This window comes from Saccoglossus kowalevskii, chromosome 1, assembly GCF_978046115.1.
Source record: "Saccoglossus kowalevskii chromosome 1, keSacKowa6.1, whole genome shotgun sequence".
NCBI classification, from domain to species: Eukaryota; Metazoa; Hemichordata; class Enteropneusta; family Harrimaniidae; genus Saccoglossus; species Saccoglossus kowalevskii.
The window spans coordinates 9,135,148-9,240,666 of NC_140641.1; the positions used below are offsets into that span (position 1 = coordinate 9,135,148).

At 36.8% G+C, this 105,519-nt stretch overlaps 4 protein-coding genes across 5 annotated transcripts; 2 read left to right on the top strand and 2 right to left on the bottom strand.

The window, feature by feature from the left end:
- Positions 1-3,149: 3,149 nt before the first annotated feature.
- On the top strand, positions 3,150-7,591 carry LOC100376632 (nuclear nucleic acid-binding protein C1D-like). The gene is made up of 6 exons (XM_002737187.4): positions 3,150-3,316; positions 3,796-3,865; positions 4,436-4,491; positions 4,928-4,982; positions 7,136-7,219; positions 7,426-7,591. Exons 1-6 carry the CDS (start codon positions 3,185-3,187, stop codon positions 7,500-7,502), a joined length of 474 nt encoding a protein of 157 aa, XP_002737233.1. The 5' UTR covers positions 3,150-3,184; the 3' UTR covers positions 7,503-7,591.
- Positions 6,405-43,373, bottom strand: LOC100376479 (protein O-mannosyl-transferase TMTC4-like). Of its 2 annotated transcripts, none has more exons than XM_085498666.1 (15): positions 42,365-43,373; positions 38,569-38,785; positions 25,948-26,035; positions 24,259-24,362; positions 23,633-23,887; positions 22,778-22,980; positions 21,443-21,620; positions 20,857-20,985; positions 20,663-20,742; positions 19,583-19,690; positions 18,993-19,134; positions 13,509-13,623; positions 11,175-11,287; positions 10,021-10,218; positions 6,405-8,817 (listed from the first exon to the last, which is right to left on the bottom strand). In XM_085498666.1, the coding sequence occupies exons 1-15, from the start codon at positions 42,712-42,714 to the stop codon at positions 8,767-8,769; spliced, it is 2,331 nt and encodes a 776-aa protein (XP_085354792.1). In that variant the 5' UTR covers positions 42,715-43,373; the 3' UTR covers positions 6,405-8,766. The 2 variants fall into 2 exon arrangements, with proteins under 2 accessions (XP_085354792.1, XP_085354793.1); XM_085498667.1 differs by lacking the exon at positions 13,509-13,623 and adding an exon at positions 13,889-14,003.
- A 2,241-nt stretch (positions 43,374-45,614) lies between these two features.
- LOC102805390 (sodium/hydrogen exchanger 1-like) lies at positions 45,615-68,825 on the top strand. Its single transcript, XM_085505578.1, has 19 exons — positions 45,615-45,801; positions 47,792-47,879; positions 47,968-48,033; positions 48,469-48,550; positions 50,596-50,623; positions 51,160-51,348; positions 51,676-51,746; positions 52,176-52,287; positions 53,637-53,718; positions 59,200-59,295; positions 59,597-59,718; positions 60,666-60,742; positions 61,313-61,441; positions 61,927-62,016; positions 62,206-62,271; positions 65,183-65,289; positions 65,923-66,047; positions 67,587-67,666; positions 67,767-68,825. The coding sequence occupies exons 1-19, from the start codon at positions 45,615-45,617 to the stop codon at positions 68,028-68,030; spliced, it is 2,061 nt and encodes a 686-aa protein (XP_085361704.1). The 3' UTR covers positions 68,031-68,825.
- Positions 68,826-73,835: 5,010 nt separating this feature from the next.
- LOC100376327 (2-acylglycerol O-acyltransferase 1-like) lies at positions 73,836-96,155 on the bottom strand. Its single transcript, XM_085498668.1, has 5 exons — positions 96,017-96,155; positions 91,787-92,303; positions 91,139-91,313; positions 83,809-84,008; positions 73,836-74,242 (listed from the first exon to the last, which is right to left on the bottom strand). The coding sequence occupies exons 2-5, from the start codon at positions 92,277-92,279 to the stop codon at positions 74,088-74,090; spliced, it is 1,023 nt and encodes a 340-aa protein (XP_085354794.1). The 5' UTR covers positions 92,280-92,303; positions 96,017-96,155; the 3' UTR covers positions 73,836-74,087.
- Between the last annotated feature and the right edge of the window lie 9,364 nt (positions 96,156-105,519).

Here is a 105,519-nt window from a genome sequence, read left to right on the forward strand (position 1 = left end):
TTGAGGAGGGGCAAGGGGGAGTAGCTGGTACAGGTTACAGAAAATAAAAACAGCATGTTATGTTTTTACAGGAAATAAAATGAAAGTTTCATTTAGAGTAAAAATTAGTTTTTTACACTTTACAGATAAAGCAAATTCCTAATTACATTTTACATTTTTATAATATTTTTGATAATTTGTATTTAAGAATCAAAATTGGAAATTGTGGTCGAATTACAACATTTAATTTGGAAAATGCTTTATACGCTTACAAAAAATAATATATTTATACAAATTACAGACAAATAAAATAGCTGATTACATTTTACACCTTGCCCATGGTTACGAATTACGTTTTTTTTATTTATTTAAATTACATTGTTACAAAAATAAAAACAATTGATTACAGCTTACGAAAATACCCCTTGCCAACCCTCTATATTGTAATATGCTGGTTTAATACTTTTGTTCAAAGTAAATCACAGTCCTGAAGATTATATATGATTGGATTTCCCACCCATTGTAATCTATACTGTACGAATTATTCCAGTGGTTGTTGTCACTTGATATATTTAATTCCACTGGAACAGTATTTAGGTCACAAACTCTGCATCTGTGTGAACTTGTAGTTTAAATAAAAAAGCACAACGTTAGTTGTCAGAGTCGGACTGGTTGAGGAAGAGGGCGTTAACTAGATTGAAAATGTGATCGTCCTCAGAAAGGAAAACAAAATCTCCGAGTAGCAGTATTATAACAAATGAGTGTGCAATATACAACAGATATCCATCTTATGGAAAAATGTACACTCTAATGGTTACACAAGAAAATCATCCAAAGGTTTATTCATTCGTTTTTAATAATTAAGCCATTGTCGAGTGTACTGTTGATATCAAAACATAGTTTAACTACATGGTCATCTTATGTCCCGACTGTACCAGGTTCACAAATGGATAAAAAAGAAACTAGTGCGTTGTGGATTGAAATACCAGGGAAAGTGTAAACACTTGAAGGGATAAAAGTAACTTCTCGGTAATTGGCTAATACACTATATCAATATTTATCTACAGTATAAAGCCAGTAAATACTAATTTAAAGTATTCGATGTCAGCGAACCAAATGCCATTTGTTATGTGTATCACCCGAGATTAAAAAGTCCCTCATATTATGCTTACATGTAGACTGGCAAAGTCGGGACTTCTTGAGGGCGATGCTTGAGGGCGCAATACTCTTTCTCGAACTGACCACTTCCTGTATTACGATTTGTTTGATCTTGACGTAAATATTCAGTATTAAGGTAAAATTGTTATTTGCGTTGTGGTGGTACGCACATACAAGTAAAACGTAAAAGGTGTCGCAGATAATTAATAATAGTCTTCAATAAAAAACAGGCGAAAACTAATGCGCGCGCGGATGTCATCCATAAAATTAAGTCGGTGTGTCCTAAGGTCGAAAAAAAATTAAAATTACGCAAATTGTAAATTAAAAGTTAAATGATTAAAAGCAATTACAGAATAATACTATATCAGCCTGAGAAGAAAAAAATCACTTGTGAATTGGTGGCACTGTAGCTATTCTGTATAAATTTGGCTACTGGAATAGCTAAACAGTTTGTGCTCATCAAAATTGTCACGATAGTTTTATTATCAAGCATACTGGCAACATTCATAATATTTCGGGTTGTTTCTCCAAACAGAAGACATTGTCACAGACACGTGTCGTCCAGTCTATAGTTTTAGACAGTGTTTACTTAACCGAGATTTGAATAGTTGTTTACATTGCATCGATCCCGGTATCTATCACGAGCCCCCAATATCACCGACGTTCTTTTCACAGCATATTGTGGAAACCCAAATTACATCGATGACATCCGGAACAGAGACGAAACCGCGTATTTACAGATTTACCCAAATAACACCGATGACACGACGTTGACAAGATGGAGACTCCGAAAAATAAGGATGAATATCGAATAGGACCGTACAACATCAAAAACGCTTGGCACAAAAGTAGATCCACGGGAAGCACAAAACAAACACTTTCATGTGAATTGACGCAATGGTAAAGACCAAACTAACGCCGCAAGAAGCCACGATACACAGAAACCATGAGAAGAACAATAATTTATTTGTATATTATGCCAAAAAAAAAAAAAAAAGAGGAAAAACAGTATAACGAAAACTCTCGATATAGCCATGCCGGAGTCAATGACGATGAACTTTTTCAAAAGTTTGGAACAAATGGTTGGTTTGTGTGCATGCTCCATATTGGAGAATTTATGAACGTTTTTTATGATGTTGAATTATGTTTTGTGTGAACGCTTGTGTTCTACCTTTTAAACTGACATTTAATAACTTTTTGAAGTGCTTTATATCGGTAAATGTAAACAAATGAATAAATAATCTTCCAATTTAAGTGTTTCTATCATTAAATGTTCTGTGGGAATTTGTTTATTGTGGGCATTTATTTGTCCACCATTTTTGTTTTCTTTATACATTTCAGGATCCCTGTTTATTTTATAAATGATTTTCAATGATTTCATTTAATATTTTTAATTGCGTATTTGAGATTTTGTATTGGTGTAATGAATTAATTTGCGTTACTTCTGATTGTACAACTTTATACCATTTACGCTTCGTGTTTATTTTAGCTGCTTTTAATTTGAGTAAATAATTTACACTATTATTTGAGTGTAAATGCAACGGTATATAATTTACCGGTAAACATATGTTGTCAATGGGCTGTCAATGTATCAGAAAGAGTTGGTGCAGTATGATACTTGGATGTAACATGATTTCGATAACTCGTTGTAGCTCTGTGTAATAGATTTTTGTTATAATACGTAAGGTTGAAAGTATTGCCAGAAAACGGCGCTTGGACAAAACATATTTTGGGAAGAAACGACAGTGAATCGATTTATCTATTCTGGGATCTGACCGTATGAACCGTTTTTTATTATATTCGAGGATACTTTTTTCAATATCATGTTATTTGCTTCACCGGCATTTTGAATAATTTGCTACATATATCCCAATTAAATCTTTATTTGTCAAGCTATTCTACCATACACCACCCCAGGCGCTGGAGGAACATTACAATCATACACACGTTTCTGGTGACTGTTACAGACTATTGTGCTTGCGAACACGGGAGTAAGTCGAGTCTACATAAGAGCGCCATCACTGGCGAGTTATCCCGGAAAATACAAATGGCTGCCATGGCTGATGATGTTCCGTCCGAAATGAGAACCGTTTTAGCTGACTATGATGAAGCTTTTAACAACGCAGACAAAGCTTTAAAGCCATTGTTGGAAACACCACACAGTGAAATCCAAGAAGTCGTAAGTCCATAAACAAAGCCGACAGGCGATGTCGAGTACTGTAGGACGTTTACTTGCATGTTGTTGATATGTTTTATGACCACATGTTCCATATATCAAATGACGCCAAGGAATAAGTCCTTCCAAGTGTTATATATCACTACTATCACAATTATATGTTTTTATTACGTCATAGTTTCACATTATCACACCATAATGTAGACCTCTGTTCGCAAGTAAATTTATTTCAACTAAACTTATTTAAATTCTTGATATTCTTGAAGACGAAAACCATGACTGTTATTGGCCATTGGGAATCGTGACGTAGACCGGTCTTTAATAATGGTGGTGACTTAAAACATTCTATCTTGTCATATACCATTCTCGTCCAGTATGACGCTGTTGAGAGATTCATTAATAATCCCATAACAAATACTCTTGATGATGATATTTGCTGGTAATGCATAAATTAAGTTGTTTATTAATTATTGTTGACGCAGGTGTGTGATCCGTTAGACAAAGCCAAGATTGATCTTGTAGCTGCCTATGCAATGAACGCTATGTTTTGGAGTAAGTCTATACAATACTGTGCATGTGTTTGTTGTAGATTATTATCAGTCAGGAATGGCATAAATATATCCCTGATTTAAAATTTTGAGCAGCATTGTAATATACATTTTAGTGATGGTATAAAAAAAATGGGTGGTCTGAAACTGTCTATCATACGCAGTTGCATTTGTACTTAGAAAAAAAGGCAAAATATTTTTAGACATCTGACATCGTAAACAATATAATTTATCTGTTTGTAAATATCACATTTAAATGCTTTCTTTGTTTACTTCAGTCCAGATGCGTTAGCTCATACATGTACCTGTAACTTAATGCAAATGTTCGCACGGTGTGAAAAGTTCTTTGTTGCCATTTTTGCACACATTAAGTCCTCAGATGCCATGCAAAATTCCAGTTTTAGTGCTAACCACATACACAGTGTTGTGACTATGCACAGAATGGAGAATGTATGTTATTTGGTGATTATCAGTTTCATAACATCTACGCAAACTAAAGGCTAAGTGGCAAATGCATAAATCTGATTGGTTGAAAGTACCGTGAGATGTAATATGTGAATACTGTTCATTGCAGTCTATTTAACAATGCAGGGAGTGAATCCAAGAGAACATCCAATAAAGCAAGAATTAGTAAGTGTTATTGACTGATGCAGATATTCAGTAAATTGACTGAAACCATTTATTTCTCAAGTTATTAAGATTTTTTTCCAGTGATCTCACTTTTATTGAGTTTAGTTTGCAATGACTTGTTAAATTAATTGTGGTGAATGTGGCATTGTGGTAAAAGTTCATTAATTTTCAACTCCATTGTATAAACGACAGTCAACACATCAATGCCTACTGTAAGCCCCCATAGATAGTCATTATGAATAATATATAATGATGTCAGCAAGTGATAAGAGCAACTATATACCACAGTCCTTATAATTAAGAAAAAAAAATGAAAGTTTAAATATAATTGAGAAAAAAATATTGAAAAATAAAAGCTGTTCTATTATCGTAAAGTTTGTTATAGAAACCACATGCATGTTATAAAAGATGCATTCACAAACTGCTTTGTTTGTAGGACAGAATTCGTAATTATATGAACAGAATCAAAGATATTACTGACAAGAAAAAAGGTAAGTTTGTGACGGAACACTAACCAATTGCAGTCAAACCTTTGTTAGTGATCACCTTTGAGCAATCCTAATGCAATTTACACATAAAGTTACCTGTATATAAAGAATACATACCTATTCTAGGCCATGAAATAATATTTACCGGTATGTATCAATTGTCATATAAAGACAAGTGCTGAATACGTTGGGTAGTCACTGTACACTGTTTCAATTTAAAATATAATTTTACAATTTTAAAAAAGAAGTGAGCAGTATCAAAAGGAGGTGCAGATTTTTACTAAGTATTGATTGAACAAATAGAATATAAAATCTGTTTTGAATTCCAAAGATGAAAGAACAATATAAAATTATGGGCACATGCACCATACATTTTGCATAATGTTATGGAGTATGACATAAAACTTGGCACCTGCTTTTTAGTCCAAAAACGGGGACTTAAAATTTGGTCTCCATCCGTCTGGAGTCATATATTCAGAATCCGTCAGACTGATTCCGTTCATTCTTTGCATGTACCTAGTACTTTATGTGGGACATATGCAGTCGTTTGGTGATTCGACTGGCAGCCAGCTTGTATTTTCTAAATTTCGTATATTCAAACATTCAAACTTGGTACAATTTCTTTCGCAATTGGATTAAAGATGGCTGACTGGTAGGCAACGTGTTTGTTTTTTTAAATGTGGTATCTTGGACAGGCTTTGTCAGTTTCCATTCAAATTTGGCACACATTTTATGTAAGGATACATGTCCATGACAATTTGTTTCAAAATCGGATCAAGGATGGCCGATTGACAGCTATCTGACTTTTTGGCCTTACTATATTTCCAAGATTTATATACCATTTTCATTCATATTTGGCACATACATGTCAGTGTGTTTCATAATCAGATCAAAGATGGCCGAATAACGGCTGTTTTTATTTTTGACCATATTATTATATCTCTGTCACCCATGTATCATTTTCATTTATATTTAGCATGTCATAAATGGATACATGTACATGGCAATATTTGATCATTGCAAATTGACAACTGACGGCCATCTTGTTTGTTTAAAGTGTGATAACTTGGATTAGGCCTAGCTTACTCTTAATGTTGGCGTCTTTTTTGACATGCCAGTTATTCTGACCTACGCTTTAACTCTGCTTGCCATTCACATTGATGCTACTGTTTGATTCGCCAATTACATGTCTCATTGCATTTTGTCACAGTGAGTAAGCGCCTTTCGCATATCTGAGACATGGGGATATGGACGTTTTACACTAATAAACTGATGAACTACCCCTCCCCCCCTGCGAGGGGAGTTCTTTTAATTTTATGATGTACATGTACATTGTAGATTGGCAAGTGTAATTCACAGATAGATCATCATTGTTTGACAACCCCTGCAATGTGAATTTAAATAAGAGGCATGACAAACATTAAATTTTATTCAACACATTATTTTGAACTGAAGTTTATTAAAACTGCAAATTTGAGGACACTGCCTACATTATATTATTCAACACAAGAGGGCGCTTGACTTGTACAAAGGATCTACTGTAAAAGGGTTAATTATTCACTGGGTTTTAATTTAGTTTATTTCGCTGAGTTAATAATGCGCTCAATTAAAACCCAGTGAATATGTAAAATTTAGCATAGAACACATTATCTAAATGATAAAACCGTGAATTTAAAACCCTCTGAATATGCCTGAAATGGAAAAATCAGCGAAACTTAAACCCAGTGAAAATTAGTCTTTTTACAGTATTAGCCACTTTAGTCCAGAACTAACAATACATTTACAAAGATTTGCAATTGCTGTAATCCCTATCTATCCCAGAATCTCAAATTCGGTTATTACACCATAGACCTTAGAAAGGTCTGATTACACAAATGTTAACATTGTAATCCCCATGTAAAGATTTATTTTAGGGCACCATGGTAATGTAATTTTCAGTGCCTCATTCCGATCCTCAGACTTGTTTTTTTTCAAACATACTTTAAAAAATTTTAGCAAGTGCAACAACATAGACATGCATCTATGCCTTAAACCGGAGCGGTAGTCACGCAACACATGTTCGAATTTGATGTAAATGAACAAGTAAATGCTTGTAGAGCAGTTTGACTATTATAACCTGCATACAATTCCTGATACTGATGTACTTTTATCTTTAGCTGCAAGACTTGATAAAGGAGCGGCTGCCAGATTCATTAAACATTCATTAGCAGCTCCAGATAAAGACCAATCAAAGCCTAAAGGTAATCCACATTTGATATTTAAAGTTAGAGGATGTAGTAGAATCTTTAGTGATAATGGCACAGATTGAACCTAGTGTTTCCACAGTTCGGTTATCAATAATTCATATTACCATCTTTTTCTTGCTGGTGTGCACTAATCACTGATAATAAATATATGTGTATCATTAATATGCTTATTCTATGTCGAGGGACTTTTTTATTTGCAGAGGCAAAGCCATCAGGTGTTAACAAGAGAAAACATGAAGACAGGAGTAAAAGCAAGAAGAAAAAGAAGATACAATGAGAATGATGTTTTAGAGATCTAAACCAATTATTTTATTGTACTGAAAAATACTTTGAATAATTAAAGTCATATTTACAGAACAGACTAAACTGTGATATGTTATAATAGTAGCACTGCAACCAAGAACACATAATATAGTTTGTTTTTCCCTGGGCAGGCTACCTATTTGCTGTATACTGAATCATTAAAATATTTCTTATTTTAACCATAGAAACACCTTCGTAAGCATGTGCGCATGCTATTAATAGAGTACAAGGTTTCCCATCAGTGAGAACAGATACAAAATACTGTAAAGGGGGCAATTATTCATTGGGTTTTAATTTAGCTTATTTCGCTGACTGGAAAATGCGCTAAATTAAAACCCAGTGAATATGTAAAATTTAGCATCTAATGACGAAACCGTGAATTTAAAACCCACTGAATATGCCTGAAATGGTAAATCAGTGAAATTTAAACCCAGTGAAAATTAGTCATTTTACAGTATATCAGTTTGTTTTTTTCTTGGCAAAACCAAGTCTTAAGTAAAAGTGTTTAGTTCAAAAATATATACACTATGAATCTTTATCCGATATTTTCTTAACATACACTGACTGCATGTTAACACATTGAGCTATATGTGCTTACATAAATTGATTATTATTACAATGTACTATGAATTGCACCTTCCAACAAATGGAAGCAAACTAAATAATAAATGTAAATATAACATTTTATCTAATATACTGCTGTAGAGAGACTGCTTTACCAAAAGTTATTTTTTGACATACAACTAGACAAAGCAAGATTTCTTCAATATTAATATAACAAACGTGCATGACCTTGACCTTAAAAAATGTAGCATGGTTATGTGTGCTGATTTTGAAGATGCTGGCTACATTTCTTCCAAATAGTTGTACAACATCACACAAAAATACATACTGTGACCTTCACCATTGTTCTTGAAATGATGTCCTGTAGGTCACATGGAAAGCTTGTGTGCCAAGTTTGAAGTATAAAGCTATTTCCACCCTTGAGTTATATTACAAACATACATACATAGAGCATTGTATGCTCCAAGCTGGCACAGGTAATAAGGCACAATATTTCTATGCAACAATGTCCTTGACAACATACCCTACATTGTAGTTGATGTATTTACTATAAGCCACATCATCAAAATATTGCTTTAACTGTACTGCATATGTACATGTCTTAGTTAATGAACATTCTTATTGGCATGATGTCATTGTGTATTGGGCTGTTCATCTCATCATTCCCTACAAGGTTATTTTTTACTGTCATTGGAATTCTTGGGACTGGCAGCTTCTTGCTTGATCTGAGGAGCAAAGAAAAATTGGTATTTAAAAACTAGAATAGTGATTGGCAATGTTGTATAGATACCGTAGTAAATGTCCCTGGAATTCGATTCTATTCAATACAAATCACTGAAATGCTTCAACGAAATAAATCATATGCGGTTGATTATATTGTTATCATCTGCAAGTTCTATGGGTACTTTAGTTGGTTTTTTAGTATGCTATATGGAAAGCACTATAGCAACAGGGGTAAAATGTGCTTCAGACATTTTCTAAAAGTTTCAATATTCCTGTAAGATTGGGACATTTTTGTATAATTAAACAATCTTCCAAATAATAATGTACTTTATTTTGAGTACTAGCTCATCTAAACTTAACCAAAGTTACAGAAAAATAAGAATAAATTCCAAGAAAATGTACATAATAAATATGTTAAAAAACATGGCTCAGCCAAGTACTCAAAAGCATACTACATTTCATTACATCTGGGCTATAAATAGCTGTAATTATTGCATTCTTACTTTTTATAATTCTTAAAAAGAAATTCGCCATTTCTTTTCTACGAAGAGCTTCAAAAGTAGTGACACGATTATGTACAAGGGTTTGAGTCATACTAATATCCCTCTTGCCAAGCTTCAGTAAAATTCTAAATGCATTATTATATGCAACACGAACTCGATTAATCTGCCCTTTAATATGTATAGACCACAAATGGGAGCAGTACATAGTCATACAGTAACTCTGAAACAATTTAATTTTTATTTTTGAAGAGCAGTAAATAAGCCAGTTTGCTCTAGCGTAAACAATTTTCATTTGTCTATTAATATCATCACTATCATCTCCATGTTTATTAATGACCACAAATTGTCAACAAAATGCACTGCAACAACATTCAAAAATACGCATGGAATTTGTCTAATTCTACAACGAGGAGGTACCGGTACCATAGAAAAATAATACTGTTTGATACAGAATATATACAGCAAATAGCAACTAGTCTTTTAAGACCTTTCAGTGACGGACAAAGTAATAAAATGTCATCAACATAAAATAGGTGATTCATACACTGCCCACTTACAAAACACCCAATTTTCTCAGTCATTAGATCTTTACTCAGTTTATCCATATACACTGCAAAAAGACGAAGAGATAATATTCCCCCTTGTCTGTAACAGCTATTGTCGCTTTTATGTATTATAAGATTACAATTGGTGAAAACTCACTTTAGCCATTCTTCTCTGCAATTTATTGATATTTTCCTTGGTTGTCGACATATTGGGATCTAGTTCCAAAGACATCTTGTAGTATTTTTCAGCTTTTTCATATTTCTCCCATCTGTGATACAGAACTCCAAGGTTTCCAAGATAATTTGCTGAATCTGGTTTCAAGGATATTGCTTTGTGGAAATGCTTTTCTGCTTCCTGTTAGTCATAGATTTAGAATAGCACAGTCAGTGTTCATTGTGCATTAAAATTTGTGTAAGCAATGTTTATTCACATGCGCTCCATTTCAAACAGGGTGTGAAGTGACGACTGACATAACTATATATAGTAGTTAATGTACATTGTGCATATTTTAACCTAATAAATGAGGCAAACAATTTATCAATTTTTTTTTAAAAAACGTCACAATTATTACTGATTTTATATCCAGTAAAAACTATTTGTTTGGGGAAAAAAAAGGATGTAAAAATGAACAGTCTTGAATTAATTTTCATAGAAAGCAATGTTAAAGCATAAAAAAAAGAATAGTAATTATCAGAACGATCTGATATTTTTTTTTGACAACCATAAGTACACATTTTTTAACTTTTTTTTTCACTATATGTAACCGAAAAAAATTATTATATGCGAGAATTTTTTACCATAGGTACAAATGGTAAATGGTAAAAAAAATAGTGGTTTGGTGACCATATATTTTTATCTGGGCTATGTGAATAACAGCCTAAAATAAAACCATTGTGCAAATGTTAATAAAATCCGATCATTTGTTTTAATCATATAGCCAAGTATCTTATGGTGGCAGCAAAGCTCTCGGCAATAATTCTTCATTTCTTCGATGTACTTAAACAACTCAAGATGTGAAATGTACATCACATTGGTACTTACAATATAACCTAATGTAAAATACTTTATTTTAGCTGGAATTAATTTTCGCTGAAAAGACTTGCATGGGTATTTTGTATGCAATTTATTTTCACTGATTTTTGACAAGTTTAATGTAAAATATAGGAAAAAAATTATGTTCGCTGGATTTTATTTTCACTGAATCATTCCTTCAGTGAAAATAGCGAAAATTAATTCCAAGCGAAAATAAAGTATTCTGCAGTATTAGCTGAAATAACCTACTACTTATGTTATACTGTAACTGTATTTACCTCGTATTTGCCTGCTTTACCATATACATTAGCCATAGCAAAATATAGTCCATGTTCATTAGGTAGGTATTGTAAAGCTGTTCTGGCACTGTCCAATGCAGCATCATATTGCTCTAAAATAACACAAATTACAATGCTAACCAGACTGCAGTGGTTGAGGTTGTTAAATGCCAAGCTAAGCCATCATTAAAATCATCATATGCTATCCCAAGTTTGTGTGTGTGTGCTTTCAGCCAAAGAACCACTTTTCTTTGTTCTTTTATTTAGTACACATCACACCTAATATTGTATTCTAAAAGTTCAATGATAATTCTTATGAATAAATTTGTATGAATATTTCTTATGATTAAAAAACATTGGCATGGTCTTCAAACCAAGTTTGATTGAAATCAGCCTGTCATCTCTGATAAACACTATACAAATGTTTACCCCATTTGAATAGTGATTGTCAATGTTGTATAGGTAGTAAATGTCCCTTGGATTCGATTTAATACAAGTCACTGAAATGCTTCAATGAAATAATGCATATGATTCTATTGTTATCATCTGCAAGTTCTATGGGTACTTTAGTTGTTTTTTTAGTAAAACCATGCCCAATGCTATATGGAAAGCACTATAGCAACAGGGGTAAAATGTGTTAACAATTTATCTGTGATTCAGACATTCTCTAAAAGTTATGTCTAAAACAATATTCCTGTGAGATTGGAACATCTTTGTATAACTAAACAATCTTCCAAATAACAGCTATTGTCACTTTATTGTATTACAATAGGTGAAAACTCACTTTAGCCTGTCATCTCTGATAAACAGTGAACACTATACAAATGTTTACCCCATTAACAGAGGTGAAGGTCTATAACATTTGTATTATTATACTGAATAACTTTAAGCAATTTTCCAAGGCACCATCGTAGATGTGTATGCACACAAATATACAAGTTGAAATAGTGCAGTAGCAGTTCAGCCTTTTTTACCTTTTATAAACCTAATTTCAGCAGCTTCAGCCTGACAAAGAATTAATTTATATAAACACACCCTGAGCCACTCTATGTGCAGCTATATGCAACATGGCGTCCCAGTCATGCACAAAAACACTGAAACAAGCTGCACATGGAGCTGTGCACTGTTTAGGGGTATAGGCTCATGTCAACACCATAATGGTGCCATCCCATGGGAAAAGTCCATGACTTTCTGATTCTTAAGTGAGACGAAATGCACAACCACAGATCAAATGCAATTCATACACACCCTGGGAGACCTTCCAGGATGGCCTAACAGTGTGTAAAAAATCTGTGTCTTTTGGTCCAATCCACTGAGACCAATCTACCAGAATGGCCTACCATTCAGTCAGGGCCAAACAAGGGGACTTTGATGGTTTGGGTCGGAAGGCATTAATTCAACCTTGATTTTACGCAGGGTTACTGTATGCATAGAAGGGCTTCTAAACCATTTTGCATGTGCTAAGAAAGTGGAATCTTCCAAAAAACATAGCTAAACATATGAATACTGGATCTGCACACACAGTTCACAGACCAGACTCACATGGTTTATGGAGTAGACTCGCATGGTTTAAGGACTAAACTCACATTGTTCACAAACCAGGTTCACACGGTTCACAAACCAGATTCACATGATATACAGTGCAAATTCACAAAGCACACAGACCAGATTCACAAATCAGGTTCACACGGTTCACGGACCAGGTTCACACGGTTCACGGACCAGGTTCACAATTTTCACAAACCAGGTTCACAAGGTTCACAAACCAGATTCACACGGTTCAAAGACCAGATTCGCCTGGTTTACAGACCAGGTTCACACAGTTCACAGACCAGGTTCGCCTAGTTTACAGTCCAGGCTCACACAGTTCACAGACCAGGTTCGCCTAGTTTACAGTCCAGGCTCACACAGTTCACAGACCAGGTTTGCCTGGTTTACAGTCCAGGCTCACACAGTTCACAGACCAGGTTCGCCTAGTTTACAGTCCAGGCTCACACAGTTCACAGACCAGGTTCAGACCAGATTCACACGGTTCACAGACCAGGTTCACACGGTTCAAAGACCAGGTTCACACAGTTCACAGACCAGGTTCGCCTAGTTTACAGTCCAGGCTCACACAGTTCACAGACCAGGTTCGCCTGTACAGTCCAGGCTCACACAGTTCACAGTCCAGGCTCACACAGTTCACAGACCAGGTTCACATGGTACACAGTGCTGATTCACATGGTTCACAGAACGATCTAAATGATTCACAGACTGGAATCACGTGGTTTACAGACTGAAGAGATATTAAGAGAAATTAAGACATAGGTTATTAGTAGAAGTGTTTCTTACCAGTGTTATCAAGAAGTGCAATGATATTACTCCAAGATATTTTGTGATCTTTTTTAAGATGTGTGGCATTATACCATGCCTGTAAAGCAGCCTGGTGATAACCTCTTTCTAGATACTAAGAAGATATATACCAAGATAAAGTGAAGTGTTAGTAATCCCAAAACTAACAATTTGAACACTACTGTAAGTGTATATTTAACTGATGTGTCCTGGACTCAACCAATGGGTCAAATTACAGGCTGCTACATGTAAAGAGCTAGCAGCTTGAAAATATCTGTTTAATTGAGGACAGCAAAGTCTATGACGACATCAATGAAATAAACACCATATAGAAAAGATAGGGTAGGGTGCTGTAATTTGTCACATGAAATCACTCTCACCTGCATTGTCTAATGTCAAAATGATATTATTCCATGCTTGCAGATGATTATTTCTTAAACTGGTAGCATTTCTCCATGCAAACAGTGCTTCTGAGATTTGTTTCCACTCTAAGTACTATAAAACACACACAACACAAAGAGGCAACAGGGATGAAGCGTCATGCAATGGAAGCAGATAGGCAATGAGATGAGGTAGTGATGCAGCCACAATGCAATACAATGCTTGTCATGATCCTGTTAGCAAATCATTTCATTCTGATTCAAATAAATAAAACATTTACAATTTACATTCCAATAAGTTTTTAGTTCAAATAGCTCAATGAAATTCAATTGTGAATATAAATGTGATGATAATGAGGGTATTTCAAATGCTGCTAAACAATCTGCATGTATTTCACTCATAACTACGATCCAGATTTGTTATGCATGGAAGTAAGTGGACATATAAAACATTTAAGCCATGCTCAATTGAGAAAGTTTAAAACACAGAATAGTCAAAACCATAGACATCAGTGCGGTATACAAAAAATAATTTAAAACTTAAATTTAAAACATAGGAGCCCAAATTTTTAATTTGTATGAGATTAGAATTTGAATTGAACCCTCTGGCCTGATTGGTGTTGGATTGCCCATGATTGGTGTTGAATTGTCCCTGATTGGTATTGGATTGCCCCTGATTGAAGTTGGATTGTCCCTGATTGGTGTTGAATTGAACCTCCTGATTGGTGTTGAATTGAACCTCCTGATTGGTGTTGAATTGAACCTCCTGATTGGTGTTGAATTGAACCTCCTGATTGGTGTTGGATTGTCCCTGATTGGTTTGAATTGAACCTCCTGATTGGTGTTGGATTGCCCATGATTGGTGTTGAATTGAACCTCCTGATTGGTGTTAAATTGAACCTCCTGATTGGTGTTGAATTGAACCTCCTGATTGGTGTTGAATTGAACCTCCTGATTGGTGTTGAATTGAACCTCCTGATTGGTGTTGGATTGTCCCTGATTGGTGTTGAATTGAACCTCCTGATTGGTGTTGGATTGCCCATGATTGGTGTTGAATTGAACCTCCTGATTGGTGTTGGATTGCCCATGATTGGTGTTGGATTGAACCTCCTGATTGGTGTTGGATTGTCCCTGATTGGTGTTGAATTGAACCTCCTAATTGGTGTTAAATTGAACCTCCTGATTGGTGTTGAATTGAACCTCCTGATTGGTGTTGAATTGAACCTCCTGATTGGTGTTGAATTGAACCTCCTGATTGGTGTTGGATTGTCCCTGATTGGTGTTGAATTGAACCTCCTGATTGGTGTTGGATTGCCCATGATTGGTGTTGAATTGAACCTCCTGATTGGTGTTGGATTGCCCATGATTGGTGTTGGATTGAACCTCCTGATTGGTGTTGGATTGCCCATGATTGGTGTTGAATTGAACCTCCTGATTGGTGTTGAATTGAACCTCCTGATTGGTGTTGAATTGAACCTCCTGATTGGTGTTGAATTGCTCATGATTGGTGTTGAATTGTCCCTGATTGGTTTGAATTGAACCTCCTGATTGGTGTTGGATTGCCCATGATTGGTGTTGGATTGAACCTCCTGATTGGTGTTGGATTGCCCATGATTGGTGTTGAATTGAACCCCCTGATTGGTGTTGGATTGCCCATGATTGGTGTTGAATTGTCCCTGATTGGTTTGAATTGAACCTCCTGATTAGTGTTGGATTGCTCATGATTGGTGTTGAATTGTCCCTGATTGGTTTGAATTGAACCTCCTGATTGGTGTTGGATTGCCCCCGATTGGTGTTGGATTGCCCCCGATTGGTGTTGAATTGAACCTCCTGATTGGTGTTGGATTGCCCATGATTGGTGTTGAATTGAACCTCCTGATTGGTGTTGGATTGCCCATGATTGGTGTTGGATTGAACCTCCTGATTGGTGTTGGATTGCCCATGATTGGTGTTGAATTGAACCTCCTGATTGGTGTTGGATTGCCCATGATTGGTGTTGAATTGAACCCCCTGATTGGTGTTGGATTGCCCATGATTGGTGTTGAATTGTCCCTGATTGGTTTGAATTGAACCTCCTGATTAGTGTTGGATTGCTCATGATTGGTGTTGAATTGTCCCTGATTGGTTTGAATTGAACCTCCTGATTGGTGTTGGATTGCCCCCGATTGGTGTTGGATTGCCCATGATTGGTGTTGAATTGAACCTCCTGATTGGTGTTGGATTGCCCATGATTGGTGTTGAATTGAACCTCCTGATTGGTGTTGGATTGCCCATGATTGGTGTTGAATTGAACTCCCTGATTGGTGTTGGATTGCCCATGATTGGTGTTGGATTGCCCATGATTGGTGTTGGATTGCCCATGATTGGTGTTGGATTGCCCATGATTGGTGTTGAATTGAACCCCCTGATTGGTGTTGAATTGAACCAGAGGCTAATCCATTGCCTATCAGGGGCCTATCAGGGGCCCAACTACTTAAATCAGGGGCCAATTCAATACCAATCCAATGGGACCAATGCAGACCAGGGGCCTATCAAGGGCCAATCCAATGCAGACCAGAAACCAATTTAATGCCTATCAGGGGCCGATCTACTTAAATCAGGGGCCAATTCAATACCAATCCAATGGGACCAATGCAGACCAGGGGCCAATCCATTGCCTATCAGGGGCCAAACTACTCAAATCAGGGGCCAATCCAATGCCTGTCAGGGGCCAATCCAATGCCTGTCAGGGGCCAATCCAATGCTTGTAAGGAGCCAATCCAATGCCTATCAGGGGCCAAACTACTCAAATCAGGGGCCAATCCGATGCCTGTCAGGGGCCAAACTACTCAAATCAGGGGCCAATCCAATGCCTGTCAGGGGCCATTCCATTGCCTATCAAGGGCCAATCCAATGCCTATCAGAGGCCAATCCAATGCCTATCAAGGGCCAATTCAATGCCTGTCAAGGGACAATCCATTGCCTATCAAGGGCCAATCCAATGCAGACCAGGGGCCAATCCAATGCAGACCAGGGGCCAATCCATTGCCTATCAAGGGCCAATCCAATGCAGACCAGGGGCCAATCCATTGCCTATCAAGGGCCAATCCATTGCCTATCAAGGGCCAATCCATTGCATATCAAGGGCCAATCCAATGCATATCAGGGGCCAATCCATTGCCTATCAGGGGCCAATCCATTGCCTATCAAGGGCCAATCCAATGCAGACCAGGGGCCAATCCATTGCCTATCAAGGGCCAATCCAATGCCTGTCAGGGGCCAATCCATTGCCTATCAAGGGCCAATCCAATGCATATCAGGGGCCAATCCAATGCAGACCAGGGGCCAATCCATTGCCTATCAAGGGCCAATCCATTGCCTATCAAGGGCCAATCCATTGCCTATCAAGGGCCAATCCATTGCCTATCAAGGGCCAATCCAATGCATATCAAGGGCCAATCCATTGCCTATCAGGGGCCAATCCATTGCCTATCAAGGGCCAATCCAATGCAGACCAGGGGCCAATCCATTGCCTATCAAGGGCCAATCCATTGCCTATCAAGGGCCAATCCATTGCCTATCAAGGGCCAATCCATTGCCTATCAAGGGCCAATCCATTGCCTATCAGGGGCCAATCCATTGCCTATCAGGGGCCAATCCATTGCCTATCAAGGGCCAATCCAATGCAGACCAGGGGCCAATCCGATGCCTGTCAGGGGCCAATCCGATGCCTGTCAGGGGCCAATTCATTGCCTATCAAGGGCCAATCCAATGCCTGTCAGGGGCCAATCCATTGCCTATCAAGGGCCAATCCATTGCCTGTCAGGGGCCAATCCATTGCCTGTCAGGGGCCAATCCAATGCTTGTCAGGGGCCAATCCATTGCCTATCAAGGGCCAATCCATTGCCTATCAAGGGCCAATCCATTGCCTATCAAGGGCCAATCCATTGCCTGTCAGGGGCCAATCCAATGCTTGTCAGGGGCCAATCCAATGCTTGTCAGGGGCCAATCCAATGCCTGTCAGGGGCCAATCCATTGCCAATCAAGGGCCAATCCATTGCCTGTCAGGGGCCAATCCGATGCCTGTCAGGGGCCAATCCAATGCTTGTCAGGGGCCAATCCAATGCCTATCAAGGGACAATCCAATGCCTGTCAGGGGCCAATCCGATTCCTGCCAGGGGCCAATCCGATGCCTGTCAGGGGCCAATCCGATGCCTGTCAGGGGCCAATTCAATGCCTGTCAGGGGCCAATCCATTGCCTATCAAGGGCCAATCCAATGCCTGTCAGGGGCCAATCCAATGCCTGTCAGGGGCCAATCCATTGCCTATCAAGGGCCAATCCAATGCCTATCAGGGGCCAATCCAATGCCTATCAAGGGCCAATCCAATGCCTGTCAGGGGCCAATCCAATGCCTATCAAGGGCCAATCCAATGCCTATCAAGGGCCAATTCAATGCCTGTCAGGGGCCAATCCAATGCCTATCAAGGGCCAATCCAATGCCTATCAGGGGCCAATCCATTGCCTATCAAGGGCCAATTCAATGCCTATCAGGGGCCAAACTACTCAAATCAGGGGCCAATTCAATGCCAATCAGGGGCCAAACTACTCAAATCAGGGGCCAATTAAATGCCAATCAGGGGCTAATCCAATGCAGACCAGGGGCCAATCCATTGCCTATCAAGGGCCAATCCAATGCCTATCAGGGGCCAATCTAATGCAGATCTGGGGCCAATCCAGTGCCAATCAGGAGCCAATCTATTCAAATCAGAGATCAATTTAATGCCAATCACGGGCCAATCTACTCAAATCACAGGCCAATGCAATGGTCATCAGAAGCCAATCTACTCAAATCAGAGTCCAATCCAATACTGATCAGGGAATCTTTTCTGTGAAAAGCTATCATGCTTCACGAATAATTTGTTATCCAGCTTTGGTTGCAAGTAATATTTTATCAATACAGTAAGAGTGACTACATGGTTATTAATGCACCAGATTAGTCAAGTTGACATCTTCATTGCTAAGTGTGTTATGAAAAGCATGAACTATGATGAGATGGCCATGCATCAACTCTAAACTAGAATAAAAGTTAAAGATAAGACATAAATGCAAGAAAATAAAAATTACCAAATTTCCAAGATTAAAGTAGCAATCAGGATATTTTCTTCTGTGTTTTAAGGCATTATAATAACTTTTCTCAGATAATTCATATTTCTTGAGAGTAGCTTGTACAATCCCTAAATTCATCCAAGCTGCAGCAAATTCAGCTCTGTAACAGAATATAATCATCATCAATTCCTGATTCTCCAATTAATGACGATGTAATTCTGTTTGCGCATACCTAACCTCCCTAGCAACGGGTGAGGGTATGACAGAAATATAAAAAAAACAGACATGCAACCCCGGAAGTATTGGTACGTACAAGATGGGCAGCTAGAAGGACTATGTAATACAGCTGAGAAACCATTGAAAATGATTTTTCACTGAGTAAATAGGACAAAAATCTGCAAAAAATATGAAAATGTTAAATGTCATGTTCGTTATTTTGCTTAGGCAGAATAGTGTGCACATTTTTAGAGGCTGGTGCGAGTTAGTTGACAGATGATGGCAGTTTTATACTTATATTTGCGAATATCCCTTTTTTTTATGAACTACCTAATATCATAATATATGCATACTTTTGTGTAATAATTGATGGGTTGAGTTCTCATCCTTACCTGATTTCAACTGCTTTATTAAGGAGGATTTCAGCTTCCAGTAATTCACCATGGTCTTTTAAAATATTGGCAAGATTATTCATTGCTTGATCATACTCGGGATATAACCTGACAATCAAATATATAATACATTGCAGAGTATCATATTCTGTAAATCATAACGGAAATTATGGATGCCATTTATGGTTCACCTGATGTATTCCTATCAATGTCATGCTTGAGTTGTGCAGTCTCTGTGAATGGTCAAGCCCATTTATAGGATAGCATGAGTTGGTAATATACATCTTCAATCTGATAAACACTGGCTAAATAAACTAAGCCAGTAGTGATACATTATAATCTACTACCATAGCACTGCACTGCATGAACTCAGATTGGAAGTACTGCTAAATTATGCACAATTTATTTTCAAGACTAGGTTACCATAAGGTTTAAGTTACTGATCCCCACAAATATATCATTATAGACAGTAATTGGATTATACATTCAAGCTTAAGTTTTATAATGAACTTGTTCATTCTTAGTTGTTGACATCATTGTTGTCTTTAAAAGCTTCAAAAATGTGTAAAATATTAAAACTGCACTTTTCATATAAACTATGAAGCAGAACAAAATTGTTATTTTTTTTTATTTGTTGTTACTGGATCAACAGAGCCTACTAATTCAAATCTAGAATTCCTAGTTCTTTAAAAGGCTTCTGAGAAAATGAAGTCACTTATATGGTGGATATTCACTACTCATTGAGATGAAAATGTCTGCATTCAATAATATGCACTTAGCAATAGTACTGGGGACAGACGGTTGTTAAATCCCGATCTGATATACCATACCATTCTCCTAAAACATGGTCTGGAAATATATATATATACAGCTGAGTGAACAGTCACCTTTGGGAATCCAGCCCTTCCCTTTTGCAAGACAAAAATGCTAACCACTAACTACTGTTTTATCTTGTTATTCATATCGGTATGTACACTCCAAGACTCCAACTCAAGCATTTTGAATCACTATCATAACCATTTGTATTCATTCTCAAAAAAATACATATACTTGTACTGCATACTGAATAGAATGTCTTACTTTATAGCTGTCCTGTATTCCACTATGGCCTCATCCAACTCTCCACTGTCAGCAATATTCTTTGCTATGTTATAATGTACCTATAATATAGTTACATATCAGTATGGTATTGCTAGGTAGATTACAGCCCCAAAGTTATATCACTTTAGTAAAACGAGGTAAACCTAAATAGCATAGGCTTATATCAGTCTTACCTTAGCATTGAGGGGGCACACCTTAGCACCAGAACGGTAAAGTAATCGTTCATTTGTCCATTCATGACTTCTTTGTACACTTCTCCACATGTTAGCCAACATTAAAATGAACACGAATATCATAATTATCTGTAAGACATGAACATTTTCAAAATGTAATATTATTCCCTTTAGAATATGGCAATACAGGGCAAATTAAGGCACCATAACTAACATGTACTGCGATTGGGACAGTTTCCTAATTTACTAAATATGGTACTATAACAACCTATACATCATCTGAAAGCTTAGATATAGAAGAACAAGGTAAGCCATATGAAGCACCGATATTTGTCAGAAGTGGTTCAAATGGATTGAGGACATGAACCAATATGATCAAAAGTGGTTTAGAAGGATTAACCTGAAATCTCAGTAGGTTTGAATGTCAAGAAAACAGATATTATGATTAAAGTAGATTTAGTTCAGGAAAAAAAGCAACAAACATAAACCATCACAGAATAGTCATGGTAATACTGCTTGTAGAATAGAGTAGATAATGTAACATTTCTTTTTTGGTTAACAAGTTAATAAAGTTGTATGTGCTTACCTTTTTCATCTTAGTATGATATCTGCATAGTTTACACAAACCCAACACAGTCAGTATACAGTAACCTACACTAGGCAAATATAGCTGTCTTTCAGCTATAACAAAACCAACTTGAAAAAAAAGATTTGTAGCTGGCAGGAATGGGATGATTAATAAGGAGAGTCCCATAATAAGTATTCTGAAATTCAAAGAATAATAATTTGAGCTCACACACATACTGTGGAATACTTTATTTTCGCTGGAATTAATTTTCACTGAAAAGGCTTTTTGGGCGTTTTGCTTGGAATTTATTTTCACTGATTTTTGATGAGTTTAATGTAAAATATAGGAAAAAAAGTATATTTGCTGGATTTTATTTTCACGGAATCATGCCTTCAGCGAAAATAGCGAAAATAAATTCCAAGCGAAAATAAAGTATTCTACAGTAAATTTGTTTATATATTGAATTGTTCATCCAACATTTCCAGAAGTTGTGAAGTAATAGTAAAAGCATACAGACAAAATAAATAAAACATTTTACACACGAATTTTACATATAGATTTATGCATGTCTCACTGTACAGTGACAGGTGTATCACGTTCCAGGGCTACAGAATTATAGCTGATAAGCACCATTTGCATTAAGTTAGAGCGTGCCGTAATTTTGCGGTATTTCACAGGATATTTTCATCCTACCATATAGGGAAATGCAAATTCCAAATATGGAATGATTATGCACGTAACATGGCTGTCATCAGGGTTTGACTGGACTCCACATAAAGAAGTGCATATTTTCGTAATAACCTCATATTATGTTGTGTAAGTACCGTAGGTTCATTGTGTTTGAAAGAATAATGTTGACAGTGGAGTGCTGTATGCAACTGGTCTCATCATCTTTGCCAGCCAAGGTTCATTTGTTAGATCTCACCATCACTGATACCTTGGCAGAAATCCCACAATAAACTTGTATTCACTGTTGAAGAAATCAAACAACGACGCATCCTCTGGTGTGTTGTGTATGACATGGCTCCATGGGAAATCGAAAGCTATGATGTGATACAAACCGACACTATCTAGTGGTTCAAATTTGAAATTGATTTGAGTTGATTTTACAGGAGCGCTGATTGGTGATGCATCCAGCACATCTCTATGCCCAATCAAATCATTCAATTGAGGTTAATTACAGCATTTCTTAACACAATCACACACAGGTTCATAGAGACAGCTAATGATGTTAGCCTGTGCGAATTCTTCAATGTGGTCCAAGAGAAAAATCTGTTTCTCACCTAATACAATAGTTGTAATCCTGCTGGTGACAGAACAACTATGGCTTGACTATCATCAAATTAAACTCACCTTTTTTCATGGCATGGTTTTGTGATTAGTGCTAATGTCAGCAAACATCCTAATATCGTCCAAAATGCGAATACGGCTAATATCCTTAGATCAGTAATGCTTTCTATAAGTGGTATACATCCCATGGCCCAATCAAAACATAACCACCATGGATTGACTAATAACCAACAATTTAATGCGTAGATATAATTATAATTGATTATCTGCAAAATGAATAAGAATTTTAGAGTCACTTCATATCATGCTGTATGTATGTGTGATATGCCCACTATAGTACATGTATGTCCTGGGTATACGAGTCAATGCCAATACCTTAATGGCTGAGGGTATTTATGTTAAAAACTCAATTAATCAATTTGTAGTTATTCTGGTATCATACTTTGATGGTGATGAAACAAGTTATCTGCTTGTCTCTTGTCTTTAAATTGAAATGTCACATTTTTGACAGGTATGCAAAGTGTCTCTCGCTATAAGGTATAATACAAGTTGCTGTTTAATTATTAATTGGCGTAAGGTAATTTGGTAGAAGGAAAAACAAGTTTTATCATGCATTTTGTAAACAAAAATCTGTGAATTAAAAACAAAACAAAACACAATTCGCTCACCACCCCTCGACTTTCTCTCGACAAATCTGTGCAGTAGGTATTTTAGTTGTTAGTCTATCTAGGTCCTGAAATCACTGTTTCAAAAGACACATGTGATACAAAGGTGTCATTGCATACTATAAATTCCAGATATTTAAACTTGATTATTGATTTCAAAATAACAGCTACTCTTAAGTGAATAGAAAGGCTATTAAAGTATGAGAAATGATGAAGAACAGACGTAGGTTGTCTATGGAGAAGTCAAACTTACCCTTGTAACCACACTGTCAGCAAATGAAGCTGGATTGTCTACAGGTTGAAATGATGGAGCACCAGATCCCATTATATACCACCGATATGCCAACATGATGATAGCAGAGATGCACAATATAAACTGTCTCTTTAGTAAAACACTTAACCATGGTGTTTTACTTTCACTGGTCTCTTTATGTTTTAATAAGGTTCTGATCAATGACATGGGATCCACTTTGTTTATAACAATGATGTCATATGCACTGCAAATACCCTGAAATATGATCAATGGATTAATTTGACTGTTGGAGGAAAGGTTAGTACATGTATGCATAGTCAAATGTTATTATAAGCCACATTTGTTATCACATAAAACAAGGTATTTTTTATGGTTATCCTTCCTACAATGTTCTTGTCATATCACAACCATGGTAGTGGATATGGTTATTACCATGGTAATTACAATTGTTATCAACTGGTTACAAATCTTGCAGAGTTCCAAGTATTAAAGAAATTAAGCTGGTTGTTATCAAGAAGGAGTCAAAAATAGAATTATTTATGGACACTGAAAAGACAGCCGGACGGTGCAAAATTAACAATATGAACAGTTCCACTAAAAAGGGGAAGCTAAAATTGGATACTAACAATTGCTGTTATTCCAAGCTCTTTAAATAACATGGCAGTTGCACAACACACGACACTTGATAAAACCAATACCACAGAAGAATATGACTTATTCTTAGCTGCATCTAGAATAAAAATACAGTGTTATAGTACTGTTACAGCACAACACTTTATCATCATTACTGATTACATCACACTTCATAAACAGTATTGATTACATCACAATACTTTATCATCATTACTGATTACATCACACTTCATAAACATTATTGATTACATCACAATACTTATCATCATTACTGATTACATCACACTTCATAAACAGTATTAATTACATCACAATACTTATCATCATTACCGATTACATCACACTTCATAAACAGTATTGATTACATCACAATACTTATCAACATTACCGATTACATCACACTTCATAAACATTATTGATTACATCACAATACTTTATCAACATTATTGATTACATCACACTTCATAAACAGTATTGATTACATCACAATACTTATCATTACTAATTACATCACACTTCATAAACAGTATTGATTAGATCACAATACTTATCAACATTACTGATTACATCACACTTCATAAACAGTATTGATTAGATCATAATACTTATCAATATTACTGATTACATCACACTTCATAAACAGTATTGATTGCATCACAATACTTTATCAACATTATTGATTACAACACAATACTTTATCAACATTATTTATTACATCACAATACTTTATCAACATTGACTATAACAATACTTTATCAACATTGATTACATCACAATACTTTATCAACATTGACTATAACACAATACTTTATCAACATTGATTACATCAAAATACTTTATCAACATTGACTATAACAATACTTTATCAACATTGATTACATCACAATACTTTATCAACATTGACTATAACACAATACTTTATCAACATTGATTACATCAAAATACTTTATCAACATTGATTACATCACAATACTTTATCAACATTGATTACATCACAATACTTTATCAACATTGACTATAACAATACTTTATCAACATTGATTACATCACAATACTTTATCAACATTGACTATAACAATACTTTATCAACATTGATTACATCATAATACTTTATCAACATTGACTATAACACAATACTTTATCAACATTGATTACATCAAAATACTTTATCAACATTGATTACATCACAATACTTTATCAACATTGACTATAACAATACTTTATCAACATTGATTACATCACAATACTTTATCAACATTGACTATAACACAATACTTTATCAACATTGATTACATCACAATACTTTATCAACATTGACTATAACACAATACTTTATCAACATTGATTACATCATAATACTTTATCAACATTGACTATAACACAATACTTTATCAACATTGATTACATCACAATACTTTATCAACATTGATTACATTACAACACTTCATAAACATTATTTATTACATCACAATACTTTATCAACATTGACTATAACACAATACTTTATCAACATTGATTACATCACAATACTTTATCAACATTGATTACATTACAACACTTCATCAACATTATTCACTACATCATAACACTTCATCAACATTATTCACCACATCATAACACTTCATCCACAATATTGATTGATTGATATACATTTCATACAATTCTTATGTGATTTACTATACCTGCATAACAAGCTCTGATATATAACATGAAAGAGAAGAAGAAAAACAAGGCACATAATAAATCAGCACGTCCAACAACCCCAGCTACCTATATAAAAAAGACACAAAATACAGTCAGTCACAAACAATCAACCTTTAATGTTTTTATAATTTCCATCCGTACTGATGAAGACCTCATTTTTGTAATTTATGTAGTCACAGCATGTTCACCCCTTATTTCTAGCTGACCAGCTTACAGGAGTGGCCACAGCATGACCACCCCTGATTTCTAGCTGACCAGCTTATAGGAGTGGTCACAGCATGGCTACCTCTGATTTCTAGCTGACTAGCTTATAGGAGTGGCAACAGGATGCCTATCACTGATTTCTAGCTGACCTGCTTATAGGAGTGGTCACAACATGGCTGTCACCGATTTCTAGCTGACCAGCTTATGGGAGTGCTCAGAGCATGGCCACCACTGATTTCTAGATGACCAGCTTATAAGAGTGGTCATAGCATGCCTATCACTGAGTTCTAGCTGACCAGCTTATAGGAGTGGTCACAACATGGCTGTCACTGATTACTAGCTGACCAACTCATAGAACTGGTCACAGCATGTCTATCACTGATTTCTAGCTTAGCAGCTTATAGGAGTGGTCACAACATGGCTGTCACTGATTTCTAGCTGACCAACTTATAGAACTGGTCACAGCATGCCAATCACTGATTTCTAGCTGACCAGCTTATAGGAGTGCTCATAGCATGGGCCTCTACTGATTCCTAGCTGACCAGCTTATAGGAGTGGTCAAAGCATGGCCTCTACTGATTTCTAGCTGACCAGCTTATAGGAGTGGTCATAGCATGGCTACCACTGATTTCTAGCTGACCAGCTTATATGAGTGCTCATAGCATGGCCACTACTGATTTCTAGCTGACCAGCTTATAGGAGTGGTCAAAGCATGGCTACCACTGATTTCTAGCTGACCAGCTTATAGGAGTGGTCATAGCATGGCCACTACTGATTTCTAGCTGACCAGCTTATAGGAGTGCTCATAGCATGGCCTCTACTGATTTCTAGCTGGCCAGCTTATAGGAGTGGTCAAAGCATGGCTACCACTGATTTCTAGCTGACCAGCTTATAGGAGTGGTCATAGCATGGCCACTACTGATTTCTAGCTGACCAGCTTATAGGAGTGCTCATAGCATGGCCTCTACTGATTTCTAGCTGGCCAGCTTATAGGAGTGGTCATAACATGGCCTCTACTGATTTTTAGCTGACCAGCTTATAGGAGTGGTCATAGCATGGCTACCACTGATTTCTAGCTGACCAGCTTATATAAGTGGTCATAGCATGGCCACTACTGATTTCTAGCTGACCAGCTTATAGGAGTGGTCAAAGCATGGCCTCTACTGATTTCTATCTGACCAGCTTATAGGAGTGGTCATAGCATGGCTACCACTGATTTCTAGCTGAGCAGCTTATAGAAGTGGTTATAGCATGGCCACTACTGATTTCTAGCTGACCAGCTTATAGGAGTGGTCACAGCATGTCTATCACTGATTTCTAGCTGACCAGCTTATAGGAGTGGTCACAACATGGCTGTCACTGATTTCTAGCTGACCAACTTACAGAACTGGTCACAGCATGCCAATCACTGATTTCTAGCTGACCAGCTTATAGGAGTGCTCATAGCATGGGCCTCTACTGATTCCTAGCTGACCAGCTTATAGGAGTGGTCAAAGCATGGCCTCTACTGATTTCTAGCTGACCAGCTTATAGGAGTGGTCACAGCATGGCTACCTCTGATTTCTAGCTGACTAGCTTATAGGAGTGGCAACAGGATGCCTATCACTGATTTCTAGCTGACCTGCTTATAGGAGTGGTCACAACATGGCTGTCACCGATTTCTAGCTGACCAGCTTATGGGAGTGCTCAGAGCATGGCCACCACTGATTTCTAGATGACCAGCTTATAAGAGTGGTCATAGCATGCCTATCACTGAGTTCTAGCTGACCAGCTTATAGGAGTGGTCACAACATGGCTGTCACTGATTACTAGCTGACCAACTCATAGAACTGGTCACAGCATGTCTATCACTGATTTCTAGCTTAGCAGCTTATAGGAGTGGTCACAACATGGCTGTCACTGATTTCTAGCTGACCAACTTATAGAACTGGTCACAGCATGCCAATCACTGATTTCTAGCTGACCAGCTTATAGGAGTGCTCATAGCATGGGCCTCTACTGATTCCTAGCTGACCAGCTTATAGGAGTGGTCAAAGCATGGCCTCTACTGATTTCTAGCTGACCAGCTTATAGGAGTGGTCATAGCATGGCTACCACTGATTTCTAGCTGACCAGCTTATATGAGTGCTCATAGCATGGCCACTACTGATTTCTAGCTGACCAGCTTATAGGAGTGGTCAAAGCATGGCTACCACTGATTTCTAGCTGACCAGCTTATAGGAGTGGTCATAGCATGGCCACTACTGATTTCTAGCTGACCAGCTTATAGGAGTGCTCATAGCATGGCCTCTACTGATTTCTAGCTGGCCAGCTTATAGGAGTGGTCAAAGCATGGCTACCACTGATTTCTAGCTGACCAGCTTATAGGAGTGGTCATAGCATGGCCACTACTGATTTCTAGCTGACCAGCTTATAGGAGTGCTCATAGCATGGCCTCTACTGATTTCTAGCTGGCCAGCTTATAGGAGTGGTCATAACATGGCCTCTACTGATTTTTAGCTGACCAGCTTATAGGAGTGGTCATAGCATGGCTACCACTGATTTCTAGCTGACCAGCTTATATAAGTGGTCATAGCATGGCCACTACTGATTTCTAGCTGACCAGCTTATAGGAGTGGTCAAAGCATGGCCTCTACTGATTTCTATCTGACCAGCTTATAGGAGTGGTCATAGCATGGCTACCACTGATTTCTAGCTGAGCAGCTTATAGAAGTGGTTATAGCATGGCCACTACTGATTTCTAGCTGACCAGATTATAGGAGTGGTCACAGCATGTCTATCACTGATTTCTAGCTGACCAGCTTATAGGAGTGGTCACAACATGGCTGTCACTGATTTCTAGCTGACCAACTTACAGAACTGGTCACAGCATGCCAATCACTGATTTCTAGCTGACCAGCTTATAGGAGTGCTCATAGCATGGGCCTCTACTGATTCCTAGCTGACCAGCTTATAGGAGTGGTCAAAGCATGGCCTCTACTGATTTCTAGCTGACCAGCTTATAGGAGTGGTCACAGCATGGCTACCTCTGATTTCTAGCTGACTAGCTTATAGGAGTGGCAACAGGATGCCTATCACTGATTTCTAGCTGACCTGCTTATAGGAGTGGTCACAACATGGCTGTCACCGATTTCTAGCTGACCAGCTTATGGGAGTGCTCAGAGCATGGCCACCACTGATTTCTAGATGACCAGCTTATAAGAGTGGTCATAGCATGCCTATCACTGAGTTCTAGCTGACCAGCTTATAGGAGTGGTCACAACATGGCTGTCACTGATTACTAGCTGACCAACTCATAGAACTGGTCACAGCATGTCTATCACTGATTTCTAGCTTAGCAGCTTATAGGAGTGGTCACAACATGGCTGTCACTGATTTCTAGCTGACCAACTTATAGAACTGGTCACAGCATGCCAATCACTGATTTCTAGCTGACCAGCTTATAGGAGTGCTCATAGCATGGGCCTCTACTGATTCCTAGCTGACCAGCTTATAGGAGTGGTCAAAGCATGGCCTCTACTGATTTCTAGCTGACCAGCTTATAGGAGTGGTCATAGCATGGCTACCACTGATTTCTAGCTGACCAGCTTATATGAGTGCTCATAGCATGGCCACTACTGATTTCTAGCTGACCAGCTTATAGGAGTGGTCAAAGCATGGCTACCACTGATTTCTAGCTGACCAGCTTATAGGAGTGGTCATAGCATGGCCACTACTGATTTCTAGCTGACCAGCTTATAGGAGTGCTCATAGCATGGCCTCTACTGATTTCTAGCTGGCCAGCTTATAGGAGTGGTCATAACATGGCCTCTACTGATTTTTAGCTGACCAGCTTATAGGAGTGGTCATAGCATGGCTACCACTGATTTCTAGCTGACCAGCTTATAGAAGTGGTCATAGCATGGCCACTACTGATTTCTAGCTGACCAGCTTATAGGAGTGGTCAAAGCATGGCCTCTACTGATTTCTATCTGACCAGCTTATAGGAGTGGTCATAGCATGGCTACCACTGATTTCTAGCTGAGCAGCTTATAGAAGTGGTTATAGCATGGCCACTACTGATTTCTAGCTGACCAGCTTATAGGAGTGGTCACAGCATGTCTATCACTGATTTCTAGCTGACCAGCTTATAGGAGTGGTCACAACATGGCTGTCACTGATTTCTAGCTGACCAACTTACAGAACTGGTCACAGCATGCCAATCACTGATTTCTAGCTGACCAGCTTATAGGAGTGCTCATAGCATGGGCCTCTACTGATTCCTAGCTGACCAGCTTATAGGAGTGGTCAAAGCATGGCCTCTACTGATTTCTAGCTGACCAGCTTATAGGAGTGGTCATAACATGGCTACCACTGATTTCTAGCTGACCAGCTTATAGGAGTGCTCATAGCATGGCCACTACTGATTTCTAGCTGACTAGCTTATAGGAGTGGTCAAAGCATGGCTACCACTGATTTCTAGCTGACCAACTTATAGAACTGGTCACAGCATGCCAATCACTGATTTCTAGCTGACCAGCTTATAGGAGTGCTCATAGCATGGGCCTCTACTGATTCCTAGCTGACCAGCTTATAGGAGTGGTCAAAGCATGGCCTCTACTGATTTCTAGCTGACCAGCTTATATGAGTGCTCATAGCATGGCCACTACTGATTTCTAGCTGACCAGCTTATAGGAGTGGTCAAAGCATGGCTACCACTGATTTCTAGCTGACCAGCTTATAGGAGTGGTCATAGCATGGCCACTACTGATTTCTAGCTGACCAGCTTATAGGAGTGCTCATAGCATGGCCTCTACTGATTTCTAGCTGGCCAGCTTATAGGAGTGGTCAAAGCATGGCTACCACTGATTTCTAGCTGACCAGCTTATAGGAGTGGTCATAGCATGGCCACTACTGATTTCTAGCTGACCAGCTTATAGGAGTGCTCATAGCATGGCCTCTACTGATTTCTAGCTGGCCAGCTTATAGGAGTGGTCATAACATGGCCTCTACTGATTTTTAGCTGACCAGCTTATAGGAGTGGTCATAGCATGGCTACCACTGATTTCTAGCTGACCAGCTTATAGAAGTGGTCATAGCATGGCCACTACTGATTTCTAGCTGACCAGCTTATAGGAGTGGTCAAAGCATGGCCTCTACTGATTTCTATCTGACCAGCTTATAGGAGTGGTCATAGCATGGCTACCACTGATTTCTAGCTGAGCAGCTTATAGAAGTGGTTATAGCATGGCCACTACTGATTTCTAGCTGACCAGCTTATAGGAGTGGTCACAGCATGTCTATCACTGATTTCTAGCTGACCAGCTTATAGGAGTGGTCACAACATGGCTGTCACTGATTTCTAGCTGACCAACTTACAGAACTGGTCACAGCATGCCAATCACTGATTTCTAGCTGACCAGCTTATAGGAGTGCTCATAGCATGGGCCTCTACTGATTCCTAGCTGACCAGCTTATAGGAGTGGTCAAAGCATGGCCTCTACTGATTTCTAGCTGACCAGCTTATAGGAGTGGTCATAGCATGGCTACCACTGATTTCTAGCTGACCAGCTTATAGGAGTGCTCATAGCATGGCCACTACTGATTTCTAGCTGACTAGCTTATAGGAGTGGTCAAAGCATGGCTACCACTGATTTCTAGCTGACCAGCTTATAGGAGTGGTCATAGCATGGCCACTACTGATTTCTAGCTGACCAGCTTATAGGAGTGCTCATAGCATGGCCTCTACTGATTTCTAGCTGGCCAGCTTATAGGAGTGGTCATAACATGGCCACTACTGATTTCTAGCTGACCAGCTTATAGGAGTGGTCAAAGCATGGCCTCTACTGATTTTTAGCTGACCAGCTTATAGGAGTGGTCATAGCATGGCTACCTCTGATTTCTAGCTGACCTGCTTATAGGAGTGGTCACAGCATGGCTACCACTGATTTCTAGCTGACCAGCTTATAGAAGTGGTCATAGCATGGCCACTACTGATTTCTAGCTGACCAGCTTATAGGAGTGGTCAAAGCATGGCCTCTACTGATTTCTATCTGACCAGCTTATAGGAGTGGTCATAGCATGGCTACCACTGATTTCTAGCTGAGCAGCTTATAGAAGTGGTTATAGCATGGCCACTACTGATTTCTAGCTGACCAGCTTATAGGAGTGGTCATAGCATGACCACTACTGATTTCTAGCTGACCAGCTTATAGGAGTAGTCAAAGCATGGCCACTACTGATTTCTAGCTGACCAGCTTATAGGAGTGGTCATAGCATGGCTACCTCTGATTTCTAGCTGACCAGCTTATAGGAGTGGTCATAGCATGGCCACTACTGATTTCTAGCTGACCTGCTTATAGGAGTGGTCATAGCATGGCCACTACTGATTTCTAGCTGACCTGCTTATAGGAGTGGTCATAGCATGGCCACTACTGATTTCTAGCTGACCAGCTTATAGGAGTGGTCATAGCATGGCTACCACTGATTTCTAGCTGACCAGCTTATAGGAGTGCTCATAGCATGGCCACTACTGATTTCTAGCTGACTAGCTTATAGGAGTGGTCAAAGCATGGCTACCACTGATTTCTAGCTGACCAACTTATAGAACTGGTCACAGCATGCCAATCACTGATTTCTAGCTGACCAGCTTATAGGAGTGCTCATAGCATGGGCCTCTACTGATTCCTAGCTGACCAGCTTATAGGAGTGGTCAAAGCATGGCCTCTACTGATTTCTAGCTGACCAGCTTATATGAGTGCTCATAGCATGGCCACTACTGATTTCTAGCTGACCAGCTTATAGGAGTGGTCAAAGCATGGCTACCACTGATTTCTAGCTGACCAGCTTATAGGAGTGGTCATAGCATGGCCACTACTGATTTCTAGCTGACCAGCTTATAGGAGTGCTCATAGCATGGCCTCTACTGATTTCTAGCTGGCCAGCTTATAGGAGTGGTCAAAGCATGGCTACCACTGATTTCTAGCTGACCAGCTTATAGGAGTGGTCATAGCATGGCCACTACTGATTTCTAGCTGACCAGCTTATAGGAGTGCTCATAGCATGGCCTCTACTGATTTCTAGCTGGCCAGCTTATAGGAGTGGTCATAACATGGCCTCTACTGATTTTTAGCTGACCAGCTTATAGGAGTGGTCATAGCATGGCTACCACTGATTTCTAGCTGACCAGCTTATAGAAGTGGTCATAGCATGGCCACTACTGATTTCTAGCTGACCAGCTTATAGGAGTGGTCAAAGCATGGCCTCTACTGATTTCTATCTGACCAGCTTATAGGAGTGGTCATAGCATGGCTACCACTGATTTCTAGCTGAGCAGCTTATAGAAGTGGTTATAGCATGGCCACTACTGATTTCTAGCTGACCAGCTTATAGGAGTGGTCACAGCATGTCTATCACTGATTTCTAGCTGACCAGCTTATAGGAGTGGTCACAACATGGCTGTCACTGATTTCTAGCTGACCAACTTACAGAACTGGTCACAGCATGCCAATCACTGATTTCTAGCTGACCAGCTTATAGGAGTGCTCATAGCATGGGCCTCTACTGATTCCTAGCTGACCAGCTTATAGGAGTGGTCAAAGCATGGCCTCTACTGATTTCTAGCTGACCAGCTTATAGGAGTGGTCATAGCATGGCTACCACTGATTTCTAGCTGACCAGCTTATAGGAGTGCTCATAGCATGGCCACTACTGATTTCTAGCTGACTAGCTTATAGGAGTGGTCAAAGCATGGCTACCACTGATTTCTAGCTGACCAACTTATAGAACTGGTCACAGCATGCCAATCACTGATTTCTAGCTGACCAGCTTATAGGAGTGCTCATAGCATGGGCCTCTACTGATTCCTAGCTGACCAGCTTATAGGAGTGGTCAAAGCATGGCCTCTACTGATTTCTAGCTGACCAGCTTATATGAGTGCTCATAGCATGGCCACTACTGATTTCTAGCTGACCAGCTTATAGGAGTGGTCAAAGCATGGCTACCACTGATTTCTAGCTGACCAGCTTATAGGAGTGGTCATAGCATGGCCACTACTGATTTCTAGCTGACCAGCTTATAGGAGTGCTCATAGCATGGCCTCTACTGATTTCTAGCTGGCCAGCTTATAGGAGTGGTCAAAGCATGGCTACCACTGATTTCTAGCTGACCAGCTTATAGGAGTGGTCATAGCATGGCCACTACTGATTTCTAGCTGACCAGCTTATAGGAGTGCTCATAGCATGGCCTCTACTGATTTCTAGCTGGCCAGCTTATAGGAGTGGTCATAACATGGCCTCTACTGATTTTTAGCTGACCAGCTTATAGGAGTGGTCATAGCATGGCTACCACTGATTTCTAGCTGACCAGCTTATAGAAGTGGTCATAGCATGGCCACTACTGATTTCTAGCTGACCAGCTTATAGGAGTGGTCAAAGCATGGCCTCTACTGATTTCTATCTGACCAGCTTATAGGAGTGGTCATAGCATGGCTACCACTGATTTCTAGCTGAGCAGCTTATAGAAGTGGTTATAGCATGGCCACTACTGATTTCTAGCTGACCAGCTTATAGGAGTGGTCACAGCATGTCTATCACTGATTTCTAGCTGACCAGCTTATAGGAGTGGTCACAACATGGCTGTCACTGATTTCTAGCTGACCAACTTACAGAACTGGTCACAGCATGCCAATCACTGATTTCTAGCTGACCAGCTTATAGGAGTGCTCATAGCATGGGCCTCTACTGATTCCTAGCTGACCAGCTTATAGGAGTGGTCAAAGCATGGCCTCTACTGATTTCTAGCTGACCAGCTTATAGGAGTGGTCATAGCATGGCTACCACTGATTTCTAGCTGACCAGCTTATAGGAGTGCTCATAGCATGGCCACTACTGATTTCTAGCTGACTAGCTTATAGGAGTGGTCAAAGCATGGCTACCACTGATTTCTAGCTGACCAGCTTATAGGAGTGGTCATAGCATGGCCACTACTGATTTCTAGCTGACCAGCTTATAGGAGTGGTCAAAGCATGGCCTCTACTGATTTTTAGCTGACCAGCTTATAGGAGTGGTCATAGCATGGCTACCTCTGATTTCTAGCTGACCTGCTTATAGGAGTGGTCACAGCATGGCTACCACTGATTTCTAGCTGACCAGCTTATAGAAGTGGTCATAGCATGGCCACTACTGATTTCTAGCTGACCAGCTTATAGGAGTGGTCAAAGCATGGCCTCTACTGATTTCTATCTGACCAGCTTATAGGAGTGGTCATAGCATGGCTACCACTGATTTCTAGCTGAGCAGCTTATAGAAGTGGTTATAGCATGGCCACTACTGATTTCTAGCTGACCAGCTTATAGGAGTGGTCATAGCATGACCACTACTGATTTCTAGCTGACCAGCTTATAGGAGTAGTCAAAGCATGGCCACTACTGATTTCTAGCTGACCAGCTTATAGGAGTGGTCATAGCATGGCTACCTCTGATTTCTAGCTGACCAGCTTATAGGAGTGGTCATAGCATGGCCACTACTGATTTCTAGCTGACCTGCTTATAGGAGTGGTCATAGCATGGCCACTACTGATTTCTAGCTGACCAGCTTATAGGAGTGGTCAAAGCATGGCCTCTACTGATTTCTATCTGACCAGCTTATAGGAGTGGTCATAGCATGGCTACCACTGATTTCTAGCTGAGCAGCTTATAGAAGTGGTTATAGCATGGCCACTACTGATTTCTAGCTGACCAGCTTATAGGAGTGGTCACAGCATGTCTATCACTGATTTCTAGCTGACCAGCTTATAGGAGTGGTCACAACATGGCTGTCACTGATTTCTAGCTGACCAACTTACAGAACTGGTCACAGCATGCCAATCACTGATTTCTAGCTGACCAGCTTATAGGAGTGCTCATAGCATGGGCCTCTACTGATTCCTAGCTGACCAGCTTATAGGAGTGGTCAAAGCATGGCCTCTACTGATTTCTAGCTGACCAGCTTATAGGAGTGGTCATAGCATGGCTACCACTGATTTCTAGCTGACCAGCTTATAGGAGTGCTCATAGCATGGCCACTACTGATTTCTAGCTGACTAGCTTATAGGAGTGGTCAAAGCATGGCTACCACTGATTTCTAGCTGACCAACTTATAGAACTGGTCACAGCATGCCAATCACTGATTTCTAGCTGACCAGCTTATAGGAGTGCTCATAGCATGGGCCTCTACTGATTCCTAGCTGACCAGCTTATAGGAGTGGTCAAAGCATGGCCTCTACTGATTTCTAGCTGACCAGCTTATATGAGTGCTCATAGCATGGCCACTACTGATTTCTAGCTGACCAGCTTATAGGAGTGGTCAAAGCATGGCTACCACTGATTTCTAGCTGACCAGCTTATAGGAGTGGTCATAGCATGGCCACTACTGATTTCTAGCTGACCAGCTTATAGGAGTGCTCATAGCATGGCCTCTACTGATTTCTAGCTGGCCAGCTTATAGGAGTGGTCAAAGCATGGCTACCACTGATTTCTAGCTGACCAGCTTATAGGAGTGGTCATAGCATGGCCACTACTGATTTCTAGCTGACCAGCTTATAGGAGTGCTCATAGCATGGCCTCTACTGATTTCTAGCTGGCCAGCTTATAGGAGTGGTCATAACATGGCCTCTACTGATTTTTAGCTGACCAGCTTATAGGAGTGGTCATAGCATGGCTACCACTGATTTCTAGCTGACCAGCTTATAGAAGTGGTCATAGCATGGCCACTACTGATTTCTAGCTGACCAGCTTATAGGAGTGGTCAAAGCATGGCCTCTACTGATTTCTATCTGACCAGCTTATAGGAGTGGTCATAGCATGGCTACCACTGATTTCTAGCTGAGCAGCTTATAGAAGTGGTTATAGCATGGCCACTACTGATTTCTAGCTGACCAGCTTATAGGAGTGGTCACAGCATGTCTATCACTGATTTCTAGCTGACCAGCTTATAGGAGTGGTCACAACATGGCTGTCACTGATTTCTAGCTGACCAACTTACAGAACTGGTCACAGCATGCCAATCACTGATTTCTAGCTGACCAGCTTATAGGAGTGCTCATAGCATGGGCCTCTACTGATTCCTAGCTGACCAGCTTATAGGAGTGGTCAAAGCATGGCCTCTACTGATTTCTAGCTGACCAGCTTATAGGAGTGGTCATAGCATGGCTACCACTGATTTCTAGCTGACCAGCTTATAGGAGTGCTCATAGCATGGCCACTACTGATTTCTAGCTGACTAGCTTATAGGAGTGGTCAAAGCATGGCTACCACTGATTTCTAGCTGACCAGCTTATAGGAGTGGTCATAGCATGGCCACTACTGATTTCTAGCTGACCAGCTTATAGGAGTGCTCATAGCATGGCCTCTACTGATTTCTAGCTGGCCAGCTTATAGGAGTGGTCATAACATGGCCTCTACTGATTTTTAGCTGACCAGCTTATAGGAGTGGTCATAGCATGGCTACCACTGATTTCTAGCTGACCAGCTTATAGAAGTGGTCATAGCATGGCCACTACTGATTTCTAGCTGACCAGCTTATAGGAGTGGTCAAAGCATGGCCTCTACTGATTTCTATCTGACCAGCTTATAGGAGTGGTCATAGCATGGCTACCACTGATTTCTAGCTGAGCAGCTTATAGAAGTGGTTATAGCATGGCCACTACTGATTTCTGGCTGACCAGCTTATAGGAGTGGTCATAGCATGACCACTACTGATTTCTAGCTGACCAGCTTATAGGAGTAGTCAAAGCATGGCCACTACTGATTTCTAGCTGACCAGCTTATAGGAGTGGTCATAGCATGGCTACCTCTGATTTCTAGCTGACCAGCTTATAGGAGTGGTCATAGCATGGCCACTACTGATTTCTAGCTGACCTGCTTATAGGAGTAGTCAAAGCATGGCTACCTCTGATTTTTAGCTGACCAGCTTATAGGAGTGGTCAAAGCATGGCTACCTTTGATTTCTAGCTGACCAGCTTATAGGAGTGGTCATAACATGGCCACTACTGATTTCTAGCTGACCAGCTGATAGGAGTAGTCATAGCATGGATTTCTGATTGTCTTCAACTATCTTTGAAATTTTGCCCAACTATGTTTGCTTATTTCATGTGTTTTTTTTTCGTTGGTGTTCAAGCAGCCTCTTGGCTGAGATAGCACCATCGTTATCAAAGCACATTTCAATTAGAGAATTGAAGTTATCATCACAAAATGAACAAATCTGAGAGAGGTCCATCTGAGGTAACTGTACATGTATGTATAATATCAAAGCTATTGGAATTGCAGTTTTCCACAAAAGTCGAAAATCACTCATATGATAAGCTTCGCTTATCAAAGTAAACATCAGAGCTAAAAAGAGGAGAAGAGAACTGAATTTTGATTATTTGAATACACTCACACTTTCAGTATGTATAGGATGTACGGCAAAAAAGATGGCAGCAAGCAGACTGGCTCTGGGGGCAGCAAATATTTTGCTTCCATTGTCATCAGTATGATATCCACCAAAAATAGCAGAAAATATATGCAGAAATAAAATACAGACCAAGGAATGTAAAACAACATTGGTAGCATGGAATATCATGGGTTCTAAGCCACCCATTAGCCAGTAGTTTAACCTGAGAAAAGAAACAGAGAAAGACATTTAACAAATTTACATTATTCAGTGTTCTGCCCAGAAAATATCAGATCAGTTACTTGTATGACAATACATGTTAATGCTCCTCGTAGTTCAGATTACCTGTGCATGTTGATGTATAAATATTTAAACATTTAGAAACTTAAAAAGGCTGTTTGACCAATCACAGCTGTAATTTTAGTTGTCATTGACCAATCAGCAATCAGCCATGTGTATAGAAGGCAGTACAAAAAGAGTACCCTACTTTGATTGAATAAATTGAAGAAGCCCTGATAATTATACTTGTCATATGGCAAGATGCTACCAAAATAGGGATACAAAAAAATAAAATAATCACTGTGTAATGTATGTTTAAGGGTTGACTTAGAATATATGACTGTTTGGTTGTTCATTGAATACTAGATTTTTATATTTAGCAATAATTTCATTTTGCAATAAATAACTATATTGTAAATTGATGAGTTCACCTTTTCTATATTATTCTTGCACAATTTAGTTTAGTTCCAAAGTTTTTAGTGACCTAGTGCTTTTAGTTCTTTACTTTCCCATTCTGACAAGGTTCAGCAATAATCTTGTTAATGACTATTACAGTATGTACAACTTGTTCATCTATAATTAGGCTTTGAGAACCAGATACACAGAAATCTTCAATCAAAAATTCCATGAAATAATAAAATGTACTATAATACCGGTGTAAATATATCTATATACATATAATATCTGTTTAATTCTTTTAAAAGATCCTTTTCATTAGTAAATCGCGCCCTCACTCAACAATAATTAGAATGAGTGGCTGGTCAAAAGTTTGATGAGTTGTGTGCATCTATTGGCTAAGCTTGTTGTACATACATTCAAATCAGTATAGGAACCATTAATGCTGTAGGGTGTATTGGGAGGGGTGAGGGATTTCATGTTTGCAATGACTGGTTGTAATGTGCTATGTCGTTGTTTTCAGGATGCATCCTGATATTTGTTGCTTTCTTGGTTGTTCAATTATGGCTAAAATTGTTGTGGTGGGTGGAAGATGTGTTGATTGGTTGTTGGGTCATTGTTTAGACACCCTGCAGCTTGAAATGATATAAATATATATTACTATACACTTTTGCTTTTCAAAATTGAAAATAAACAAATGAGCAAAAAATGCATTAAGATACACCATTTCAAAAGCACTTGCTATTAAATTAAAATGTCTGCCCAAACTAAGATTGTGAGTGTAAATAATACTTGACTGTTACCATATACCATATTAATTTGTTGGACGCTATTTCATCTTAATCATATTTTACAATCATCCTTATACTTAAATCCGTTTCAAAAAAGTTGGAGGGTGTCCCCCCCCCAAATCAAGGTGAAATTTGCCTCTCAAAATGCAGGAAATAGCGTTTCAGAGGGTCTAGAATTCAAAATTGAGCAGACCTCAGCTAAGCCAATCCCCAATGCAAAATGTTGTGCCGCCGCCTCTGCATAACAATATATCGACTAGAATCGAGTGTCAGTTTCAGCGTTCAACATATCATTTATTCCCCGATATGATATTCAATGGCTAGTTCTCAGGATCTACAACAGCAATAAATAAACAGAAATCATTTTGATGCCATGTTTTTAGAAGACACCACCATATCAAATTTTTATATGACAATGGCTCAAGTGACTGTCAAATATGCCATGTCCTCAGTCCCTCTCTTCTTTCTACCTCTTTCTTTACTATTGTTACTGGTCTACCCCTTACTTGATGCAACTATATACACATTGGCGAATATATGAATTAATTAAATCTCTAATTGAGTGTTTTACATTACTATGTAACACTTCTAGGAGTTTTAGTATGCATGTGCATAGTGAAAGTAAAAATCCAATGAAATCAAGCAAAATACTGTTCAAATTATATATACATGTAGCAAATTACTTTTAAAGAATTCAGTGACAATATTATAAAATAAAATAAATTAAATAGAAATAGTATGTGTATTTTTGAATGTGGAAGACTTGGCTAGCCTATTAAAAAATATAATGATGTGAGGTATGCAGGTTTTTTACTTTTTCATTTCTATTTGTGAAAAAAAATGATGTTTTTATGACTGCAAAGAATAAAACACTCAGAGTGCAAGACTAATTGACCAACATGTCTCAGATGTCCTATCTCCTGCTCGAGTGTGAAAGTACGAGTACATGGTTTATTGTCTAACACTAAGTTTTTCAAATATAAGATTTTCTTTTATTTGGGAAGGTTCTCCTATAAAAATAGAACAGATATATATATACACATTTGTAATATAGATAATGTAGACAGAGAAACAGACAATCAAATTGGCAGATCCAATCTTAATAAAATAATAATAAAAGGTGATGTTGATAGAGGTCTCAGTAACTTTCAATAATAACACACAACAGTTGATGTACAGCTATATGTGCCATACAATGACTGGAAGCTCTATCTACATCACATTGTAATCAGATTGTAGCAGATCATGACCTGCTGTGAATGTAACCACAAACCAACACGTGTCAAACCATTAATAAACTCACTTCAACAGTGGAATGTACATTTTTAATGTGAACAAATATCAATTATTTTTTTCTCAATGCAAAATAATTTTGAGCAACTAGGAAGATGAGTGTTCTCCCAAGGAAATTGCACAGTGTGCCTCTTAATAAGACTGATTTGGTAGGAATTTAAAATGGAAACCTGAAAATCAAGTAGAGTCAGCTTGGTGACTGATGGGGAGGCCTATGTGACTGTAGGGAGCTTCTTAAAGCACAAACTAAACTACCATGCACCTGATTTTTTTTGTTCATAAACTTGTGTTCAGAAAATAGAAATTTCATTTTACCACATTACAAACTCCACAACGAACATTTTACAAATATAAATGTTTATAAATCAAAATCGACATTTCAATTCTAGAATTGCCATTGTGACTTCTTCATTAGTTCTACTGTAATTAATATTTGTCAATTCAACATGACATCCAATGAGCAAACAATGCATTTTGAATAAGTGAGCAGTCAGAGTTGCATGTCATGTGAAGGCATGCATGCATGCATTATGGGTATAGATAATGTTGAGCTCTTAAGCCAATCACTATTAAATATTTGAATTTGAATGAAAGCTCTTGGTCAATATTTAAAATTTATAAATATGACCTAACTAGGAAATATGAACTAAGGTACGGTTTTTTACATTTCACTGTACTACTACAGTAAGATGTCTACTATATCAATGATCTAGCTGTAGTGGCATTGCAAAACATTGAACAAATAATTTGTTGGTTTACCTGTACATACCTCTATGTGGTTGTAATAGAACAAACAGTTATGGTACATGTAATTTGTGACTGTATAGTATACTGTAAAATAATTTATTTTCACTTGGAATTAATTTTTGTTATTTTCACTGAAGGAGTGATTCAGTGAAAATAAAATCCAGCAAATATACCCTTTTTCCTATATTTTACATTCAACTCACCAAAAATCAGTGAGAAAATATTCCATACAAAATAACCAAAATGTTTTTATTTCACAGTATGTTAAACCATGATCTAGGATTTGCATAACTTACCTAAAAGTTAGAACTGTCAGTGGTCTGTATGACTTGTGACTATCTTTTTTGGTTATCTTCTTTCCCCAGAAATCATTATGAAAAACATCCATCCATGGCGTTTCAGGTTTTAAGTCATCGTTCGTAAGAATTGCTTCAGTATCATCAAATACAAATTCCCCTGCAATACTGTTACAATAGCAGAGAAGAGCTAACAGACCAACAACAACTGCAGCCAAACGGAATGGTAAACGTGGAATTGGTAGAGCACTATCCCACTCTGGCAACGAAGGGGGCTTGTAGGGTAAGACAACATGTGATCCATTTTTTGCTGATTTAACCTTATGTTTAAGTGAACTGTGATTTTGCATTTTTCAAAATAATTACATATGGCGTAAATAAATGAAAAAAATAGAAAAAAAAAATATTTAGTCTGCAATTTCACATTGGAAAATGAATGGTTATCTGTGCATTAGGTCATTATGACACTCACTGCAAAACACTCCAAATATATATCAAAATGCCCCCACATACTAAAATCAATTAATTAGAGCTAATTAATTAAACTATTCAAGAAATCAATGAAAATAAATAAATTTGTTTTAAGTATGATGTAACAGGTTCCGTATTTTTTACCCAGCGTTTACCTAGTTTATGTTATCAAATATGTCTATTTTTAAACACGCTTGCAAATGTACTTTAAAATTACAATTTCAAAAGTGGGATTGAAATATAACATAACATATCAAAGATATACTGAATGCCGAGAAAGTTTGTGTATTGTATATCCATCGACTGAACAGGTCAGGCTCTTCGTCAACGCCAAACTTGGGAGCTGCTAGCCAATGTTGTTGTTGGTGCTTAGTCTGAAATTGGTGTGATGACAGCTGCTACGGCAAGCACACAGTCGTGTCCGAATATCGACGATTCTTGTACAATATTATTTTTATGACAGGTAGTAAACACAGACAAACTAATGTTTTCTGGAGAAATTCCATCAAAGCAACTTCGTTTACAAACTATCTCCCAGTTCAACTATTGACAGAGCATGCGCAAATGAAAGGTCTCGCGGGACATTATCTCGAATGACCTTTGAACTTGATAATTACACGAATTTTGAACGATGTGATTTGCATTACTTGGTAACAACAACAAGTAACATTTAGGGCCGGTCATAGGTCAGGGGCGACGTCATACAAGGTGATCGTGTGTTTATTTTTGTAAATGTCAATCGCAATAATTGGTGAGTATACTGTTATCTCACGTTGTATCTGCAGTGTCAGTCTTAGAGCCCGTGGCGCGACATAGAACAAGGTGTGTCATCCCTGGGTGACATTCATTGACTGGCACTAAAGTAAAATAAAATAACTATAAATAAACTGCACCCGGGCACCGTCCCTCAACACCGGACGGTGACCCGGGCGACCGATCGATAACTCTCGACAGAACATGTCATTTTCATGTGCATCGATTTCGCTCAACTTTGTCCTTCGGCAGCTTTTTTTGAGTGATTGTTGTTGTGTGTATTCGTTTTTCCCTTATCCCCGCCCCTGGCCTAGAATGGTGTTGTGAGCGTTCGTTGAATTCTTAGACGTCAAGTCAAAAGCATAAAAACACTATTGAAGCCATTGGCTATTCCTACCCTTGTCGGTTTTGTTAACATAAATCGGGTTTTTAATTTGCTAGCTTTGACGAAATTTATATAAGAAAAAAAGCTATTAAATTGTCTTCACAATAACATAGTAACACACTAGTTCCCCTGTGATAAAATGACTGTGATTGTAATTTGTAATTGGGAGGGGGGCAGATAAATTAAAGTATGTGTAAGATTTATTTATTTCTGTTGTGTAAATTTTCCCCCTAAATTAACCAAAGTTCCAATGATCGACAACCCATTATTAATTGTTTTCTCTGTCCCTGCAAATTATATTTCCCCAGGTGGTCTAGCTGACGATTTTCTCAAAATTTGTTACCAGAACATATATGTAATCCCATGATATTTGTCCTTAGTTTAACATTAGTAGTGATTGCATCATATTTATCAATTAGATCCATAGGGAAGAATTGATTAGCATGTTTGGAATTGAATGCTTTTTATATTATAGTTATACTGCGAACTGATTAAAGTCAAAGGTTATATCATCACTAATTGACTATTATCTTCCATCTTCTCCCATGTTTACTAATTTTTTGTCAAAGCTGATATTTTTTTATTAACACCTTTATATCATATCTTTATATAATGTTCAATCTCCTGGTTTGTATGCATTATATCTTGCGATTGAGTGAAATTTCCTCCCCATTTCATATGAAAACAGGAAAACAATGTGTGGTGTATGAATTAAATAGCACTAGTGCAATTTCAACATGCAGTTATTGAAATCACCCTCAACCCCTTTCCAATCACATTTATCCCATTCTAAAGCTTTATTGCTATTTTTCATTTTTCACAGTTCATAATGTTAACCTTGTTAACCATTGTAAATTTTCACTGCCATTCTTCATTATACACAGTTTACCTTATTAAAGGGCAGTGGTCGTTGTACCACGAATGCACAAGATATGGGTCTCATATGATCAAAGATGGCGACTTTGACTGTTGCACAGACCAAGTAAAAACTGGGCCGTTACCAAGCTTTAACTAGATAACTGCCATTTTTCATTATACATAGTTAATAATAACCTTATTAATTATCCTGAATTGTAATTTTCTAATACAGTTCATAATGTTAACTTGTTAACAACTCTAAATCTTTATTGCTATTTTCATTATACATGTAGTTAATATTCAAAACCTTATTAACTATCCTGAATTTTAATTATTTTTCTAATAATTAATAATGTTAACCTTGTTAACCATCCATAGTTAATGTTAATCTTAGTACTGTAGAACACGTTGAAATAGCTACATGCTATTTTAGCGAATTTGACTCAATACATGAATTGACAAAATCCTAATTTAGCTAAAATGCCAGCAATCTCATTGTGAGAATGTACTTTATTATTCTAAATTAGCAACATCTTGAATTAGCGAAATTACAGGTTAGCTAAATTAGCTAAAATGACAAGCTAGCTAAAAAGGCGTGTTTTACGGTAATTACTCATCTTGCATCTAAATATATCAGTTAATATATATTTAATCTAAGTAATGTCTTATTACAGCACTAAGGTTATGAGTAACAGTACTGATTGCTGTTGAAGGACCATAACCAATTAAAAAAAGATGAAGTGCTTACAAATTTTGTTCCCATGGTTTCTGCTGTTGTGTTTGATGACAAGATGCTTAAGTCAGGAAGAAGAATTTATATATCAGCTCGGTGACAATATTTCATCTGTAGAAACCCATGAAGAAACAGAAGAAGTTGAAGGGATTGAAATTGCTGCATGGAATTTTGATTATGTACAAGGACCACTCATTATCACTGTTTTTGTGATTGTTGCAGGCATTGCTAAAATTGGTGAGTGTTTTTAAATTCACTTCAGCATTTTGTGAATTCAATACTGTTAATGTGTCATAGCATAGATGATAGTCAATATACAAGTAATATGCAGTTTGTGAATGCAATATAATTGTATTTTCAGTCTCTTTTCGGACGCAGTTATGGGACTTATGTTTTGACCTCATGTTTCCGTGTGTGCGTCCGAACCTGTATCTTAGAAATGTCTGGACCAATCACAATCAAACTTCACACATACATCATACATGATATTATACATATACACATCAATTTGTTTCACGATCTGATTCAAGATGGCCATTTTTGTTATAAAAATCATTAAAATCAAGCATTTCTCGGCAGTTTACAGATGGATTTTGTTCAAACTTGGTATATACGTTGGACATTATATTATAGGACCTTGATGCACATCATTTGGTTTTCAGATAAGATTCAAAATGGCAGACTGTTCTAGTGCCATATCTCTGACTTGCTGTGACTGATTATGTTCAAATTTTGAATATTTATTATACATCATGTCATAGATATACAGATATATTGGTTTGACGATCCTATTAAAAATGGCCAAATGGAGGCCATTTTTCATCAAATATCAAGCATTTATGGCATTTATAGATTTATGTATTTTGTTCAAACTTGGTTCATACATTAGACACTATGGGTTTCTGATGCACATTATATCATTTTTTAGATCGGATTCAGAATGGCTGACTAGTAGCCATTTTGTTTTAATGAATGGGCTTCTAGAGCCATATCTCTGACATGCTTTGACTGACTATGTTCAAATTTGATATATTCATTATACCTGTATATCTCTCAATACTAGTTTGACGATCTGATACAAATGTCAATCATTTAAATGTTAAACAATCATCATAATCATATTCCTGACATGTTTATATTCCAGCTATATTACTATAAACAAAACTATATATCTTAAATTTGATAACTAACGGGGACTGTGCCATGCATGGTTTGTTAGTCCCCATTCGGACGCAGTGCGAAAACGGGGACTTATGTTTTGAGCTCCGTGTGTCCGTGCGTGCGTCTGTGCGTGCGTCCGGACCTGTATCTTAGAAATGCCTGGACCAATCACAATCAAACTTCACACATACATCATACATGATATTATACATATGCACGTTTCACGATCTGATTCAAGATGGTCGAATGGCGGCCATTTTTGTGCTAAAAATCATCAAAATCAAGCATTTCCCGGCTGTTTACAGATGGATTTTGTTCAAACCTTGTATATACATTGGACATTATAGGACCATGATGCAAATAATTTTGTTTTTCAGATTAGATTCAAAATGGCCAACTGGCGGCCATTTTGTTTTAATGAATGTGGTTCTCGTGCCATATGTCTGACTTGTTTTGACTGATTATGTTCAAATTTTTAATATTCATTATACATCATGTCATAGATATACAGATATATTGGTTTGACGATCCTTTTCAAAGTGGCCAAATGGTAGCTATTTTTGTGCTAAAAAAATCATCAAATATCAAGCATTTCTGGCATTTATAGATGGATTTTGTTCAAACTTATAACATACATTAGACATTACAGGTTCCTGATGCATGTCATTTTATTTGTCAGATTGGATTCAAAATGGCTGACTGGCGCCAATTTGTTTTAATGATTGGGCTTCTAGAGCCATATCTTTTAAATGCTTTGACTGATTATATTCAAATTTTATATATTCGTCATATATCGTATTATATATATACCGGTATATACATGTATTCAAAATGGCTGATTTTGAATGCTGTTCCAGAGCAATATCTCTCAATATGGACAAGTACTTGTTTGATGATCAGATACAAATGTCAATCATTTTATTGTTAAAAAATCATATTCCTGACATGGTTATATTCCAGCTATCTTACTATAAACAAAACTATATATCTTCAATTTGATAACTAACGGGGACTGTGCCATGCATGGCTTGTTTAATTTGAGTTTGTATCTGTGTTTACATTTCAGGTTTTCATCATGCTGGAATCCTGTCTTCAATATTCCCCGAATCTTGTTCCCTGATTGTTCTTGGTTCTGTTGTTGGTGGGATACTGTAGTGAGTATATTTATCTATACTTATTCCTGTTGAATGTTACCAATATAATATGTCAATTTATTAATAAAACCACTTTATTTATTTGTAGTGCAATGGGTGCTCAACATTATTTATCCTTCAGTGCCAAAACATTTTTCTTGCTACTCCTTCCTCCGTAAGTTTCTGCATCCTCTTAATTCCTGTCATCTGTGTATTATCCAATTACAAATTTGCCTTTGGACTAACATCAAGACTGCATGTATAAAAAATAAATACCATGTTACACGTATTTACTTTTTCAAAATTTTCATTTTCATGTGATGTATGTATAATTTTCACCATGAATATGACAGTATACACATGGTCAATAGTAATATTCAGTTAGATTCAAATTCAGCAATCAGTTGGTTCAATAGGTCACACCAACATTTGATCTTTTATCACTTAATGACATCATACATTTTTAAAACTGGGTCCAAGTCTAAACATAATCAGTATGTCAATTGTTTCTTGCTTCTGATGAAGCCCATTGACACAATTTAATTACAATTTGTGTGGTTCTGCTGCAATTACAGTGACTAATGTATTGAACTCATGTTATTTTTTTTAGATGTGTTTTAGAATCAGCTTATTCCTTGTATGACAGGACCTTTATTGATAATTTAGGCAAGATATTACTATATGCTGTTGTGGTGAGTTATTATAACATTCAACAATTTAATATAATCACTTGTACTTGACTTAGCCAGATTTGCACTACCAATACGTTGTCACCGACCAAAGAAGTATTACACTGGTTTAGCACTTAACATAAGGTTATATTCATTGCAATTTATGTTTCACAAATTTAGTTCTTAAAAAGTGTACAAATACCCTAAACTTTATATGCTACAAAAAAAGTAGCACAGAATGTCATGTAAGTTGGGAAAAAAAGCATTTTTTCTTAAAGGGTGTGAGTCAGGCTCATTAGTATTTGACAAGATCCACAGTGCAAGCGTAAATTGTGTGTATATATTAAGTTTCACAGTGATGACAATACTGTCAATAGAGATATTTGTATCTGTCCCTGTTCCTCATCTTCAATTTGATCTTCTCCACATATCTTACAGTTTCGTTAACTGTAATTTTTGGTAAATTTCACATTTGTATTTGTGAATTTGTAAATTATGATCACCAATCATGTAATTTCTAATTAAATTTAAATATTCTTAACTTGTATGTTTTCTTTGTACATTGGGCCATTCCAGTTTATATCTGCACCCCCCTGTTGACGAGCTTGTGTGTTTACTTCATACAGGGTATAATTTCCATGGGTGTATAAGTCATACAAAGTTTTATTTCCAAATCACCATACAGTAATGAAAATCCAAAACTATAGGTCCTACTTGTGGTGTTGATGAGTTCCATTGTGCCACCATACAGAGTAAGATTTCCAAATATAACTCTCATCATATGCTAATTTACCAAGTTCAAAATTTTATATTTGATAATGGAAATCCAAACTAGTCCTGATTCACGGTGTTGATGAGCTCATTCGTGCCACCATCCTTATTTAATTTCAGTAATAACTATTTCATACTGGCCCAATTTTTTTACCATATACAGTCAGAATTCCAAGTTTTTTTAGTCATACTGTTGGAAATCCAACCTCATCAACCGGTATGTGGCGAGATAAACTAGGCCATATTTTATTTAGTAGACATAACTGCCTGGATTTCTAGGAATTTTTTTTCCATACTCGTCTGGATTTCCAGATTCTGTTTCTTCATATACAGTTGGAATTCCGGGGTAATTTCCCCATCATACAGAGCTGGAAATCCGACCACATCAACAGGGGAGGTGCAGATATAAACTGGAATGGCCCATTTTGAGTAAAAATTTTTTTTTCTCGTGTAGCTGTTCTCTGTTTACAACTTTGATAATTTTACTCACATTTTTGACTAAGAGCGTTTTTGTTATTTCCATCAAATTTGATTTGATTTGAATTGTTTCACTTACGAAAGAAGCCTACTCATAAATAAAAAATATTAATTCCCTTTTCATTAGATTTTACCTCCGGGAAATATTATAAGGATATTGATCTTCAAAAAAATTGGGGTCACCAGCTTAATTTTCGTGAAAATTTTCTTATTTTAGTTGATTGTGGTCATTTTGGCAGTATTATATCACTTTTACCGAAGGTTCCTATGGCAGAGATATTACATGTATGCTATATGTCAAATTGCAGTCTAGTGACATAGGCTGATATATTTGAGAATGATGGGGTACTATTTGTTGTTCTCAATTATTTCATAAATCTGGGTTTCAAAAAGTGTCAAAAAATGCAATTTTTTTTAAACATTATTTTATATGGAAATGCTATTTTATGGTGCCATGAGACAATAGCCCCATTATTTTACATAATAAACCAATGAACATTGTCATGCGATTTATGGCTAACCTTTTCAAAAAGTTAGTAGGCTTCTACCTTAAGGCATCCCTAGTGTGTGATACCATAGCCAGTTTTCAGAGTGTTATACTAGAGAAATGTTTGTCCTGGTCTGAAACTTAGAGCACTCACTATTTAATTTTAAAAATAATATTTGAGTGTGTATTTTTATCTGGTATGTAAACAAACATGGCATTTGTAATTTGGCAGCAGCAAATAATGTAAAAGTAATGTCACAGTGATAATTTAATATTTTTTGTCTAAATCTCATTTGTTGATTCTCATATCTATGATAATTTTATTTTCCAGGGCACATTATTGAACTGCTTTCTTATAGGTAAGATTTTGATTAATAATTTTGCATACTACATAATCTCATGGTTTGCATCTATGTGTCCAAGTGTGCATCAGGATCTATATCTTAGACATGTGTGGACCAATTACATTCAAACCTCACACATACATCATACATAATATTATACATATGCACATCAATTTGTTCCATGATCTGATTCAAGATGGCCGAATGATGGCCATTTATGTACTGGAAACAGATCAGCCCTTGCACCCCTTCCCAGATATGGCTTATTTAGGCTGACTTGAATATTTAGGTTCATGTTCAAAACAAAAATTGAGTCAAGCCTTAAATTTGGGTAAGCCTAATGGGTCACATGACCAAGAGTGGTATAAACTGTGAAATTATATCATAAAATGACAACACTAACCATAATGTAGACTTCTTGCATGTAGTAGTATTACAATCAGTAATTTGAGTTTAACAATTTTGAAATACTGTGCATTTGAATTTTTCAAATTAGGGTAAGACGCCATTTTTTTTTATGTTTGTTGTATGTATGCTATGATTCTTTATAGGACCATCATTATATGCATGCTCACTAGCTGGTATCATGGGTGCATCTTTTGAAATATCATTAATAGAGTGTCTTGTCTTCAGTGCATTGATAGTAGCAGTAGATCCAGTAGCTGTATTAGCTATATTTCAAGAAATTCATGTTAATAATGTACTCTATTTCTTGGTCTTTGGAGAATCTTTATTGAATGGTAAGTACATTTTAAATAAGATTTCTTTTTTATTTGCCAGTAAAAGTTCTTAACTAACTTGATATATGTGTGAGCTGTAAGAGTGAAAAATTGGCTTTTAATAAATTTCAATTTTCAAAATAAACTGACATTGATCATTTGAATATGATGCCATATATAAACCTCACATATGGCATAACATAGTAATATCATCTGCACAGTTATGGATGCATGTTCTAATGAATTCAGCAATGCACACTGTATTGTATTACATTAGCTCTAATCATTGTGGCTCCATTCTAACTTTCAGAAAAATTGTTTAAAGTCAAATCATTCTGTTTTTCTTAGATGCTGTTACTATTGTACTTTATAATATGATGGTAGCATTTGTTGACATGCCCACCATACCACCTAGTCAGGTAAATATTCTCACTATTTAGTATCCTATATTCAAACAAATTTTGAAACAAAGATTTGTTGTTTATACTCTGTAAGCCTGTGTGTTTTTGTCTGGAATCGTATCTCAGACCAATTCTCTTGAAACCATGTACATATATACTTACATATACTTACATGTACTACATTGTTTACATTGTTTACATTGTTTACATTTTACCATCTGATCCAAGTTACACCAATGCAGAATTTTAATAGTATAATTGCATGATATGAGAAAATAAATAATATGTTGACTTTTTATCAGTATAAATGACATAACTCTCAGATTTAAGTTTTCATCTTTTTGCCAACAATAAATTTTAACATTATACCCAATGGTCTCTGCATTACAAAATACAAATGTTTTTACACTATATGTACTGGTAATTCATTGAGTGTCTTATTTTCAGATTGGTTATGGTGTAGCTGCTTTCTTTGTTGTCAGCATTGGTGGCCTAATTGTTGGATTTGTGTGTGGACTTTTCAGTGCATTTATGACTAAGTATACAACACAAGTTAGAGGTACGGTAATTTTCTTCTTCCTTACATTGTAACATTTAGAGCCTAACCTGTCATGATCACCATAATGCAGTTTTATTATGGTTTAGTTGTTAATTACATAAAATGTATGCTACTATGAGTTAAACAGCAATTTGGCAACATGCAACATGACCATTCGATGAGCCATGACTCAAATGTACACCAATATTACATGAGGCATGACTCAACCATACACCAACATTAGATGAGTCATGACGTAACCATATGCCAACACTATATGAGTCATGACTCAACCATACACCAACATTAGATGAGTCATGACTCAACCATATGCCAACACTATATGAGTCATGACTCAACCATACACCAACATTAGATGAGTCATGACTCAACCATACACCAACATTCAATGAGTCATGACGTAACCATATGCCAACACTATATGAGTCATGACTCAACCATACATCAACATTAGATGAGTCATGACCTAACCATATACCAACATTCAATGAGTCATGACTTAACCATACACCAACATTAGATGAGTCATGACTCAACCATACACCAACATTCAATGAGTCATGACTTAACCATACACCAACATTAGATGAGTCATGACTCAACCATATACCAGCATTCAATGAGTCATGACATAACCATATGCCAACACTATATGAGTCATGACTCAACCATACATCAACATTAGATGAGTCATGACGTAACCATATACCAACATTAGATGAGTCATGACGTAACCATATACCAACATTCAATGAGTCATGACTCAACCATACACCAACATTCGATGAGAATTGACTCAACCATACACCAACATTTGAAGAGTCATGGCTTAACCATATACCAGCATTAGATGAGTCATGACTCAACCATACACCAACATTAGATGAGTCATGACTCAACCATACACCAACATTCAATGAGTCATGACTTAACCATACACCAACATTAGATGAGTATACCGGCATTCAATGAATCATGATGTAACCATATGCCAACACTATATGAGTCATGACTCAACCATACATCAACATTGGATGAGTCATGACGTAACCATACACCAACATTAGATGAGTCATGACGTAACCATATACCAACATTCAATGAGTCATGACTCAACCATACATCAACATTCAATGAGAATTTACTCAACCATACACCAACATTTGAAGAGTCATGGCTTAACCATATACCAGCATTATATGAGTCATGACTCAACCATACACCAACATTCGATGAGGAATGACTCAACCATACACCAACATTTGTAGAGTCATGGCTTAACCATAGACCGCCATTAGATAACTCAAACCTCATACTTATGAAGCATTGTATTGTTCATTTTATTGCAGTTGTTGAACCATTAGCAATATTGGCAATAGCATACCTTTCATATTTACTTGCTGAATTATTTGAATTCTCAGGTATAATTTCGTAAGTATATTTCACATTTCCTGTACATTGAATTACCTTTATCGGACCTACTTGTATATGTTGTCAAACTTTGCCTATGGGTTGAACTTTGACTGCAATCTAGAATTTGAATTTGACTGCAGTCTAGAATTTGAACTTTGACTACAGTCTAGAATTTGAACTTTGAATGCAGTCTAGAATTTGAACTTTGACTGCAGTCTAGAATTTGAACTTTGACTGCAGTCTAGAATTTGAACTTTGACTGCAGTCTAGAACTTGAACTTTGACTGCAGTCTAGAATTTGAACTTTGACTGCAGTCTAGAATTTGAATTTTGACTGCAATTTAGAGTTTGAACTTTGACTGCAGTCTAGATTTTGAACTTTGACTGCAGTCTAGAATTTGAACTTTGACTGCAGTCTAGAATTTGAACTTTGACTACAGTCTAGAATTTGAACTTTGACTAGTCTTTAATTTGAACTTTGACCGCAGTCTAGAATTTGAACTTTGACTGCAGTCCAAAACTTGAACTTTGACTGCAGTCTAGAATTTGAACTTTGACTGCAGTACAAAACTTGAACTTTGACTGCAGTCTAGAATTTGAACTTTGACTGCAGTCTAGAATTTGAACTTTAACTGCAGTCTAGTATTTGAAGTTTAACTGCAGTCTAGAATTTAAACTTTGACTGCAGTCCAACATTTGAACATTGACTGCAGTCCTAAATTTGAACTTTGACTGCAGTCTAGAATTTGAACTTTGACTGCAATCTAGAATTTGAACTTTGACTGCAGTCTAGAATTTGAACTTTGACTGCAGTCTAGAATTTGAATTTTGACTGCAATTTAGAATGTGAACTTTGACTACAGTCTAGAATTTGAACTTTGACTGCAGTCTAGAATTTGAACATTGACTAGTCTTTAATTTGAACTTTGACCAGTCTAGAATTTGAACTTTGACTGCAGTCTAGAATTTGAACTGGGCCTTGTTTTATGGTCGTCTGAGCATGTCTGGAACAGTGGATTTGTCTTTCTAACAATAGGTTTCTGTTTATTATTCAGATTTATAGGCAAGTATCTTAATGTACTGTAATATTTTTACTTTTTCTCTGTAAATGTAATGAAGTGTTGACTTATGTTATGTGTGTCAGTTCATCCCTACAGGTCTGAGCCAATCACATTCAAAATTCACACATGCATCATACATCTTGAACTTTGACTGCAGTCTAGAATTTGAATTTTGACTGCAGTCTAGAATTTGAACTTTAACTGCAGTCTAGAATTTGAACTTTGACTGCAGTCTAGTATTTGAACTTTAACTGCACTCTAGAATTTGAACTTTGACTGCAGTCTAGAATTTGAACTTTAACTGCAGTCTAGAATTTGAACTTTGACTGCAGTCTAGAATTTGAACTTTGACTACAGTCTAGAATTTGAACTTCGACTGCAGTCTAGAATTTGAACTTTGACTGCAATTTAGAGTTTGAACTTTGACTGCAGTCTAGAATTTGAACTTTGACCTCAGTCTAGAATTTGAACTTTGACTACAGTCTAGAATTTGAACTTTGACTGCAGTCTAGAATTTGAACTTTGACTAGTCTTTAATTTGAACTTTGACCGCGGTCTAGAATTTGAACTTTGACTGCAGTCTAGAATTTGAACTTCCACTGCAGTCCAAAACTTGAACTTTGACTGCAGTCTAGAATTTGAACTTTGACTGCAGTCTAGAATTTGAACTTTAACTGCAGTCTAGAATTTGAACTTTGACTGCAGTCTAGTATTTGAACTTTAACTGCAGTCTAGAATTTAAACTTTGACTGCAGTCTAGTATTTGAACTTTAACTGCAGTCTAGAATTTGAATTTTGACTGCAGTCTAGAATTTGAACTTTGACTGCAGTCTAGAACTTGAACTTTGACTGCAGTCTAGAATTTGAACTTTGACTGCAGTCTAGAATTTGAACTTTGACTGCAGTTCAAAACTTGAACTTTGACTGCAGTCTAGAATTTGAACTTTGTCTGCAGTCTAGAATTTAAACTTTGACTGCAGTCTAGAATTTGAACTTTGACTACAGTCTAGAATTTGAACTTTGACTAGTCTTTAATTTGAACTTTGACCGCAGTCTAGAATTTGAACTTTGACTGCAGTCCAAAACTTGAACTTTGACTGCAGTCTAGAATTTGAACTTTGACTGCAGTACAAAACTTGAACTTTGACTGCAGTCTAGTATTTGAACTTTAACTGCAGTCTAGAATTTAAACTTTGACTGCAGTCTAGTATTTGAACTTTAACTGCAGTCTAGAATTTGAACTTTGACTGCAGTCTAGAATTTGAACTTTGACTGCAGTCTAGAACTTGAACTTTGACTGCAGTCTAGAATTTGAACTTTGACTGCAGTCTAGAATTTGAACTTTGACTGCAGTTCAAAACTTGAACTTTGACTGCAGTCTAGAATTTGAACTTTGTCTGCAGTCTAGAATTTGAACCTTAACTGCAGTCTAGAATTTGAACTTTGACTGCAGTTTAAAATTTGAACATTGACTAGTCTTTAATTTGAACATTGACTGCAGTCCAAAATTTGAACTTTGACTGCAGTCTAGAATTTGAACTTCGACTGCAGTCTAGAATTTGAACTTTAACTGCTGTCTAGAATTTGAACTTTGACTGCAGTCTAGAATTTGAACTTTGACTGCAGTCTAGAATTTGAACTTTGACAGCAGTCTAGAATTTGAACTTTGTCTGCAGTCTAGAATTTGAACCTTAACTGCAGTCTAGAATTTGAACTTTGACTGCAGTTTAAAATTTGAACATTGACTAGTCTTTAATTTGAACATTGAATGCAGTCCAAAATTTGAACTTTGACTGCAGTCTAGAATTTGAACTTAGACTGCAGTCTAGAATTTGAACTTTAACTGCTGTCTAGAATTTGAACTTTGACTGCAGTCTAGAATTTGAACTTTGACTGCAGTCTAGAATTTGAACTTTGACTGCAGTCTAGAATTTGAACTTTGACTGCAGTCTAGAATTTGAACTTTGTCTGCAGTCTAGAATTTGAACCTTAACTGCAGTCTAGAATTTGAACTTTGACTGCAGTCTAGAATTTGAACTTTAACTGCAGGCTAGAATTTGAACTTTGACTGCAGTTTAAAATTTGAACATTGACTAGTCCAAAATTTGAACATTGACTGCAGTCCAAAATTTGAACTTTGACTGCAGTCTAGAATTTGAACTTTGACTGCAGTCTAGAATTTAAACTTTGACTGCAGTCCAAAATTTGAACATTGACTGCAGTCCAAAATTTGAACTTTGACTGCAGTCTAGAATTTGAACTTTGACTGCAGTCTAGAATTTGAACTTTGACTGCAGTCTAGAATTTGAACTTTGACTGCAGTCTAGAATTTGAACTTTGACTGCAGTCTAGAACTTGAACTTTGACTGCAGTCTAGAATTTGAACTTTAACTGCAGTCTAGAATTTGAATTTTGACTGCAATTTAGAATTTGAACTTTGACTGCAGTCTAGATTTTGAATTTTGACTGCAATTTAGAATTTGAACTTTGACTGCAGTCTAGATTTTGAATTTTGACTACAGTCTAGAATTTGAACTTTGACTGCAGTCTAGAATTTGAACTTTGACTGCAGTCTAGAATTTGAACTTTGACTACAGTCTAGAATTTGAACTTTGACTGCAGTCTAGAATTTGAACTTTGACTGCAGTCTAGAATTTGAACTTTGACTGCAGTCTAGAATTTAAACTTTGACTGCAGTCCAAAATTTGAACATTGACTGTAGTCCAAAATTTGAACTTTGACTGCAGTCTAGAATTTGAACTTTGACTGCAGTCCAAAATTTGAACATTGACTGCAGTCCAAAATTTGAACTTTGACTGCAGTCTAGAATTTGAACTTTGACTGCAGTCTAGAATTTGAACTTTAACTGCAGTCTAGAATTTGAATTTTGACTGCAATTTAGAATTTGAACTTTGACTGCAGTCTAGATTTTGAACTTTGACTGCAGTCTAAAATTTGAACTTTGACTGCAGTCTAGTATTTGAACTTTAACTGCAGTCTAGAATTTAAACTTTGACTGCAGTTCAAAATTTGAACATTGACTGTAGTCCAAAATTTGAACTTTGACTGCAGTCTAGAATTTGAACTTTGACTGCAGTCTAGATTTTGAATTTTGACTACAGTCTAGAATTTGAACTTTGACTGCAGTCTAGAATTTGAACTTTGACTGCAGTCTAGAATTTGAACTTTGACTGCAGTCTAGAATTTGAACTTTGACTGCAGTCTAGAATTTGAACTTTGACTGCAGTCTAGAATTTGAACTTTAACTGCAGTCTAGAATTTAAACTTTGACTGCAGTCCAAAATTTGAACATTGACTGTAGTCCAAAATTTGAACTTTGACTGCAGTCTAGAATTTGAACTTTGACTGCAGTCTAGAATTTAAACTTTGACTGCAGTCCAAAATTTGAACATTGACTGCAGTCCAAAATTTGAACTTTGACTGCAGTCTAGAATTTGAACTTTGACTGCAGTCTAGAATTTGAACTTTGACTGCAGTCTGGAATTTGAACTTTGACTGCAGTCTAGAATTTGAACTTTGCAGTCTAGAACTTGAACTTTGACTGCAGTCTAGAATTTGAACTTTAACTGCAGTCTAGAATTTGAATTTTGACTGCAATTTAGAATTTGAACTTTGACTGCAGTCTAGATTTTGAATTTTGACTGCAATTTAGAATTTGAACTTTGACTGCAGTCTAGATTTTGAACTTTGACTACAGTCTAGAATTTGAACTTTGACTGCAGTCTAGTATTTGAACTTTAACTGCAGTCTAGAATTTAAACTTTGACTGCAGTCCAAAATTTGAACATTGACTGTAGTCCAAAATTTGAACTTTGACTGCAGTCTAGAATTTGAACTTTGACTGCAGTCTAGATTTTGAATTTTGACTACAGTCTAGAATTTGAACTTTGACTGCAGTCTAGAATTTGAACTTTGACTGCAGTCTAGAATTTGAACTTTGACTACAGTCTAGAATTTGAACTTTGACTGCAGTCTAGAATTTGAACTTTGACTAGTCTTTAATTTGAACTTTGACCGTAGTCTAGAATTTGAACTTTCACTGCAGTCCAAAACGTCAACTTTGACTGCAATCTAGAATTTGAACCTTAACTGCAGTCTAGAATTTGAACTTTGACTGCAGTCTAGAATTTGAACTTTGACTGCAGTCTAGAACTTGAACTTTGACTGCAGTTTAGAATTTGAACTTTGACTACAGTCTAGAATTTGAACTTTGACTGCAGTCTAGAATTTGAACTTTGACTGCAGTCTAGAATTTGAACTTTCACTGCAGTCCAAAACTTGAACTTTGACCACAGTCTAGAATTTGAACTTTGACTGCAGACTAGAATTTGAACTTTGACTGCAGTCTAGAATTTGAACACTTTATTTCTTTATATGCATACACTATTTATTATTATTACTATTTGTTTGTTTATAGTATAATAACATGTGGATTAACTCAAGCCAATTATAGTTTTGCCAATATATCACACAAATCACATACAACTGTCAAATATTTTATGAAAATGTTAGCGTAAGTATTTCTCTAATACTCTAAAAATATATTTCCTTGCCATTATAGTAATAATTGAAATAAAAATGAGATTATTACAAAGTAATAATGAATAGATAAAATAAATAGTATGCCACTTTATTTGATTAAAGTTCCTTAATTAAAATTTGAGTGAAATAATGGCTCCCTGATGAGACAAGAAATTAATTTAATATATTACTGGTATAACCTGTTAGTTTACATTTTCTGACCCAATTTCAGTGACATATTATTTGTTTTTGTTTTTATTGTCATAGACAAATTTTTCTTATTCTTGTTTCAGAGCCACTTCTGAATCAGTTATATTCATGTTTCTGGGCCTTGTTTTATGGTCGTCTGAGCATGTCTGGAACAGTGGATTTGTCTTTCTAACAATAGGTTTCTGTTTATTATTCAGATTTATAGGCAAGTATCTTAATGTACTGTAATATTTTTACTTTTTCTGTAAATGTAATGAAGTGTTGACTTATGTTATGTGTGTCAGTTCATCCCTACAGGTCTGAGCCAATCACATTCAAAATTCACACGTGCATCATACATCTTGGGAGATGTATGCATATCAATTTGTTTCCTGATCTGATTCAAGATGGCCGAATGGTGACCATTTTAATGTTAAAAATTTATTCCAGATTTTGGTTGTGTATTGATGGATTTTGTCCAAACTTGGTACATGGATTGGAAATTATGGGACCTTGATGCATGTCATTTCGATTTTCAGACTTGGTTTAAAACTGCTGACTGTGAGACATTTTGTTATACCTTTGAGATGTCTTGATCAATCAAACTTGATAGATACCGGTACATCATTTCACACATATGCACATTAATTTGTTTTATGATCTGATTCAAAATGGATGACTGGTCACCATTTTAATATTAAACATACATCCAAAATCAAGCATTTCTACCACTTTGGAACCAGATCTTGGTCATATAATATATAACAGGATCATAATGTTTTTTCACATCAGATTTAAAATAGCCGAATGCAAATGCCATGCCATATCACATTTCATTATTACCATTTATTTTGTTATTTCACACACCTATTACACAATGTCATGCGCATGTATTCATTTCACAATCCAATTCCATCTTAGTGCTAAAAATTCATCAGAATCAAGTATTTCTATTATGCCAGAACTGTTTTGCATATCAAATTAAAGGTAGTTGACTGCTGGCCACTTTGTTGTCTGTGATTCATTTCATTATCACATTGTTTACTATCAATCACAGGCAATGTGTTCAACAGTGTTTGTAATGCCATTGATCAGAAAACCTTTTTCTAAAGTCTAGTGTAATGCTGACAAAATTATCAATTGTTATATTGCTGATAATATTTTTTGTTTCAGTTGTCTTGGTGTTGACATTCTTTGTAAACAAAATAGAACAGATTCGAATTATTGATTTGGTTGAACAGTTCATCATGGTGAGAATACAGCTATGCATTAGTTAACAGTTAGTACACTTCTTTATAGTAAATGCTCTCAAATAGCCTTAAGTTATTTGCTGTTGTTGATGAGTACAAATTGCAATTCTATGTTATTGTAAACCCATCCAGTACGTAGTGTATAGAACTCTCCCCCTTTCTCATGATATATTGCAAAATCACAAAAATATTCATAAAAAATGCAAATCAAAACAAAGTGCTTCAGTATCTCCCCAAATGTGTGATACGAATACCAAGTTCGACTGTAATCAGCCACTAATGCAATGCTAATAAATTGTTGAATAATTATACCATATCAGCTCTTGTTTTGTGCTTTGTACAAGCAGCACATATATGAAAGACAATTAGTAAAGGCAGCCAAGATGCCCCTCCACTTTCATTGTATTACAGTGGAAGGTAAACATTCAGCAAACAGTAACATGAAAAATACAGTCATGGTGTATCATTTCGCAAAGACCCAAGTGATTTCAAGTCACTTCATGTTTTAACATAAAACATTCTGGAAGCAGTTTTAATAATTTCATTTATAATATATTTTTTATTTACAAGGCGTATGGAGGACTTCGTGGAGCTGTGTGTTTCTCACTTGTTATTCTTTTAGATGAGCAGAAGATACCCTTAAAGAATTTAATGGTGACAACAACATTGGCCGTAATCATATTTACAGTATTTGTACAGGTAAAGCATATCTGTATATGAATAAGAACTTTTGGGTCATTTTTTATATAGAGATAAAATGACATGGTGTTTAGTTGTAACGTATGGTTGTGATCATTTGCATTGGGCCATTTTGAATTTGATGTGAAATAATATTATGGTCCCTATATATATTATATGACTGAGATCTGGGTCCAGAATGGTAGAAATGCTTGATACATACCCCAGAGCTTGGGTTCAGACAAAATCAAAGAACAACAACTATTAATATAGGTTCTGCATGTGCATGGATCCTTCCTCATCTGTACATACATACATCTTGGCCATGCATTGACAGATTTCCTCTAAACTTTGAACAAATGCAACACATAATGTACATCATACGTACACACTGTATAGTATGCACTGTAAGTTTGTCTTTTTATTTGATAAAATATGGCTGACTAGTGGCCATCATACTTTAACATGGACAAGCTTATAATGGTTTCACTATGTTCTATTTACAGGGTATAACTATTAAACCATTGGTGAAATGTATGAGAGTGGAGTTAGCAAAAAATCATAAAGTAACAATGCTAGAAGAATGCAATAAAAATGTAAGACATTCAAATATCAATACATCTAACTTTGCTGTCAGTACAGAAAGGCAATTTGGTGTTATATACCAGTGGATGAAGTCTGGAAGGTTTGGACATTCTTTATTTATTGTGTCCCAAAATGTTACCAGCAATGTTTCAAAGCAATATTAACACACATTTTGATTTTGAATTTCTCATCAATTACAGGTTGTAGATTTTGTAATGGCTGGTCTTGAAGAAATAAATGGTCATAAAGGCCATAATTATATTCGAGTAAGATATTTTCAATAATCTATCATTATAACAATATTTATTTTAAATTAAATGTATAAACTGAATTGATGTATGTGTTAAAATTGTATTATTTGTTTTGATTTTTATTTATAAATAACTTTATCAATAAACAGCTCAATGCTTTAGGTTTCAATTTACATAACTCATAGATGTCACAATCTTCTGATTTGCTTTTTGTCCAAGTAAAATTTTAAAAACTAACTGGAGCTTTATTGGCATACATACATAGACATATCTTGATTGAAATGACCTGACTGCATGTGCTTAGCTGTAAATCCATTGACATTACAGTTATTATTAGAACCATGTGCTTAGCTGTAAATCCATTGGCATTGCAGTTATTATTAGAACCATGTGCTTAGCTGTAAATCCATTGGCATTGCAGTTATTATTAGAACCATGTGCTTAGCTGTAAATCCATTGGCATTGCAGTTATTATTAGAACCATGTGCTTAGCTGTAAATCCATTGGCATTGTAGTTATTATTAGAACCATGTGCTTAGCTGTAAATCCATTGGCATTGCAGTTATTATTAGAACCATGTGCTTAGCTGTAAATCCATTGGCATTGCAGTTATTATTAGAACCATGTGCTTAGCTGTTAAATCCATTGGCATTGCAGTTATTATTAGAACCATGTGCTTAGCTGTTAAATCCATTGGCATTGCAGTTATTATTAGAACCATGTGCTTAGCTGTAAATCCATTGACATTACAGTTATTATTAGAACCATGTGCTTAGCTGTAAATCCATTGGCATTGCAGTTATTATTAGAACCATGTGCTTAGCTGTAAATCCATTGGCATTGCAGTTATTATTAGAACCATGTGCTTAGCTGTAAATCCATTGGCATTGCAGTTATTATTAGAACCATGTGCTTAGCTGTTAAATCCATTGGCATTGCAGTTATTATTAGAACCATGTGCTTAGCTGTAAATCCATTGGCATTGTAGTTATTATTAGAACCATGTGCTTAGCTGTAAATCCATTGGCATTGCAGTTATTATTAGAACCATGTGCTTAGCTGTTAAATCCATTGGCATTGCAGTTATTATTAGAACCATGTGCTTAGCTGTTAAATCCATTGGCATTGCAGTTATTATTAGAACCATGTGCTTAGCTGTAAATCCATTGGCATTGCAGTTATTATTAGAACCATGTGCTTAGCTGTAAATCCATTGGCATTGCAGTTATTATTAGAACCATGTGCTTAGCTGTTAAATCCATTGGCATTGCAGTTATTATTAGAACCATGTGCTTAGCTGTTAAATCCATTGGCATTGCAGTTATTATTAGAACCATGTGCTTAGCTGTAAATCCATTGGCATTGCAGTTATTATTAGAACCATGTGCTTAGCTGTAAATCCATTGACATTACAGTTATTATTAGAACCATGTGCTTAGCTGTAAATCCATTGGCATTGTAGTTATTATTAGAACCATGTGCTTAGCTGTAAATCCATTGGCATTGCAGTTATTATTAGAACCATGTGCTTAGCTGTAAATCCATTGACATTACAGTTATTATTAGAACCATGTGCTTAGCTGTAAATCCATTGACATTACAGTTATTATTAGAACCATGTGCTTAGCTGTAAATCCATTGGCATTGCAGTTATTATTAGAACCATGTGCTTAGCTGTAAATCCATTGGCATTGTAGTTATTATTAGAACCATGTGCTTAGCTGTAAATCCATTGGCATTGCAGTTATTATTAGAACCATGTGCTTAGCTGTTAAATCCATTGGCATTGCAGTTATTATTAGAACCATGTGCTTAGCTGTTAAATCCATTGGCATTGCAGTTATTATTAGAACCATGTGCTTAGCTGTAAATCCATTGGCATTGCAGTTATTATTAGAACCATGTGCTTAGCTGTAAATCCATTGACATTACAGTTATTATTAGAACCATGTGCTTAGCTGTAAATCCATTGACATTACAGTTATTATTAGAACCATGTGCTTAGCTGTAAATCCATTGGCATTGTAGTTATTATTAGAACCATGTGCTTAGCTGTAAATCCATTGGCATTGCAGTTATTATTAGAACCATGTGCTTAGCTGTAAATCCATTGACATTACAGTTATTATTAGAACCATGTGCTTAGCTGTAAATCCATTGGCATTGTAGTTATTATTAGAACCATGTGCTTAGCTGTAAATCCATTGGCATTGTAGTTATTATTAGAACCATGTGCTTAGCTGTTAAATCCATTGGCATTGCAGTTATTATTAGAACCATGTGCTTAGCTGTTAAATCCATTGGCATTGCAGTTATTATTAGAACCATGTGCTTAGCTGTAAATCCATTGGCATTGTAGTTATTATTAGAACCATGTGCTTAGCTGTAAATCCATTGGCATTGTAGTTATTATTAGAACCATGTGCTTAGCTGTTAAATCCATTGGCATTGCAGTTATTATTAGAACCATGTGCTTAGCTGTTAAATCCATTGGCATTGCAGTTATTATTAGAACCATGTGCTTAGCTGTAAATCCATTGGCATTGCAGTTATTATTAGAACCATGTGCTTAGCTGTAAATCCATTGACATTACAGTTATTATTAGAACCATGTGCTTAGCTGTAAATCCATTGACATTACAGTTATTATTAGAACCATGTGCTTAGCTGTAAATCCATTGGCATTGTAGTTATTATTAGAACCATGTGCTTAGCTGTAAATCCATTGGCATTGCAGTTATTATTAGAACCATGTGCTTAGCTGTAAATCCATTGACATTACAGTTATTATTAGAACCATGTGCTTAGCTGTAAATCCATTGGCATTGTAGTTATTATTAGAACCATGTGCTTAGCTGTAAATCCATTGGCATTGTAGTTATTATTAGAACCATGTGCTTAGCTGTTAAATCCATTGGCATTGCAGTTATTATTAGAACATTATGATGAAAAATATTTCAAGAAATGGTTGCAGAAGGAACCTCAAACAAGAGAAGTTCAGATTATGCAGAGATTTGAAAAAATAACTCTCAAGTAAGGACTCGATTTTAATAAGACTCATAGCTATTTGGTATTCACATGCAGCCTGATACATATGATTGCCATTGGTTGTCAAGTACACTTGGCTACTGTCAATATTTTCACTGTTAATACACAAGAAGGTTAAAAAGTATTTTTTTTTCTAATAGTGTCTTTACAACCAAAAAGTTTCAATGAATATTCATTTTGGTGGTCATGGTAACACTGTCAATCAAATCAGTGTTTGCATTGTCGGCAAAAATGACAGAACATTGGGCAAAAATTTGCCAGCACCTTATCACACATTATTTTGATAAACAAATAAACTCTGCCGTGAATGGTTACTTATTGATGGCTGTCACTATCTGATGTTCCTGCAATTTAATTGGTACCGTCAAAAAATCGATGGCCCAGGGAAAGTGAAAAAAACTACATCGTTCTGTCAGGTGTGTGTTGGGTTTGAAGCACAGTGGAGGGCACAACTCACGTGACCTTGTCAGGCTAGATTATACCTTGATTTATATGTTTTCATAACAATGGATACCAACATATCACTGCTAACATACATACGGTTGCCCTATATGCTAAATGAATGTTTTGAATGAGATAAGACAGGAAATTCTTTTCCTGCTACCTTAACATGTGCAGAGAGCATCTATCCAGTGTAGAAGCTGTAGTCCATGGGATGAGTGGCGCTGTAGATGAATTACATAAAGTAGAAAGTAATCTACATAAAGAAGTTATGATGAGTTCTTATCACCACCCATCATTCAGTGAGTAAATCTGATTACCCTTTTAGCAAACTTATGTACAGTATGTATATACCAACATGGTACCCATTCTGAGTGGCTAACTAAATTCATACCCATTCTTGGTGACTAACTAAATTCATACCCATTCTTGGTGGGTAACTAAATTCATACCCATTCTTGGTGGGTAACTAAATTCATACCCATTCTTGGTGACTAACTATTAAAATTCATACCCATTCTTGGTGACTAACTAAATTCATACCCATTCTTGGTGGGTAACTAAATTCATACCCATTCTTGGTGGGTAACTAAATTCATACCCATTCCTGGTGACTAACTAAATTCATACCCATTCTTGGTGGGTAACTAAATTCATACCCATTCTTGGTGACTAAATTCATACCCATTCTTGGTGGGTAACCAAATTCATACCCATTATTGGTGGGTAACTAAATTCATACCCATTCTTGGTGGGTAACTAAATTCATACCCATTCTTGGTGGGTAACTAAATTCATACCCATTCTTGGTGGCTAACTAAATTCATACCCATTCTTGGTGGGTAACTAAAATCATACCCATTCTTGGTGACTAACTAAATTCATACCCATTCTTGGTGACTAACTAAATTCATACCCATTCTTGGTGGGTAACTAAATTCATACCCATTCTTGGTGACTAACTAAATTCATACCCATTCTTGGTGACTAACTAAATTCATACCCATTCTTGGTGACTAACTAAATTCATACCCATTCTTGGTGACTAACTAAATTCATACCCGATCTTGGTGGGTAACTAAATTCATACCCATTCTTGGTGACTAACTAAATTCATACCCATTCTTGGTGGCTAACTAAATTCATACCCATTCTTGGTGGGTAACTAAATTCATACCCATTCTTGGTGACTAAATTCATACCCATTCTTGGTGGGTAACCAAATTCATACCCATTCTTGGTGACTAACTAAATTCATACCCATTATTGGTGGGTAACTAAGTTCATACCCATTCTTGGTGGGTAACTAAATTCATACCCATTCTTGGTGACTAACTAAATTCATACCCATTCTTGGTGACTAACTAAATTCATACCCATTCTTGGTGGCTAACTAAATTCATACCCATTCTTGGTGGCTAACTAAATTCATACCCATTCTTGGTGACTAACTAAATTCATACCCATTCTTGGTGGCTAACTAAATTCATACCCATTCTTGGTGGCTAACTAAATTGTTGTATTCATTTTTTGATCAATTGATGGCTTTACTATAATTAGGGCAAACATTCTCATTCACTGAAGAGCATATCTGAATTAGAGATGGCTGAGTAAGAATTTTCATGTGCTAAGAGTATATTGTTGGCATATAAAGTAAAAATAGAGAATATTTAAAATTAATTCAAAACTTAGGATTATTTGAGATGCACAACATGAAAATAATTTGATCCATGTACAGAATACTGACAGAAAATAAATTTAAAAATAAAATATATTTAAAAAAATATATTTTCAATATCTGTCATTTTCATTGAGTTCTAAACTTGTTTTATTTATTGTAGATGAAACAAAAGATGAAATTTTATATGAACCAGAAGTTGAACAATTAAGAAAATTTTTTCGAAAAAATCCTAGTCAAGCAGTAAGTAGTTTTATTTGATCATATATCTTGTAATTATTATTATGTAAATGTTTAATCCTTCATATTTTCTTATCTTCATATTTTTGATATTTCCTTTTAGATTCGATACAACAAATATGATCGTAATGCCATTCACGATGACTCACATGATTTACACCATCATCTGCAACACCGCAGTCATCATTTGCAAAGACAACGACGGTTATCGCACAACTTTGCATTATCCCGTACTATGTCTCCAACTAGCAGTGGTTTAAGCTCACCTTCATTGAGTCCCAAATTACATAATAGTGATCATTACTGTATTGAAGATGATAGGTGGTACAATAGTGCATCCCAAAATTTGTATGAAACAAGTGTGTAGAATACTGTCCATTTCACTGATGCATCAACGTTCACAGATGCTGTAACAAAGTAGGCTGCATAACTTTTCTTTTATATTCTGTATACTTGAACCAAAAAACTTTTTTTGTTCATCAAATATTACGACTTAAAAGGCAGTGGTCGTCGCATAGTGAATGTTCGAATTTCATGTAAACGAACAGTGTACTAGTATTTTACATGCCTTATGTATATCATTATGAATTTCATATTGAACAGGACAATCACCGTTCTTTAAGTTATTAAAGATAAAGCTGATTATGCAGAAAATATTATCATATTTTTGATCATAATCCTGTAAATAGAGATTGAAGTGAATCATTCATAAAATAGTAAGGGACTGTGGATAATTAAAATATATGTACAGTAAACATTATTTTTTTCATTTGGATGTGAGTGAAAAGGGTTTAGAGGTTAAAGGTGATTTTACTTGTATGTAAACATTTGTATAGAGGGTGGGATGTAATTATGTTCTTGGTATCTTCAAATGTAATGTGTATTTTTCTGCTTGTGATAATTTTTATTTTTATCAAATCATCGTCAAACATAGATATTATCAGAACAATATCAAACAATTTTGGATGTTAGTTATATCATGTAGCATAATTTATTTTCCTGCCACGATTGGGTCTGTATGTTCCTGATAAATACTTCATAGATATAATATTGTATTGTTTGTGGTGATTTTACTATAGAGTATAGAGACATTTAGGTTAATACAGTTCATGTTATATAATTGGATCATTGGGGTTAATAAACTTCATGTAACACTTTGATACATTTTCAAGTTTGTTCCTCTCAAACTATACCCCAAAACTACACGTCTTATTCCATTAATGGACTATGTATTTTAATAAGCTTCTTCGTAAATTTTATCAGATAATTATGTTATAAATTAGTAATTGACAATTGACATGGCTGACACATTGTTAACACAACAAGTTCCTGTTATTGAGAATTGACATGGCTAACATTGTCAACACAGAAAGCTCCTGTTATTTAGAATTGACATGGCTAACACATTGTTAACACAGAAAGCTCCTGTTATTTAGAATTGACATGGCTAACATATTGTTAACACAGAAAGCTCCTGTTATTTAGAATTGACATGGCTAACATATTGTTAACACAGAAAGCTCCTGTTATTAAGAATTGACATGGCTAACATATTGCTAACACAGAAAGCTCCTGTTATTGAGAATTGACATGGTTAACACATTATTAACACAGAAAGCTCCTGTTATTTAGAATTGACATGGCTAACATATTGTTAACACAGAAAGCTCCTGTTATTGAGAATTGACATGGCTAACATATTGTTAACACATAAAGCTCCTGTTATTGAGAATTGACATGGCTAACACATTGTCAACACAGAAAGCTCCTGTTATTGAGAATTGACATGGCTAACATATTGATAACACAGAAAGCTCCTGTTACTGAGAATTGACATGGCTAACACATTGTTAACACAGAAAGCTCCAGTTATTTAGAATTGACATGGCTAACACATTGTCACCACAGAAAGCTCCTGTTATTGAGAATTGACATGGCTAACACATTGTTAACACAGAAAGCTCCAGTTATTTAGAATTGACATGGCTAACATATTGTCAACACAGAGAGCTCCTGTTATTTAGAATTGACATGGCTAACACATTGTTAACACAGAAAGCTCCTGTTATTGAGAATTGACATGGCTAACACATTGTTAACACAGAAAGCTCCTGTTATTTAGAATTGACATGGCTAACACATTGTTAACACAGAAAGCTCCTGTTATTTAGAATTGACATGGCTAACACATTGTTAACACAGAAAGCTCCTGTTATTGAGAATTGACATGGCTAACACATTGTTAACACAGAAAGCTCCTGTTATTTAGAATTGACATGGCTAACACATTGTTAACACAGAAAGCTCCTGTTATTGAGAATTGACATGGCTAACACATTGTTAACACAGAAAGCTCCTGTTATTGAGAATTGACATGGCTAACACATTGTTAACACAGAAAGCTCCTGTTATTTAGAATTGACATGGCTAACACATTGTTAACACAGAAAGCTCCTGTTATTTAGAATTGACATGGCTAACACATTGTTAACACAGAAAGCTCCTGTTATTGAGAATTGACATGGCTAACACATTGTTAACACAGAAAGCTCCTGTTATTTAGAATTGACATGGCTAACACATTGTTAACACAGAAAGCTCCTGTTATTGAGAATTGACATGGCTAACACATTGTTAACACAGAAAGCTCCCGTTATTGAGAATTGACATGGCTAACACATTGTTAATACAAAAAGTTCCTGCTGAAAATTGAAATGGCTAAAAGCTCCTGAACTTTATCAAAGATTTTCCTCGAGTTATTTAAGTCAAAAGACAAATTTCTGGTATAGTTTATCCTAAATCGAAAATTGCAAAGTAGTTGTAGAATTTTTTCAAATGTTTAAATTCATCTTTGATTTGTACAGTGCATTTTTTATTGGTATATTGAAGTACATATATTTGTGTACGTCCTGCAATCAGGTTATTCCCTGTTGCAATCAATGATGAATAAATAAATTGCATGACAATAAGATACTACCTTGTTATAATTTATATATTTGTATATAATTTCACTGATAACCGTAAAAATATCTTAGTGTTTTACTTTACTATTGTGTTGCATGTAACAGATCTTGAAAATGGCTCATGACTATTAAAAGAAATGCATATTACTGATTGCACAATATAGAATCTTGGTAGGTTATGTTCTGAGGTGTGGAATGTACTTCTTTGGCAAAGTAGGTGGGGATGGAAACCAGAATCACAAACCCCACCCCTTTCCAAAATGTGTTGAAATGAGAAAATGGACATTTTTTAAAAAAAATGTGAAGCTTCAAGTTGACTGGTATTTTCATTGTCAATTATGCTTCTTGATAGATGCATCTGAAGTGTGCTTGTCACTCTCATCAATCTGTATCTCATCTTGACTGAAATTCGAGTTATATCACTCCTATTTAGACAAACTTCATAGTTATGCATACTAATGAGGTCACATGACTAAATTTATACAAAAATATGTAATTAATATTCATGGCTTTCAACCCTAAAATAAGTTGTATTCTAAATTTCATTCAAATTTGATCAGTGGTACCAGAGATATATGTTGAACACCATATACACAAAATTCAACCCTAATCTAAACATGCAAGTGGCAAATCCCAGAGCACAGAGTTATTGATAACAATGAAAAAGTTGAAAATTAGTTTTAGTTATTTATTGAAAAAAAAACTAATCAGGTATGTGTATTGTCCCAGGGCATCTACACTATATGCTAATATTTTTATTAAAATGGACATTCAAGTGTTTTTTGAGACAGACAGACAGACATACATACATACATACCATATGTAGTCATCTGATACATTAGTCATAGATATTAGGTGTCTTCATTATAGCACTGGTTGCATATCACTATCTGTAGCAGTGGTTAGTATATTAGAGTTATGCATATTGAGGTCACATGAAACTAAGTAGGTAATTTAAATATGCATGGATTTCAACCCCAAAGTAATGAGATGTATGGATTACTCAAAAGCAACTACCTAGTTTCATTAAAATTTGATGAGTGGTACTAAAGTTATCTGTGAAATTGGTTAATTTATGCAAATTAGGTAATTAGTAAGCTCAAAATTTAACATGTATGTGGCTTATCCATGTTTCATTGGTGAAAAAGCTAAATATCAGGTCATTATTATGCATGGTTTCAGCCAAAAACTAATCAGGTCTGTGCATTATACCACAGCTGCAATGTACCAAGTTTTCATTGAGATCCATTGAATGGTTCTGGTGAAAAAAATGTGAAAAGGTGCTAATTATTAAGTCATGAAAAATGCACAAGATTTCATCCAAAAACTTGCCAGGGCATCAATGTACTAAGTTTCATTAAAATCTGATAATTGGTTTTTCAGATATCAGACACACATAATAATTTTTAATATAGTTGTGATATGAACTCAATTAAAATGCGTTCCTATATAGGGTTGCATTTTAATTGGAGTTTAATTAAACTCAATTACAATGCAATTCAATGAAGTAGAATTGCATTTTATTTAAGTTTAGTTATTAATAAAAGTTGAATATCCTGTGACTGAACATAGAAATGTTTGCGAAGCTTAGGTTTAGCAAACACGGTAGGCACTATTATAGTAAATATAAATTGAACCATACCTTCCCTTTTTACTAAACCTAAGCTATGCAAACTTTACTTAAATTTGATTAAATATTAATATAAATTATGAAAATAGTGAGGGTCATCACAATGTAGGTCTTGTCGTCACAAGTCGGTGTAAAGTTAAATTGAAGTCGTCACAATGTTGGTACCACACCAGCACACACAGACACACTAACCATCAGGAATCCCTTTGTGTGCTTCACACAAGTTGAAAAGGCAATATTTTATAAAACTTGTAGGTTTTGGTCCAGTTTGTACTACTTCTAGAAATAAATCCACAAATATATTTATTTCAATGAATTATAAAATTGAGGAATTGTAAATCAGTACTTATGACCATCAAATTGCCAAATGTCATCGACTACAAAAAACGCTGTCAATATACAGACCTGCCAGAAAGTATTTGCACACCACACTACATACAGTTACAACCTACAATATCATTCAATAAAATAAACTCAATAACGATGTAATAATGTGCTGTCAGCAAGGATATATCATGGTCAATCACAGTCATATCTTGTGATCAAGACATGGTTGATTACATTCAGTGACCATCTAATAGAAGTACAGAGATAATATAATTACATCATTGATATACTTTATTGTAACAATTAATACAGTAAATAGCAAGTGGATTATTTATTATCTGTCATGCAGAATACATTAGATGAATAAAAGTTATTTGTTACAGCTTAATTACACGTATTATATTTGTTATATATTTATTTATTGCTAATTACAGTCTATTCTTTTGACAAATAATTCATCTATTTTTCAACTTAAGAAATTCATCTACAATTCATATCTGCCTTTCATCTACTTCTAATAATCTCCCCACAATTTATCTTCACTTAGTCACCTTTTTAACATCAATATTATATCTACTACTCATGAACAACCTCTCGTCTAATATCATTGTAATTTGTGTGAAGCACTAAATTAGTTTCAGAAAAACTTCATGATTGTCAGATCTACTGGAAATGGATAAAGAGATCTAATACAGAACTCAGTATGGGCGAGCAGTTATTTGAAGTTTAAATGTTATGTGGATTTGAATCCTGAGCCCCAGAGTTACAGATAACATATGCATGCATATAGTCTAGGCCTTATTTGCATGCATATATTCTAAGCCCTCATATGCATGCATATAGTCTAAGCCCTATTTGCATGCATATAGTCTAAGCCCTATTTGCATGCATATAGTCTAGGCCCTCATATGCATGCATATAGTCTAGGCCCTCATATGCATGCATATTGTCTAGGCCCTCATATGCATGCATATAGTCTAGGCCCTCATTTGCATGCATATAGTCTAGGCCCTCATATGCATACATATAGTCTAGGCCCTCATTTGCATGCATATAGTCTAGGCCCTCATATGCATGCATATAGTCTAGGCCTTATTTGCATGCATATATTATGATATGTTTAGGTGTATAATCAACCAACATAGATTACAATTAAGGTATATTCAGGACTCATATCCATACCTTTGCAATAATTAAGTCCTTTTTGAGGATAGTAACATGAAATATAATAATGCAGCAACAATCACAGTATTGTGTTGACCTGATTTTAAACAGATACTGAAGTACAATCTCCAAATTTCTTGCAAACTAATATGTAAACTATGTAATATGCAAACTAATATGTAAACTATGTAATATGTAAACTAATATGTAAATATATTTATTCCCATGGCTATAAGTATCCAAATACAGTCATTGTGTGTTATCTATCTTACTGGGAATCTTTTGACATGTTTCACTGCTACAAATTTATATTTGTCACTAAATCATATAATAATACAATTTACAATATTTCAAGTTCTTTGTCTTTATAATTAGCATAATTCACCTTGTGTGTATCAAATAAATCTGTCAATGCTTTCATATAAGATGCATGTAGTCTATCAATATCTTCTTTACTGGGCTCCTTGATTTTATCAACAACGATTGGTTTCCCAACTGAAAACAAAAAAAGAACTGCATTTGAAGTATTTAAAGGTATGGTGACTACTTACTCTCACTACATAGTATGAAGACCACCTAGCTCTCAATGCATGGTATGGTGACTACATAGCTCTCACTGCATGGTATGGTATGGTGACTACCTAGCTCTCACTGCATGGTATTGTGACTACATAGCTCTCACTGCACGGTATGGTGACTACCTAGCTCTCACTGCATGGTATGGTGACTACCTAGCTCTCACTGCATGGTATGGTGACTACCTAGCTCTCAATGCATGGTATGGTGACTACCTAGCTCTCACTGCATGGTATGGTGACTACCTAGCTCTCACTGCATGGTATGGCGACTACCAAGCTCTCACTGCATGGTATGGCGACTACCTAGCTCTCACTGCATGGTATGGTGACTACCTAGCTCTCACTGCATGGTATGGTGACTATCTAGCTCTCACTGCATGGTATTGTGACAACTTAGCTCTCACTGCAATGTATGGTGACTACCTAGCTCTCACTGCAAGGTATGGTGACTACCTAGCTCTCACTGCATGGTATGGTGACTACCTAGCTCTCACTGCATGGTATGGTGACTACCTAGCTCTCACTGCATGGTATGGTGACTACTTACCTCTCAATGCATGGTATGGTGACTACCTAGCTCTCACTGCATGGTATGGTGACTACCTAGCTCTCAATGCATGGTATGGTGACTACCTAGCTCTCAATGCATGGTATGGTGACTACCTAGCTCTCAATGCATGGTATGGTGACTACCTAGCTCTCACTGCATGGTATGGTGACTACCTAGCTCTCAATGCATGGTATGGTGACTACCTAACTCTCAATGCATGGTATGGTGACTACCTAGCTCTCACTGCATGGTATGGTGACTATCTAGCTCTCACTGCATGGTATGGTGACTACCTAGCTCTCACTGCATGGTATAGTGACTACCTAGCTCTCAATGCATGGTATTGTGACAACTTAGCTCTCACTGCATGGTATGGTGACTACCTAGCTCTCACTGCATGGTATGGTGACTACTTACCTCTCAATGCACGGTATGGTGACTATCTAGCTCTCACTGCATGGTATGGTGACAACTTAGCTCTCACTGCATGGTATGATGACTACCTAGCTCTCACTGCATGGTATGGTGACTACTTACCTCTCAATGCACGGTATGGTGACTACCTAGCTCTCACTGCATGGTATGGTGACTATCTAGCTCTCACTGCATGGTATGGTGACTACTTACCTCTCAATGCATGGTATGGTGACTACCTAGCTCTCACTGCATGGTATGGTGACTACCTAGCTCTCACTGCAAGGTATGGTGACTACCTAGCTCTCACTGCATGGTATGGTGACTACCTAGCTCTCACTGCATGGTATGGTGACTACCTAGCTCTCACTGCATGGTATGGTGACTACCTAGCTCTCACTACATGGTATGGTGACTACCTAGCTCTCACTACATGGTATGGTGACTACCTAGCTCTCACTGCATGGTATGGTGACTACCTAGCTCTCACTGCATGGTATGATGACTACCTAGCTCTCACTGCATGGTATGGTGACTACTTACCTCTCAATGCACGGTATGGTGACTACCTAGCTCTCACTGCATGGTATGGTGACTATCTAGCTCTCACTGCATGGTATGGTGACTACTTACCTCTCAATGCATGGTATGGTGACTACCTAGCTCTCACTGCATGGTATGGTGACTACCTAGCTCTCACTGCATGGTATGGTGACTATCTAGCTCTCACTACATGGTATGGTGACTACCTAGCTCTCACTGCATGGTATTGTGACAACTTAGCTCTCACTGCATGGTATGGTGACTACCTAGCTCTCACTGCATGGTATTGTGACAACTTAGCTCTCACTGCATGGTATGGTGACTACTTAGCTCTCACTGCATGGTATGGTGACTACTTAGCTCTCACTGCATGGTATTGTGACAACTCAGCTCTCACTACATGGTATGGTGACTACCTAGCTCTCACTACATGGTATGGTGACTACCTAGCTCTCACTGCATGGTATGGTGACTACCTAGCTCTCACTGCATGGTATGGTGACTACCTAGCTCTCACTGCATGGTATGGCGACTACCTAGCTCTCAATGCATGGTATGGTGACTACCTAGCTCTCACTGTGTGGTATGGTGACTATCTAGCTCTCACTACATGGTATGGTGACTACCTAGCTCTCACTGCATGGTATTGTGACAACTTAGCTCTCACTGCATGGTATGGTGACTACCTAGCTCTCACTGTGTGGTATGGTGACTATCTAGCTCTCACTACATGGTATGGTGACTACCTAGCTCTCACTACATGGTATGGTGACTACTTATCTCTCACTGCATGGTATGGTGACTACCTAGCTCTCAATGCATGGTATGGTGACTACCTAGCTCTCACTGCATGGTATGGTGACTACTTACCTCTCAATGCACGGTATGGTGACTACCTAGCTCTCACTGCATGGTATTGTGACAACTTAGCTCTCACTGCATGGTATGGTGACTACTTAGCTCTCACTGCATGGTATGGTGACTACTTAGCTCTCACTGCATGGTATTGTGACAACTTAGCTCTCACTACATGGTATGGTGACTACCTAGCTCTCACTACATGGTATGGTGACTACCTAGCTCTCACTGCATGGTATGGTGACTACCTAGCTCTCACTGCATGGTATGGTGACTACCTAGCTCTCACTGCATGGTATGGCGACTACCTAGCTCTCAATGCATGGTATGGTGACTACCTAGCTCTCACTGTGTGGTATGGTGACTATCTAGCTCTCACTACATGGTATGGTGACTACCTAGCTCTCACTGCATGGTATTGTGACAACTTAGCTCTCACTGCATGGTATGGTGACTACCTAGCTCTCACTGTGTGGTATGGTGACTATCTAGCTCTCACTACATGGTATGGTGACTACCTAGCTCTCACTACATGGTATGGTGACTACTTATCTCTCACTGCATGGTATGGTGACTACCTAGCTCTCAATGCATGGTATGGTGACTACCTAGCTCTCACTGCATGGTATGGTGACTACTTACCTCTCAATGCACGGTATGGTGACTACCTAGCTCTCACTGCATGGTATGGTGACTACCTAGCTCTCACTGTGTGGTATGGTGACTATCTAGCTCTCACTACATGGTATGGTGACTACCTAGCTCTCACTGCATGGTATGGTGACTACCTAGCTCTCACTGCATGGTATGGTGACTACCTAGCTCTCACTGCGTGGTATGGTGACTATCTAGCTCTCACTGCGTGGTATGGTGACTACTTAGCTCTCACTGCATGGTATGGTGACTACCTAGCTCTCACTGCATGGTATGGTGACTACCTAGCTCTCACTGCATGGTATGGTGACTACCTAGCTCTCACTGCATGGTATGGTGACTACCTAGCTCTCACTGCATGGTATGGTGACTATCTAGCTCTCACTGCATGGTATTGTGACAACTTAGCTCTCACTGCATGGTATGGTGACTACCTAGCTCTCACTACATGGTATGGTGACTACCTAGCTCTCACTGCATGGTATGGTGACTACCTAGCTCTCACTGTGTGGTATGGTGACTATCTAGCTCTCACTACATGGTATGGTGACTACCTAGCTCTCACTACATGGTATGGTGACTACCTAGCTCTCACTGCATGGTATGGTGACTATCTAGCTCTCACTGCATGGTATTGTGACAACTTAGCTCTCACTGCATGGTATAGTGACTACCTAGCTCTCACTACATGGTATTGTGACAACTTAGCTCTCACTGCATGGTATGGTGACTACCTAGCTCTCACTGTGTGGTATGGTGACTATCTAGCTCTCACTACATGGTATGTTGACTACCTAGCTCTCACTACATGGTATGGTGACTACCTAGCTCTCACTGCATGGTATGGTGACTACCTAGCTCTCACTGTGTGGTATGGGGACTATCTAGCTCTCACTACATGGTATGGTGACTACCTAGCTCTCACTGCATGGTATTGTGACAACTTAGCTTTCACTGCATGGTATGGTGACTACCTAGCTCTCACTGCGTGGTATGGTGACTACCTAGCTCTCACTGCGTGGTATGGTGACTACTTAGCTCTCACTGCATGGTATGGTGACTACCTAGCTCTCACTGTGTGGTATGGGGACTATCTAGCTCTCACTACATGGTATGGTGACTACCTAGCTCTCACTGCATGGTATTGTGACAACTTAGCTTTCACTGCATGGTATGGTGACTACCTAGCTCTCACTGTGTGGTATGGTGACTATCTAGCTCTCACTACATGGTATGGTGACTACCTAGCTCTCACTGCATGGTATGGTGACTACCTAGCTCTCACTGCATGGTATGGTGACTACCTAGCTCTCACTGCGTGGTATGGTGACTACCTAGCTCTCACTGCGTGGTATGGTGACTACTTAGCTCTCACTGCATGGTATGGTGACTACCTAGCTCTCACTGCATGGTATGGTGACTACCTAGCTCTCACTGCATGGTATGGTGACTACCTAGCTCTCACTGCATGGTATGGTGACTACCTAGCTCTCACTGCATGGTATGGTGACTATCTAGCTCTCACTGCATGGTATTGTGACAACTTAGCTCTCACTGCATGGTATGGTGACTACCTAGCTCTCACTACATGGTATGGTGACTACCTAGCTCTCACTGCATGGTATGGTGACTACCTAGCTCTCACTGTGTGGTATGGTGACTATCTAGCTCTCACTACATGGTATGGTGACTACCTAGCTCTCACTACATGGTATGGTGACTACCTAGCTCTCACTGCATGGTATGGTGACTATCTAGCTCTCACTGCATGGTATTGTGACAACTTAGCTCTCACTGCATGGTATAGTGACTACCTAGCTCTCACTACATGGTATTGTGACAACTTAGCTCTCACTGCATGGTATGGTGACTACCTAGCTCTCACTGTGTGGTATGGTGACTATCTAGCTCTCACTACATGGTATGTTGACTACCTAGCTCTCACTACATGGTATGGTGACTACCTAGCTCTCACTGCATGGTATGGTGACTACCTAGCTCTCACTGTGTGGTATGGGGACTATCTAGCTCTCACTACATGGTATGGTGACTACCTAGCTCTCACTGCATGGTATTGTGACAACTTAGCTTTCACTGCATGGTATGGTGACTACCTAGCTCTCACTGCGTGGTATGGTGACTACCTAGCTCTCACTGCGTGGTATGGTGACTACTTAGCTCTCACTGCATGGTATGGTGACTACCTAGCTCTCACTGCATGGTATGGTGACTACCTAGCTCTCACTGCATGGTATGGTGACTACCTAGCTCTCACTGCATGGTATGGTGACTACCTAGCTCTCACTGCATGGTATGGTGACTACCTAGCTCTCACTGCATGGTATTGTGACAACTTAGCTCTCAATGCACGGTATGGTGACTATCTAGCTCTCACTGCATGGTATGGTGACTACCTAGCTCTCAATGCATGGTATGGTGACTACCTAGCTCTCAATGCATGGTATGGTGACTACCTAGCTCTCACTGCATGGTATGGTGACTACCTAGTTCTCACTACATGGTATGGTGACTACTTACCTCTCACTGCATGGTATGGTGACTACTTACCTATCACTGCATGGTATGGTGACTACTTATCTCTCACTGCATGGTATGGCGACTACCTAGCTCTCAATGCACGGTATGGTGACTACCTAGCTCTCACTGCATGGTATGGTGACTACCTAGCTCTCAATGCACGGTATGGTGACTACCTAGCTCTCACTGCATGGTATGGTGACTACCTAGCTCTCACTGCATGGTATGGCGACTACCTAGCTCTCACTGCATGGTATGGTGACTACCTAGCTCTCACTGCGTGGTATGGTGACTACCTAGCTCTCACTACATGGTATGGTGACTACCTAGCTCTCACTACATGGTATGGTGACTACTTATCTCTCACTGCATGGTATGGTGACTACCTAGCTCTCACTGCATGGTATGGTGACTACCTAGCTCTCACTGCGTGGTATGGTGACTACCTAGCTCTCACTACATGGTATGGTGACTACCTAGCTCTCACTACATGGTATGGTGACTACTTACCTCTCACTGCATGGTATGGTGACTACCTAGCTCTCACTGCATGGTATGGTGACTACCTAGCTCTCACTGCATGGTATGGTGACTACCTAGCTCTCACTGCATGGTATGGTGACTACCTAGCTCTCACTGCATGGTATGGTGACTACCTAGCTCTCACTACATGGTATGGTGACTACCTAGCTCTCACTGCATGGTATGGTGACTACCTAGCTCTCACTGCATGGTATGGTGACTACCTAGCTCTCACTACATGGTATGGTGACTACCTAGCTCTCACTGCATGGTATGGTGACTACCTAGCTCTCACTGCATGGTATGGTGACTACCTAGCTCTCACTGCATGGTATGGTGACTACCTAGCTCTCACTGCATGGTATGGTGACTACCTAGCTCTCACTACATGGTATGGTGACTACCTAGCTCTCACTGCACGGTATGGTGACTACCTAGCTCTCACTGCACGGTATGGTGACTACCTAGCTCTCACTGCACGGTATGGTGACTACCTAGCTCTCACTGTTTTGTATGGTGAATACTTAGCTCTCACTGCATGGTATGGTGACTACCTAGCTCTCACTACATGGTATGGTGACTACCTAGCTCTCACTGCATGGTATGGTGACTACCTAGCTCTCACTGTTTTGTATGGTGACTACTTAGCTCTCACTACATGGTATGGTGACTACCTAGCTCTCACTGCATGGTATGGTGACTACCTAGCTCTCAATGCATGGTATGGTGACTACCTCGCTCTCACTGCATGGTATGGTGACTACCTAGCTCTCACTGCATGGTATGGTGACTACCTAGCTCTCAATGCATGGTATGGTGACTACCTAGCTCTCAATGCATGGTATGGTGACTACCTAGCTCTCAATGCACGGTATGGTGACTACCTAGCTCTCAATGCATGGTATGGTGACTACCTAGCTCTCACTGCATGGTATGGTGACTACCTAGCTCTCAATGCATGGTATGGTGACTACCTAGCTCTCAATGCATGGTATGGTGACTACCTAGCTCTCAATGCATGGTATGGTGACTACCTAGCTCTCAATGCACGGTATGGTGACTACCTAGCTCTCAATGCACGGTATGGTGACTATCTAGCTCTCACTACATGGTATGGTGACTACCTAGCTCTCACTGCATGGTATGGTGACTACCTAGCTCTCACTGCACGGTATGGTGACTACCTAGCTCTCACTGCATGGTATGGTGACTACCTAGTTCTCACTGCATGGTATGGTGACGACTTACCTCTCACTGCATGGTATGGTGACTACCTAGCTCTCACTGCATGGTATGGTGACTACCTAGCTCTCACTGCACGGTATGGTGACTACCTAGCTCTCACTGCATGGTATGGTGACTACCTAGCTCTCACTGCATGGTATGGTGACTACATAGCTCTCACTGCATGGTATGGTGACGACTTACCTCTCACTGCATGGTATGGTGACTACCTAGCTCTCACTGCATGGTATGGTGACTACCTAGCTCTCACTGCATGGTATGGTGACTACCTAGCTCTCACTGCACGGTATGGTGACTACCTAGCTCTCACTGCATGGTATGGTGACTACCTAGCTCTCACTGCACGGTATGGTGACTACCTAGCTCTCACTGTTTTGTATGGTGAATACTTAGCTCTCACTGCATGGTATGGTGACTACCTAGCTCTCACTACATGGTATGGTGACTACCTAGCTCTCACTGCATGGTATGGTGACTACCTAGCTCTCACTGTTTTGTATGGTGACTACTTAGCTCTCACTACATGGTATGGTGACTACCTAGCTCTCACTGCATGGTATGGTGACTACCTAGCTCTCAATGCATGGTATGGTGACTACCTCGCTCTCACTGCATGGTATGGTGACTACCTAGCTCTCACTGCATGGTATGGTGACTACCTAGCTCTCAATGCATGGTATGGTGACTACCTAGCTCTCAATGCATGGTATGGTGACTACCTAGCTCTCAATGCACGGTATGGTGACTACCTAGCTCTCAATGCATGGTATGGTGACTACCTAGCTCTCAATGCATGGTATGGTGACTACCTAGCTCTCAATGCATGGTATGGTGACTACCTAGCTCTCAATGCACGGTATGGTGACTATCTAGCTCTCACTACATGGTATGGTGACTACCTAGCTCTCACTGCATGGTATGGTGACTACCTAGCTCTCACTGCACGGTATGGTGACTACCTAGCTCTCACTGCATGGTATGGTGACTACCTAGTTCTCACTGCATGGTATGGTGACGACTTACCTCTCACTGCATGGTATGGTGACTACCTAGCTCTCACTGCATGGTATGGTGACTACCTAGCTCTCACTGCACGGTATGGTGACTACCTAGCTCTCACTGCATGGTATGGTGACTACCTAGCTCTCACTGCATGGTATGGTGACTACATAGCTCTCACTGCATGGTATGGTGACGACTTACCTCTCACTGCATGGTATGGTGACTACCTAGCTCTCACTGCATGGTATGGTGACTACCTAGCTCTCACTGCATGGTATGGTGACTACCTAGCTCTCACTGCATGGTATGGTGACTACCTAGCTCTCACTGTTTTGTATGGTGACTACTTAGCTCTCACTACATGGTATGTTGACTACCTCGCTCTCACTGCATGGTATGGTGACTACCTAGCTCTCACTGCATGGTATGGTGACTACCTAGCTCTCACTGCATGGTATGGTGACTACTTAGCTCTCACTGCATGGTATGGTGACTACCTAACTCTCAATGCATGGTATGGTGACTACCTAGCTCTCAATGCATGGTATGCTGACTACCTAGCTCTCAATGCACGGTATGGTGACTATCTAGCTCTCACTACATGGTATGGTGACTATCTAGCTCTCACTGCATGGTATGGTGACTACTTAGCTCTCACTGCATGGTATGGTGACTACCTAGCTCTCACTGCATGGTAGGGTGACGACTTAGCTCTCACTACATGGTATGGTGACGACTTAGCTCTCACTGCATGGTATGGTGACTACCTAGCTCTCACTGCATGGTATGGTGACTACCTAGCTCTCACTGCATGGTATGGTGACTACCTAGCTCTCACTGCATGGTATGGTGACTACCTAGCTCTCACTGCATGGTATGGTGACTACCTAGCTCTCACTGCATGGTATGGTGACTACCTAGCTCTCACTGCATGGTATGGTGACTACTTAGCTCTCACTGCATGGTATGGTGACTACCTAGCTCTCACTGCATGGTATGGTGACTACCTAGCTCTCACTGCATGGTATGGTGACTACTTACCTCTCACTGCACGGTATGGGGACTACTGCGATGTACAATTACATATACTGTATGATATAATACAATGCACATATTATATTCATATAAATTTTAGCAAATTTTAGATATATACATACTGACAGTATTGATCGGTCTTCGATTTGGTAGAATACCAAAAGAATAATTGAAAACACCACGTCCAGTGAAGATTGGCATTCCAAAACCAAATACTTTTAGTAACTTGTCCTGTAAAGTCCTTAGAAAGGACCCTTTAGGGTTGGGTACCTGGTCATAGATATCAGTCTCTCCAAAGGAAAATATTGGCACAACGTGTGATCTGGAATATGAAAAATAACAATATTACATAATATATATTATGACAAATGTCTTGCTTATTTTGAATTCAATTTGTTAAAAGCTCCAAAATGGCCTTGTTCCTGTTGATGTGAAATATCAATATAATATACCAAGTGTGATGTGAAATATGACAATATCAACATGATATACCAAGTGTGATGTGAAACATGATAATATCAATATGATATACCAAGTGTGATGTGAAATATGACAATATCAACATGATATACCAAGTGTGATGTGAAATATGACAATATCGATATGATATACCAAGTGTGATGTGAAATATGACAATATCAATATGATATACCAAGTGTGATGTGAAACATGACAATATCAACATGATATACCAAGTGTGTTGTGAAATATGACAATATCAATATGACATACAAAGTGTGATGTGAAATATGACAATATCAATATGATATACCAAGTGTGATGTGAAATATTACAATATCAATATGATATACCAAGTGTGTCGTGAAATGTGACAATATCAATATGACATACGAAGTGTGATGTGAAATATGACAATATCAATATGATATACCAAGTGTGATGTGAAATATGACAATATCAATATGACATACCAAGTGTGATGTGAAATATGACAATATCGATATGATATACCAAGTGTGATGTGAAATATTACAATATCGATATGATATACCAAGTGTGATGTGAAATATTACAATATCAATATGATATACCAAGTGTGATGTGAAATATTACAATATCAATATGATATACCAAGTGTGTCGTGAAATATGACAATATCAATATGACATACGAAGTGTGATGTGAAATATGACAATATCAATATGACATACCAAGTGTGATGTGAAATATGACAATATCAATATGACATACCAAGTGTGATGTGAAATATGACAATATCGATATGATATACCAAGTGTGATGTGAAATATTACAATATCGATATGATATACCAAGTGTGATGTGAAATATTACAATATCAATATGATATACCAAGTGTGATGTGAAATATTACAATATCGATATGATATACCAAGTGTGATGTGAAATATGACAATATCAATATGATATACCAAGTGTGATGTGAAATATGACAATATCGATATGATATACCAAGTGTGATGTGAAATATGACAATATCAATATGATATACCAAGTGTAATGTGAAATATTACAATATCAATATGACATACCAAGTGTAATGTGAAATATTACAATATCGATATGATATACCAAGTGTGATGTGAAATATGACAATATCAATATGATATACCAAGTGTGATGTGAAATATGACAATATCAATATGATATACCAAGTGTGTCGTGAAATATGACAATATCAATACGACATACCAAGTGTAATGTGAAATATTACAATATCAATATGATATACCAAGTGTGATGTGAAATATTACAATATCAATATGATATACCAAGTGTGATGTGAAATATGACAATATCAATATGATATACCAAGTGTGATGTGAAATATGACAATATCAATATGACATACCAAGTGTAATGTGAAATATTACAATATCAATATGATATATCAAGTGTGATGTGAAATATTACAATATCAATATGATATATCAAGTGTGATGTGAAATATTACAATATCAATGATATATCAAGTGTAATGTGAAATATTACAATATCAATATGATATACCAAGTGTGATGTGAAATATTACAATATCGATATGATATACCAAGTGTGATGTGAAATATGACAATATCAATATGATATATCAAGTGTGATGTGAAATATGACAATATCAATATGACATACCAAGTGTAATGTGAAATATTACAATATCAATATGACATACCAAGTGTGATGTGAAATATTACAATATCAATATGATATACCAAGTGTGATGTGAAATATTACAATATCGATATGATATACCAAGGGTGATGTGAAATATGACAATATCAATATGACATACCAAGTGTAATGTGAAATATTACAATATCAATATGATATATCAAGTGTGATGTGAAATATTACAATATCGATATGATATATCAAGTGTGATGTGAAATATGACAATATCAATATGACATACCAAGTGTAATGTGAAATATTACAATATCAATATGATATATCAAGTGTGATGTGAAATATTACAATATCGATATGATATACCAAGTGTGATGTGAAATATTACAATATCAATATGATATACCAAGTGTGATATGAAATATGACAATATCAATATGATATACCAAGTGTGATGTGAAATATGACAATATCAATATGATATACCAAGTGTGATGTGAAATATGACAATATCAATATGATATACCAAGTGTGATGTGAAATATGACAATATCGATATGATATACCAAGTGTGATGTGAAATATGACAATATCAATATGATATACCAAGTGTAATGTGAAATATTACAATATCAATATGACATACCAAGTGTAATGTGAAATATTACAATATCAATATGATATATCAAGTGTGATGTGAAATATGACAATATCAATATGATATACCAAGTGTAATGTGAAATATTACAATATCAACATGATATACCAAGTGTGATGTGAAATATGACAATATCAATATGATATACCAAGTGTGATGTGAAATATTACAATATCAATATGATATATCAAGTGTGATGTGAAATATGACAATATCAATATGATATACCAAGTGTGATGTGAAATATGACAATATCGATATGATATACCAAGTGTGATGTGAAATATGACAATATCAATATGATATACCAAGTGTAATGTGAAATATGACAATATTGATATGATATACCAAGTGTAATGTGAAATATGACAATATTGATATGATATACCAAGTGTGATGTGAAATATTACAATATCAATATGACATACCAAGTGTAATGTGAAATATTACAATATCAATATGATATATCAAGTGTGATGTGAAATATGACAATATCAATATGATATACCAAGTGTGATGTGAAATATTACAATATCAACATGATATACCAAGTGTGATGTGAAATATTACAATATCGATATGATATACCAAGTGTGATGTGAAATATGACAATATCAATATGATATACCAAGTGTAATGTGAAATATTACAATATCAACATGATATACCAAGTGTGATGTGAAATATTACAATATCGATATGATATACCAAGTGTGATGTGAAATATGACAATATCAATATGATATACCAAGTGTGATGTGAAATATGACAATATCGATATGATATACCAAGTGTGATGTGAAATATGACAATATCAATATGATATACCAAGTGTGATGTGAAATATGACAATATCGATATGATATACCAAGTGTGATGTGAAATATGACAATATCAATATGATATATCAAGTGTGATGTGAAATATGACAATATCAATATGATATATCAAGTGTGATGTGAAATATGACAATATCAATATGATATACCAAGTGTGATGTGAAATATGACAATATCGATATGATATACCAAGTGTGATGTGAAATATGACAATATCAATATGATATACCGAGTGTAATGTGAAATATGACAATATCGATATGATATACCAAGTGTGATGTGAAATATGACAATATCAATATGATATACCAAGTGCAATGTGAAATATGACAATATCAATATGATATACCAAGTGTGATGTGAAATATTACAATATCAACATGATATACCAAGTGTGATGTGAAATATTACAATATCAATATGATATACCAAGTGTGATGTGAAATATGACAATATCGATATGATATACCAAGTGTGATGTGAAATATGACAATATCAATATGATATACCAAGTGTGATGTGAAATATTACAATATCAATATGATATATCAAGTGTGATGTGAAATATTACAATATCAATATGACATACGAAGTGTGATGTGAAATATTACAATATCAATATGATATACCAAGTGTGATGTGAAATATTACAATATCAATATGATATATCAAGTGTGATGTGAAATATTACAATATCAATATGATATACCAAGTGTGATGTGAAATATGACAATATCGATATGATATACCAAGTGTGATGTGAAATATGACAATATCAATATGATATACCAAGTGTGATGTGAAATATTACAATATCAATATGATATACCAAGTGTGATGTGAAATATTACAATATCAATATGATATACCAAGTGTGATGTGAAATATGACAATATCAATATGATATACCAAGTGTGATGTGAAATATGACAATATCAATATGACATACCAAGTGTAATGTGAAATATTACAATATCAATATGATATATCAAGTGTGATGTGAAATATTACAATATCAATATGATATATCAAGTGTAATGTGAAATATTACAATATCAATATGATATACCAAGTGTGATGTGAAATATGACAATATCAATATGATATATCAAGTGTGATGTGAAATATGACAATATCAATATGATATATCAAGTGTGATGTGAAATATGACAATATCAATATGATATACCAAGTGTGATGTGAAATATGACAATATCGATATGATATACCAAGTGTGATGTGAAATATGACAATATCAATATGATATACCAAGTGTGATGTGAAATATGACAATATCGATATGATATACCAAGTGTGGTGTGAAATATGACAATATCAATATGATATATCAAGTGTGATGTGAAATATGACAATATCAATATGATATATCAAGTGTGATGTGAAATATGACAATATCAATATGATATACCAAGTGTGATGTGAAATATGACAATATCGATATGATATACCAAGTGTGATGTGAAATATGACAATATCAATATGATATACCGAGTGTAATGTGAAATATGACAATATCGATATGATATACCAAGTGTGATGTGAAATATGACAATATCAATATGATATACCAAGTGTAATGTGAAATATGACAATATCAATATGATATACCAAGTGTGATGTGAAATATTACAATATCAACATGATATACCAAGTGTGATGTGAAATATTACAATATCAATATGATATACCAAGTGTGATGTGAAATATGACAATATCGATATGATATACCAAGTGTGATGTGAAATATGACAATATCAATATGATATACCAAGTGTGATGTGAAATATTACAATATCAATATGATATATCAAGTGTGATGTGAAATATTACAATATCAATATGACATACGAAGTGTGATGTGAAATATTACAATATCAATATGATATACCAAGTGTGATGTGAAATATGGTCTATAGATTAAACTGCATCCAGAAATTGGTAAACTCAGCACCAGCTTCCTACAACAATGGCAAGTAACATTAAACTCCACTTCGTACCATCTCATTAAGTCATTATTAACAGAGTGCAAGATAAATTGTACCAGCATTATAAAACATATTACTGCCACTTCCATAGAAATTCGTAAACTAGTACATTCAAATACTTTTATTTGGATCTATAATAGCCTCATTAGCCATACTAGTGTACTACAAAAGAGATTACAGCAACGTTCTAATAAGAAAAACATCACTCATCAAAAAAAAAAAACTTCGAACAAGAGAAGAACTAACAAGAGATTTCGCCCTTATAGTATGCACAAGAAACACTTACATTATAACCAAGACCAAACTTCTAATCGTACAGTTTTTAACCTTTCCAGCAGACATCTCACCACTACAGAAACTAAGAAAGGTCTAAATCAACAAATCTAAGTAAACAAACTAGAACTCAATGCTGACCTTCTCAGCTGGGCTAGGCGTATATGTGCTTGACTGAGAGATTCACAATAGTGGATAATGATATGAACTTAGAAGTAATACACTCCTACCAAACCAGAAAAGAGACCACATTTCTACAAGAAATCTAACTATTCATCACCATTGAGTGAGGAGAAAGCCCTGGAAGACTATATACATTACAGTTGTTACACAAGAAGTCATGAACAACATCAGTGACATGTACGTCATCATAACATCTCTAATGCAGAAAAACTAGCTCTATCAACTTTGAAAAATGACAACTCCATCATAATAAAACCATCTGATAAAGGCTCAGGCATTGTTGTCATTTTACATCAAAGAGGTCAACAACCATTTAAACAACACCTCCACATATTGTCAACTCACTAAGGATACCACTGCTAAAATCACCTCAGAAGCTACACCCATTGTCAAGTTCATTTTGCAAAATGGTCACATTGATGAAACCACAGCCAAATACATCCAGCCTGATACCACTAGAGCGGCTCACTTTTACATTCTACCGAAAATCCACAAAAATATCTTAAATCCCGCAGGCAGACCAATCGTGGCAGCTAATCAACATCCCATCGAGACACTATCTGAATGGGTTGACTTCCATCTACGTCCATTGGTCAAATGTATTCCATCTTACATTGAAGACATCAGAGACTTTCTCCAACATATAATTGACCTACAGGACATACCACCGAACTGTTTTATATGTACAGCTGATGTCACTAGCCTATATAGCAACATCCCACATGGAGATGGTATTAAAGCTTGCTTTCAAGCATTGGAAACCAGAACCAACAAACAACCACCATCTCAAGTAATCTGTGACGTCATCAGATTTGCACTAAATAACAGCATACTAAACTTCAATGGCAAATTAAGGGCACAGCAGTGGGCACTCCTATGGTTCCAAGCTCCGCAAATATCTTCATGGCTAGTATGCTTAATACCATCCCTACTAAACCCAATATCTGGTACCGTTTTATTGACGATTGCTTCTTTCTCTGGCCTTGCAGACTTAATGTAGCGGGTCACTGTATTTCAATAATTTTACTGTTAAAGAGTTATAAAACTTGTAGCTACCATGAAAGGAAAATAGATTAGGGATTAGAAAAAACTCTTACTCTGTTCTGGGGATGAATGATATTAGCTTATAATGTCCAGTCAACTTACATAAATAATTAATATGTATTAATCACTTTCAGAGCACTGACATTCTAAAATAATGGATGCTATATTTCTGTGACATCATGCATGATTACTGAACAGAGCATTCTGTTACCAAGGAGATTCTCAAACATTCTGTGCTCTGGATGATATAAGAAAGACATTGAATTGCTATTATGTAAGAGTTTTAAATTACATAAGAATATGAATCAATGTAAATGGGACTCACCCGGTTTTCAGTGCCAGTTTTATGAAACCTTTTCTCTTTGTTAAATGCACAGTAGTTGAACCTTCATGCGCTTCCAGTGACTCAATAGCACCTCCAACCACTAAGACAACAGCATTTCCAGTACCAGATTCTTCTAATAGATAGGTCAAACTTTCCTTGCTGCAATCACACACACCTGTAAAAGTAAATATCTGAAATATTTACCCACTGCTATTCAAGATACTGAATTAGTATTGATTCATGGAATGGAGGAATATATTTCAATGCATCCTGGGATTGATTAAAAGAATAAAAAATACGTTACAGTGCATAATGGGATTGATTGAAAAAATAAATATGTTACAATGTATCATGGGATTGATTAAAAGGATGTGGATATTGTGGAATGCATCATGGGATTGATTCATAGAATAAAGGATATGTTGGAATGCATCTTGGGATTGATTCAAATAATGAAGGATATGTTGAAATGCATCTTGGGATTGATTCAAAGAATAAAGGGTATGTTACAATGCATCCTGGGATTGATTCAAAGAATGAAGGATATGTTACAATGCATCCTGGGATTGATTCAAAGAATTAATGATATGTTACAATGCATCCTGGGATTGATCCAGCAAATAAGTTATATTTTACACTGTTACTTACCCGACTGCATAATATAGTCCCTATGGAATGGGAACCAAAACTGTCCTACCAACGTTATGAGATAAGGAGTGATTCCTGGATACTTCTCACTGAATCCAGTTGCTTCACTGCCAAAATTACAAAATGCTCCTGCCGACATTATACCATGTGGATGAAATCCCAATAGATAGTTGTGTTTGGGGTCAAGATCCGCAGTTTTAATCAGGGATATTGGGAAGTAATCCCGCATATAATCAAAGATTACCCAGCGCCGATATCTTTCACGTCTACGACCACCACGTTTTGGAGTATTCCAATCATAGTACATCCACAGTAGATAGAGTAGTATGACCCAGTAGTAGCGAGTGAATAGGAGTACATATATACTGATAAACAAACAACCAAAGCCAAGAACCAGAAAGGAAAGCACATATTTCAATGCACCTAAAGTTTGAAGTCGTCTTGATAATGGAATATTTAATGGGGCCAACTCGATTCCTAATATCTTGGTCATCGTTCCACCATAGAAAATTCTTATCTGTCAATATATAAAAAAAAAACATGTCAAAGGTCATTTGCAGGGAACATCTAGTTTAAACTCGGGCCCTGGGGGATTAATAAGGTTATACCTGTTAATGATATGTTAACTAGGTATGATATCCTTATATGCCATGATTTATTTTGAACAAATGCAATGCCTGTAATTATTAGTTGAAATTTCAGACTTGAAAATAACACAGTCCCAGTTGTTCATCAATAATAAACAAAACTGAATTGTGTCATTTTGAATCAAAGCTTGACACAATTGCATGTCAATATGTGTGACATGATGTACAATGCAGGTGTAAAATTGATTTTAATCAGTCAAGGCATGTACGTTGAATATACAGCTCTGGAACAGCATTTATTATCACAAAGTGTTTGTCTGTTGGCCACTTGTATCATGGTGTTATTATGTTTATTGTAATCTGTCATTGATGCACCACAGAGATAATATGGGTCAACTGTACATGTATAAATAGAAGTGCTGTCATCCCATTTTTGATTTATTAAATAGGATATTGATAAATTGTATTGATACTTCATGGTTATTTGCATCTAATAATAAATATAACATGTGGTATTGCAAGAATCAATGTTCATATCTTTTTTTCAATGCTAAAAAAACATCCAAAAAATATCCAGTATATAACCACATGTTATCTGCACTATTAGTCGCACATGACCTCTTTATATATGCAACTGCATTTAGCAAAACATAGCGTAACTATTAGAATCTTGCCCATTAAAAATATAGACTAAATAGCAAATAATTCAGGATAGATGCCAAAAGTGAGATGAGAACAAAAGTCCCGAAAAAATGTATCTAAAAAACATTGCGCAAAAAATACTGGCTACAATTTATTCAGGTGGGAACAAAAATTAGGTCATCATAAATACATAAAAAATAATCAATATGTATTTGGCCATCTTAAAATGAATTTATGTCATGAGCAGTGATTTAGATTTGTTTTTGAGTAGAAGGTCAAATAAGAAAAGTAGAAGATACAGATTTATATTGAAGCTGAAATAGCGCGTGCTGTAGGCACACGCTGCAGCAGGTGGCGCTGGGGGTATGGCGTTGGTCTGTGAGGGGGTGTGTCCCCCTCCCATGTTTTGGAGTTTTTTAATAACGAGGTCATTTGGTATGTGTTTTTCTGTGTATATTCACCACTGTGATGTATTTTTATTATAATTCTATGTAATTACAAGAAAAATATTATAACCACCATAAATCAGTAGTTACATCGTAAGCTAGTTCTTTATCATTAATCCACTTTGTAGTTGTAGTTGGAAATTTGATTGCACGAACCATGACAAAAATAAAAGTTATGCATGTGCGTGTTATGTTTATCGACGCCTTCAAACAATGCAGGAAATGCTGACACTAACATGTTATTCCCATCCTGTACTGACTGTATATTTTTTTTTTTTTGATCCATCGGCATCATTCTGTGAGGATTTCAACTTGATATCGACATTCAAATCGAACAAAGTTGAGCTTAGTGGATTCGTTTCCACGGCGACATCATCACATTGCCGATCGCTGGTCATTTCTGGAGTCACCAGCGATGAGTTAGCAAGACTGTCAGCTTCAGTTTGGTTGCACGTTTCGAACGACTTGAGAAATTTCTTGATCGTTGCTGGTTCGACGATGCTCTCTTTCGAGTAGATGATTTGTTTGTCAACATGTTGAATAAACATATAAAGAGAGGGCATAAAGTTATAGAAAACCAGAGGTCAGAATGGAGGTAACAATGACCTCGTGCACATGTGATTGTAATTAACATATCCGAACAGCGCCGAAAGCCTTCGTGCGTACCCGAACAATGTAAAACCCGGAAGTACGTTACATTTTCAGCAAACGTCTACAGATTTCCTCGTGTCGCTTTGCATAAAGACTGATGTATCTTTGAATACGTGAATTCATTTTTAAAAACTGTTTAAAGTATTAAACACGCTTCCGTGTATACAGAATATATTTTTAGGATTTTTTTATTATCTAAGTTTGTTGTTTTATAATGAAAAAATAGCCGGTATTTTCACCAGAGTAGGCGGTCGTTTTGACTGGCTACCGGCTTATATCTACATCACTGGTCATGAGGTGTCTGGATTGTAATTATAAGAAATAAAAGTGTTGTAATCACAACAGAAATATGTCTTTATTTCTTATAACAGTATGAGTTGTTAACCCGTACGAGGTATGATTTGTTGTCCAAACGGAAGTTAGGTGCATTTAACAATACCGGTATTGGTACAAATGTCTGAAAGTATGTTAATGTGCTATTTGCTCCAGATGTTACCTCTAATGGTATACTGGACTTCCCAGTCATTCAACAAATATAACCAGGTGATGGAATGGAAGTTGCTTTCTATGTGCCAATTCTCTGAAAATAACACAGGGTCAAAAGATATGTGTTGATCGAATACCACAAAAATATTACCATACCTAAAATATATTTACGAGATACATTTTATAACTGATCCATAACCTACTTCCCAGAAACTCCTTCTATGATGATAAGGAATCAAACCAATTCTCAGAAACATTCTGCTGATAGTGCAGAGATTTATTCACACCAATTCCTAGAAACTTTCCACTGTTACTACAGGGATTTATTCAAACTAATTCTGAGAAACTTTCCACTGTTAATGCAGTGATTTATTCAAACTAATTCTAAGAAATATTCTGCTGTTATTGCTGTGATTTATTCAAACCACTACCAAGAAACTTCCATTTTACTGCAATGAATTATATTAAACACACGTAGCTGTGTAAATCAAGTTTAAATTAAACTTTTCAATATTCTCTACTTATTTTTGAGTGTGTCACTGAAAACAAGAGATTTCAAATTTATGAAGCAGAGTATGCTCGTAACAATATTGGTTCTCTTCAAAACGTTATAGCAAGTTATGTCTAAGAAGTGCATCTCATTTGTAAGGTAGTTGGCTATAATGATCAGACTTCCTTTAGCCATATATATAATGCTGTTGTTCACAAAACCCAAATAAAAATATATGCTCACCAAACTACTTTCCACACAACAACTCCATGAAAATGATGATTTTTGAGATATTTACCATTGATTTGGTAATAAAATGGTAAAAGCTCTCACGATATTTAAAAAAAAATTCAGTTACATACAGTGTAAAATTATATGTAGTTAGCTATAATAATATAGTTTATAAAATTATTAGGAAATACTTATAAATACCATTTTGTTTTGTACAATAATACTTTTTCAAAACGGTTTTCAGAAAAAAAAAATAAAATCTAAACATCATGATTTTTATCATTAAAACCTGTATATTTCAAACAAACTCAAATTATATACTGGTACCATTATGACAAAATTATACAGTTTGGGGCGCAGATCAGCAGGATGTTGAGTCTGGTAGGGTTGTGGGTGTTTAGAGATTATAAAAGCTAAGCAAGGGTATTTGGTAGCAGATACAAGACTGTAATGGGTAAAATTAGCATATTTAATGGTTTCTAAATGGTCCTGTCCTTTACACTCAAATACATAATATTGTACTATGGTCACAACTGTCATGGAAGGTCGAGTGACGTGTCTAAAACAGCTTGACACTGACTGTGAGACACAATTTTTACATGCAATTCCATCCCGGACTCAAGAATAGCTTTCATTGATTCTCACGAAAAATGAATGTCATGTATTGGATGTGCGTTCTGTCTGTACTTACACTTACCCTTACTGCATAGACTTACACTTCGAGATCATTGACTTGTAAGAACATATCATGAAATGCGTACAAAACACAGGTCAGGGATACATGACTTTTGTCTCGCAGTACAAAATTTACATACAAGTCAGCTCAGACAGCGATGGATGCCGCGAAAAGTTCAGCAGTTCACCTCCGGTCATGTAACGATCACGTGACCATATACTATAATTTAAGATAGACACCAAAACACACAATCACTGCATGGGCCTAGGGAGATGAAAGAACCCGGCTCTCATTGCATAAAAACGAAGTATTTTTTCCCCAATTTTTTGCACAATCGATAATGTACTATCTGTGTGTCATTCAAAGCGGTTAATGACCTTTAACCGCATTATGCGGTTAATGACCTTTAACCGCATTATGCTTGTGGAGGTGGGTAGGCAACCACTAAAACCAATCGACCAATTCGCACTGACCATTCATGGCCGCCTATAATGATGGGACGACGGCCAAATAAATGAACCTAGGCTAGTGAAGATGCACTAAACCGCGATTTGCGATTTTAAATAAATTAGATTCCAATCCTCAAATAAATTCACGTAGTTTTGCGGTGCGAGCGCTTCGCAACCAGTTGAAAACTGAGCCCAAAACGATAGACGTTGGGGCGCTTTTGGGTATTTTCATTGTGTCATTAAAAAAGAACAACACAAAACAAAAAAAGTGCGGGCTATCAACAAAAACTGGAGCGAAGGCAATCCCACGTTTTATTAATCGATTCGCTTGAAACATTAAAACATTTTGTACAGATCATCGAATAACACATACATTTTTATCATATTACGGATGTATGTAAACATGTTATGTAAATATGTATTCACCTTGTTGTCGTTTTAAGCAAAGGTTGTTTAATAATTTTTTTTCTGAAAATGGATGGATTTAATCGAGAAATAGATGCATATGGAACTCTCTATGCTTTAACTTTCTATCAGCTTTGAATAAAATGGTTTATGCATATTCAGGAATCATGATTGGCAAAAATATAATTTTTCAAATATGCTTTTTTTAAATAAAAAAAAAGTCACTAGGACTTTGCCATCAAAGTACTTGTTTGTGATATACACAGAATGACAATCACAGGTAACACTTGCCATGGCAACGATTCGCCGTAAATTTGAAACTTTATTTAAGGCGCAAGGTCACACGTGTAATGTAATTTCTTTCCTCTTAAAGAGTGGTGATCGTCGCTTGAGAAATGAATCTCTCAAGATGGCAACTTTGACTGTTGCCCAGACCAAAGAGTACAAACTGAGACGTAACCAAACTTTAATTAGGTATTTTTTTTGTGATTGGAAAGCATTGAAGTAGTCAACAGCGATAATTACTGCAAGTCGCATCCAGATCAAGTCGTACTCATGATTTCATTAAAATTGCGCACTGGATTGAGGGAAAAAAATGTTTGTCAATTCATAATGTCGCACATGCGCGGCGCAACGACCACCGCTCTTTATACCAACGTTTTTGGTAAAGTATCACTGAGGTATGTCTTATTTATAAATTCAAAATGATATGATACGATAATAACTGTATATTTAAAAGTGGGATATTAGTGAAAACTATCTGGTTTAAAATGGTGGACTAGTACATGTACAGTTAGTGATCAGCTGGGTAAACTTTTCCAATGTAATAAGTTTTAATTAGACGTTATATTTATATGCAATATTGGCAACTGAAGTGCAACAAAATAGTATAAATCATATATCAGGAGACCGTATACCAGGTTCATTTTCTTCGAGCTTTATAAGTTTTTGAACGTACTTTGAGCTTGTATGATTTTAATGTTATTGTCTGAATTCACTTTATTAACGATATATGAAATACACTGTACTCATACCCCGTGTTCATCTCCTATTTGATGACGATCTCACAATCTTTTGTTCAACAGTGTCTGAGTATAACGCTAATAAATGGAGGCTAAAAGTTAATACTGCCAAATTAAAAATCGGCGTATTGAAATATGGTGGCAGATTCAAGTCATTTAAAAATTGGTTCCCTGGTAGAAACATAATTGATGCAGTTCCGTTTTACAATTATCTTGGTATAAATCTATTAAGTTCTGTCTGCAGACTCTCGCACACATCTAGCCAGTCATGAAACTAAGGTTTCATGTGAAATCAAGCAATCCATTGCAAAATGTGGAAACTTTGATGCAAGATTTTCACTTCGAATTGTTGATGGCAAAGTCTTGCCAATATTATTGTATGGTAGCGAGGTTAGGGAGATTACATAAAAAAGAATAAATTGAAGTCGTGTACACGAAATGTCGCTTTGTCATAAGGGTATACCAAAATGTACTGCTGTCCAAAGTGAATTGAGAAGCTATACGAAGCGCAGGTATAAACTAACACGATATAAACTAATACTGTTTGGGTATAGTGTCAATGCCAACTTATCATTTGGTTTATAAATGCTACTTGTTGCATTTTAACGAATCGGGAAAAATGTAAACATTGTTAATTTTATGATGTCAAAATGTTACTAATCTCACCAGGAATGGGAGAAGATTGGTTCAACTGGGAAGTTAATTGCTCCGTATCGTTACCAACGTTGTCACCCGTTGTCATTATCTCGAAATCGCGCAAAATCAAAATTATTTTCAGAAATTCGAACATATAGAGATCAAATTTAAAGAATATTTAGGACAAGATCGAGTTGAGTTGATATCCAATATAAATCTGCATACGTACGTTTTAACGCTTATATCATATGGCCTATACGTATTTTATTATATCATGCACATAGCTAGAGTCCTGCATAGTTCACCATCCACCTATTAATTGCCGTGTGTGGACATATTTCGGCGGTCGGGTACCACTAGAAGCTCACATTTAATCACATGGACTAAATAAACTTCGTGCCACTTTAAATTCTTTGTATGTGTATAAAGTATGTGTGTAATTGCATATTGGACACGCCTACAATTACACTTGGAATGGACTGAAATTTTGATAATTGAAGAAAGTGAAACATAGATTTCCGGTGGAGTAAATCTTATTATTCCATAATGTGTATTGTATTACTTCCGTGTTGTCTTTATATAACTCTAATGTTGAGCAATTCTCAGTATTTTAAGATGGGCAAATTCGGGACACAAAGACGAGACAAGGAAACAACACATTTATTTAACACAGTTGCAGATTATTTACAAAACTCAATGTACAAAATTACTGAAGCAAAGAAATCAGTAAGCAGAGTGGATGATGAATTGATGTTGCGCAACTTTTCAACAATAGGGAAAAGTTCCTTATTAGGTCACACTGATTTAATTTTATGGATGACATCCCCCGAAGACCCCAAAACTATTGCGAGAGGGCGAAAAAAAATCCTTCAAAAAAAAATGTTGCTAAAACCACAGGACTACGGAACTGTTATTACGAATTGAACCACAGTGTATCAAAAAACAACAACAACAAGTCTTTATTTGTAGGAGGCACATGTTGATGTACACATCTCGTACTGTATTACTGTCACAGGTATCATCACCTTTGATTTTGAAGGCAAGAGGATAAGGCAGATGTTAGCTTTGCCAAAGGCATACACATCAACTCAATAATAAAGAAAAACTTACTGTGTTGTATTGAAAAAAAAATATTAAAAATGAACAATAAGTTTGTCAACAGCAACCTGGAAATCAACTTTTTTGAAATTCAAACTACAGCTTTTAAAGTGACACTTCAGATAGACTAAGTGTAGACACAAATGCTCTAGAACTACTTCAACTATGTAAACAATTATAAGAGGCTCGATATTATAAAAAAAACACCAACAGAGAGTCAACAAAAATTTGGATGCAGAAAATTATGTACATGTATCTTGATGAAAATTTGTCATATGATCAAAATATGACTGACTTGTCATCTGACCGACTTTAAGGCCACGGTGGCCATCATAACCTCCATTCCTCTCCCATTTCTCTCATCGTATAGCTGTGTAAACGTCACATCTCCCAGGCCAACGTCAATTGCGTATCAGTCTACAACAATCCCTCCGTTTTACCTCTGAACTTTTATGCTCACGTATTTTGGTGGTGTGGTCGCCATGTTGGATCATTTATGACAAAATCGGCATGTTTTGAGACAATTTCCTTCCCATAGGTCTTTGCGCATTACGTAACGCACATCTAACTTTGCGGAGTTTGGTTTTGAGATAGTCCAAAACGAGTTTTACGACAAGTCGGCGCTTTGCAACAATATGAGTTGGCAAGTTCCGGACAGAAAACTGATCTGTTGAGACTCGTCGTCGGAGATTTTTTTTTTTTTGAGAACAGGCGAAAACTAATGCGCGCGCGGATGTCATCCATAAAATTAAGTCGGTGTGGCCTTATCACAAGTACGGATTTGTCATCTTGCATTGGTCTTTAAAGAGCTTGCGTTCTGCGGATTTCTAAACAGAATTTTAAACATTTTTCGCTCAAATTTTGTGTCTATTGTTTACACTGCTGGAGCTGTTCCGCGTACCAAAGAGCATTTGTCTAGAGACAAATAATCACAGGACTTCACAGACGTATGGTCATTTAAGAGTGTACTAACAACATCATTATATTGCTCGGCAGGATCATTCACATTTGTAGCAGGATTGGGGACCTCATGTGAACCAATTCCATCTAACAAACGCTTGAAATATAGATACTAGTCAGCCCTTTTCGAATACATTTGTTACAGTAGCAGGATTGAGGACCACATTTGAACCAATTCCATCTAACACACGCTTGAAATATAGATACTAGTCAGCCCTTTTCGAATACATTTGTTACAGTAGCAAGATTGGGGACCACATTTGAACCAATTCCATCTAACAAACGCTTGAAATATAGATACTAGTCCGCCCTTTTCGAATACATTTGTTACAGTAGCAGGATTGAGGACCACATTTGAACCAATTCCATCTAACAAACGCTTGAAATATAGATACTAGTCAGCCCTTTTCGAATACATTTGTTACAGTAGCAGGATTGAGGACCACATTTGAACCAACTCCATCTAACAAACGCTTGAAATATAGATACTAGTCAGCCCTTTTCGAATACATTTGTTACAGTAGCAGGATTGAGGACCACATTTGAACCAACTCCATCTAACACACGCTTGAAATATAGATACTAGTCAGCCCTTTTCGAATACATTTGTTACAGTAGCAGGATTGAGGACCACATTTGAACCAACTCCATCTAACAAACGCTTGAAATATAGATACTAGTCCGCCCTTTTCGAATACATTTGTTACAGTAGCAGGATTGAGGACCACATTTGAACCAACTCCATCTAACAAACGCTTGAAATATAGATACTAGTCAGCCCTTTTCGAATACATTTGTTACAGTAGCAGGATTGAGGACCACATTTGAACCAATTCCATCTAACATATGCTTGATATATAGATACTAGTCAGCCCTTTTCGAATACATTTGTTACAGTAGCAGGATTGAGGACCACATTTGAACCAACTCCATCTAACACACGCTTGAAATATAGATACTAGTCCGCCCTTTTCGAATACATTTGTTACAGTAGCAGGATTGAGGACCACATTTGAACCAATTCCATCTAACAAACGCTTGAAATATAGATACTAGTCAGCCCTTTTCGAATACATTTGTTACAGTAGCAGGATTGAGGACCACATTTGAACCAATTCCATCTAACAAACGCTTGAAATATAGATACTAGTCAGCCCTTTTCGAATACATTTGTTACAGTAGCAGGATTGAGGACCACATTTGAACCAATTCCATCTAACAAACGCTTGAAATATAGATACTAGTCCGCCCTTTTCGAATACATTTTTTACAGTAGCAGGATTGAGGACCACATTTGAACCAATTCCATCTAACATATGCTTGATATATAGATACTAGTCAGCCCTTTTCGAATACATTTGTTACAGTAGCAGGATTGAGGACCACATTTGAACCAACTCCATCTAACACACGCTTGAAATATAGATACTAGTCAGCCCTTTTCGAATACATTTGTTACAGTAGCAGGATTGAGGACCACATTTGAACCAACTCCATCTAACAAACGCTTGAAATATAGATACTAGTCAGCCCTTTTCGAATACATTTGTTACAGTAGCAGGATTGAGGACCACATTTGAACCAATTCCATCTAACAAACGCTTGAAATATAGATACTAGTCAGCCCTTTTCGAATACATTTGTTACAGAAGCAGGATTGAGGACCACATTTGAACCAATTCCATCTAACAAACGCTTGAAATATAGATACTAGTCAGCCCTTTTCGAATACATTTGTAGCAGGATTGAGGACCACATTTGAACCAATTCCATGTAACAAATGCTTGAAATATAGATATTAGTCAGCCCTTTTCGAATACATTTGTAGCAGGATTGAGGACCACATTTGAACCAACTCCATCTAACACACGCTTGAAATATAGATACTAGTCAGCCCTTTTCGAATACATTTGTTACAATAGCAGGATTGAGGACCACATTTGAACCAACTCCATCTAACACACGCTTGAAATATAGATACTAGTCAGCCCTTTTCGAATACATTTGTTACAATAGCAGGATTGAGGACCACATTTGAACCAATTCCATCTAACATATGCTTGATATATAGATACTAGTCAGCCCTTTTCGAATACATTTGTTACAGTAGCAGGATTGAGGACCACATTTGAACCAACTCCATCTAACAAACGCTTGAAATATAGATACTAGTCAGCCCTTTTCGAATACATTTGTTACAATAGCAGGATTGAGGACCACATTTGAACCAATTCCATCTAACATATGCTTGATATATAGATACTAGTCAGCCCTTTTCGAATACATTTGTTACAGTAGCAGGATTGAGGACCACATTTGAACCAATTCCATCTAACAAACGCTTGAAATATAGATACTAGTCAGCCCTTTTCGAATACATTTGTTACAGTAGCAGGATTGGGGACCACATTTGAACCAATTCCATCTAACACACGCTTGAAATATAGATACTAGTCAGCCCTTTTCGAATACATTTGTTACAGTAGCAAGATTGGGGACCACATTTGAACCAATTCCATCTAACACACGCTTGAAATATAGATACTAGTCAGCCCTTTTCGAATACATTTGTTACAGTAGCAAGATTGAGGACCACATTTGAACCAATTCCATCTAACACACGCTTGAAATATAGATACTAGTCAGCCCTTTTCGAATACATTTGTTACAGTAGCAAGATTGGGGACCACATTTGAACCAATTCCATCTAACACACGCTTGAAATATAGATACTAGTCAGCCCTTTTCGAATACATTTGTTACAGTAGTAGGATTGAGGACCACATTTGAACCAATTCCATCTAACACACGCTTGAAATATAGATACTAGTCAGCCCTTTTCGAATACATTTGTTACAGTAGCAAGATTGGGGACCACATTTGAACCAATTCCATCTAACACACGCTTGAAATATAGATACTAGTCAGCCCTTTTCGAATACATTTGTTACAGTAGCAGGATTGAGGACCACATTTGAACCAATTCCATCTAACACACGCTTAAAATATAGATACTAGTCAGCCCTTTTCGAATACATTTGTTACAGTAGCAGGATTGGGGACCACATTTGAACCAATTCCATCTAACACACGCTTGAAATATAGATACTAGTCAGCCCTTTTCGAATACATTTGTTACAGTAGCAGGATTGGGGACCACATTTGAACCAATTCCATCTAACACACGCTTGAAATATAGATACTAGTCAGCCCTTTTCGAATACATTTGTTACAGTAGCAGGATTGGGGACCACATTTGAACCAATTCCATCTAACACACGCTTGAAATATAGATACTAGTCAGCCCTTTTCGAATACATTTGTTACAGTAGCAGGATTGGGGACCACATTTGAACCAATTCCATCTAAAAAAACGCTTGAAATATAGATACTAGTCAGCCCTTTTCGAATACATTTGTTACATTAGCAGGATTGAGGACCATATTTGAACCAACTACATCTAACAAACGCTTGAAATATAGATACTAGTCCGCCCTTTTCGAATACATTTGTAGCAGAATTGAGGACCACATTTGAACCAATTCCATCTAACAAACGCTTGAAATATAGATACTAGTCAGCCCTTTTCAAATACATTTGTAGCAGGATTAAGAACCACATTTGAACCAATTCCATCTAACAAACGCTTGAAATATAGATACTTGTCAGCACTTTTCAAATACATTTGTAGCAGGATTAAGAACCACATTTGAACCAATTCCATCTAACAAACGCTTGAAATATAGATACTAGTCAGCCCTTTTCAAATACATTTGTAGCAGGATTAAGAACCACATTTGAACCAATTTTTACAGCAACTAGTCAGCCCTTTTTGAATACATTTGCATACGTGTGATATGATTATCATGTATGTGCAAAGTTTCAAAGGGCCACCAGCTTATATCCATGCTCAATGTTTGTACTACGTTTGAGCGAAATCCGTCTATACATGATTCAGACCTGGTTCAGGAATAGGAGAAATACTTTGTTTTGACGATTTTTTAGCGCCAAAATTACCGTCATTGGCCATTTTGATAGCGAAGCGAATGCATGTGCATTTACGTAAGACGTATAATGTAGTCAGTCCTGGCAAGACAGTTGGACGAAGGTGCGGACGGGCAATCCATTTTCGGACTTGGATTAATTAGTTAATATATTTATCGATTCAAATGATTGATTAGTTAGGCTTAAGTGTCATTAATATTTGTCAAAGTACGTCATTTTGTCACACAATCGACATTCTAGTTCGAAACCAGTCATCCAGTATTTACGATCTATAAATCTGTCACATCAATTCATGACAGCTAAATGCTTATTTTGAATCACAACAAAACCCTGAAAAAAGTTGTAGTCATTTGTTTTCACGAATTTGGAACACGTGTACAAGTCGTTGACTTAATCGGCCAGCATATAATAATAATACGGCACAATAAAACCCGACAAATTGTCTGTGATTTTACCATAAGGACATTGTAATTGTGATGCTGTGAGCGACATGTTCATAAATTACATAGCTGTGCGATTTTTCACGTGATAATAACTGGCACTGGAGATAATAAATCCAAAATTATAAAAGTTATCAAAGTCATTTTATTACTGTTTCATAAGACATACCTACTTAATATTGTACTGCTGTAACCGGGGGATACTGGTAAATACTGTAGCCACTAGTTACGCAGTCCCCTCCTAACCAACAACCAGGAAACAACTCTTGAAATGTCTTACTTGTACAACCTATGCTCACATCAATATCTGTATTATGTGGGGATTATATTCATGAGCACCCATGTAAAACAAAATGCATAGAAATGATTGTTTCTCCACAAAAAACAGTAAATGTATAATCTGCAAGGCATGCTGGGAAATATTTGGGTCTCTGCTGTCAATCATTTTCGGTACATGTTTTTCCGAAAACATTATCGTCTCCATCCAACATTCACTTTTCTTCTATTTA

What these genes read in the sequence shown, in the direction of transcription:
- LOC100376479 (XM_085498666.1), bottom strand. Translation starts at nt 42,714, where the DNA reads ATGCAAAATCACAGTTCACTTAAACATAAGGTTAAATCAGCAAAAAAT. An exon ending in GAATACAGGACAGCTATAAA is followed by an intron (nt 19,691 to 20,662) that starts GTAAGACATTCT and finishes TTTGATTGTCAG; the next exon opens with GTTATATCCCGAGTATGATC. An exon ending in ACTTTAATCTTGGAAATTTG is followed by an intron (nt 13,624 to 18,992) that starts GTAATTTTTATT and finishes ATATCTTCTTAG; the next exon opens with TATCTAGAAAGAGGTTATCA.
- LOC100376327 (XM_085498668.1), bottom strand. Translation starts at nt 92,279, where the DNA reads ATGACCAAGATATTAGGAATCGAGTTGGCCCCATTAAATATTCCATTA. An exon ending in GGACTATATTATGCAGTCGG is followed by an intron (nt 91,314 to 91,786) that starts GTAAGTAACAGT and finishes TTACTTTTACAG; the next exon opens with GTGTGTGTGATTGCAGCAAG. An exon ending in AAGACCGATCAATACTGTCA is followed by an intron (nt 74,243 to 83,808) that starts GTATGTATATAT and finishes TTTTGTTTTCAG; the next exon opens with TTGGGAAACCAATCGTTGTT.
- LOC100376632 (XM_002737187.4), top strand. Translation starts at nt 3,185, where the DNA reads ATGGCTGCCATGGCTGATGATGTTCCGTCCGAAATGAGAACCGTTTTA. An exon ending in AATGAACGCTATGTTTTGGA is followed by an intron (nt 3,866 to 4,435) that starts GTAAGTCTATAC and finishes TGTTCATTGCAG; the next exon opens with TCTATTTAACAATGCAGGGA. An exon ending in AGACCAATCAAAGCCTAAAG is followed by an intron (nt 7,220 to 7,425) that starts GTAATCCACATT and finishes TTTTATTTGCAG; the next exon opens with AGGCAAAGCCATCAGGTGTT.
- LOC102805390 (XM_085505578.1), top strand. Translation starts at nt 45,615, where the DNA reads ATGACAAGATGCTTAAGTCAGGAAGAAGAATTTATATATCAGCTCGGT. An exon ending in TATTACTATATGCTGTTGTG is followed by an intron (nt 48,551 to 50,595) that starts GTGAGTTATTAT and finishes TTTATTTTCCAG; the next exon opens with GGCACATTATTGAACTGCTT. An exon ending in TTTATTATTCAGATTTATAG is followed by an intron (nt 59,719 to 60,665) that starts GCAAGTATCTTA and finishes TTTTTGTTTCAG; the next exon opens with TTGTCTTGGTGTTGACATTC.